We start from the raw sequence: 144179 nt of genomic DNA, 5'->3' as shown, positions 1-144179 counted from the left end.
GAAGGTGGAAAAAAAATGGATCTGCTGGCAGGATCAACAGTTAGTGAAAAACCAAAACTGATATGATAAAGTGTAACTAAACCCAGGACCCTGCATTCACTATATCTAGTCTCCCACAGTACACAGAACATGGAAATGCAATTATTTATGTAAATATAAACTGCTAAATACCTTTTCTCAGTTAGAGCAGTCTTGTGACTTCTATCAGTGTCCAGCACAGCACTGGTTAAAGCTTGTAGGAGGAGTTTTCATTCTGTTCTAGGAGGATGCAGAACCCCTGACCTCTGTCTGGACAGTGCTGATCAGGGACGGACTGACAACTCATGGGGCCCCCGGGCAATAGGGGATCATGGGGCCCCTGTGTCCTTGCCCAAACTCAAAAAAGCCTATGAAAAAGGTACCAGGGGCATCTCCTGGGGCCCCCTACTGACCCTAGGCCCTCGGGGAGTGCCCGAGTTTCCAAATGGTCAGTCCGCCCCTGGTGCTGATTAGCCCTGTGCTGATCACATGCACTCTCCCAAGAAGAAAAAAAAAATCTCTCTAGCAATACACACCAAACTGAGCATGTGCAGAGTTATTCCACACAATATGTCTTATCAAGAGATAAGAGGGGGGCACTGGAATAAGGGGAGGATCAGAGAAGTCAGGATCAAACAGTGTTTTTACACAATGCAGAGGATTAACCCCTTAGGCACCACATTGAGTATAACAAGCATGCTTTACTGCATATACAGACTGATTTTACTGTTATGAGTTTTGTAACACTTTAATGGCAAGGACAAACTGCACCATATGTAATTGTTTATTTTGTCCATAATTCCAAAATAATTAAAGGCCAACAGTAACCAAAACAAATATTTTAGTTTAGCATTGCTACTGTAAGTTACATCCCAGGCTGCCTTTTCAGAGGAGACTCCATTTGCAAAATATAACAACCAGAACAATACCTTCCACCCAACTGCTCCAACTTTACAAATTCAAATGAAACCCATTCTGGATTTTTTCACAGAAATGGCAGTTTTGAATGTAGACCATTAATTACATGATATAATTTTTTAATTCTCTTAGCATGTAGGAAAAGTACACTAGGTTCAAGTTACACTACAAGAAGTACCTTGATGACCATTATTTTCAGCAATGGGAGCCAATGAAAACTGAAAACAACAGTCACAAATTTTTGTCTACCCCCCCCCACCCTTCCCTTTGTCTTCTGTGATCTTCTGTATAACATTTTTTGCAAGTCTAGCTATGCTTTAAAATCAAAGTTTGTACTCAGAAATATACTCTGAAATTAAACAATTTTTCCACATATCTGTTGGACAAATATTACCTGTCACAGTATCAGATTACTAATGTAATCCTCTTGCTGTCCTTGGTAAAATGTTATGAACATATCCATTACCTGAACACTTGAATTGTACTTGAATGTTGCATGCTTTACACCTGTAGAAAGAAATAAACATTTAATACACAAAAATGAAACAAAGCTGACAATCACATCACTAAAAAGAACTGTATTAGTAAATAGCACATGGGTTAGAGCTTAGTGAATTGTGACAATTCAAACATCTGTTGAAGAAAATGAAGTTGAATAAAGAAAGTTAAAGTCGGTTGTTATGTCAATGTTCTGATTCCTTAAAAGCGGTAAAAGTTCAAATCTGGCAATTGCACATCACATATTAATTTATTAATTTGCTCATAGTCATGTGATTTCTATTAGGTGGCTGCTCAGACTTCCCACATGTATCACCAGTTCCATTTGTAGGGGCTGAGGGTTTCCACATTGTAGAAACTACCTAATGACCTTGGCAAACAATCCAGTTATCTGTCCTTTATCATGGTTCTGTGAGAATCCCCTAAGGACGCCCCCTTGGTCCACTCTTTCAAGCATTATAAATATGAAATACTACCTTGAGTGGTACTGTAAAAATCTACAAACTCTCCTCAGGAAAAATAAGCAGCTTTTTGAGTTACTTAAAGTACACGATTCTGAAATCTGTCACAGTGATATTTATCTGACACATATACATTTGCCCATCTAGTTCAAGTACACAATCAAACTAAAAAAAAACCTTGCATCTTCAGTCCTTAAACTTGCAGATGATCCAGAAGAGGACAGAAAAAGCAGCTACAGTGATACCTCGGTTCTCGAACTTAATTCGTTCCACGACTCTGGTCACGAACCGAATTAGTCATGAACCGAGGCAAATTTTCCCGTAGGGTTCAATGTAAATCAGGTTAATCCATTCTGACCCCTACGAACATGGTTGCGAACCAAAGTTGGTCACCAACCGAATCAAATTTTCCCATGAGGTTCAATGTAAATAAGGATAATCCATTCTGAACTTTTTTTTTTGTTTCTGAACCACAAAAATATGAAACAAAGTACAGTACAGTACAGTACAGTATGAAGAGAGAGAACACTAACCTTGCTTTAGACGACTTCTGGAGTGGAGGACAGGAAGGCGGGTGGGAGGCGGTTATAGTTCGGAGGGAGAGTCCCCCTCCATAAGGACATTGGGGAGATCTCCTTCAGGGGTTTCCTCTCTTCTTTGTCTCTTAGCTGCAGGGTCAGTTTTGGTGAAAAATCTATCCAATGTCACTTGTCTTTTCCTGCACTTCATAACCCTCAAAAAATGAGAGACCTCGTTATCATTCATCAGATTCAACACTCTGTTCGCTACAGTTATGTTGGAGTGGTGCTTCTCAAAAAATCATGGCACTCATTCCATTTTTCCATCATGGGTTTTATGGCATCACTGCTAACCTCCTCCCTGTCTTCCTCCTACTCAGTGGAATGCTCCTCAATAAATGCAATCTGCTGCTCACTGTGGAGTTCAGAAAGTTCATCTATGGTCAGCTCCTCCTTATGTTCCTCAACAAGCTCCCTTATGTCTGGACCATCGACATCCAGACCCATACTCTTGCCCATGGACACAATCTCCTCCACTACCTCTGCATCAGACCCTTCAAAGTCACATTCAGTGACACATTCTGGCCACACTTTCCTCCAGGCTGAGTTTAAGGTTCTGTGAGTGACATCTTCCCAGGCTTTGTCAATGAGGTTGATGCAGTGGAGAGCATTGAAATGTTTCTTCCAGAATTCTTTCAGACTCAAGGACGTCTCTTTAGCGACATTGCTTGTGTTTGCACACAGCAAAAGGGTCAATCTGTCCTTCATGGGCTTGTGCCCCGGCAGTGCCTTTTCCACCTGCATTATATAGGTTCTGTTTGGCATCTTTTTCCAGAAGAGCCCTGTTTCATCACAGTTGAACACTTGTTGAACACATCCTTCTACCTTCATGAATTCTGCAAATTCTTTTTTGTAGGCTTCTGCAGCGGCCTTGTCAGAACTGGAAGCCTCACCATGTCTTGTCTTGCGGAATATCTCAAACCACCCTCTACTGGCTTTAAATTCTTCGATTGCTGCACTTGTAGAGGAGCTTTTTTGCAGTAAATCATTGTGCAATTTCCTGGCTTTTTCACAGATCATAGCTTCACTAATGCTTTTACCTGTCAGCTGTTTCTCATTCAACCACCCTAACAAAAGTTTTTCCACCTCTTCCAGCGCTTGTGTCCTCTGCTTGGTTAACATTGTTACTCCTTTTGCCACATCAGATCCTTTGATGGCAGCTTTCTTCTTCAAAATAGTCAAGATTGCCGACTTCACCATCTTATACTCCAAGGCCAGATCAGTCACACGAATACCACGGTCATGCTTTTCTACCATTTCCTTCTTCAACTCAATGGTTATTTTCTTCACAACCTTATTCTTACCATTCTTGCTCTGCATTTTCTTTTTACCACCATGCTTGCTCTGCACTTTCTTTTTACCACCATGCTTGCTCTGCACATTCTTGTCACCTTCATTACCGCTCTGCACATTCTTGTCACCTTCATTACTGCTCTGCACATTCTTGTCACCTTCATTACTGCTCTGCACATTCTTGTCACCTTCATTACCACTCTGCAGGTTCTTGTCACCTTCCTTACCTCTCTGCACATTCTTGTCACCTTCATTACTGCTCTGCACATTCTTGTCACCTTCATTACCGCTCTGCACATTCTTGTCACCTTCATTACCACTCTGCACGTTCTTGTCACGTACATTACCGCTCTGCACATTCTTGTTACCTTCATTACTGCTCTGCACATTCATGTCACCTTCATTACTGCTCTGCACATTCTTTTTACCACCATGCTTGCACTGCACATTCTTGTCACCTCCATTACTGCTCTGCATGTTCTTGTCACCTTCATTACCACTCTGCACATTCTTGTCACCTTCATTACTGCTCTGCACATTCTTCTTACCTTCATTACTACTCTGCACATTCTTGTCACCTTCATTACCGCTCTGCACATTATTTTTACCACCATGCTTGCTCTGCACATTCTTGTCGCCTTCATTACCGCTCTGCACATTCTTTTTACCACCATACTTGCTCTGCACATTCTTGTCACCTTCATTACCGCTCTGCATGTTCTTGTCACTTTCGATAGGGCTCTGCACATTCTTGTCACCTTCATTACCGCTCTGCACATTCTTTTTACCATCATGCTTGCTCTGCACATTCTTGTCACCTTCATTACTGCTCTGCATGTTCTTCTCACCTTCATTACCACTCTGCACATTCTTGTCACCTTCATTACTGCTCTGCACATTCTTCTTACCTTCATTACTACTCTGCACATTCTTGTCACCTTCATTACCGCTCTGCACATTATTTTTACCACCATGCTTGCTCTGCACATTCTTGTCGCCTTCATTACCGCTCTGCACATTCTTTTTACCACCATGCTTGCTCTGCACATTCTTGTCACCTTCATTACCGCTCTGCATGTTCTTGTCACTTTCATTACGGCTCTGCACATTCTTGTCACCTTCATTACTGCTCTGCACATTCTTGTCACCTTCATTACCGCTCTGCACATTCTTTTTACCATCATGCTTGCTCTGCACATTCTTGTCACCTTCATTACTGCTCTGCATGTTCTTGTCACCTTCATTACCGCTCTGCAAATTCTTGTCACCTTCATTACTGCTCTGCATGCTCTTGTCACCTTCATTACCACTCTGCACATTCTTTTTACCACCATGCTTGCTCTGCACATTCTTGTCACCATCATTACCACCCTGCACATTCTTGTCACCTTCATTACCACTCTGCATGTTCTTGTCACCTTCATTACCGCTCTGCACATTCTTGTCACCTTCATTACCACTCTGCACATTCTTGTCACCTTCATTACTGCTCTGCACATTCTTGTCACCTTCATTACTGCTCTGCACATTCTTGTCACCTTCATTACCGCTCTGCACATTCTTGTTACCTTCATTACTGCTCTGCACGTTCTTGTCACCTTCATTACCACTCTGCACATTCTTTTTACCACCATGCTTGCTCTGCACATTCTTGTCACCTTCATTACTGCTCTGCATGTTCTTGTCACCTTCATTACCGCTCTGCACATTCTTGTCACCTTCATTACTGCTCTGCACATTCTTTTTACCATCATGCTTGCTCTGCACATTCTTGTCACTTTCATTACCGCTCTGCACATTCTTGTTACCTTCATTACTGCTCTGCACGTTCTTGTCACCTTCATTACTGTTCTGCACATTCTTTTTACCATCATGCTTGCTCTGCACATTCTTGTCACCTTCATTACTGCTCTGCATGTTCTTGTCACCTTCATTACCGCTCTGCACATTCTTGTCACCTTCATTACAGCTCTACACATTCTTTTTACCATCATGCTTGCTCTGCACATTCTTGTCACCTTCATTACTGCGCTGCATGTTCTTGTCACCTTCATTACCGCTCTGCACATTCTTTTTACCACCATGCTTGCTCTGCACGTGCTTGTCACCTTCATTACCCCTCTGCACTTTCTTTTTAACAACATGCTTGCTCTGCACATTCTTGTCACCTTCATTACCGCTCCACACTTTCTGAACTAGGCATAATAGAAGAATTTTAAAGCTACTGTGCAACACTTGTGAGTGGCTGCTATAGCATCCAAGTAACAGTAACTGTATGATCACTGCTGGTATATTTGGGCAGCACAGTGGCTTAATGGTTAGCACTTCCACCTGGCAGTACTAGGGTGGCTGGTTTAAAACCCAACCATGGCACCACCTGCCTGGAGTTTGCATGTTCTCCCTGTGCCTGCGTGGGTTTTCTCCAGGTACTTTGGTTTCCTCCCACACTTCAAAGACGTGCTGGTAGGTTAATTGGCTGCTGTCTAAATTGGCCCCAGTATGTGTATGTATGAATGTGAGTTAGGGACCTTAAATTGTACACCCCTTGAGGGTTAGGGATTGATGTGAATGTACAATATATGTAAAGCACTGCGTAAATTGATGGCGCTATATACGTGCCTGTAATAATAATATTTCAGAGTAAAATAATGTTATTTAATAAAAACCAGATTAAAACTTCACCTCTTATTCTTTAATATACAGTCCTCCAAAGATCATAGCTCATAGGACCTGGGAGACAACTTGGCATCATATCCATAAGTGCCATATGCTTTATTAATATCACAAATAATAAAAAATAAATAAATAATAAACATTGCCACCAGCATTTAGTTAAAAATATTTGGCCAATTATATGTGATTATAGTTGCAGAAAATAGCAGCCGGAGTGGCCGGCGAAATCGGTCAGGTTTATTCCGGCCCACCTTATTTTCAGCACTCTGGGGAGCCCCCCCCCAAGATGTAATATGGACCAGACCACTAAACACTACATGAATACTTTGATTAATAAGTGCCTCATGGAATAACCTGGATGAATTATGCCTTAGGTGGATGGCTAAGTATTTCCTTCATTATTCAGCCAATATGGGTGTGTAGCTGGTATCTCCTTTGCAATGCAACTACAGTCTGTACACAGTGTATGGCTTGGCTTTTGCAATGATGGCTGTGGTGGCTTCTTGGGAAGGTTTTCCATATAACACTGTGTTCATCTCAACATATGGTGGTCTGTGATATGGAATATTTAAGGCATATGGAAATCCAAAAACCTTCCTGTGGAGTTTTCCAGCATTGGTCCCCAAAATCAGGTTAGATCCCACTGAAACTGAAGTTTGGGACTTGTTCTACTACTTCCATCACTCCTCAGATTTCCAATATTGAGAAGCTAAGATACAAGTTATAAGTGGTCTGAATGAAGCTTATTTTCAACCTGGGACTTTATTTTGTTATTCTTGGGTACTTATTAGATCTGGCCAATTTCCATCTAGGACTTTACAGGTTATATTTTTGGATACTGTATAAAGGCACTGATTGTATCCCTGTAAGAAGATAATACCCTTATTTTACCATTGAGGATACATTTTTCTCGTGGGTGCTTTTTTCTGCAGCTTCTGTGGGGTTCTTTTCACATATATTTGGCCAATTATTTTTAACTAAATGTTGGTGGCAGTGTACATTTTTTATTTATGGTTTATTATTTGTAATATTAATAAAGAATATGGTACATATGGATATGATGCCGAGTTGTCTATCAGGTCCTATAAGTTATGATTTATGATCTTTGGAGGATTATATATTAAGGAATACGAGATGGAGCTTTAGTCAGGTTTTTATTATAGTGTTATTTTATATTTAAATGCATCAGCAGCTCCTTCTTGTGTTTTGTGGGTTTTTTTAATAGTGTTAAATGCTTGATATTTACAAACCTCAAGGACACATTTTATTAATGCTGTCTATATATTTATTGGTAACAAGGAATTGACATCTGTGAGACTCTGAATCTCTACTCCTAATGACTTATTATAGTTCCACCATGCCTCTCATGGATGGTCAGTTGTGCTGACAGCAGCACTGTATTCTTGTCAAGGATAAAAAAAAAATCGTAAATCGTAAAGTAAGGCTGATATTCTCAAAGCACCTTTGTTAGATGACAGTTTTTGAGTCATCACTGACTTCAGGCAGAGACAGGACAGCCTTTCAGCCTAGCAATCAGCCTGACACTTCTGCTCTAATAGGGAGAGAATACAAGTAAATAATCAAAATCAAGTAATCCCTGAGAGGTAAGGCTGCTACATTTTACCTATTCAACCATGTGATTCAGTTTACTACAGATGCCTATTGGTTCTTTGTAAAGGTCAGTTCAGTTATATGTACTCTACATTTAAATAAAACAACATCTACAGTATGTAGACAAAGAGTATGTTTGGGAACTGTGCATTATCAGCTGTTGAGGAGTTAAACCAATCTATTAGAACAGATCTTGAGGAAACATGTACTTTGTACTTCTGGCATGGCACTATACTGTATGTGTTCTACATAGAAAGAAAGAAGAGAAGAGGAGCAGTACAGCAATACAACAGAACCCAAAGAGTGTGAAGATCAGTCAACTCAAATGGGTGAGTCTACAATGACAGAAATATGAAAGCAACTCTGCCTTAGCGGAGCAAACTTATATTTTTAATATGATTCATGTATTTTCCTTAAAGTGATTATGTCACTCAATAGGCAATATCACAGTGTCGCATAACATACTGAAACATATAGTAATCATTTTAACCTGCGATCAACTGTGGAAAATCAGCAGTTTCGGTGCATTCTATTTAAAGTTCCAACACTGACATTGCAGTTTGTAGCAGAATAAATTGTAACATTAATCCAGGCACTGGGAATGTGGCACTGTACCGAAATAGTAAACCGTTTGTCAGTCACTCTATTCTTGATCATGGATTGTGCAAAAAAATAAAATCCCAGGCTTTTGATCATAATAGCCAATCAGGCTTTGCTTTTATTTTCTAACCTATTTTGAGCAAATAATACCAGAAATGAGACTTGTAGCTTTTAAAGGCAAATTTGTTTTTATTATGTTGCACAAATTTTACAGACAAAGCATGAGAAATAAAAAGAACATGTACAAGTAAGTAAACAGAAAAACATCACAGATGTGGCTATGATCCATGTGGATGGAAGAAAATGATGCAGTACAAAGGGAAGAGGGAAGGATCAAAAACCCATAATACGGAGATATAACAAAACATAGTTTCAGGAATGTATCCCTGGGCGAGATGTATGGAACAATATGAGAGAACTCCGCACAACCAAGAGTGTAAACCCAAACTGAGAAAGAGAAGGGAGAAAAAAAAGGGGGTGGGGGGGGGGGGGAGCCAGTGGTAAGGATAGAGGATAGCGAAGGAGAAAAAGAGAGAGAAGAGTGGGGATTGGGAGACGGGAATGGCAGAAAGCAGAATCAAGGTGGCTCCCCACCTGTATTCCCCCAACCGGCAGACAAGTCAAAATGAAAATGAGTCGTGGGAGCAAGGCTCAAGTCCAATAGGGCGCAACAGGGTAACACATATCTCAGAGAGTCGAAGAGGAGGAGAAATGGAGCCAGACTGACCACAGCAACATATGTTTATCATAGGTATCATTGGTAAATGACAGCATTTCCTCCATACGCAAGGTATCATTAAGCACAGAAACCCACATCGGAAAGGGAGGGAGAGTGGCTGTTTTCCAAAAGAGGGGTATCAACTTGCGAGCTGCAGACAGAAAGAAACGCAACACACTTTTCTTCTATGCTGCCCGTGAGCCCGGTAATATAGAGAGAAGAGCAATTTCCAGAGAAAGGGGCCAAGGACTCACCATAGATCCTGTTATATACAGCAAAGACCTGTCTCCAGAAGGGTTGTATTTGATCGCAATCCCACCAAATGTGGATGTGTGTACCAAGAGCTCTATTAAAGCGCCAACAAAGATCAGGTGTAGAAGGAAACATTTTGTGTAGGGAGGGGGGATCCCTGTACCATCGAGAAAGAAGCTTAAAGTTCTTTTCTTGTGAATAGCAAGAAATAGACGATTTATGAGTGAAGTGGAAAGACATGGTCCAATCCTCAGCCGATATGTCTTTACCTAGGTCTCGAGCCGACTTGTAGCTTTTAGCAAGTTTCAACTGACCGAGCATGTTCAATTTAGATATTTCATTTTGCTTTCCCATGAAGTTTGTAATCCGTGGATACAGAATAGCATTATAATGCTCATTTTTACAGTTTTGTGAAAATAATATTTGTTGGATTTTTGCATATACATGTTCATTAGTTAGATGAATTCTATAACAAATAGGTACTTATTTTTACCCATCCATTTTTTGTAAATTTTATATGTTCACCTTCATTACTTAACCTCAAGGGCCCCTTGACATTACTAATATCACTTATATCACCACTACAACTTTGTTGAATGTATTTAAATGTTTTTGAAACAATCAATTTAGTTTTTAAAAGAATAAAATAGATTTTCCCCTGTTTTATGAGTTGTTACTTGCCAAGGAATCTAAAAACATGTATGATGAATGTAATATAAGACACCCAAGTACCCCTTGACCCCATCAGAAATACTCCCTAGGGTACAGGTACAACTGCTAGCTGAGAACTAGCAGTGAACTAGGATATCAATAGGCTGGAACTTTGCTATTATTTAGGTGGCAAATTTGCTATTAAGATGATAGCATGCAAACAGCAAATTGCCAAAAGAACCAGTTTATCATTTTCATTTTGTAGTCTATTTTTATGCACAAAGGCATATCTTCTGGATGCTGAATCACTAAACATCCAGCAAAAGTGATTGAGGGGATTGGGAGGGTGAAGATTATCCCAAAGTGGGCCTTCAACCCCTTATCTACCAAGATATATATATAAATGTTCTGGTATTCAAGGGGTTAAGGCCCATTTCACACAAACTGACCGATCGGGTCTGCGTGTCTGTTTTTCCAACGGACCCGATCGGACACTCCATTGCTCTCTATGGAGCAGCGGGTGTAAAGGGACATGTGTTGATTTACACCCGCCTGCATCCGATCCTATCCTGTTTGTTAAAATCAGATGGATGATTGTAGATTGTAGATCATAGATTGTAAGCTCCAAGGAGCAGGGCCCTCCTATCCCTCTTGTATTGAACTGTATTGTTGCTGTATTGTCTCCATTTATATTGTAAAGTGCTGAGTAAACTGTTGGCGCTATATAAATCCTGTATAATAATAATAATAATAATAATGGATGGGGATCCATTCCCAATCTGTCTGGTGGATTGGATGACAGACAGATGGGAACAGGTGGTTCGTTTCCATTCGACAGCCCATAGAGGACAGTGGGCTGTGTCTGTGTCTTCTCTGCATAAGCGGAGCAGACACAGACCTGTCATCCACTTGCTCAGTGGGGATCAGCAGGCATAATCTAGGCAAGCGTATCCACTAACGGGGCCGCCCTGTGTGAAAGGGGCCTAAAGCAAGCTCATGGCTGCTGGTATGATTGTTATTGATTTTTTGGGGGGGCTGATACTGAAATTCACAGTGAAAATAATTTTGCCAAAATCTCACTGCTCACCCCTAGTCAAGCAAGCAGCAAGTAAAGTTTCCTGTTAGTGCTAAACTATAGATGTGCTTTAGGCAATAAAGGATAATTTCCCTTTTGGAACATGTTATAGGTTCCACCCATGTTTAGGGTAGAACATGTGGCATGTTCAGCCTCCCACAACCTCTCCCTCCTGTGACAGTGGGCGGGGGTTCCTCTCCCCACACTAATTGCTGCTTTTTAAAAACAGCGTGGCTGTGCGAAGCTCTGCCCACACACTTGCATCATTCATTCACAGATTCCTGTGAATTAAAAAACTACACGTACAAGTATTACTACCCCTCCCACACACACACCTGTGACAACGGGTGGGGGTTCCTCCCCCCCCCATACCTGCTGTTGTTTTTTAAAAACAGCGTGACCATGTCAGGCTCCGCCCACACACTCAGATCATTCATTCACATACTCCTGTGAATTAACCGCTTTCCCACTGCCCTATAGCAAAAATACTGCTACAGTGCTGCAAGGCTGCGCAAAATCACGTGTATATATACGTGATTTTGCATTTTCGGGTAGAGGGCATGCCATTGGCGGCTCTGGCTGGTGATTCCCCGCCGGCATCCAGCGATCGCCGAGTATCACTGACGAGGGAGAGTCCTGTGTGTAAACAATACAGATCTCCCCCGTCAGCTCCTGCACATTGCTTTGTATTGCTCTGCATAGCAGAGCAATACAAAGCAGTGTGCTTACACAGTGAAGCACAGCACATAGCACACAGTAAAACAGCACACAGCACACCTTTGAGAACCCCAGATGTTAACCCCTTCCTGCCCAGTGCCATTAGTACAGTGTCAGTGCTTTTTATTAGCACTGATCACTGTATTAGTGTCACCGGGAATGTTGGTGACAGTTAGTCAATTCCCCCCAGTGTCAGAATGCCCGCCGCAGTCCCGCAGTCCCGCTATAAGTTGCTGATCTGCGCCTTTACTAGCATTACAAAAAAAAAATTCCAGAATATATACCGCCATTTGTAGACACTATAATTTTCACATAAACCAATTAATTTACATGTATTAGGATTTTTTTTAGCAAAGACATGTAGCAGAATATATTTTGGCCTACATTTATGATGAAATTTGACTTTTAACATTTTCTTATTTGACATGTTTAATAGAAAAAAGTCAAAAATATTGTTTTTTTTTTCTCATAATTGTCAGTCTTTTTTTGTTCATAGAACAAAACATAAAAACGCGCAGGCGATAAAATACCACTGACAGAAAGCTCCATTTGTGGGAAAAAGGGGCATAAATTTCATTTGGGTGCAGCGTTGCATGACCGTGCAATTGTCAGTTAAAGTAATGCAGCGGCAGACAAAATTGTAGTTGCAGTGGGCTGTGGGGGCGCTTATGAGCACTCTTGTAGTCCACTGACATGTCCTCCAGCTTTCAAACAGAAAGCTAGTACAGAGATACACAGGACATGTCTGTAGGAGCCCACGTTGCACCGGTGATCTACTGATTGTGGGTGCAATGCTTTCCATGCTTGCAGAAAAAAAATGCTTGCACATTTTTCTTTTTGCAGAAATATGGGCATTTATTATTTTTTCTGCAAAGGTGACCTTTAAGATGCAGTGAAAAGGCTATAGCCTTTATCACGTTTTTATTGGAGAAAATGACACGTTTCAAACATAATTTGAAATTTCTTTGTATTTTTGACATTTGTGGTTTGTCAAAGTGCAGGCAACTTGTTTAAAGTACAACTAAGCTCTGCGTTAATTTGGATTTGGCACCAGAGGCGTCCCTAGGGTTGGTATCACCCGGTGTGTTAACATGTGGTGTCACCCCTCCAGAGGTGGGTGGTCCCTGTCGTGCACACAGAGCCTGGCTGGGCTCTTCCCCTCCCTGTGTCCCCGTTGCACCTCCTGGAGTCCCGGAATAGTAGTTTATTTCTCTTGTGATAGCATGGACCATAACAGTTCCTGTTTATGGAGAGATCTGGGGTCTATTAGACCCCAAATCTCTCCTCTGGCCTCCCAATGCATGCGATCAGACACAGATCATTCTGATCACTTGCATTGGGACTACATGGTAGAGACTGGTAAAGGCATCGGTGGCAGGAGGGGGAGGGACTCCCTTCTGCCACCTGTAAAAGTAACCCAGTGGCTTGTTAGTCCCAGATTATTTTTATCTTGTGCAAAATGAGAGAGGGAGCAAGAGGGAGAGAGAGAGAGGGGGGGGGGGAGGGGGGAGAGAGGAGAAGAGAGAGAGGAGAAGAGGGAAAGAGAGGAGAAGAGGGAGAGAGAGGGAGAAGAGAAGGGGGGGTGAGAAGAGAGAGAGGGAGAGAGGGGGGGGAGAAGGGAGGGGAGAAGAGAAGAGAGGGAGGAGGTAGGAGAGAGGGGGAGAATAGAGAGAGGGAGAGAGAAGAGAGAGAGGGGAGAAGAGAGAGAGAAGGGAGGAGAAGAGAGAGGGGGGGGAGAGGGAAGAGAAGAGAGAGAGGGGAGGAGAAGAGAGAGGAGAAGAGAGAGAGAGGGAGGAGAAGAGAGGGGGGAGAGGGGGAGAGAGAGAGAGAAGGGGGGAGAAGAGACAGAGAGAGAGGGGGGGGGAGAGAGGGAGGAGGAGAGAGGGAGGAGGAGAGAGAGAGGGAGAGAGGGGGGGAGAGGGGGGGAAGAGAGGGGGGTGGAGAAAAGAGAGGGGGGAAGAGAGAGAGAGAAAGGGAGGAGAAGAGGCAGAGAGAGAGGGAGGATAAGAGAGAGGGAGGAGAAGAGAGGGGGAAGGAGAGAGAGAGAGAGGGAGAGAGAGGGGGAGAGAGAGAGGGGGGAAGAGAGAGAGGACGGTGGAGAAGAGAGAGGGGGAAGAGAGAGAGAGAAAGGGAGGAGAAGAGACAAAGAGGGAGGAGAAGAGAGAGAGAGGGAGGAGAAGAGGGGGGAGGAGAGAGAGGGGGAGAGGGGGAGGGGGAAAGGGGAGAAGAGAGAGAGACGGGGAGAAGAGAGAGAGGGTGGAAGAAGAGAGATAGGGGAAAGAGAGAGAGAGGGGGGGGGGAGAAGAGAGAGAGAGAGGGGGGAAGGAAGAGAGAGGGGGGAAGAAGGGGGGGGGGAGAAAAGAGAGAGAGAGAAGGGAAGAAAGAGAGAGAGAGAGAGAGGAGGAAAAAAGAGGGGGGGGTGAAGAAGAGAGGGGGGAAGAAGAGAGAGAGGAGGGAGGATAGAGAGAAAGAGACGGAGACTCTATTTGACAAGTAATGGAGCACTTATCTGTGGTCCGTGGTGTCTGCGGCTGCACTGATACTTGACATGCAGTGATGGTCTCCTCTCCTGCACCCCCTCTTCATGGTCAGCTGATCTCTAGGCTCCGCCCTCTAAACCTATGCAGTGAATGGAATAGATGGCCAGCTGGCTGCAGAGAGGCCAGGTGGGCGGAGCATAGCTGCGATGTTCAGTCTGGGTCTGGGCTTCCTGCCGGATCTTAACAAAGTCAGTGGGTGCAGCAGGGAATCAGCACTCTGGGAAGGCACAGAGAGGGTAAGACAGCTGGCTTGCCATTAATTCAGGATGCCATAAGCCAAGCCCACCTTCTCCTGCTCAAGACTTTCTGAGCCTGCCCCCCTGCCTAAACCCTGCCTTCCGCCTGAGCCTGCCTCCCACCCGAACCCTGCCAAGCTCTCCTGACCTGCCAGGCCCTGGGCCCTTGTTCCTTCTGTCTGGGGGCAACCGGTGCGGCTCACACCCCCCGCACCCACCTAGGGCACCACTGTTTGGCCCTCATTTCATTTTGTGGATTAGGTGCCTTTACAGTGCGCCACTTGCAAGAGTACATACTATTAATATCCTTTCCCCCCTTTTGCTCTCCATAGGGGCACTCGGCAGGGCTGTCCACTTTCACCAGGCTTGTTTACCCTGCTTTTATATTACTGGGCGGTTGTTCTGGTCACGTTGCGCTGGTGGCTCTCCCGGCCTAGGGATAACACTGCGGTGATCCTGGAGGCGGAAATGTTAGGTTCGAATGCTGAACTTTATAACCTAATTCATAGAGGTCCAAAGTCCAACTCACCCATCACTCTTCCTATGCTGACGACCCTGAGGGTGTGGAATCAGGCTGAGTTCCATTTTGGGTAAATAACTCTCCTCACACGCCACTCTGGGGCAACCCTGGCCTCCCCCATCTGAATATGATACCAGATCCAGTGATAGTGGGCTTACTATGGCATTAAAACTTTGCACCATATTATGCCTAGTGGCGTCTTGCTTCTATTTGACGAACTCAAACGGCCTGCCTAACCGAATGTTTTTCGGTTTTTACAACTGCGTCATACGGTGGCCACTCAATTTCCTTCTCCACCGACCATTTAGATGGATCTGTTAGAAAACGTATTGTTATTGGAGGATTTGCCTAAACCGTTGTCCTCTCTCTATTCCCTGTTGATACCACTTTCTACACTATCTAGAATGCATGTGCTAAATGGCACACAGACCTCCCTTCACTCTCGGAGAATGATTAGGATGATTGTCTTCTACAGTGCCTCCTTACCATGATCTCAGCCAGGGACCGCTGCATACAGCTTAAATTTATCCATAGAGTATATCACACCCCGCGGCACTTGGCTGTGATATATCCTGATAGATTGGCCACATGCCCTTGCTGTGATATGGAGGTGGGCATGTTTCTCCATGTTTTGGGAATGCTCCAAGCTTCTCCCCTTCTGGGTCGGGGGGCTTAAATATTATTAACACTGTAAACTGTCTATTCCCATGGATTTACTGATTATGTTGCTGGGTCTCTTGGACCTTGTGGAGACATCTAAGCATAATAGACTGTTTGTCTTCTATGCTTTCTACTATGCTAGAAGATAAATTTTGTTGAAATAGAACATTGACAACCCCACCGACAGTCTTGGGATGGAAATCGGCAATCAACAGGGCGCTTCCGTTGTTCAAACTTACTTATATGAGTCATAATTGTCCAGCTAAATTTAATAGAATATGGGCTGGGTGGGTGGAGGCTCAGGGCCTTACAGTATAACACTTGGATCAGTGGTGTCCCGAGCCAGGTGCAGGGGGTGCGGTCCACACTGGGTGACACTGACCGCACTGGGTGACACCGGACCCGCTCCACAAAAAGGTAAGTTGTAAAGCAAGTCGACGATCCCCGCAGGATGGATCTGATCTATCCTGCGGGGATTGTTGACTTGCTTTACAACTTACCTTTTCTTGGAGCGGGTCTGGTGTCACCCCATATAGGTTTCATGCCGATGATCCTGCAGGCCTCCCTTTCGTCTGCTGGCTCAGCGGCTTGTGGTGGTGCTGCGATCTCTCCGCCGATCACCATGTCTGACAAGCTGTCCTACAAAGTTGCTGACATCACCCTGGCAGAATGGGGCAGAAAGGCCATCGAAATTGCAGAATACGAAATGCCTGGCCTGATGAAGATGAGGGAGATGCACTCGGAGAGAAAACCTCTGAACGGGGCCCGGATTGCCAGTTGTCTGCACATGACTCTCCAGACAGCTGTGCTCATCGAGACCCTGACGGCACTGGGAGCTGAGGTGCAGTGGTCTTCTCCACCCAGGATCATGCTGCTGCAGCCATTGCCAAGACCGGGGTACCAGTGTATGCCTGGAAGGGGGAGACCGATGAAGAATACATCTGGTGCATTAAGCAGACCCTATATTTTCCAGATGGAAAACCACTCAACATGATCCTTGATGATGGAGGAGATATCACAAAGCTTGTTCACACCAAACATCCAGAGCTGCTGAAAGGAATTAAGGGAATCTCTGAAGAGACGACCACAGGAGTGCACAACCTGTACAAAATGAAAGCTGAAGGGGCCCTAAAAGTATGTGCCATCAATGTCAATGAGTCTGTGACAAAAAGCAAATTTGATAACCTGTACGGTTGCCAAGAGTCCCTGATTGATGGCATTAAGCGAGCCACTGATGTGATGATTGCAGGGAAGGTTGCAGTGGTTGCAGGGTATGGCGATGTTGGAAAAGGTTGTGCTCAAGCTTTAAGGACTTTTGGTGCACGTGTCATCATCACAGAGATAGACCTAATCAATGCACTGCAGGCAGCCATGTAAGGTTATGAGGTCACAACAATGGATGAAGCTTGTAAAGAAGGGAACATTTTTGTCACCACAACAGGGTGTGCAGACATTGTTAAAGGCAGACACTTTGAGCAGATGAAGGATGATTCCATTGTTTGCAACATTGGCCACTTTGATGTTGAACTCCATGTGAAGTGGTTAAATGACAAAGCTGCCAAGAAAGTGAACATTAAGCCGCAGGTGGAACGCTACCTCTTGAAAAATGGACATTATATTACTTGCTGAAGGCCGTCTAGTAAATTTGGGATGTGTGATGGGTCACCCTAGCATTGTCATGAGCAATTCCTTCACTAACCAGGTCATGGCGCAGATTGAACTGTGGACCAACACTGACAAATATCCTGCAGGAGTGTACTTCCTGCCCAAAAAACTTGATGAAGCCGTGGCAGCTGCCCATCTTGATAAGCTTGGAGTGAAACTGACTAAGCTTTCAGACAAGCAAGCAAAGTAGCTTGGCCTAGGGAAGGAAGGACCCTTCAAAGTTGTAAAGAAAGCCGACGATCCCCGCAGGATGGATCAGATCTGCGGATTGAGCATAATGGATCGGAGGTAGATCCATGCTCCACCCAATCCTCCCTATTTGTCCTGTTCACTGAGTGAAAGTGTTATGTTGTCACCATAACAGGAATAGATGGGAAATCTTCCAATGGGAACACCAGTTCTGGGTGACAATGGTGACAACCAAGGAGTCCCTCACTTTGGAGAGATTTCCTGTTTTGGCTTCAGTCCAAAATCAAACACCGAAGTAAGCAAAAAAATCCAAAACAAAAAAACAGGGTTGCAACCAGGGGCAGACTGACCATTCGAGCACTCGGGCACTGCCTGAGGGCCTGGGGTCAGTAGGGGGCCCCATGAAATGCCCCTCGTACCTTTTACATCCTTTTTTGGGTGTGTTTTGAGTGTGGGCAAGGACACAGGGGCTCCATGATCCCCTATTGCCCGGGGGCCCCATGACTTGTCAGTCCGCCACTGATTGCAACCCTTCCTTACTCTCTCAAAAATATGAAAAATGTTTTGCCTATTTTTTTATTATTTATTTAAGGACATTTTGGTAACAATTAAAAGGTTTTGCAAGTATAGAGATAAAAACAAGGACAAGGACATTGTCAATAAGTACATCATAAGAATGATCAAATACCATAAAACAGAAACAAAATTGCCAAATCATTTATATTTTGAAGCAAGCTGCAATAAATTTCCACTGACCTCTAGTGGCAAAAATCAATACTGCACACTTGTAAGAGAGTCCCAATATTCTACTGCGTGTTGGTGTTAGAAATGATCCTGCCTGTTAGAATTGTAGAGCTTTAAATTTTATAATGGGTTCTAAGCAAGAGAATCTCTTGACCCAAGAAGATCTCTTGTCCCTCTGCTGCATCTGTACTTAAATTATAAGTCACTTTAACCATTTTTATGCATTACCACATGGCATTCAAGCACGGGGTGATGATTTTTTAATGATTTTTCCTAATTCTATAACCTTTGAGTGATGGGACTGCCTATGTTGATCAAATAAAAGTGAGCTTAATATCAGGCAGCCTTATATTTCAAACAATGTGAAGCAAGCTTTTAATCATATTACACAATAGGCATTCAGAAGCTGCTTTTCAGAGAGTGGCCAATGGCAGGTAATATGGTAGAGTGAATTGACCAACTCTTCCCATACAATGTTACACAGTAAGAGTTCTGGATATAAATACTTAAATCACCCATATTGTAAATTTACTGGAAAGCTGTTCACTTTAAAGTGTTACTAAACCCAGGACCCTGCAGTCACTATATCTGGTCTCCCACAGTACACACAACATGGAAATGCAATTATTTTAGTAAATATAAACTGCTAAACTTTTCTCAATAGTTAGAACAGTCTTGTGACTTCTATCAGTGTCCAGCTGAGCATTGGTTAATCTTGTAGGAGGAGTTGGCATTCTGTTCTGATTGTCCTATGAAGCTGCATGACCCCTACCCCTCTATTTGGATAGTGCTGATTGGTCCTGTGCTGATCACATGCTCCCTCCCAAAGAAAAAAAAATGTCTCTAGCTATACACACTACATTGAGTATGTGCAGAGTGACTCCTAGAGTTCTGTACTATCAGCAGATAGATTGGGGACAGTAGAAGAAGAGGAGGATCAAACAAGCTTTTTACACAGTGCAGAGGATTAACCCCTTAGGTTCCACAGTGAGTATAACAAGCATGCTTTACTGCATATACAGACTGATTTTACTGTGGGTTTAGGGACATTTTAGGGACATTTTAAGGTCACTTTAAGCACGATTGTGGGCTACACTTTTATTTTCAAGAAGGTCACCCAGGTACTGCAAAAAAAAAAACTGTCTGTACAGCATATCTTCTTTGCCACAAGATGTCCTCTGTCTTCTAGGCTGAATGGCACCCAGCATCACTCCACACGGAAGAGTGAGGACTGGGGGTCTTTACTGTAAATGCAGGGTGTCATGGTCCCTCCCCATACTGATGGGTGGTAGCAAGTTTCTTAAAGTGCAGCTAGGGTTTAAAAAAATAACAAAAAAATAATTTCCCAACAGTGCACCACCCATAAGGTCCCTCACTGGTCCCACCACCTTCTCCCTTGCTTCTTTCAGAAATTTTAGCTGTCTTAGCCAGCAAAGGATAGTGTCGCTCATACGCAGGAGTACACTCATCCCAACACAAAGGCACTGTGCACATTCTACAGAGAATTGAGAAGAGGCAGGTAGGTGGATTATATTGCAGAAGAGACACGTAAAGCCTGCCTGCTCACATTATTTTTCTCAGCTTCAATTGAAGCCGGCAGTGCTGTGGAGGGAAGGGGGGGGGGAGCACACAGGGGGATCCGGGCAGCAGAGAAAAGAGTAACAAGAACAGGAGGCAAGGTGGGGGTGGCATTTATTAGAACCAATACCTTGGATTTTCCTCCTACAGCAGCTGAATGCCAATAGGGGGGAGAGGAGGAGAAGCCGACTTTCAGCTTCTGCAGGGGGAAAATACAGAGGATCGGTTTCCGTAAATACCACCACTGCTGCCCCTCCTGTCCAGGTGCCAGGGGTTGGCAAGGAAGATCGTGATCTAGGCCAACCCTGACAAAGTCTTTAGTAGAGAAAAGATATAGAGTATATAATTTATACTGGTGATTTGATAAGTGTGCACAAAAACACCCTAGCTGTTCTCCACATAATACATTACTGTCCCTTATATCATTTTATAGCTAAATGCTTCACAAAATATTGGAATCTCCAGAACTGAATGTATGTAGTGACAAGGGGTCTATTGATGGTGGCTGCTGGGGGATCTATTGTTACTGGAGGGGATCTATTTTTGCATGGTGGTCAATTGTTGATAAGGAGGTCTGTTGTTGCTGGTGGGCTATCTATTGTTGCTGGAAGGTGTCTACTGTTGCGGTAGGGGGTCTATTGTTGCTGGTTGTTAGAGAATGTTTTGATGCTGAGTGCTGGGGGATCTGTTGTTGTTGTTGCTGGGGGTCTATTGTTCCTGAAGTTAAATTTTGTTGCCAGGGTCCATTGTTGCTGGGGGGTCTATTGCTTCTGGCTGTGGGGGAATTATTTTACTGCATTTTCTGTGATCATTAACAAATTCCATACAAATGACTTAGCACCACAAAGTGATACTTGGCTGTGTATTCTCTATAAGGAGTGATACTGGGAGGTGGGTAGGGGGTGGAACCAAGAGACTGTGATCAGAGATGGGTAGAGGGGCGGTTGACAAGAAGTGATTCAGAAGGGGGGAGTTCCGGCACCTGTTCTCTGCTTTTTTTAGAACTAATTTGTGAGGTTATCAGCAGACACAATGTGGCCCCTTGAAGATTAACCCAGCCTACTGTTTTACATGTTTGGTTTATACAATACAGGCGTACCTAGGTTTACGAACACCTTGGTTAACATCATTTTCAGTTTACGAATAAAAATCCATTGAAAATAATGCCTCGGTTATTTTTTTCGCAATATGAAGCAAGTTTCCCCAGGATGCATTGCACCTGGGAGGTTTATAGTGCCGGCCCCGTGCCTTTAAAGTGCACTTTATAAAGAGTTTTGAACAGGTAAGACTTTTTTTTTACTTTTTTCTGACATCCGGAATGGATTAATTGGTTTTCAATGCATTTATGAATTAATTTGTAATCATGTCCCTGTACAGTATTTACGCCTTTAAAGTGCACTTTATAAAGAGTTTTGAACAGATAAGACTTTTTTTTTTACTTTTTTCTGACCTCTGGAACGGATTAATTGATTTTCAGTGCATTTACAAATTAATTTTTAATCATGTCCCTGTACGGTTTTTATGCCTTTAAAGTGCCCTTTATAAAGAGTTTTGAACAGATAAAAGACTTTTTTTTAAACTTTTTTCTGACCGGACAAACGGATTAATTGGTTTTCAGTGCATTCCTATGGGAAACTGTGTTTCGGTTTATGAATTTTTCGCAATATGAAACATCCTGCAGAATGCATTAAATTCGTAAACCGAGATACTCCTGTATTTTATTTCTAAATCTGTTAACCTGAATTACTTCTCTTTGTATCTTACCCTTAGGTATCCTTTATTATCTGATGATACTAGCTGCTGTTTCTGCTGTTTCAACACGTCATGATAACAGGAGGCTGAGGAAGGATGATGATGATGAAGAGCTCTTCAGTATGGTTTATCAGTGTATAAATCTAACATTAATTATGTATAGAAACTTATATTGTAATATTGCATCTTTAGTTTGAATTTACTGTAGTTTAACTCTCTGGCACCACTGCCCCCCAGAACTGAATGCCAAGGGGCGGAGGCAGGCTTCTATATCATGTGATAGATAATCACAGTGGTCACATGATTAAAGCTCACGATCGTAAGCAAAGATTGGGAACTGTCCGTGACAGCTTAGTCATACTGAGAGGTAACAGTGAGCGTATTCTCAGCACAGAATGCTGTTCCCAATGGAATAATATGTGCAGTACCCACCTGCCCAACCACGGTATAGATGGGTACGGCCAGCAGGAACAGGTTAAAAGAAATGCATATATCAGCTGTCCATAAAGCTAAAGAAAAAAACCCTACTACACATGTAACTATACATTGAATGTTGAAATATGTACAGTATGCACTTGTGTCTGGTTTTTTTCCACTAAATGACAGAATTCCTTTTCCAAAGGAATCTTTTACTGCTAATCTATTACATTGTATGTACTTTACAACTTTTACATTGTGTTTAGTTTCTGAAATGGCATTTTCCAACATCTGTCTTGATACAGCACATAATGGTTACAGGGACAAACCTAGAGGGTGAATCACCCCAGGGATACTATTACGCTACAAATGAATTTGCCGTAGTTAGGCCTCACGTACACGGGGCTTTTGAAAAACTTTCCTGACCGATGGAAACTGACTGCTAGAAAACGTCGGTTAAAAACGTCAGTTTAGCCACGTTTATCTGCCGTGTTTATGCGCGTTTGCGTTTAGAAGCGTTTTTAAAAGATAACCTCAGGAGACCCTTCCAAATCCCCAGAATGCACTGAAAAATAGTAAATAATTAACTATTTTAGACATTTTGTGAGAAATAGAGAGAGCAGAAGCAGAGAGATTGCTACTTTCTGATGGATGTTGCAGCTGTAGCAAAAGTGGCTCGTGAAACATGCTTGGCACTGTGGGAAGAGCTACAGAGTGCTGTAATGCCTGTAATGCCTCCGGATGCATTCTGGAGTGCACACAACACTCCTTGTGCTTGTTTGCTGTGTTTTGACATGTTGCAGTACAATTCTGTGCAGAAATAATGCAGCACGTTCTACCATTTTTTCCTGCACACCAAACCTGGAACTGACTGCACTGGTGTACTAGGTCCATTTGAATACATGGAAAATGCTGTGCATGAATTTTTGATGAAGAAAAAAGGCTCTGGACAGCATCTTGATATGGACCAGCCCAAGAATGCATCTAAACCTAAACACGCATAAACACGTTTACAAGCATTTACACGCAGTTACAAGCATTTGGCGTTTGAAACGCTGATAAACTCTACTCCTGAACGTGATTTTTGTGCTTTCAAAAAAATGCCTGTAACTTCAACTGCCTGTAAACTACTGTAAATGACTATGTGTACATAGACACATAGGAAAACAGAAAGGAGAGTTCAGGGGCTGCTGAAAAAAATACACAACTGCTCCTAAACTTCAATTTAGCAGCTGCACTGTACATGAGCCCTTAAAGTGTCACTAAACCTAGGACCCTGCATTCACTATATCTGTCTCCCACAGTACACAGAACATGGAAATGCAATCATTTTAGTAAATATAAACTGCTAAATACCTTTTCTCATCAGAAGTTAAAGCAGTCTTGTGGCTTCAATCAGTGTTCAGCCAAGCACTAGCTAAAGCTTGTAGGAGGAGGTTTATTTCTTCTCTAGGGGGATGTAAACCCCTGACCTCTGTTGGACAGTGCTGATTGGCCTTGTGCTGATCACATGCACTCTCCCAAGGAAAAACAAAAACCTCTCTAGCAATACACACCAAACTGGGCATGTGCAAAATACCAACAGTTCAGTCTGTTTTATCAGGAGATAAGAGTTGATCTCTTAAACAAGGGGAGGAACAGAACAATCAGGATCAAAGGGCCTTTTTACACAATGCAGAGGATTGACCCCTTAGGTTCCACAGTGAGTATAACAAGCATGTTTTACTGTATATACAGACTGATTTACTGTTGTGGGTTTAGTAACACTTCAAAGTATTTCTAAGGCTAAAAGTTTTTTTTTCAGATACAGTAATAAAGGATGAAATGTAGTGCCCTCTTAGTTGTTAGCAGAAAAAAATGTCCCCGTTGAAAGATTTACCCTATGTTCCTGTTCTAATGGCAGCTCAAATTTTTTAATTTTTCAAAACAGGGAGAGTAAATCTCCTTAACAGAGACACAGACAGCAATAAATAAGTGCCTGAATTCCTGCAGTTCAGCTTTAAGTAAACTTCATAAACTAAATTATGGATTGTTACTGTGAGCTACTAGACTTACAGTAGCTTATCATGATTGCTGTTTAAGATGGTTACTGAAGAAGACTTCACAATTATGAGAGATGATCCTGCTATAAAGTCTTGTGCTGTTTGTGCAGACCAAGGTTTTTTAACCAGGATTCAATGAAACCCTAGGATTCCTCCAAAGGTTGCTAGGAGTTACTTGAGTAATTAGCAATTTCTGCCTCTTAGATAAGTTCTCACCATTGATCTTTTTACCTATCTGTAAGCGGGTAATTCTACCCAATGACCACAAGTGTAAGAAGTATTCTTCCCACTGACATCACAGTAATGTATCATGAGTTGCAGATATAGTAATTTTTAGAAGGGGCTCCTTGAGATCTGAAAGTTATTTGAAGGGTTCCTCTGTGTTGGAAAGGTCCAGAAAGACTGGTGTAGACAGTCTAATCTGTGTTCTTGTCTTCCTCCACAAGCCCATAGGTTTATAGGTTGGTAACCTGAAACTACATTTGAACTTTAAACAAGCACTACTTAAGCAGGTTCTGGTGTTCTGGGATCCTTCAAATTGTAAGTATTCTCTTTTGTCACAGGTTTTCCAAAAGACTGCAGTGGAATTTCACGAGACAAGGAGAGTGGAATCTATGTTATACATCCCAAAGATTCACATCCACTGCTTGTGTACTGTGACATGACAACCTACAGTGGAGGTTGGATTGTCATCCAGCGTAATTCCTTTAACTCCGAGATTACGTGGGATGAGTCCTGGACTACCTACAAATATGGCTTTGGCAATGTTGAGAAGGATTACTGGCTGGGCATTGAATATATTCACCAAATCACTAAGCAGAGGGTGTATCAGGCCCGTTTTGTTATTCTTGACAATAACAATGTAGAAAAATATGCTGACTACAACCTGTTCAGTGTGGAGGATGAAGCTAATGGCTACAAGCTGAGGCTGGGAAGCTACACGGGCACTGCAGGAGATGCCATGTCCTCAGTAAGTCCAGGGCTAACACATGACAACATGAAGTTCTCAAGTAAGGATAAAGATCAAGACATTTATAGTGCCAACTGTGCTTCCAGTTATGGTGGTGCATGGTGGTATGGAGCATGCTATGCCTCCAAGCTGAACAACAAAAATGGCATACACTGGCAGGGACTCTGTAATGGGAACTGCCAAGGGTCATCCATTTTAATACGTCCTGCAGACTATTGCCTCTATCTGGACTAATGATGTCTGATTTGTATTCAAGAAGCTGTGTACAAATCAATGGTTTGATGATAGAATTCCTCCTGCGCTGTAATGGACCCCAAACCCTACCTATCAGCTGCTTATACTCAAACTGATACCCAAACAGTGCAGAAAATATATATAAATAATAGTGCAGCGCTAATAAACTAAATCACTATAAATTATAATTCATGGGCTAAACAAGCCAAACACACCTACATGTGAATAGTGACGTCACGAGACCACGTGACGTAACGCGTAGGTACGCCGATACGCAGCTTCCGGTTTTTGAAGTGACGCACTTCCTGTATGGGACTCCATCTTGAAAACTCCCAGGAAGTACCACATGAATGCAGTTTACCCATGCAGGGGAGAGGAAGAGGCTGTATTGTAATGTGAGTAACTTCTTTTCATAAATAAATGAACTGCAAGCTTGATTTACTACACTATAGAGGATCTCTTTCTTTGCTCACTAATATGTGAGTGAGACTTCACAAAAAATCTGCTTAGAGGAGATTTACCAGACGGAATTGTTGAGGATCCAGGGTGATCCTGAAGGCTTTCTGGCCCTTAGGAGTCGCAGAAAGGAGGTGAGAAGGCACTGCAGCTGAAGTGGAAAAGTGTGTTGGCACTCACAGGATTGAGCACCAATTGCACATTGCATGTGTATGTCCTATCACTTATTTAAATACTGGACTAATATATTTATGTGTTCATTTATGAGATTTGAAGTGGCACTATCACATGATATATGTCTTTTATTTTAACATTGTTGAGTTATTTGCTGGCATGTGTGTAGGGCACAAAGATGAATTTGTCACTTTAAGATATATCATATTTTTTACATTTAATTTTTTATGTTTTCAGTCACTATTCACATGTAGGTGTGTTTGGCTTGTTTAGCCCATGAATTATAATTTATGGTGATTTAGTTTATTAGCACTGCACTATTATTTATATATGTGTACAAATCAAACATTCCCTATGTGGACAACATAGGAAGAACCTCCTACCCACAGCTCAGTATAATTCAAAAGACACCGATGCTATATTTACAGGCAAAACTATTTAGCTGATGAGCTTCAGTACATAGTACCATCCCCAGGAAAACCCCTTTAGTGCCAAAGCTTGTTGGCTGATTACAGCTTTGCCTGCGAAAACATAATTTGTGTGTGGGTTTTCTTTTAGATTTTACTGAGCCGTGTGTGGAGGAGTGGAGGACTCTGGGCCCTTGGCAGGTTGGAGCTGTGCACTTTTCCTTGACTCTATCTCCTACTGTTTTATTGCATTTTACTGAGTTAGACCAGTGCATATTTTATATGATTAGATGTATGATTAAAAGCACCAGTCTTCCAATGACAGCTTCTGTATGTTGTGTCTTGGACACTGGCTCTTATTTTCTTATGTTTCTTATTTTTGCCGGCTCTCCTCTTAAATTTTGTAAAAATATAAAGCGGTATTAATGTTTGTCATTTTATATTGTGTACAGGTGAAACTCGAAAAATTAGAATATCGTACACAAGTTCATTTATTTCAGTAATGCAACTTAAAAGGTGAAACTAATATATGAGATAGACTCATTACATGCAAAGCAAGATAGTTCAAGCCGTGATTTGTCATAATTGTGATGGTTATGGCTTACAGCTCATGAAAACCCCAAATCCACAATCACAGACAATTAGAATATTACATGCAATCAATAAAACAAGGATTGTACATAGAACAATATCGGACCTCTGAAAAGTATAAGCATGCATATGTACTCAGTACTTGGTTTGGGCCCCTTTTGCAGCAATTACTGCCTCAATGCGGCATGGCATGGAAGCTATCAGCCTGTGGCACTGCTGAGGTGTTATGGAAGACCAGGATGCTTCAATAATGGCCTTCAGCTCTTCTGCATTGTTCGGTCTCATGTCTCTCATCTTTCTCTTGGCAATGCCCTATAGATTCTCTATGGGGTTCAGGTCAGGCAAGTTTGCTGGCCAATCAAGCACAGTAATCCCACGGTCATTGAACCAGGTTTTGGTGCTTTTGGCAGTGTGGACAGGTGCCATGTCCTGCTGGAAAATGAAGTCAGCATCCCCACAAAGCTTGTCTGCGGAAAGAAGCATGAAGTGCTCCAAAATCTCCTGGTAGATGGCTGCGTTGACCCTGAACTTAATGAAGCACAGTGGACCAACACCAGCAGATGCCATGGTTCCCCAAATCAACACAGACTGTGGAAACTTCACACTGAACTTCAAGCATCTTGCAGTGTGTTCCTCTCCATTCTTCCTCTATACTCTGGGTCCTTGGTTTCCAAATGACATGCAAAAGTTGCTCTCATGAGAAAAGAGGACTTTGGACCACTGAGCAACAGACCAGGTCTGTTTTTCTTTAGCCCAGGTAAGACGCTTCTGATGTTGTTTGTTGTTCAGGAGCAGCTTGACAAGAGGAATATGACATTTGAAGCCCATGTCCAGGATCTGTCTGTGTGTGGTGGCTCTTGATGCACTGACTCAAGCCTCAGTCCACTCCTTGTGAAAGTCCCCAACACTTTTGAATGGCCTTTTCCTGACAATCCTCTCCAGGTTGCGGTCATCCCTGCTGCTTGTGCACCTTTTTTTTCCACACTTTTCCTTTCCACATAACTTTCTATTAATGTTCTTTGATACAGCACTTTGGGAACATCCAACTTCTTTTGCAATTACCTTTTGAGGTTTTCCCTCCTTATGGAGGGTGTCAATGATGGTTTTCTGCACAACTGTCAGGTCAGCAGTGTTTCCCATGATTGTGATTCCTACTGAACCAGACAGAGACCAGTTAAAGGCTCAGGAACCCTTTGCAGGTGTTATGGCTTAATTAGCTGATTAGAGTGGGACACTTTGAACCTAGAATATTGCACCTTTTCACAATATTCTAATTTTCTGAGATTGTGAATTTGGGGTTTTCATGAGCTGTAAGCCATAATCATCACAATTATGACAAATCACGGCTTGAACTATCTTTCTTTGCATGTAATGAGTCTATCTCATATATTAGTTTCACCTTTTAAGTTGCATTACTGAAATAAATGAACTTTTGCACGATATTGTAATGTTTCGAGTTTCACCTGTATATATCATATAATTAAAGAACACAAAAAAGAAATTGTTGTTTGCAATAAAATAATTTTTTTTAAAAACCTCTTTACTTTTAATATACACAGTGCTACATAGACTCATTTTGGTTCAAGACAGCAACAACCATATTGCAGAAATACTGAATAAACTAAAATCAATAACTATTTAAAAAGCAATTCCAGAAGAAAGAAAAAAATGGCAGTTATAATTGTAATGTATGCCTGTATACGGTTTTTTTTTCTGTTAGTGTCTTTTATGATATATAGCTTCTATAGCCTGACCAATGTGACATATTTGTGTTAGACGGTGGAAGCAGAACTTCTTTATGTGTCACAACAAACCCTCTAAAACATTCCTGTACTTCATGTGAGACTGCAAATTTGTCCTATCCAAACCCCATAACAACAAAGATTCAAGTTGATAATCATTGCTGCAGTAAAACAGCAAAAAATAACACAGCTACTTTTGATTATATTCAACATTCCTCTCAGTAAAGTTCAGGGAACCTCTGGTAACAAAGATGAACAGCTGAAGGGATCTTAGGTCCTGCAAGGACATAGGGCTGACCCACTTGGACTGCAGTACTCTGGTAGCAATTTGGAGAAATTATTTCCACAGTAGCTGGGTCTTCTGGAGAAGCTGTGTTCTTTTAGGCTCTAGCTGCCCCCATGCTGGTTCTGACAGTGGAGGGCCTCCCCCCTGGCTGCATATCACATGACCGGCTGCTTCTGCCTCATCAGGTGTGGCCTCTCTAAGCTGTAAGGGGAGGGAACAGAGAAACTAAAATTCCTTGGATGTGTCCTGGAAACCAAGGAGTATTATACGGGCCTTCATCTGCATCTGAGAATGGTGAGCAAATGTGCACTCTGCAACCCCATATAAAATTGCATCTCAGATATACTTCAGAAAAGAATTGAAACAGGACTTGAATGTGAACAGTTAGAACAAGCTGCAATGTGGAGACACAAACAAGGCTGGTGTATTTTCTACAATAAAAATTACAGTGTAGTATAGCAGATACAGTTGTGAAAAATAAATAACCAGTGTCAGGAGAGCTGCTTGCCTACATGTGTAAATACATGGCAATTTTTTTCATTAAATATTTTTTAAGTGACAAGAAAAGGCACCACTTTGCATGTACCTGTGGGCCACAACCTGGAAGCCATTCTTCAGCATCCAAGTCCATCACTTTTTGCAGGGTGCCTAGTGAATACCTGTCAGTTCCTTAGAGTCTTGGCCTTGGGTCCCCATATTTTCAAGAAAACAAGCAGAGGCATAAATGTGAAGACATAAGGCAGGTGTTTTTCTACAATTTAAAGTACAGGGTAGCATCTCAAATAAGATTGTAAAAAAAAGTGTACCATTGGCAGTACAGTTTGGCTTTAGTGAGTGAAAACTGTTGAGACATATGGTAACTTTCCAAAAATTAGGAACATTTATTGGCAAAGGGAAAAGTGGGGAAGTATAGGAAGGAGGAGAGATAGTAAGAGGTGGAAATGTTGATGACAGTGGTAGAAACATCGAGAACAAGAGGGAAAAGTGTCTTCTTTTTGTAAAACAGATATAAAATACATTTATTAATTTCATCAGCAACATATGAATTGGTGATCCAGGCCTGATTAAATGAAAGTAAGCTGGGGAATGCTGTCTAGGGACCAGTGGATGTGTTTCTGACACTTGCAGCAGGGAAAGTACCTTGAGCACATTTTGGGACCACCTTGGCAAGTGGCATTTTATGGCCATAAGTTTTGGCTGGGTAATAGGGGATCATGGGGCCCCTGTGTCCTCGCCCACACTCAAACCAGACCCAAAAAAAGCCTATGAAAGGAACCAGGGGCATCTCATGGGGCCCCCTACTGACCCTGGGCCTTCGGGCAGTGCCCGAGCGCCCGAATGATCAGTCTGCCTCTGGCCGCAGCCCGTTTCACTGGCCATCCTGTATTCCAGGCGCTGGCATCTTCAGTGTGGGCACCCAGCTGTGACAGCTTGCAACTTCACGCCCACTGCGCATGCACGAGTAGCGCTGCACTTCCTGAAGGCACCACCATCTTCTGGGACCTGTCACGTGTCCCACAAGACTTCGGGGAGGGAGGGTAGGAGAACAACTTCTGTTTCCAATCGCCTAGGCGATCGCAGCAGATGTGGGAGCAGGTACCTGGCAAATTCGGGTACCCATTCCCCCCCCACGCCCCAAAGGTGCCAATCCTTAATGGGGAGCGGGGGACCAATCTTTAAAGCGGAACTTCCCCTTTTGTGTGGAACTCCGCTTTAACTGAAATTAATCAAATAAAGGTTAATTGCAATGTGGGTTTTATCTGTAATTCCTCGGTCAAAAATATGCTGCCAAAGTTTTTCATGACTGAAACATTATCCCGTAAAAATTTGTTGGTTCTGAAACAGCAGGCATAGCTTTAAGGCACCCCCTAAACCTGTAACCTGAGATATTTTTTTGTACTTTAGGGTTGCATGTAAGGAAAAGATTCCCAGAATTTCTATGAGTTCTATTATCCCCCCTATTATCCCATAGACTTAATTAGAATTCATAGAAAAGTTCAGATTTTCACCAAAACCCCTGCAAATAGAACACATCATACAGTTAGCTCTCCACTGAATAGGACAACAGTAATAATAGGAGATTTTAGGTACCTTGAAACTGACTGGTGTAACGGCACTGGTGGAAAAGCAAAAGGGCAAAAATGTACAAACTCATTACAGGCCAATTTTCTGGGACAATGTACATAGGCCCCTTAAGTGGTGCTCTGCTGGACCTATTAATCTCAAATAATGCAGAATTTATTATAGATGTTCATATTATAAAAAATACAGGTAGCAGTGACCATAACATGATTCAATTTCGTCAAAGATATAAAAAAACAGGAAAACCCTGGGGGAAAAAGATAATTTTTTAGGAGAACCATTTTCCCAAGGATAAAGGAATATCTTCAACGCATAGTAGCTCATTTATAAAGAAGCATGGATATCACTTCTGCCCTTCATTATACTCCACAATCTTACTCAAATTGGCAGTCTGGAGAATGCAATGCCATGTGATCTGCTTTTTTTTAAACGCACAACTGTGATAAGATCACTAAGCTGTCAGGAAGAACACTTATCTGCTCTTTTTGTATATACAGTATGTTGCTTATACATGGAGCAATGAAGTGACATGAAAGCAGGTGAGTTTTTCACTGCCCTGCTGTGTTCTCTATTGCCATCCTGCTACTGGTGAGTTCTCGCCAGTGGAAGGATTACATGGGACTTATTCTTTCTAGATTGCAATGCACACCTAGAACTTAGCCCCAGGACAGTTTAAATTTACCCAGAAAACTTGAGTCGTTTGCCGGACAAGGAGAACTCTGGGCTGGGTGACAAGTGAAATATATTAAATAATCAAACCAAGAGCAAGAGGAAGACAAAGTTTAATGTCACCAATTATAAGTAGTGCAGGTTCAGCCAGTTGCTGGAAGCAAATGTGAATACTGATTTGTCATTAGAAGAATACATGCAGCAACAGGCAAGTCATTAGGAGAGTGACAAGGAAAGTCAGCCAGTGCAAGGCGAAAGTTTGCAGCAATGTCTCTGTATTCCAAAACATATATTTTTCTGTGACCTCAAAAGGCTTATGTCTTCTGTGTAACTCTTTAAAGAAAACCTGTACTGGGATAAATATGAAGTCTGCCATTGCTGACATCCTGAAAACACTAAATACCTGGCTGCCATTCCGATCCACTTGATCCATTTATTTCGAAATCACTAACCTGGAATAAGTTTGCAGGAGCTCTGAATTAATTTTTATCTAATTTTCAGCAGGTTCCAGGTTACTTCCAAGAAAGACACAGCTAAACAATTGGATATTTCCAGAATGAGATGAGCTATGTCAGTTTACATATTTCCAGCAGTACCAATTTCCTTTAACTCATCAATATCTGTGCCCTATGGCATGAGAACCTCAGGCGTCATAAACTATTGGAAAAATAATTGATCGCTAGCTGCAGTCTTGATTGCAGATAACAAATGTCACCCAGACCTGTGCCAATGTTTTTAAAATGTACCAATGTCCTTAAAAGGCCTTTAGAGCACCATGAATATAAAATATGACAAATGTGCCTTTCTGAAACAACATTCATATCAATCTAGACTTGTGTGTGTATATATATACTGTTTTGAAATAGTGCCATTGCCCATTTTATTTCTTAGTTAAAGAGTTTTTGCACTATAAAAAATATTTTAGTATGTGTCTATTAACTCAGAATGCAGCTTTGAGAGTCCCTGCAGTGATGATCTGTTAGATTTATGCTCTTTTCACACAAAGTATTACCTTTCCATTTGTGTTAATACTTAAAGTGGTTGTAAACCTCAAACATGAAAAATGAACAAAGCATATCCCTATAGTGTGTACTTGTCTCAATTCAGAGTACTGGGTATAATTTCTGTCTGCTGCTTGGTTCCTCTGCTATTTACATGAATCGCTTCTGACAAGTTTTCCTTACACCAAGAGGTAAAAAGGTGTAAGGGAAGAGAGCACCAGCACATAACCAGTGATTGACAGTCTCAGCTCTGTTCTTATGTGCTGTTTCACACAGGAGGGTGTGTCTTTTCTCTTCAGTCAGTTCTCAGTGCAACTTCAGCTCCCCGCCCCCTGCTTTCTGAAACTCAAACAAGCTGTATAAATTCAGGACTTTGAACAGCTGTAGAGAAGAGAAGATAGCAGATAAACAGGTACAACTTATGTAGGAGGATTTGATTAATCTCTGTATTACCTGAGGTCAGACACTTCACTGGGTATATGTAAAGGTTAACAACCACTTTAAATGAAAGTTTTTTTCATACATTGATATTGTATTGCTCTAAAGTAGCCCATTCACTCTGAATGGGCCCTTAATATACTTCAAAGCATGAAAAAAAGGAACCTGCATGACTTTTGGGAATCATGGTGCATCACCATGGTTGCTGTTAGAAACCACAGGGCCCCATACAGCCAACCTGACAGGGCCCCCCCATAACCCCCCCCCCAGTTTACTAGGCTTCTGTTATGAATGAACACAGTGAGTGATAGGTACCAATCACTCATTGTGTTCATTCAGGATACAAATGGTAAATGTGGCATATATACTGGACCCTTCCCCCACTCTCTGTCTTGAAGGATCCAATTGTGTGCTTGCAGCTGCCAGTGGGAGGGTGAGGAGGGAAGCTGGCAGCACTGCCGGGGTGGGGGCACACAGGGGGGTATGGGCAGCAGGGGGAAACATATGGCGCACAGGGAGGGTGATGGGTGCAGTGGGGAAGGGGGCAGTTACTGGAACCGATCCCCTGTATGGCTCTCTAAAGCAGCTGAAAAGTCAGCAGGAGGAAGAGGTGAAGAAGCCAGCTTTCAGCTGCTGCTGAGAGCCATACAGGGGATCGGTTCCAGTAATCCCCCCCCCCCCGTCATGCCGATCACCCTTCCTGCCCACTTCGGATTCACCCAAGCTGTCTGGGCCCCCCTGATGGCCTGGGCCTCGTACAGGAGGACTGGTGGTAACTCCCTTATCCACGGCCCTGTGTATCGTAACACACAGAGCATTTAGGTTTGTTCTTTTATGAGGCACTGTAGTGCTGGTCAACATGTTTACATTTTATATGTACATTGGGATGTCATTCAAAATTAAAGGCTACACATTGCAAGGCAAAAATACAATATGATGTAGTGCATTGTGGCAGCTTTTCAGACATCTTACACCACACAAGCTGTAAATGTACCCTGAATCCTACCTGCTTGACATATGGGCAGAACAGCTAGCAATCAAATTTCATATAGAGACTCTTTTCTATAAGTCCATCACAAGGAGGAATCTGAGCTAGCTATATATTAGCCATATAGTCTGCAATATGGATGGTGTGGGAATATGGGCTGTAAAATAAAAAAAAAAACCCTACATGGCAGAAAATAAAGTGTATCTAACCCTAAAATAAAAATGTTACATATTGCCGCTTACCAGTACTTAGATGTGGTGGCATTAGTTTTCTTTTTTTAAACTTCATTTCCTTCATTTTCACCTGTTGATCTTGCCAGTAAAACACCTTCTGCCTTAGGGTGCTGCTCACTCACTGTACCATATATATAGAGAGTAGCAGTGTTGTCGCATTAGGGCTGCTCTCTTGATTCAACTACAAAGTCTTCTTGTCCTTGGCTCCATTAAATTAGGGATTTATAGTTTTCAGGGAATAGCTTGGAAGAAAGGTAACAAGAAAGTGAACACTTGCATTTCTGGCAAGATCAACAAGTTTTTACTCAAAATGTTCTTAGTTAAAAAAAAAGCAATCTAATTCAGCCACCACATCTGAGGACTGATATTCTACAATACACTACATTTATTACAATTTACATTTCTTTTTTGGGTTAAGATATAGTTTTAGTAAATCTCTCCCATACTTTGAAGTAGAACAACTTTAGCAAAACTTTAAAGCAGAACTGAAAGTTCTAACCTGTCTACTCTAAAACTGAAAAAAAAAAGGTTTGCCTTACAGTTAAAGTACATGTTAAATGTACCGGTATGTTGCATGGGATAAACATATTATTAAATGAGCCGAAGTATATGAAGCAAAGATTAGCACTGAGCTCTCAAATATAGCTGATCTCCATTGGACAGCCTATAGTTACAAATAATTACATTGTATGAAATGTCCATCGTACATGCTGTGTGTAGGCTTTAATTATTATTACGGGTTCAGATTTGACCTTGTATGTATAAACTTTGATTTTTATTCAAGGTTATCATATTAGCAGAAGTAGCATATGTGAAGTCTTTTATGCTAGAAAACCTCTAAATATAAAATTCCATCATGCCTTGGCTTCCTGTGTTATATGGCATGATAGCAGTCGGATGGACTGCTGCTGGTATTATGTTCAAACACTTGACTGCTGCAAACATGATGAGTTGTTCCTTCCTCTGACGTGCGCAAAACTGACTTTATTAAAGACAATTATTCATTTTACTCACTTGTGCTTATAATGTATTTAAACCCCAAAACAAAAATATATTATATCAGACTTTAGATATGGTGTACAGTAGATGGGGGTATTAGTTTTCTTTTTCTTCAGGTTTGTTTTCTTTTTTCTCACTTTTTGATTCTGCCAATGACACAATTCCTGTCTTAGGATGTCAATGCACACTAGCTTTACTGTATGTCATCCTCTGCTGCTCTCTTGATTTGGACTACAAACCCCTCCTTCTCTCCTCTTCTATATTACATAGAAGCATAGTTTTGTAGCTTACAGAAGATAGTTGGGAAGGCTGATAACATAGGTTGAAATATCAATCCAGATATTAAAAATGACAAGGACACTGGAGTTCTGGCAAAATCAACAGGTAAAGCCTTGTACACATGATGAGAATATCAGACAATTTTTTTTTTTTTTTGTTTTCTTGCATGCTACTCTCATATCGAAAATGAAGATCTTACTAAAGTGACGAAAGCTCTCGTATGACAGAATACAACTTCGAAAATGATGTATTGAATTGTAATGTATTCTTTCATTTTCGAGCAAGTGTGTTCTTGGTCACTCGATTTTTTATGGACAAATACTGTACTGATTAACCACTTGGTAACCGAATGACGGCTACAGCGCGGTTACTCAGTTCTGGGAAGGTATCATATGACATCCTCCCAGAACGCCCCTCCCGCCCCTCCTATAGACACAGTTGATCACATGATGAGGTAAAAGGCCAATCACAGCGGCCTTTTACCATGTGATCAGCTGATCATGGAGTAAATACAGTTGCCGGTTATCTGCAGCACTGTCACAGCATGAGGAAAGTACTGCCGATAACCAGCAGCTATCACAGAGCAGATCAGCACTGATCATCTGGGCACTGCTGATCAGTGCCCTGCAGTGCCGCCCAGCAATGCCACCCACCAGTGCCCAGCAGTGGCACCCATCAGTGCCCAGCAGTGTCACCCATCAGTGCCCCCCATCAGTACCACCCATCAGTGCTGCCCAGCAGTTGCACCCAGTAGTGCCACCCATCAGTGCCGCCCAGCAGCGCCACCAGTCAGTGCCTTCAGTCAGCGCTGCCCGTCAGTGTCGCCCATCAGTGCCTCCTATCAGTGCCCATCAGTGTTGCCTATCAGTGACCATTATTGCTGCATATCAGTGCAGCATCATCAGTGCCCTCTCATCAATGCCCACCAGTGCTGCCTCATCAGTGCCACCTCATCAGTGCAGCCTATCAGTGCCCATCAGTTCTGCCTATCCGTGCCACCTCATCAGTGCCCATCATTGCTGCCTATCAGTGCCCATCAATGCTGCCTATCAGTGCAGCCTCATCAACGCATATCAGTGAAGGAAAAAAAATACCCATTTGCTAAATTTTATAATAGACATTTTTCAAATTTTTTGCTCTTTTTTTGTTTATAGTGCTAAAAAAAAAAGATTGGCAATTAAATACCACCAAAAGAAAGCTCAATGTGTGTGAAAAAAATTATAAAAATGTCATATGGGTACAATGTTGCATGACTGCACAATTGTCATTCAAAGTGCAACAGCGCTGAAAATTGGCCAGGGCAAGAAGGGGGTAAAAGTGCCTGGTAGGCAAGTGGTTAAATGAAAACCACTCATTCTGGTATTGTATGTGCTTGTCCTTTTGGATAATTTTGCATAAACTGTCGTGGTCAGCTCTCAGAAGCTGTATACTAACAATCAGATTATCAGACTATCGATTTGTCCGATTTTTTTATCATGTGTACTAAGCATAAGAACACATTGGGCGCTGCCAAACAATGACTGCAAATGATTGGCTGCAATAACTGATCAGCCTAGAATTATCTTCTCAGCTCTTTCAGTTTTCAGATTGAAAGATGTCAAGTGGTAAGGTGCCAACAGGGACATCCACTGCTTGAATTTTGTCCGGTTTATCAAAAACCAGCCAAAATGTATTTATTGGGGGGATTTACTAAAATTGGAGCACTCACAATCTGGTGCAGCTGTGCATGGGAGCCAATCAGCTTTTAACTTCAGCTTGTTCAGTTAATCATTGGCAACAAAACCTGGAAGCTGATTGGTGTCTATGCACAGCTGCACCAGATTTTGCACTCTCCAGTTTTAGTAAATAACCCCCATTGCATAGTGAGGTTTAGCCTGAAAAAATGCAGTAAATTTTGACCTGGGGTTTAGATATCCCTTAACTCTCAAGCAGACTGTGACTCACTTATACAAGAATATTTTCATCAAAATAGATTTCATTTAATTTTTTTCACTAAACCCTGTCTATACGAAAGCCTATACTATGTCCCAGAGTTGTGCTTACTAGACTTATCTATTTTTCTATTCATGTTTGGTTTTCCCTCTGCAGGCACCTGGTCTGTATGTTCAATTCCATAAGCTTGATGTTTCCAAAAAGTAGAGATATCAGTGGGAAAACAGAGGTAACGAGTCAAGAGTGGCACAGGAAAGGCTTAATGAGAGTCTTTCATCTGTCTCTGCATCTTCTGCAGAACTTCCTGCATCCTCCGCAGCTGGGGAAATAAGAAAGAATGAGTTAGAACATCATTTGGGGTTCAAGAAATTGCTCCTCTATGCTGTTTTTGCTTATAAATAAATATAGATAGCACTAATGATAAGTGAACTGACTAAAGTAAATGCAAACAGTCACTAAAATCTTATTTGAGTGTTAACATGATAATGTGATCTCTTAGATTGTAAGCTCCAAGGATCAGGGCCCTTCTAACCCTCTTGTATTGAACTGTATTGCTGAGCAAACTGATGGAACTATATAAATCCTGTATAATAATAATATAATAATTTCAAGTGGAAGTTTCAGTTTTTTAAATCTGAAGAAGTTTAGTATGTATATTTTTGTTTTATTTCTGGGGTGGGGGGTGGGATACAACGCTGTAATAGTTAATTATTTGTAACGGTGTATATCCCATTAACTGCAGACAGCTGATGCTGCTGAAAATGATCTGTTCAGTGCCTCCGCAGAGCCACCAGATATTGTCTTTAGCAACTGCCTTAATGGTGCTGTATAGGTAAAATCTGCTGCTACTACAGTGAAAGGATGCTCACCCCCTTTCTGCCTGCTCTACCATTCACAGAACTCATTCTCTTATGCCATACACGGTTAGAAAATCGTTCAAAAAAGCATTCAATATGCTAATTTTGATGACCGAAATGCAAAGTTGTATGGCAAAAAAACAGAACTGTCAGGTCAGAATTTTTGAGCCTCAACAATTGATTTTCTAAAAATTAGAAGTGGATTTGAGCGAAAACAGTTTGAAAAAATCTACAGCGTATGATTGTGTTAAAATGTAACCCTGTACGTGTAATAGATCGACAAACAATGCACCATTTATGTTGTTATTGATCAATAATATACCAATAATTGAGGGCAATAATAGATACAATTATGGCATTATCACATTCACGTTTGACAGATCTTTATAAAGTGGACCATTTTAAAACGATTTTCTAACCAGCATTACTGTCCCACAATGAACTTTGTTGTGTGAATGGATGAAGAGCAGATAACAGACTGGATCCCCTGCTCATTCCCAGAATGCAATAAGATTGCTAAGTTTTTATTGCTGTCTGTGCATAAGGGAGATGTCTCCTCCTTTCTGTCATTGTGAAACCATGATAAGGGGAACATGTGTCACTGGACAATGAAGAACACATTGAGAGCAACACACACCTGAGAAATATTCTAACCCTTCTCCATGCTGCTACAAAAAGTGTTTTTCTTTCTCTCTTTATTTCCACTACTTCCTTCTGCTGCCTCTGTATACCTTTCTGCCAGGATGAGATGTGAAGGTAAATTTCCCCAAAGCATTCACAAAAAAATTAAAATAATAAAAAATAAAATCTTGACAAATCCTGAAGCTAACTAAAAATGTAGTCTTGAATTGGGCTTTAGTAATATAAAGTCATAGCCAGTATCTGTCCTGACCGCAGATACACGTCTTCTGGGCTTGAATTTCGATTTTTTTTTAATGTTTTAATTTTGCATTTTGTAGCTGACAGTGTGAATGCTGTGAGAACCTTGGGCTCCAGAATACATATTAGAGATGCATAGAACTGATGACACAATCATATGGTAACCAAAATATCTCCATATTGTACAAATTTTAGATGTGTAGAGCATTCCAGGGGTTACAAATGATTTTAAACAGGTATAGGACCTGCAATTGTTCTGTTCCTAGCAATGACTCAGAGAAGGTTGTGAACCTTGTCAGATCAGCCCACAAAGACTGTGCTAAGTCCTGCTGATAATCATCAAGTGGCAGGTTGAAAAGATCCTATTGTGGTATCAACTGATGAAAGTTTAGGAAATACTGATCTAGTGAAGTAAATCTGGAAATGTAAATGGATATCAGTGATAGTCAACTCACAGGCTGCCAGATGTTAAGCAACTACAGGTCTATGCATGTGCTAATAGACTTGGTGATTGGGCTAGTGTATGATTACATCACTCCCTCTCTCTGTAGGGGTCCTTCAAGGTTCTGTCCTTGGACCCCTTCTCTTCTCCATCTACACCTCCTCCCTTGGTCACTTGATAAACTCCCATGGCTTTAGGTACCATCTCTATGCTGATGACACACAAATCTATCTTTCTACCCCTCACCTCACCCCTTCAGTCTCCACTCGCATTACTAACCTACTAAGTGACATATCGGCATGGATCTCACTCCACTTCCTCAAACTCAATCTTTCCAAAACTGAGCTCTTAGTATTCCCTCCAGCCCGTGCCCCTCCCCTGACTTCTCCATAAATATCAATAACACAGTCATCATTCCCTCCCCTCATGCCAGGGTACTAGGTGTAATCCTAGACTCCCATCTGTCCTTTCAGCCCCAAATCCAATCACTGTCCAAATCTTGTAGACTTCACCTCCGCAATATCTCCAAGATACGCCCGTTCCTAACCTCGGAAACCACTAAGCAACTTATTCACTCCCTTGTTATATCTCGCCTTGACTATTGTAACTCCCTCCTCATTGGCCTACCTCATCGCAGGCTATCCCCTCTTCAGTCTATCATGATTGCTGCTGCCAAACTCATCCACCTTACTAACCGTTCTATATCTGCCACCCCTCTCTGCCAATCCCTCTACTGGCTTCCCGTTGCCCAACGGATAAAATTTAAAACACTAACAATAACGTATAAAGCCATTTATAACTCTGCCCCAAATTACATCACCAATCTTGTCTCTAAATATCACCCAAACCGTACTCTCTGCTCCTTGCAAGACCTCCTACTCTCTAGCTCCCTTGTCTCCTCCTCCTATGCTCGTCTCCAGGACTTCTCCAGAGCTTCCCCCATCCTCTTGAACTCTCTACCCCAATTTATCAGACTATCGCATACTCTGCTCACTTTTAGGCGATCTCTAAAAACCTATCTCTTCAGGGAAGCCTATCCTGCCCTCAGCTAATACTGGAATCTTCTACTCTTCCAACCAGTCCATCCCCCACAGTTACTACCTTTTGTACCACTAGCCCCTGCCTCCTAGATTGTAAGCTCCAAGGAGCAGAGCCCTCCTATTCCTCGTGTATTGAACTGTATTGTTGCTGTATTGTCTCCGGTAATATTGTAAAGTGCTGAGAAAACTGTTGGCGCTATATAATTATAATAATGTGTACTTGTGAGCTACTATAGTGATATTTAAAAAAATGCTTATAGATAATTGACTCCTAAAAATGTGATGGTGCATCAACACAAATACACATACTCATAATGCTGTGTGAAAATAAACTAATAAAATATTAAATGTGTCGCGCTCCATCTACTAAACTGAGGAAGCCACGTGACCCTGTGGCGTAACGCGTAGGGGAGGGGCTCTGACGTCTTGACGCCACTTTCAGCAGAACGGCGAGTACTGTCATTGTGCATGGGCACACATCGAAAAACGCTCTGTATTGCTTTGTGGAATGTGAGTGCGCATTTTACCGGAGATAAATTAAAGTCTTTGTAAAGGATAAAGCACTATGTGGGAATCTTTCTTTTTCATGGTCTAAACTGGAGGAGCAAAAGGGAAGAAGAGGAGATAGGAGATTGATCCCCACAGGACGAGGGGAGATATCCGTATTCATCCATCTAGCCCTCACAGCTCAGAAGAATTTGGGAGGCCACCCAGTGGAAGGAGAGTAATATTACAGTCCACTCCAACAGCAATATATGTTTTACAGAGATCAAAATTGGGACATTTATATTATGTCTAGTTAAGGACAATAAGTATATAGCTCCATTTAGAACTTTGGGCTGTATAAGTGAGGTGAGAACACAATATCACTTGCACAGCAAGACTAAATAGAGGTCTTTTTTATTTTTATTTAAAAAATTTTTGTGTATTTTGAATTTTGCACATATATATTTTGTTTTGCACATATATATCACCTTAAATGATGGTTTCTTGTTTATCTAATTTTTATAACAATAATATCACGTATATGGAATTTGAATATATTTATTAGAGTTTTTTTACATTATTGATCTCAGTAATTTATAAAACATTTAGCAATATTGCTTAAATAATCAATTATAGCACAGAGGTGTTTTTATTTTTAATTTATTTACATCACTATGGATTAATATTTATTTACTTATATTATTTATTATTAATTAGCACAGATGTGCATGATATGCACATTTGAAGGGGAGAGTATTGCAAATATTTCAGTGTTTAGTAGATGGAGCGCGACACATTTAATATTTTATTTGTTGGCGCTATATAAATCCTGTATAATAATAATAATAATGGATTTTCCCATTTACTATGTGACTGTTGCCAGTCAGATATTAGATTACTAATGGAGTCATTTTCAAATATGATAGGACTTTTTAGGTGCTCAAACTCTCAGGAAAGAACCAAGAGCTATATTGTATGAAAATAAAAAAATAAGAAAGAAACAGTCATCTTCCATGTGGGAACATCACCCACACATGAGGTATATTTTTATAATGTAGATTTAAATGTAAAATATTGAATAAATACAGTTCTTTTTTATTCATATACTGTAGTTGTCTGTTCCTTGCTAAGAGGTTGAGCATTTAAAAAATCCCAGTTTCTTGTCTTTCTATTTTTGCATGCATATATGGAAATGTGGTGAAGACTGATAGCTTTCTGCTAATTCACAAACCAATTCACATGCTGGCCTTTACAATAGTATTGTAAATAGATATTCTGAAATATATATTAAATAATATTTTTAACTGTGTTTACCAGAGAGATTGATCACTGACCTCTTCATCCTTTTCCCGGATGAGTTTCAGTGTCTCATGGTCTGGAGATGGGGGCACACTGGGGATTGGAAAGTCTGTACCACTCTCTCTTGTCAGTTTACTGTAGAGACCAAATGTAAGAATCCAATAAGCGGCTGGCCCACTTAGAAGTGGTATTAGGTTATTATAGTATAAGCAAAGCTTATTGATGATTTTTGTATTAATCGACAACACACATGCCTAAATTTCAACTGCCTTTTGTCCAACATCTTGCTGTGAAGAAAATATCCATTATAACTCTACCAAATGTAATATATTAGGTCTGGGTGGAGCAAAGTGTGATTTTCTCTGGCTTTATAATTTTTTAAGAGCTCAGAGACTACAAGTCACTCCGTTCTTTTGAATAAGTAAGCAGCAAGAATTACTTGTTTTCAATTTTGTGGAATAAGGTAATTTTTTTTTTTTTTATTACTAAAGAAAAAAAGAAGGGCACTGGAACAAAAATATCCAAATCTATGGACTTTAGCTTTCATTTTTGATAGGCTCAATATTTAGGGGCACTTGCAGGTCAAAAGACCTTTCATAAAAACCTTGGCGTGTTTTATTGATGCCTGGTACTGGTTTCACCACTGATGTAATATAACCAATCAAAAGTTTACTTCAAACTCAGTTACTGGGTTTTGAATACTTTTAACTTGATGAATTTTAAAAGCAGACAAATTACGCTTTTAATGGCCCTATACAGAATGGGCAGAAAAGAGCACATGTCTTACATGTATTGTTTGAGACATGTTGTAGCCTGGACCTTTAAGATTTCCTGGTGTCAGAATTAATACCGCTTTTGGCAATTAGATATCAAACAATACCCATACCCAGTAGTTGTGATCTGCACACATATTTTATAAATATAAAAATAACTTTGATTGAAAATAGTTACAAATGTGAAAGCAGAATAAATGTTTCTGCAAGTGAAGTTTTGGGACTATTATCAGCTTTCTCAAGCCCAACCACTGGGTATGGGAAGAAAAGAAATGCACAAAATGTTTTATTTTTAACTTTTAAAGAGTAGATAATGGTGGGCAGATGTACAGTTGCAAGAAAAAGTATGTGAACCCCTTGGGATTACATGGAGTTTTGCATGAATTGGGCATAAAATGTGCTCTGAACGTCATCTAAGTCACAACAATAGAAGAACACAGTCTGCTGAACATAATACTACACAAACATTAGATGTTGCCATGGTTTAATTGCACATAACATGTAAACATTCACAGTGCAGGGAGGAAAAAGTATGTGAGGCCCTAGCTTAATGACTTCTCCCAGAGCTAATTGGAGCCAGGAGTGAGCCAACCTTGACTCCAATCAGTGTGATGATATTGGATGTGTTGCTGACAGCTGTCCTGCCCTTAAAAAACACACACCTGTTTTGGGTTTACTGGTTTCAAGAAGCACTGTCTGATGTGAACCATGCCTCGCAGAAAAGAGCTCTCAGAAGACCTACGATCAAGAATTGTTGACTTGCATGAAGCTGGAAAGGGTTACAAAAGTATCTCCAAAGCCTTGATGTTCATGTGTCCACGGTAAGACAGACTGTCTGTCAGGGCTCCCAGGTGTGACCAGAGGTGTGTGGCTGACGCAGGGAAACGCAGACCTCAGATATGTTATAAACAATATAATTTATTAACACTAACAATACAAACATAAACGCAGTGCAATACTAAAACATAATACAGTGCAACCAAACCAAACCAAACCAAACCAACCACCCACAGATAACAGTACATACAAGAAAGCGTCGTCAGGCAGGCCGGGTCAATATCAATAGGGCAGGTAGGTACAGGGGGAGCAAGCGGAGATGGGTCGGGGTCACGGGCCAGGTTCAGCAGGTAGCAAGCAGCGTAGTACAGAGGGTAAGGCGGAGGGATGGTCAGGGTCACAAGCCAGGGATCAGAACAGGTAGCAAGCAGCGTAGTACAGAGGGTCAGGCAGAGGGATGGTCAGACAAGCCAGGGATCAGAGCAGGGTCAGCAGAGAATCAGACAGGAACAGAGAGCAGGAACAGGATACAGGGCCCAAGAGAACACAACACCAAGGCAGAGTCTGCAAGTCTGGCCATCCCTTAAATACCCCAGCATAATCAGTTCCAGGTGTTAGCTGGCTGCAAAGTTGAGTCTCTGATTGCTGGGAGCACCCGCTGGCCAGCCCTGGTACTGCAGATCAAAAGGCAGGTGAGTCCCACCATTGCTGGCTAGTCCATTCCTGACAGTACCCCCCCCTCAAGGAGCGGCTTCAGGACGCTCCAAACAGTCCTAGCTGGGCAAAATGTTCCACTGCCCGGGTCTGGTAACTGGCGGGATATCAAAGACTGGCACACCGGGCAGGACTCCGGGCAACGGCACACCGGGCAGGGGCACACCGGGCAGAGGCACATTGGGCAAAGGCACACCGGGCAGAGGCACATCGGGCTGGACTCCGGGCAGAGGCACATCGGGCTGGACTCCGGGCAGAGGCACATCGGGCTGGACTCCGGGCAGAGGCACATCGGGCTGGACTCCGGGCAGAGGCACATCGGGCTGGACTCCGGGCAGAGCAGCAGGCACCGGGCCCCCGGGCGGAGCGGCAGGCACCGGGCCCCCAGGCGGAGCGGCAGGCACCGGGCCCCCGGGCGGGGCGGCAGGCACCGGGCCCCCGGGCGGGGCGGCAGGCACCGGGCCCCCGGGCGGGGCGACAGGCACCGGGCCCCCGGGCGGGGCGATCGGCATCGGGTCCCCGGGCGGGGCGGGCGCCGGGCCCCCGGGCGGGGTGACAGGCATCGGGCCCCCAGGCGGGGCGACAGGCATCGGGCCCCCAGGCGGGGCAACAGGCATCGGGCCCCCAGGAGGGGCGACAGGCATCGGGCCCCCAGGAGGGGCGACAGGCATCGGGCCCCCAGGCGGGGCGACAGGCATCGGGCCCCTAGGTGGGGCGACAGGCATCGGGCCCCCAGGCGGGGCGACAGGCATCGGGCCCCTAGGCGGGGCGACAGGCATCGGGCCCCCAGGCGGGGCGACAGGCATCGGGCCCCCAGGCGGGGCGACAGGCATCGGGCCCCTAGGCGGGGCGGCGGGCGCCGGACCCCCAGATGGAGCGACAGGTCTCGGGCCCTCAGGCGGAGCGGCGGGCGCCGGACCCCCAGATGGAGCGACAGGTCTCGGGCCCTCAGGCGGAGCGGCGGGTGCCGGACCCCCAGATGGAGCGACAGGTCTCTGGGTGCCCCAGGCGGAGCGACAGGTCTCGGGCCCTCAGGCGGAGCGGCCGGCACCGAGTCACCAGGCACGACAGTGGGCACCGAGTCGTCTGGCAAGACTGCGGGCACCGAGTCAACTGGCGGAACAGCGGGCATCGAGTCAACTGGCGGAACTGCGGGCACCGAGTCGTCTGGCAAGACTGCGGGCACCGAGTCGTCTGGCAAGACTGCGGGCATCGAGTCAACTGGCGGAACAGTGGGCACCGAGTCGTCTGGCAAGACTGCGGGCACCGAGTCGTCTGGCAAGACTGCGGGCACCGAGTCGTCTGGCAAGACTGCGGGCACCGAGTCGTCTGGCAAGACTGCGGGCATCGAGTCAACTGGCGGAACAGCGGGCACCGAGTCGTCTGGCAAGACTGCGGGCACCGAGTCAACTGGCGGAACAGCGGGCATCGAGTCAACTGGCGGAACTGCGGGCACCGAGTCGTCTGGCAAGACTGCGGGCACCGAGTCGTCTGGCAAGACTGCGGGCACCGAGTCGTCTGGCAAGACTGCGGGCATCGAGTCAACTGGCAAGACTGCGGGCATCGAGTCAACTGGCGGAACAGTGGGCACCGAGTCGTCTGGCAAGACTGCGGGCACCGAGTCGTCTGGCAAGACTGCGGGCACCGAGTCGTCTGGCAAGACTGCGGGCACCGAGTCGTCTGGCAAGACTGCGGGCATCGAGTCAACTGGCGGAACAGCGGGCACCGAGTCGTCTGGCAAGACTGCGGGCACCGAGTCGTCTGGCAAGACTGCGGGCACCGAGTCGTCTGGCAAGACTGCGGGCACCGAGTCGTCTGGCAAGACTGCGGGCACCGAGTCGTCTGGCAAGACTGCGGGCACCGAGTCATCTGGCAAGACTGCGGGCATCGAGTCAACTGGCGGAACAGCGGGCACCGAGTCGTCTGGCAAGACTGCGGGCACCGAGTCGTCTGGCAAGACTGCGGGCACCGAGTCGTCTGGCAAGACTGAGGGCACCGAGTCAACTGGCGGAACAGCGGGCATCGAGTCAACTGGCGGAACAGCGGGCATAGAGTCGTCTGGCAAGACTGCGGGCACCGAGTCGTCTGGCAAGACTGCGGGCACCGAGTCGTCTGGCAAGACTGCGGGCACCGAGTCATCTGGCAAGACTGCAGGCATCGAGTCAACTGGCGGAACAGCGGGCACCGAGTCGTCTGGCAAGACTGCGGGCACCGAGTCGTCTGGCAAGACTGCGGGCACTGAGTCGTCTGGCAAGACTGCGGGCACCGAGTCGTCTGGCAAGACTGCGGGCACCGAGTCAACTGGCGGAACAGCGGGCATCGAGTCAACTGGCGGAACAGCGGGCATAGAGTCGTCTGGCAAGACTGCGGGCACCGAGTCGTCTGGCAAGACTGCGGGCACCGAGTCGTCTGGCAAGACTGCGGGCACCGAGTCGTCTGGCAAGACTGCGGGCACCGAGTCGTCTGGCAAGACTGCGGGTACCGAGTCGACTGGCGGAACAGCGGGCACCGAGTCGTCTGGCAAGGCAGTGGGCACCGGGTCACCAGGTATGACAGCGGGCTCTGAGTCAATTGGCACGACAGTGGGCACTGGATCAGGTACCGGATCATCTGGATCAATAGCGGGCATCGAGTCAACTGGCCTAATAGGATCGTCGGGCTGGATCAGTTCATCATGCTGAATGCAGGCATCAGGCTGAGTAGAGGCTTCAGGCTGAGTAGAGGCTTCAGGCTGAAGAGAGGCATCCGGCTGAAGAGAGGCATCCGGCTGAAGAGAGGCATCCGGCTGAAGAGAGGCTTCAGGCTGAGGAGAGGCATCAGGCTGAGTAGAGGCATCAGGCTGAGTAGAGGCTTCAGGCTGAGTAGAGGCTTCAGGCTGAGTCACGGAAGGCAGGTTCACCGGTTTGGATACTGGCAGGATGGTACTGGTTGGAAAGAATTTTCGCTTTTTTCTGGTTTTAACTACTGGAGCACTGCAAGTAAACGCAGGTCTGCAAACAAATGGAGCAGCTGGAGACAGAGAAAAACTGGAGGATGGAACAGGAGAGGGAGCAGTTGCTACAGAGGGCTTTTTTACAGGGTTAAAGGCAGGATAGGTGCAGCGAGTGGGAACAGGGTACTGACATGCGGTAGATAGCCAAGTATACTGGGCTGTAACTGGAGGAGCTGGTGGGAATACAGGAGTAGAGTTAGAAGCAGGACTGGGTTTTTGTAAGCTGACTGAGGCTGGGTGCAACAAGTCTGTCCATGTCTGCAGTATGGGTTGAACAAAGCTGAGCTTACACAAAGCCTGTCTGGTCAATGACTGCACTGCGTTTATACAATCTCTTAGTGTCTGTGGTAAACATGTGGAATAACGCTCCAGAAAGTAACCCACATCATCCTCTAATAACCATACCAGGGACTCTACCTGGTCTGCACTAAATGGTGGCAAAAATTCATCCCTGCATTCAGGGGAACCAGATGAAACCAACTCAGCACAAACCTCAATCAAAGGCTGCACCTCAGAGAACTCTGTGCCCTGATCTACTAGAACATGAGCGAGCCGTATACATTCTAGTAGTTGATCCCTGGGATACTCCTTCAGAGTTTGATAAGCATACTCCCTGTCATCAAACACTAGCAGATATAAATACACAACCTCATCCAGATCCATCCTTCCCAGCAACAAGCCAAGATGGCTTCCCTGTGCAGCCACTTCTGGTCAGGATTGGCCTTGGTGTAATGTCAGGGCTCCCAGGTGTGACCAGAGGTGTGTGGCTGACGCAGGGAAATGCAGACCTCAGATATGTTATAAACAATATAATTTATTAACACTAACAATACAAACATAAACGCAGTGCAATACTAAAACATAATACAGTGCAACCAAACCAAACCAAACCAAACCACCCACAGATAACAGTACATACAAGCAAGCGTCGTCAGGCAGGCCGGGTCAATATCAATAGGGCAGGTAGGTACAGGGGGAGCAAGCGGAGATGGGTCGGGGTCACAGGCCAGGTTCAGCAGGTAGCAAGCAGCGTAGTACAGAGGGTAAGGCGGAGGGATGGTCAGGGTCACAAGCCAGGGATCAGAACAGGTAGCAAGCAGCGTAGTACAGAGGGTCAGGCAGAGGGATGGTCAGACAAGCCAGGGATCAGAGCAGGGTCAGCAGAGAATCAGACAGGAACAGAGAGCAGGAACAGGATACAGGGCCCAAGAGAACACAACACCAAGGCAGAGTCTGCAAGTCTGGCCATCCCTTAAATACCCCAGCATAATCAGTTCCAGGTGTTAGCTGGCTGCAAAGTTGAGTCTCTGATTGCTGGGAGCACCCGCTGGCCAGCCCTGGTACTGCAGATCAAAAGGCAGGTGAGTCCCACCATTGCTAGCTAGTCCATTCCTGACACTGTCTACAAATGGAGAAAGTTTAGCACTGTTGCTACTCTCCCTAGGCGTGGTCGTCCTGTAAAAATGACTGCAAGAGCACAGCGCAGAATGCTGCATGAGGTAAAGAAGAATCCCAGAGTGTCAGCTAAAGACCTACAGAAATCTCTGGCACATGCTAACATTTTTGTTGACACATCTACAATAAGGAAAACATTAAACAAGAATGGAGTACATGGGAGGACACCACGGAGGAAGCCATTGCTGTCCAAAAAGAATATTGCAGCACGTTTGAAGTTTGCAAAAGAGCACCTGGATGTTCCACAGCACTACTGGCAAAATATACTGTGGACAGATGAAACCAAGATTGAGTTGTTTGGGAAGAACACACAACACTATATGTGGAGAAAAAAAGGCACAGCACACCAACATCAAAACCTCATCCCCACTTTAAAACATGGCTGAGGGAGCATCATGGTTTGGGGCTGCTTTGCTGCCTCAGGGCCTGGACGGATTGTTGTCATTGATGGGAAAATGAATTCCAGAGTTTATCAAGACATTTTGCAGGAAAACGTACGACCAGCTGTCCGCCAACTGAAGCTCCGCAGAGGATGGGTGATGCAACAGGACAATGATCCAAAGCATTCAAGTAATTCAACAAAACAATGGCTGCAACAGCACAGAATACGCCTTCTGGAGTGGCCCAGTCAGAGTCCTGACCTCAACCCAATTGAAATGCTGTGGCATGAGTTTAAGAGAGCGATTCACACCAGACATCCCAAGAATATTGCTACACTGAAACAGTTTTGTGAAGAGGAGTGGTCCAAAATTACTCCAGATCGTTGTGCAGGTCTGATCTGGAACTACAGGAAACGTTTGGTTGAGGTTATTGCTGCCAAATGAGGGTCAACCAGTTATTAAGTCCAAAGGTTCACATACTTTTTCCTCCCTGCACTGTGAATGTTTACATGTTATGTGTAATTAAACCATGGCAACATCTGATGTTTGTGTAGTATTATGTTCAGCAGACTGTGTTCTTCTATTGTTGTGACTTAGATGACGTTCAGAGCACTTTTTTTGCCCAATTCATGCAAAACTCCACATAATCCCAAGGGGTTCACATACTTTTTCTTTCAACTGTATACCTATGCATTGGTTTTATTTAAAAACAAAGGTAACGAATAGTTGTGAATGTCCAACCCAACCAATACAGTTTTTTCCATGATCATGTAAGGGGATCTGTAGACACCAAAAAGTTTCCATAGGATGCCCACAGAATATTTTGGATGGGTCAAACATCCCTGGGTTTGATTTGAGGTGGGCTGGGTGAACAGTACAGTTTTGATGCTGGTTCTGAACGCCACTGAAGTTAACGGGAGTTGAATGGAAAAAAAAAACAGTAATGACCATTTTCAAACAAATTACATGGGGGCTGGACAAAAAAATTTAAAATTACATTTAGTTTACAGTGGAGCAGTGATTTTAATATCAACATTGAAAATGCTAAATTAATTTAGATGTGTGAGGAGTGCCCTTAACCTGTCGGTGAAGTGGCATATCTGTACAATTTATATAATCTACTACAGCAAAACTGACACCTACAAAGAAGAAAATGTTGTTGAAGTTGCTGGCAAATGACAGCTTTGGCCACTTTACTCCTGTTTGTAAGCAAAAGGCCTTCATCTATACCAGACCCTTATCTTAGATGAGGGAGTGATATGGATATTAATGGGGGGCCCAAACACAAAAAGGTGTGGGATTACCTCCCAAAAAATGACTACATACTAGACTCATATTCTTCATAAGGGTCTGGTATGGATTTTAAGGGAAACCCTGCACAAACAAGAAAAAAGTATGAGGTCCTCTCCAAAAATATTTACCAGCCCCCTGCAGCCTGGCAGACCAGGGAGGTGAGTTGAGCTTGAACCCCACCTACTGAACAATACCAGGCCATATGCCTCAACATGATGGAAACATATTGCCAGAGGGAACCATGTTGATGTGCCTCTTCCCCACAACCCTGGTCTGGTGGTTTTGGGGGTCTGTGGGTAGCGGACTTATTGGAAGTTGGAAGCCCCTTTCAACAGTAGGGGGGCAGAATCCAATTCCCCATGTTAATAATCATTTACACAAAAAAAAATCAAACAGTAGATCATGTCACCTACACAGTCCTTGAAAAAAAGGAAAAACTTTATGTCCCACAATGTAATCCATCGAGAATCACATTGTTCAGTGATGCAAATCCACATCAATCACAATGAACAATGTCCACCGAAAGAAGAAAAAACACCATCTGATGGACATGTTTGATCTGGGCACTTATGCCAAACAACATCTCCCAGGGCCCCACCATAAAACTTAACAAAAGATGGGGGGTTTTTGGGTGACATCATTGAACACATATGGCCTGGACCTCTTGTGTTCAGAAGGAACCTTGAGCTCCTCCTAACTCAAGAATGAAGTACAGGGGAAATAACTGCTCATGCTCAGAGTTTCTGTGCGTCCTACTCTGATATTATAGTAATGTTGACAATAGCACACATTGAACATTCTCCCTGTGCAATAAAGATTTACTCTGCCTGGAGAAGGAGCTCTTTACAGTACCTGTAGGAGGTCAGAACACATCAATTGGAACTTTACCTTATTTTATTAGCACATTAACAATCTACCACAGACTAGGCAAACTTGTGCATTATATAGAGAACGAATCAGCCACTTTAAGAACTTTTAGATAGTATTCCTAGACTTTAGAATGCCATGATAATTAAAACTAATGACAATAAGCATGAAATACAAATGTAAATTTCCCCTGTCCATACTTGCGGTTTCTTTCCCTGACCACCCGCTGAGTCAGGCTTTGGATACACTGAGCCCGGTAATTTTCATAGTGGGTCTCTCGGGTCACATCTTTCAGATCCTGCATGTGAGTTCGAATCAGCATGGTCCGCAGCTTGACAAAATCACAGTGCTTCTCATTCTCCACTACAAAAGACAACAGTTGGTTAGATAAGAGGGAGCATTGGAGGATAATACCGTCAACCTGTAAATAAAACAGAAGTAGACAAATTCATAAAGAATTCAGGAGTCATTCAGTTAACTCTAGGAGTCAGCAAACTTCCATTGACAGTAACAGAAAAGAAATTGAAAGGGCTGTATTTCAGCTGTAAATTTTTAGGCACTTGATTTACACAGCTCCTGGGGTTTGTCCAATTGTGCAGTACACAGGGGCGGATTGATAACTCATGGGGCCCCCGAGCAATAGGAAATCATGGGGCCCCAGTTTTAAAGATGGCCACCATGCAGCAGCCATTCTTGTGAAGCAACATTAATGCAGCAGGTCTGCAAGGAGGGGCACCAAGCTTGGTGACATGCAGAGTGGCAGGAGACTTAAAGCTGGCGACTCAATAAAGGGACCAGGAGCCTCTCATGGGCATTGCCACCTTAACAGCATCATGGACCCCTGGGAAAAGTAATGCTCTGGGGCCCCTACCAAGGAGATGATGCCTGAAGCACGCATAGAGCGCCATGGCGAACAATGGGCATAGTTAATGGAGGAATCTTAAAGGAGGACTGAACAGAATCTGTTTGCTGTATACACTGAACACATATACCACAGGCCTTTTATCCACAAAATACTAATTACTGTATGACAACTGACAGTCTCACAGACACAAATAAATCTCAAAGGATCATTTGTTTTTATAATAAACATTTCCATGGTACGTTTTTATGCACAAAAAAATAGGATCTTTCTGTCTTACTGATCCCACCTTACAGAAGAACTTCATCAGTTCTATGTAAAGTATAATGTATAGAGTGCAGCAGTCAGGATGTGTGCCATGCTCACATCAGAGTCCTCCCTTACATCAAACTCCTCAGAATTTTCCCTATACATCACAGCCCGCAGAGTCCCCCTTACATCAGAGTCCCCAGAATGCCACTTTGCAGCACCCCCAGAGTGCAACCTTGCAGTGCAGCCCCCACAGTGCCACCTTACAGCAGAGCCCTCAGAGTCCCCCCTTACATCAGTGCCCCATCTTACATCAGAGAGACACCTTGCAGCAGAGCCCCCACAGTGCCACCTTACAGCAGAGCCCCCAGAGTCCCCCCTTACATCAGTGTCCCATCTTACATCAGAGAGACACCTTGCAGCAGAGCCCCGACAGTGCCACCTTACACACGCCTTTTCACCTTGGTCCTTGGTGTAGCAGGTGGTTGGCAATAAAAGGCTTTTAAAAACAATCCACTTGTTGCTGACTCTGAACTGCACATGTGCAATTGTGGAGCCAGCTGAATGGTGAATTGCCATGCTCAGCCTCGAATCAGGCAGTGGGGCATGTGAACAAAAGCTATGTTTGATGGGTGCCATGATGTCATCACAGAGGTGAACACCCAGACCTGCCCTGCTGCCAGATCAGTGGCCAAGCTTAGCAGTTCACCATTCAGCTGGCTCAGAATGAGATCAAGTGTTTTTTTATGGGCATATTTCTCCTGTCTATGGACATGTATGAACAGTTGGCAACAAATCGAGTGGCTTTTTTCTAACATGCCTTTTCAACAGAAATCAATCAGTAGATCGACTTCTGTTGATTGACAGTGGGCACACGTGGATCATACAGTATTCAAACACATATACAGTCAGGGGCGGACTGACAACTCATGGGGCCCCCGGGCAATAGGGGATCATGGGGTCCCTGTGTCCTTGGCCACACTCAAAAAAGCCTATAAAAAAGGTACCAGGGGCACTTCATGGGGCACCCTACTGACCCCGGGCCCTCGGGCAGTGCCCGAGTGCTCCAATGGTCAGTCTGCCCCTGCATACAGTATATATACACACACAAACACACACTTTATATACAGTATACAAACATACATACAGTATATACACACACACTTTTTATACAGTGTACAAACATACATACAGTATATATACACACACACTTTATATACAGTGTACAAACATACATACAGTATATATACACAAACACACTGTATATACAGTATACACACATACAGTATATATATATATATATATATATACACACACACACACTATATATGCACACAGAGACAAACACACGCTTTATATACAGTATACAAACACACATACAGTATATACACAAACACACACTTTATATACAGTATACAAACACACATACAGTATATACATAAACACACACTTTATATACAGTATAAAAACACACATACAGTATATACACAAATACACACCTTATATACAGTATACAAACACACATACAGTATATACACAAACACACACTTTATATACAGTATACAAACACGCATACAGTATATACACAAACACACACTTTATATACAGTATACAAACACGCATACAGTATATACACAAACACACACTTTATATACAGTATACAAACACGCATACAGTATATACACAAACACACACCTTATATACAGTATACAAACACGCATACAGTATATACACAAACACACACTTTATATACAGTATACAAACACACATACAGTATATACACAAACACACACTTTATATACAGTATACAAACACACATACAGTATATACACAAACACACACTTTATATACAGTATAAAAACACACATACAGTATATACACAAACACACACCTTATATACAGTATACAAACACACATACAGTATATACACAAACACACACTTTATATACAGTATACAAACACACATACAGTATATACACAAACACACACTTTATATACAGTATAAAAACACACATACAGTATATACACAAACACACACTTTATATACAGTATAAAAACACACATACAGTATATACACAAACACACACCTTATATACAGTATACAAACACACATACAGTATATACACAAACACACACTTTATAAACAGTATACAAACACACATACAGTATATACACAAATACACACCTTATATACAGTATACAAACACACATACAGTATATACACAAACACACACTTTATATACAGTTCCTAAATGGTCAGTCCGCCCCTGGCAGTACAATATTATTATTAGAATATTTTTAGGACAATATATCATTTTTAGGTTCCCTCACTAATGTCTTTCTGTATGTTAGTGTGGTCAGAATTCTTGGCTACAACAAGAATGCAAATTGTAGGATTAGACAAACAGAAGCAAGCATGCGTACAAATGTTTACCTTCTACAACACCCCATGGGTACAGTCGACCTCTCACACGTTTCCCATTAACTTCCACAACGGTGTTAGAGCCAATCACAGCAAATGGAATGCTTTTCTGGAAAAAAAAATCTAGTAAAACATATGAACATTCCTCTCTTTTTTTCTAGTTTAATAGGGATATCATAGGATGTAAGTAAATAATCAACATGTTACCTTTATCACAGTGATCAGTAACTGCACCTATCTGCACAGAGCAACCTTTCACTACATTTGTCCAGATAAATAACTCCTAGATTTTCCCCGTATCTGGAGTAAACAAAACTGTGTACATCAAAACGAGCTACAGAAAAATTAGGGTTTCTATTCAGAAAACAATGCAAAGAAAAACAAAATAGAAATTATGACTTGTACAATGCTTTGGTCTTTCTCTAAAGAATGTTTGTAGTCCCTTACAAGATTTTTAGATAGTATAGATTCTGGAAAATCAATGTACGGGAAGGCACTGAAAAGTTGGATGTAGATAATCCTGTATTGAAAACTGTTCACACTCATTTCACAATGCCCTAGCACAAGGATATGTATCTTTATTTTTGCCATGTTATTGCAAATTTCAAAATTTCTTTTACTTTTATGAAAGTAAGGATCTTTACCCTGGTGTGTGAACTTTGTGATTTGAGCCTGTGGCATATATGGTTAAAACCCATTTCCATTGTTCTAATTGAAAATGTATCTCCCAGCAGGTTTGATATGGAAAAAAAAGCAGCTTTATGTTTAATACTGACGAAGGTACGCTATAATGCAGCAATACGCATTGTCATTATACGCATGCCCAACGATGCCATCTTTCTAATCTACTGAGTCGGCGCCCACTGCCGCTTTGGCGGCACCCAGTTACCGAACCTTAAGCACCGGGGGGGTACGGCATTCACATGGCCCAGCTAGCAGCAGTGATTCCAACTGACGGAGTCATATTTTGCCAGTAAAGTTGGTCTACGGCAGCATTCACCTTACTCTATGATCCGAAGCGACAACAGGATGAGTGGAGTGGCAGTGAATTGGCGGTAATGTATGAGCCGCACCTTACAGAGTTACACATAATTGGAAACACTGGGACTATATTCCTCCTCTCTACAATATAGGTCCAAGTGACCAGAAAAAATTGGAGCAAAAATTCCAGTGCAAACAGCATTCCCTATATTTGAAACCACGCTCTCCTTTAAACACATATATATATATTTTCTGTTGCTGCAGCCTATGCCTCTACCTCCACGCTATTCATAGTACGTCCTTTGAACTCCTTTTTCATGCTTAATGTGACTTTTACTATCAGTCAACGGATAATGGAAACATTTGGTCTAACTGGAGGTCTGTATATTTATTGAATGGGATTCAACCCTCTATTGAACATCAGTTTACCATCATGCCTCACCAATTCATTTAGGGCCCAGCCCATAACAATATTGTCCTTATGCTAATTGATGCTTATGGAGCTTTGAATTTATGCACCTTTATGGTTTTAGGCCTTATGGGATCTTAGACTGATATACAAAGGCTACCTTGATTCTCATGGATATTATCCTTAGGCAGCAATTTGCTGCGGTATGCCCTATGTATATGAGTACACAAACAAGCGTCTGGACGTGGTTTTTAATTTTTATTATTTTTTGAATGTCATGTCTGTGTTGTGCATTCATGTTGTCTACACAAAGTGAACTCACGATGTAAGTTGTCTCAGTCCACACCGTAACTACATTTTCAAACAAAGTAATAATATCAATAAACCCGTTGTTTTAAAGTATTTGGTATTAAGGATTGATTCTTTAGTAGTTCCAGCTCACTTGATATCTGCCACCATAAGTAACTACTTTTTTTGGCCCACCTTTTGGGCAATTCTTTTTCTATAAGTTGTGTTTTGGTTACGGTGACAGCATCTATTATTAAGCGATAAAAAATTGCTGGTATAAATCTACATTTGCCTCTGTTTTTCATTTTTATAATACATTTATGTTTAATACTGATCTTCTACCAGGTGCTATCACCCGAAGATTTACTGCTCTGCGATTCAGCCCCAGTCCTCTCCCTGGTTCAATGTGTTGTTTGCCAATGGGGTATCAATCCCAAAAGTGGCTAAACATAATTGCAATTACTTTGAAAACAGGACAGTTTGCATATGTGCATTTAAAGTGTTACTAAACCCACAACAGTAAAATCAGTCTGCGTATGCAGTAAAGCATGCTTGTTATACTCACTGTGGAACCTAAGGGGTTAATCCTCAGCATTGTGTAAAAAGGCTGTTTGATCCTTCTCTGATCCTCCCCTTCTTCTACTGTCCCCAATCCATCTGCTGATAGAACAGAACCTTGGGGGCAAGCTGCATATGCTCAGTTTGGTGTGTATTGCTAGGGAGTTTTTTTTTTCTTGGGAGGGTGCATGTGATCAGCACAGGGCCAATCAGTGTTGTTTAGACAGAGGGTCAGGGGTTATGCAGCCTCACAGAACAATCAGGGGAGAATGAAAACTCCTCTTATAAGCTTTAACCAGTGCTCGGCCAAACACTGATAGAAGTCACAAGACTGCTATATACTACTGATGAGAAAAAGGTATTTAGTAGTTTCTATTTACTAGAATAATTGCATTTCCATGTTCTGTGTACTGTGGGAGACCAGATCTAGTGAATGCAGGGTCCTGGGTTTAGTAACACTTTAAAGTGGAGTTTCAGCCGTTTTTGTGTTAACACCTTCCCGCCCGGCCAATAGCAGAGTGACGGTCAGGTGGGACACTCGCCGTTGAGACTGGGCGTCATATGACGTCCTGTCAAAACAAGCCATGGGACACAACCAATGACATATCACTACACCGGCCCGTTGCCAGTGTCATGTGACCACTGTGACCAATCACAGCAGATCACATGTCAATTGTATACAATGGATGGCTTCCTGTCATGCCATCCATTGTATACAATTATGTGGTTAGCTGTGACTGGTCAAGGCAGTCACATGATACAGACAGGGCCAATCACAGCCCATCTGAATTATCTGATCGGCTTTGCCCAATCACAGCAAATCACAGCAAAAGACTGAATTAATCAGTTTCATTCAGTAACAATGATTGCAAATATTAATGAAATACATTGGTATTAGCAATCATAATGTGTTAAAAAAAAATCCTGATCACTTGCCCAGAGTAGTTCAATGTTACTATGGTAACACTGTATTGGTTTGGTCACAGTGTGCTGAAAAATAAAAATAGTAAAAAAAGAACAATTTTTATAAAAAATAAAAAAATTATAGAAACATTTGAAAAAAAAAGTACAAATTTAATTATTATTATTATTTTCACCAAATAAATGTAGCAAAATACATTTTGACCTAAATTTATGAAGAAACGGTATTTATTTGCAAAATTTTATAACAGAAACGAAGAAAAGTGCATTTTTTTTCAAAAGTTTCAGGTTTTTTTGTTTTATTTAGCAAAAATTAAAAAACTCAGTGGTGATTAAATACCACTAAAAGAAAGCTCTATTTGTGTGAAAAAAATGATAAAAATTTCATATGGATACAGTGTTGCATGACCGAGCAATTGTCATTCAAAGTGCAACAGCGCTGAAAGCTGAAAATTGGCCTTGGCAGGAAGGGGGTAAAAGTGCATGGTATTGAAGTGGTTATAAGTCAGCAGCTACAAAAACTGTTTAATTTTAATAAACACACACTTACCTGTCCCAGAGTCCAGCGATGTTCTCACCCGCGCAATCCCTTCTTCCCTTCTTTCCTCCATGGCGCCGACATCTCAACTGTGGGCACCAGGCTGTGACAGCTTCACAGCTGGGTGCCCACTGCGTATACATGAGTCGCACTGCGCCTCCTGATTGGTCCGGCAATCTCCTGGGACCTGTGAAAGTTCCCAGGAGGGAGGAGGGGGCCAAACTTCCAGCTCACTTCGCTGAGCTTGAAGTAGGAGCAGGTACCTGTCAAAACTAGGTACCTGCTATCCCCCAAAAGGTGCTAAATATGGCAGTGGAGGGGGGGAGGAGGCAAATAAGCAGAGCTTCCACTTTTGAGTTGAACTCCACTTTAACTATATGCCTGGAGCTCAGATTTGGCTATGCAGGCTCCAGCATCACAACAATATTACGATTCCAGACCATGTGACTAAACAACACAACAAAATAATGCAACACTTGTTTTTACTACAAACCAGTTGATGTCTGTCCTAGCACCATTCTATATCTATTGTCATCATATTGTCTATTTGTCATTACCTTTAGCTCCATATCCTGAATCTTAAAATCTTCATCTTGATCTGAGTCACAATCAGGAAACTGATAGATTTGAATGCCAAAATAATCCAACTCCTCCCGTATCTGAGAAAAGAAGAAAAACAAAGTTTTAGAAACCTTCTGATACTGTTTCCTCAAGGGAATCAGTAAACACACTGTAAATATGGGAGCTGACACTTTTGACACATTTTAAAGGTGCAGGCTTGAAGGCTATTGTCCTCATCCTTGCTTTACTACTTAGTGAAGAAATAAGTAAAAAAAACAAAATACACAAAAAAAACAGGTCAAGAGTTTTGAAGCCAAATTTCTGAATAACTCACCAGTGAAGCTGGGATCAGGGTGACAGAACCTTTAAAATCAAGTCAGCAATGGCAAATCTCATACTTTTGACCAAAGAGGCTAACTTTAAAGTTAATGAAACTCTGGTATATAATAGTTTGTCCACAAAGAAAACCTATGCCAAACATGTAGGGAAAGATGAGATTTGTGCAGAAACAGCAATTTTCATTGTCTTTATTTGTTTACTGGTCATTGTTATTAATATTTCTTTCATAGCTGTCAGGGAAGGCTTGCCCATAGTGCAGACGGAGTTTCCAAGCACATATGTGTGCGCATGTGCAGGCTGGCAACTGGCTGGACAGATGTGACACAGATATGTACAAATGTGCATGCACACCTAGTCATACACCTGTCACCAATACTGGCACCAAATGGGCTATTTAAATAGAGCTATAGCACTGGCACATTGTTGTTTGGTCCACAGTGTTCTGTGTGCTTCTCATTGCCCAAAACTACCTAAATCAACAAAATTAGATGGTGATCAACTGGGTGTTTAGTTGTGCTCTAGTTCTGATTCTGCTTCATCTGTATCTCAATTGTTTTATCATATTTAGTGTTTCTTGTAACCTTGATGTACAGCACTGCAGAAAATGCTCTTTATAAATAAGTGATAGTAATTCCATTAACTGATTTCTTGTTAAAACACATGCAGAGAATGATAATCCTGTGGTGTTAACTGAGATAATGAGAAGTAAATGCCACGCAGTCAGACCCCACTGAGTATTAGTGATATGATGTCTTATCATCAATGCAGAAAACAGAACACAGCGAGCCAAAAGTAGGTCCACTTGTTAGGGGCTGTTTTATTTTTCAAGTGATGCAAAATGTTCTTTTTTAGCCCTTGAGCTAAACTTTATTTAGCCTACAGAAATCCATGCCTACTTTAATTGAGCTTATGGGTTGTGTTCGCCCCAAAGCAAAATGTTCTCAATCCATAATATGCTTCTACAAACATTTGTGAAAGAATGGGTCACCCTCAGGATCTCAGTGAATTCAAGCATGGTACCATGATAGGTTGCCACCTGTGCAAAAGGTCCATTCGTAAAATTTCCTTGCAACTAAATATTCCACAGTCAACTGTTAGTGGTATTATAACAAAGTAGAAGCAACTGTGTACAACAGCAACTCAGCCATGAACTGGTAGGCCATGTAAAATGACAGAGCGGGGTCAGCTCATGCTGAAGCGCACAGTGCACAGAAGTCGCCATCTTTCTGCAGAGTCAATAGCTAAAGACCTTCAAACTTCATGTGGCCTTCAGATTAGCACAACAACAGTGCATAGAGAGCTTCATGGAATGGGTTTCCATGGCCGAGCAGCTGCACCCAAGCCTTACATCACCGAGTGCAATGCAAAGCGTCGGATGTAGTGGTGTAAAACACGCCGCCACTGGACTCTAGAGCATTGGAGATGTGTTCTCTGGAGTGATGAATCATGTTTCTCTGTCTGGCAATCTAATGCACTTGTCTGGGTTTGGCGGTTGCCAGGAGAATGGTACTTGTCTGACTGCATTGTGCCAAGTGTGAAGTTTGGTGGGAGGGGGGACTATGGTGTGGGGTTGTTTTTCAGTGATTGGGCCTGGCACCTTAGATCCAGTGAAGGGAACTCTTAAGGCCCAGCATACTAAGATATTTTGAACAATTTCATGCTCCCAACTTTGTGGGAACAGTTTGGGGATGGCCCCTTCCTGTTCTAACATGACTGCGCACCAGTGCACAAAGCAAGGTCCATAAAGACATGGATGAGCATGTTTTGGGTGGAGGAACTTGACTGGCATGCACAGAGTCCTGACCTCAACCCAAGAGAACACCTTTGGGATGAATTAGAGTGGAGACTGCAAGCCAGGCCTTCTTGTCTGACATCAGTGGCTGACCTCACAAATACGCTTCTGGAGGAATGGTCAAACATTCCCATAAACACACTCCTAAACCTTGTAGACAGCCTTCCCAGAAGAGTTGAAGCTGTTATCGCTGCAAAGGGTGGGCCAACTCAATACTGAACCCTACGGACTAAGACTGGAATGCCATTAAAATTCCTGTGTGTGTAGAGGCAGGCGTCCCAATTCTTTTGGTAATATAGTATATATATATATATATATATATATATATATATATATATATATCACGGTATCACACTTGAATTCACTGAGCTTCTGAGAGTGACCCATTCTTTCACAAATGTTTGTAGAAGCAGTCTGCATGCCTAGGTGCTTGATTTTATACATCTGTGGCTATGAAGGTCATTGGAACACCTGAATCCAATGATTCGGAGGGGTGTCCTAATACTTTTAGCAATATAGTGTATATATAAATATAATATATATGTGTGTGTGTGCACTTTATTACCCTTTGTTTTTTCAGTATAAGCTCTTTAGGTGTCAGAGTGTCTGCCTTCCCCAAAATTGGCACAATGTTCACCCGGTCCTGTAGTGCTCGTAGGAACTCTACATCTAGAGGTCGCAAACTGCAAAAATACAATATTAGTCTTTAGTAAAAATGTTTGCAATGTGCGCACACACAGATTTATCAAAGCATAATTTGAAATACAAGGTCATACACGAACAAATATGAAAAAGCTGGATCAACTGCATTATTGCTATAAACAATGATTATGTGCCACAAATACACTATATTCATTAAGATTTAGTTATTGTATGGGACACTTTCCATGAAGTACACTATGCTGCTCAATTTGTTTATTGATTGATGCAGCATGGTGCAGCACGATTCTACATAGAGATTACTAGAAGAATGGAAAGTCTGCAGTTTTGAGTATTTGGTAGTGTTTCACTGTGGTGATTTGAGATTGACATTTTTGGGTACAAGCACTTGGACACAAAGTAGTCAAATAACAGTCTGATGCCAAAAGAGAAAAAAAAAGAAACAGCACCAAAATTTAAATTGTTGTGCCAAAGCCAAACTCTACTGCATTCAGAGAATTAACGTAATCTTAACCTAACACCTATAATTTAACCATGATGAAAATAAATTTAAAGGTGAACTGTGTCTTGTCCATGTAGGGCAAAGTACCAGGTTCAGTTTATTCAGGGGAGGACTGGCCAGCACTAACAAAAAACATTGTGAAGTGAAAATAGTTTTCCAAAATTTATCAGACATCAAACGGGAACTGCAGTCAATGATATATGCTGGCCATTATATAGCTACCTGCTTTCTGTTCAGACCTGCAATCACAGTGTCTGCCAGGGGGAAGCTTCCCAGCACAGATTTCCATCGTAGCTTTAATATGTCATGTGACTGAATGCAGTCAAGGTCAAATTTTTTATTCATTCACACCCTGGCAGTAGGCTCCCACCTTTCCCTTTCCTCCCCTTCCACCCTGTTCAGGTACTGCCAGCAAAGAGGCATACTTGGTACTTTTGGGTCTGAGTAGGGCACGTGACCTTTCCCCATCCTGCTAAGGTGAGTATGTGTTGCTGGATAGAAGTTAACTGAACCTGTTACTTTGCCCTACATAGGCCAAGCACAGGTTCAATTTATGCTAAGCCCTGAACCTAACCATAGCCTAACCCCTAAATTAAATGGCCCAAAAGGAATACTATCATGCTAAAAAAACTACTGATAATACAAGCGATATTAAAATTTAATGTGCTAAAATATAATTCATCCATTACAGAGAAATTTCCCGAAAAAAATACGTGCCTAAAAGTAATAACAATCCAAGCATTGGATCAGCAAAATAAAATTGCTGCATCTACTGCATGTTCATAACTGGTGCATCTCTTAAAGCAAATACCTGTCCATAGCTACACAAAAAATGTATATTTGTGATAAATAACGATAGATATACCCATGTCCGAGTGGAGACAGAAAATACAAACAGCAATGTACTCGTGTATCCTGGAGATTCTTGCGGTTTAGTCCACTCTCATCTCTAAAGTATTGCTCAAATTGTTGGTCAATATAATCAGCGACAGGCTTCCAGCTAAACAACATAAAGAAAACAGTTTAGAACTTGTTCTCAATGTTTTTGCTAACACAAACATAAAGGTTTTAGAAAAATAACCCATTGTTTTATCACTTTCGATACAAAATTTTTAAAGAAGGAAGTTCAGGAACTAATGAAGAAACATATTACTTCATAGTTGGAGTACACCACTTCACTGAAGAAGTAAACCATTCCACAGACGGAACATATCACATCATAGATGGACCATACCACTCCATAGAAAGAGAATATAACACCATAGATGGAGTATATTACTACATAGAAGTAGCTTATAGAGTAAAATGATCCTTCCATTATGTTATATAGAAGAGCATACTACTCCTTACAAGGAGCATACCACTCCATACAAGGAGCATATCATTTCATAGAAAGCACATATCATTCCATAGAAGTAGCATACCACTCCATAAAAGGAGCAAGCCCCTCCAAAGAAAGAGCATGCCCCTCCAAAGAAAGAGCATGCCCCTCAATAGAAGCATCATATAATGTCATAGAGGGAGCATTTAACTCCATAGAAAGAACATATCACTCTATAGATGTAGCATACCACTCCATAGAAGAAGCATGCCCCTCCATAGAAGCAGCATATAACATCATAGATGGAGCATTTAACGCCATAGAAAGAACATATCACTCTATACAGTCAGGTCCATAAATATTGGGACATCAACACTTCAGCCCTCTGGCTGATTGAAAAAAAATAAAAATCAAGGCTTCTATGGCCAGCCTTAGCCTAGCCACAGTAAATAATGATAAATACATATAACAATAATAAATATTAAAAACTGCTTTCAAAAGGCACTCGTGTAACACTTTTGGGTTGACTTAATAAAATCAGAGACTGCAAAATCTGGTGCAGCTCTGCACAGAAAGCAATCAACTTCCATTTTTTTTTGTCAAAGCTTAATTGAACAAACTGAAGTTGGAAGCTGATTGACTACCATTCACAGCGGCACCAGATTTTGCAATCTCCAGTTTTAGTAAATCAACCCTTTTGCCTTTTACCTAATAAGGAATAGATTAAAAGAGAAATATGGGAATAATAATAATTAGCCAGCTGTCGGATGAATATGGGTCACAGGAGTGGAGAACTAAGAGCTTTCTGTGATCCATATGAGAAGTATGGCCAAAAGAGCTTTGACCATACTTCTCCTTTAACACACAAAGCACCATTATTGATAGCAATCTTCTTTCATGGTTCTAACTATACTAACATTGTGAAAAATATAAAAAGGCCAGAGACTACCATTACCAACTTCTCATCTGAAACTATTATTCCTTGGCTGTCATACTGATCCAAAGGCTTCACTACTTTCTCAGTCACTGACCGTGTAAAAATATACAGATCAGGAGTTTCACTCTATCTTATATGCAGACTTCTTCTAGTGTCTTAATGACCAGTAGTTAAGTAGTATTTTCAGAAAGAGGTTAGCTCTGCATTTCTCTTGGTATAGCTTCTTTTAATACCTTTTGTCTATGCAGGCAAACCTAAGTATCATAAATTGTTATACTTGTCTTTTACTGTTACATTTAATGCATTTTATGTAATACAGAGCGCACAGTACACTCACTATATTGCCAAAAGTATTAGGACGTCTGCCTTTACACGCACATGAACTTTAATGGCATCCCAGTCTTAGTCCGTAGGGTTCAATATTGAGTTGGCCCACCCTTTGCAGCTATAACAGCTTCAACTCTTCTGGGAAGGCTGTCCACAAGGTTTAGGAATGTGTCTATGGGAATGTTTGACCATTCTTCCAGAAGTGCATTTGTGAGGTCAGGCACTGATGTCGGATGATAAGGCCTGGCTCGCAGTCTCCGCTCCAATTTATCCCAAATGTGTTCCATTGGGTTGAGGTGCAAGCCAGTCATGTTCCTCCATCCCAAACTCACTCATTCATGTCTTCATGTACTTTGCTTTGTGCAGTGGTGTGCAGTCATGTTGGAACAGGAAGGGACCATCCCCATCCCCAAATTGTTCCCACAAATCTGGGAGCATGAAATTGTCCAAAATGTCTTGGTATGCTGATGCCTTAAGAGTTCCCTTCACTGGAAATAAGGGGCCAAGCCCACCCCCTGAAAAACATCCCCACACCATAATCCCCCCTCCACCAAACTTTACACTTGGCACAGTGCAGTCAGGCAAGTACCATTCTCCTGGCAACTGCCAAACCCAGACACATCCAGGGGCAGACTGACAACTCATGGGGCCTGCAGGCAAAAGGGGATCATGGGGCCTGCAGGCAAAAGGGGATCATGGGGCCCCTGTGTCCTTGCCCAAACTCAAAAAAGCCTATGAAAAAGGTACCAGGGGCATCTCATGGGGCCTCCTACTGACCCCGGGCCCTTGGGCAGTGCCCGAGTTTCCAAATGGTCAGTCCGCCCCTGAACACGTCCATCGGATTGCCAGACACAATAGTGTGATTTGTCACTCCAGAAGACACGTCTCCACTGCTCTGGAGTCCAGTGGCGGCATACCTTACACCACTGCATCCGACGCTTTGCATTGCACTTGGTGATGCAAGGCTTGAATGCATCTGCTCAGCCATTGAAACCCATTCCATGAAGCTTTATATACACTGTTGTTGTGCTAATCTGAAGGCCACATGAAGTTTGGAGGTCTTTAGCTATTGACTCAGATTGCTGATATTTGGCGACTTCTGCGCACTGTGCTCTTTAACATGTGCTGACCCCATTCTGTCATTGTACGCACCTTACCACATCGTGGCTGAGTTGTTGTTATTCCCAATTGCTTCCACTTTGTTATAATACCACTAACAGTTGACCGTGGAATGTTTAGTAGCAAGGAAATTTCACGGACCACGCTTGAAATCAATGCGCTCCTGAGAGCGACCCATTCTTTCGCAAACGTTTGTAGAAGCAGTCTGCATGCCTAGGTGCTTGATTTTATACACCTGTGGCCATGGAGGTGATTGGAATGTCTGAATCCAATTATTTGGAGGGCTGGCCCAATACTTTTGGCAATATAGTGCATGTTAGCATGCTGTTTATATAGACAGGTACAACAAATATTCTCATATTATACTGTGATTACTAATTCTGCTACTTGGTGATAGTGTTATGTTTACATTGGTTTAATGTATAGTAGAACTACTTGGTTATGATGTAATTACTATCTCTGTGTTCCTGTTGTTTTTCCAGTCAACAAGAAGGGGTCAGCCAAGTGTCCAGCTCCATCTGACTGGTAAGAGCCATATCTGCAGCAGTCTTTCAATAATATATCCCATGTGTATTGATAAACACACCATTCCTCATTATTTATAGCATCTCCAAAACCTGGTGTGTCCACAACTGTCAGCCGTAATCGAACACCCTTCTCCTGAATGTCCACCGTCTGCTTCACAATCTCCACAGTCTGTGTTACTCGCTCTGTGAATAAAGAACAGAAGCCTACTATTAGTCTACTGAAGCCTAGGGGTATTTTTATACTCAAGCGGAAAAAAAAACAAGAAACTTTGCCAGACTATTCTGAAATGCCATGTTTCTTTGGTAATGTTTTGGGTTATTATGAAGTTTAGGACACAAAAGTATTTTAAAGATACTTGGAAAAAGTACACCATCAATGGAGAAGGAAGAGAGGAACACCACACTCCAGCCAAGCCCAAATGTCAAACTAATGGAAATCCAGGCCTCGACCCCCAACATGTTTCACCCCACCTTAGGCATGAAGGTCCTCAATAACTAAGACCTGGGAGCAGGGTGAAATGTGTCAGGGGTGTGGCCTGGATGGAGCTGAGCTGAAGCCACTTTTCATTCATTTGACATTTGGGCTTGGATGGTGTGTGGTGTTTGGATCTTCCTTCTCCATTAATTGTGTGCATTGACCTGGGATGGTCTCTCACCATGCCAATCACTGGAGCTTGGGATGGGACCTTGAGCGGCATCCGAAAATTTCTCAGTCCATAATCACTTGAAAAAAGTAAACATTTCTTTCAAAACAGTATTACTGTCTACGATTCTGTTGGGGTAATTTTACCTTATTTCCTGGAACTAAACCCTACTATGCTTTACAGCCAAGGAAGTTGCCATCTTAGCCTCTGTTTGATTGGCAGTTGCCACGGTACTGCACATGTTATCAGTTATGACACTAGTAAATGTGACAGTTATCTTTGATGGCAACTGAACAAGCTGACATTAGAAGCTGATTGGCTGTTATGCACAGCTGTTTTAGATTCTGCCTGCTGCAGTTTTATTAGATTCCCCCCTTTTTACTTAGCAAGCCTTGTATATAATGGTATTTTACCACTACTAGAGCTATTAATCACTGTTAGGCTTAGTTTACACTTGTACTTGGGGGGAGGGGCAATAAAAAACGGTGGTTGAATCATGCTTTTACCACCCCCAACCACCCCCTATAAGCTGCAAAGGCAGCTATATAGAGGTATACATATGCTGTGACCACAATGCTGTGCTCCTGTCATGTATGGCAGGCAGTCATGCCCACCAAACACCACCCAGTGAAGTGAATGGGCCGCTCTGCAACTGCCCTGCAACCAGGAGCAATGCATGTGGTTGCAAAGCTGTGGTGCAGTATTTAGGGATTAAAACAGAAGATTGATAGCAAGCGAGAGTGAGGTGGTAATACACAACACTTCACAAGGTAAAATAGCAACATTTTAGGAAATAGGGCCTTCCAAAGATTGTTATTCACATAAAAAAAGAACTAAAAATTACACATCTTGGTAACACTTATGTTTGTGAATTGAATATTTTAGAAGAAAATTATCATGGGATTAACTAAATAGAAGTGTTATAATAACAGATCTATAGTGCCTGTTCACACTATCTATTTGCAGTAACGCACATTAAATGCCTTGGTGTGATGAGGTGCCATGCATGGACTGCAGCGTGTTGCATTGTAAGACGGAAGGTAAGGCTGCAAATCAGCATGAATACTTCCCAATTCTATAGAAAAATACAAGGCTGGAGTTACGCTTTAACAAATCAAACTATTTCTTTTTGAACATAGCTAATATTGTCAAATGAAAAAAAGGTAACTTTTTACCAAGAGATAATAGAATATTACTAGTGTGAATACAGATCACGGAACAAAAAGCATACATGGCATTGAGTGAGAACAATGCAGAGTAATAAAGTAAGTCTGTGCTGAGAACAAGGCTGCCATTGCTGACCTCTTCTTCTGGCTTGCATGCTGATCCAGATGTTTTAATACTTTCTGAGTCACTGATCTGGAGCAAGTTGGCACATCAGGAGTTCTGACTTCACTCTGACTCCACTTGCTTCATAATTGTTCTGGTATTGAAGCAAGAGACGCACTGGTAACATTTTCAGAAGGGGATCAGCAATGGCAGTCTAACAATCTCTCTCAAAGCTTCCTCTTAACTCAGTTTTCCACTTTTCCATATAAATTTAATGTAAAAGTGCACACTTTTTATTGCGTTCCCATACGTCACGTGTATGGTAGCCTTTTCATTTTAGTAGGCTGCCGTACCCACAAGAAACACAGAAAAGTTGTCCCTGATCCGTTTCCAGAAACGCATGGCACCAAAATACATGGTGCTATGGCATCATGAATTTTAGTGTGTAAATCACATACCTTAGCAGATGTGTGGGGGTGCCATTAAGAATTATTGTCATGGCCATGCTTTTGTTATAGGGCAGTGCTATTCTGTGCATGTCGGAAATGCTCAAATTTTGCACATATTCCCAACTAGCACTAGTGTGAATCTGGCCTAAATAGGACACTAACAGCATAGCTATTGTTTTCATTATAATACCTTCTGGGCTTGGCAGCTCACGGCCCCGATAGAGATCAGTCAGGAAAAGACTGTTGATGAGGGTTGACTTTCCAAGACCAGATTCACCTGTCAAAGAAAAGATGATTAGAAACTTAGCATCTTAAAGTGGTTGTACACTCTTACACATACCCAGTGAAGTGACTGGCCTCAGGTGATACACAGAAATTAAACAAATCCTCCTGCATAAGTTGTACCTGTTTATCTATAGCCATCCTTTCTCTACATCCATTCAAAGTGCAGAATTTACACAGGATCTCTCAGCTCTTAATAGCAGGGGGTGGGGAGCTGACGATATATCAGCGGGGAAAGCTCTGAGAGCTGATTGGAGAGAAGAGACACACCCCCCTCACACAGCTAGCAGGAACAAAGCTGAGGTTCTCAAGCTGCTGGAGGTCTCTCTCTTGTCACCATGTTTCTCTTGGTGTCAGAAAAACTTGTCAGAAGTGACTCATGCTGATAGCAGAAGAAGGAGGCAGCAGACAGAAATGACACTTGGTGCTTGGGGGGCTACAACTGGGGGAATCAATGGTGGAGAAGGATCTGGGGGTTCTGGTAGATCACAAGCTTAATAATGGCATGCAATGCCAAGCTGCGGTTTCTAAAGCGAGGAAAATCCTCTCGTATTAAAAGAGGTATAGACTCCAGAGAGAGAGATATCATATTACCCCTGTACAAATCATTAGTAAGACCTCATCTGGAATATGCAGTTCAGTTTTGGGCACCAATTCACAAAAAGAACATTGGGGAACTGGAGAAAGTGCAGAGAAGGGTAACTAAACTGATACGAGGTATGGAGGAGATCAGCTATGAGGAAAGATTAGAGGAACTGAATGTATTCTCTCTTGAGAAGAGGAGATTACGGAGGGATATGATCAACATGTATAAATACATCAGTGGTTCATATAGTGAACTCGGTGTAGAGTTATTCACCCTGAGGTCATCACAGAGGACAAGGGGGCACTCTTTATGTCTGGAGGAAAAGAGATTTAATCTCCAAACACGGAAAGGTTTCCTCACAGTGAGAGCTGTGAAAATGTGGAATAGACTCCCTCAAGAGTTGGTTCTGGCCAGCTTAGTGGATTGCTTCAAAAAAGGCCTGGATTGTTTCTTAGATACACAGAATATAACTGGATACTAACATTTATAGGTAAAGTTGATCCAGGGAATATCCGATTGCTTCTTGGGGGATCAGGAAGGAATTTTTTTCCCTGCAGGAGCAAATTGGATCGTGCTTTGCTGGGGTTTTTTTTTTTTGGCTTCCTCTGGATCAACTGTGGGCAGGGACGGACTGACCATTTGGAAACTTGGGCACTGCCCGAGGGCCCGGGGTCAGTAGGGGGCCCCATGAGATGCCACTGGTACCTTCTTCATAGGCTTTTTTCAGTTTGGGCAGGGACACAGGGGCCCCATGATCTCCTATTGCCCGGGAGCCCCATGAATTGTCAGTTCGCCCCTGACTCTGGGTAAAGATTATAACTTTTTTTTTCTATGGTTGAACTGGATGGACTTTTATCTTTTTTCAGCTAGACTAACTATGTAACTCTAAACTGGGACAAGTACATACTATAGAAAGATACGCTTTGTTCATGTTTCATATCTGTGGTTTACAACCACTTTAACCTCCCTGGCGGTATGATTCTTTCCGATTTTTGGTGCTGAAAGCGGTACCATTATTTTGCATGGAAATATGTAGTTTTTTTATTGTAGGCTGTAATTTTTAGGAATAACTCACTGAAATCTGTCTGAACAAGATTCTAAATCATACATTTAATTCAATAATATAATCAAACCAAAAACACTGAAATTTGAAATAGAGCGCCAAGTTCGCACATCACTGAGCAAAGTCGCAAAATTGTTTTCAATGTCTGATGACGAATTTCCCCACGAATCATTATCACTCAATTCTGCAAGTGGTCCTGATTTACTATCGCTGTTCTCTAGCTGATCTAAAACCGCTTTTGACCTAAAGGGACGCTTTTTGGACGCCATGGACTTTTCTACGTTTCCAGGCAGAAAGAACAATCAAAATGCAGACAGGGGACAGGACAAAGCACTAGGGACAAAATGTATGTGAAATAGGTTGAAACAGCAATGTTTTACTATTTAGAATCATTTTGAAAAAAATGACATTTTTTTTAAATTTTCAAATTTCCCGCCGCCGTCGGCGCCCGTACGTCCCGAGGTCACGGGAACCGGAACACAGGAGCCGGATGCCGACATCAGACGGAGGAGATGGCCGGGAACGCTGCAGGGGACACATCGTGGGAGCGAAGGACAAGGTAAGTGCTGCAGGGACTCCCTATGCAGTGCTGCATGGTAAGCCCGAGTGTAGCTCGGGGTTACCGCTTTTGGTATAGAAATTTTACCCCGAGCTACACTCGGGAATACCGCCAGGGAGGTTAACACACCCTTCCCACAACACACTGTTTAGTACCTTCTAGAGGTGAAAGGAGGATTTTCCTGCTTACCTGCAACCATTAGAGTGAATTCAAAGCCTTTTTTCACATACTTTCTATGCACCTGGTTCGGTAGAGTGGCAAATCCAACATACTCTCTGTCCTCCTATGTAGAGGTGAAAGAAAACATGAAATGCACATGCCAGTATTATTATACAGTATTTATAAAGCACCAAAAAGTTTGCTAGGCGCTGTACATTAGAATGGGAGACAGTACATGACACAATACGGTAACAATACAATACACGAGGGATGGGATTCGAGGGCCCTGCTCTTTGGAGCTTACAATCTAGGAGGGAGGGGATAGTGGTACAGGAGTAAATGGCTGTGGGGGATGGAGTGGTAGGAGGAGTGGAGGAGATCAGTAGTTAGGTGAGGGCGGGGTAGGCTTCCCTGAAAAGATGGGTTTTCAGGGTGCGCCTAAATGTGAGGAGGGTAGATGACAGTCTGATAGATTGGTGTAGTGAGTTCTAGAGGATGGGGGAAGCCCTGGAGAAGTCCTGGAGTCGGGCATGGGAGGAGGAGACCAGGGAGCTAGAGAGTAGGACGTCTTGTGAGGAGTGAAGAGTATGTGTTGGGTGGTATTTGGATATCAGGTCGGTGAGGTAGTTTGGGGCAGTATTATGAATAGCTTTGTATGTCAGTGATAGTAATTTGAATTTTATGCGTTGGGCAATCGGAAGCCAGTGGAGGGAATGACAGAGGGGGGTGGCAGAGAGCGGTTGGTAAGGTGGATGAGTCTGGCCGCAGAGTTCAGGATTGACTGAAGCGGGGATAGTCTGTGATGAGGTAATCCAGTGAGGAGGGAGTTACAGTAGTCGAGTCGTGAGATAACAAGGTTCATTAGACCGTTGAAGTGCATTCTAATATTTCGATCAATGGAAGGTAACATTTGATATCTTTCAAGACTATCATGATCTATTACTGCACAGCATTTGTTTGCCAGAATTTAGACAGCGGTAAATGACACTTCCATCATCAGAAAGATATAGTAGAGATTGACACAGTTGGATTTCTTCAAGAGATATTTAGGGGGTTAATGTGCTATTTAGGACTCTAGAAGCACACTGGATGCTTCTAAAGCTGCCTATAAACACTATAAGTTTTTTTCTGCCTATAAACACTCCTACATGTTAGCCAATGCATCCATGTACACTTTGGGGTTGATTTACTAAAACTAGAGAGCGCAAAATCTGGTGCAGCTGTGCATGGTGGCCAATCATCTTCTAACTTCAGCTTGTTCAATTAGATTTTGACAAAAAGACCTGGAAGCTGATTGGTTTCTATGCAGAGCTACACTCTCCAGTTTTAGTAAATCGACCTCACAGGCAGGACCGGTGCTAGACTATTTTGTGCCCTAGGCAAGACCAACTATTTGCAACCCCCCCCCCCCCCTCAAAAAAAATCTTTAAAAACAGCAGAAAATATTTAAGCAACAAAACATGGATCTACTGAATTTCTTTTAATTTGCAAAAATAAGTGCCATAAGATGCCACCAGCATCAATATTACAGACAAAATCAGTGTCACGGATGGACTGTATCTGTGGCTGGCAGTGGCAGGGTGACAGTTGCAGTGAGTGGAGGATGATGATGGATCCACACTCTGAAAGATCCCAGGCTGGAATTCCTCAGGCAATGGGAGGGAGATAAAATGTCGTGACAGCAGGCAGCCCAGCCCACATACACAGACAAACAGAAAGCCTGAACTGAGCAACCCCACACAGTGACAGATCCGACACAACACACCGCCACCAGTACTGACCCAAATCAGCAGGCACTAGTAAGACAGGCTGTGGGATCAGGATGATGTCATCACTCACTGACACACTGCACATGTGATAGCCAGCCAGGTCACACTCACACAGACATGAAACATCAGAGTCATACATTACCTTCCTCCGCAAGCGCAACTCCACCTCTGCTGATGAATGGGAAGAGAAGGGCTGGAACTCCACAGTGATAAGCAGTGGTGTGGAGCTATTCACCCTGAGGTCATCACAGAGGACAAGGGGGCACTCTACGTCTGGAGGAAAAGAAATGTAATCTCCAAACATGGAAAGGTTTCTTCACAGTAAGAATAGAATAGTGGAATAGACTCCCTCAAGAGTTGGTTCTGGCCAGCTCAGTGGATTGCTTTAAAAAAAGGTCTGGATTCTTTCCTTGATACACAGAATATAACTGGATACTAACATTTATAGGTAAAGTTGATCCAGGGAATATCCGATTGCCTCTCGGGGGATCAGGAAGGAATTTTTTCCCCTGCAGGAGCAAATTGGATCATGCTTTGCTGTTTTTTTTTTGCCTTCCTCTGGATTAACTGGGGCTTTGGATAATAAATTTTCTTTTTTAACCCCTTCATGCCTAAGGGTAAAACAAACCTTAATGCCTGAATGCAGTTTTGCAATTTTGACATGTGTTAGTTAAATTGTACATATCTTTGCAACGGCTTAGTGTATCCAAGTGGATTATGCCTTGTTTTCTTCAGGACACATTGGGCTTTCTTTTGGTGGTAAATGTTAATAAATAATTTATACATCTTGTTTTATTATAAAAGGAAAACTGGCTCAAAATGGTAAAAAAAAAAAATCAGTTTTTCCATTTTAACTATAGATTTCTTGCTGCTACTATGACCCACCACCAAAAAACAACCCAAAATAACTTCTTCTATTCCTGCTGTGAATAAATATGCCAAATATGTGTGTGTTATATGTTGTTTGTACTCATTATTGGGCCCAAAAACCATAGTGCACATTTTGCCCTTAGGAGGGCAATTAATCCAAGTTCACTTTTCAGGTACCATGCATTCATTACAGACAATTTGTGGTATCCAAATAATGGAATTACCCCTCAAATCACTCCATCTTGAAATCATGACCCCCTGTCATATTTTTTTAGGGGTAAATCTTGGGTTTTTAGCCTCTCTGTTTTTGTAGGAATGATTTTTAATTTGGTAGAGAAAAACAAAAATCTAAATTTTTTCCAAAAATGTTTCAATTTATCTGTATATTTTGTGCTTTTACTATAACCTACCACCAAGAATCAACCCAAAATAATTTCTCCCACTTTTTATGTGCATGGGGATACTATATATGTGTGCATTATATATTTTTTGTACCTGTAGTGGGGCTCAGAATCAATAGTGTGCATTTTACCTTTGAGAGGGCATTTAATTCAAGTTTAGTTTTCAGGCACCATGCATTTATTGCAGACACTTTATGGTATCCAAAAAACAGAATTACCCCCCAAATCACTCCACTTTGCAATCAAGACCCCCTAAGATATTTATATAGGGGTGCAGCCTGGGGTTTGACCCTCTCTTTTTGAAGGACATTTTTTGATTTGGTGGGAAAAAAAATAAAATAAAATTATTTTTCACAAATGTTTTAATTTAGCTGTATATTTTGTGCCATTACTATGACCTACCAACAAAAATCAACCCAAAATAAATTCTCATACTTCTGACGTGCATGGGGATACTATATATGTGTGCATTATATATTTTTTGTACCTGTAGTGGGGCTCAGAATCAATAGTGTGCTTTTTACCTTTGAGAGGGCATTTAATTCAAGTTTAGGTTTCAGGCACCATGCATTTATTGCAGACATTTGTGATATCCAAATAACAGAATTACCCCCAAATCAATTCATTTTGCAATCCAGACCCCCTAAGATATTTATCTAGGGGTGCAGCCTGGGTTTTGACCCTCTGTTTTTGAAGTAATTCTTTTTGATTTGGTGGGAAAAAAAATAAAATTACATTTTTTTTCACAAGTGTTTTAATTTAGCTGTATATTTTGTGCCATTACTATGACCTACCAGCAAAAATCAACCCAAAATAAATTCTCCTACTTCTGACATGCATGGGGATACTATATATGTGCGCAATATATGTTGTTTTTAACCATAGTGGGATCCAAAAACAATAGTTTGATAATTCGATTTGGATTAATTGCCCTCTCTGAATGCAACACTTCAATATATATATTACAGACACTCTGCAGCGTGATATTATTTTTGAAGGATAAGTTCACCTTTTTTAACATGTTACATGTTACACCCTCAATATGGGTGTAACATGTTACATCTGCCCCCACACCCCCCCGATCTCCCGTTTCTGTGACAGTGAGTGGGGGGGGGTGACGATCCCCCACTCGCTGTCCCAAACTAATGTGATCGAATGTGAAAACTACAAGTACCAGCAGCCTTTGTGGCTGTCAGCTTGTAGTCATCAATGGACTACCAGGGCACTGTTGAGATCTCTAGATAGTTCATTGATGCTTCCTGTCATTGTGTAACTAACTGCCCATATCAGAGGTTCGGCAGACAGCAACACAGACAAGCCTGTAGGACCATGCCATTACACCCACGATCTGCTGACCATGGGTGCCATGATTTACAGGCTCCTAACGAAAAAAAAATGAATGCATATTTTTTTACCTGCAAAAAAATGTGCATTTTTTTTTTTTGTGAGGGTGAATTTATCTTTTAAGGGCTAACTTAAAAATATGCATAAAATACTGCATAAATGACTGGCGCTATTTTAATAGAAGGGAAAAAATAAGGTAATAGTTAACCTCTTCCCTCTTGATATTTCTGGTTTTCAATAATGCAGGATAGAGTGGTAAATTTCAAAACAAGGGTGGATGCACAGGCCTGGATTGGAAGGGCATCTTGGACAGTGGTAACGAGTATCACTTCTTTTCCCTTTTTTGCTGCACACACGACACTTCTTCCTAGGGTATTTGTTGGTTAATGAGAAGGGGATAGGACACATAAAATGTTTTTCTGTTAGTCTCTTAACATCCTCTGATTCTATTGGTTGTCTGGGTTCTTCTTGAAACATCAGGTGTTCTATAATTTTTTCCTGGTACTGCAGGAAGGTGTCAGTACCACCAGATTTTTTATAAAGGACAAATGAATTGTGCATAGCCACCTGGATAAGGTATATTGCAACCTTTTTGTACCAGGCGTTTGATTTCCTCAGCACTAGGTAGGGCTGCAAGACCTGGTCAGAGAGGTCAACTCCACCCATGTATTTGTTGTATGCCATAATACACAGTGGCTTTTCCTTCAGTGTAGCTGACCCCCGTTCTGTTACAGTCACTGTGCCCTCTGGGTGGATTGTTGTCAGCATATAGACATCTTTTCTGTCTGAGAATTTGACAGCCATCATTTCCTCCTGTTGGTAACTGAGAGATGCGCCTCTCTGCAGACGTTGTTTCACCAGCTGCTGTGGAAAATCTTTGCGGTTTTTCCGCATGGTACCACATGCTCCTGTGCCAGCAGCATGCAGAGCTCTAAAAAGTGGCACACTGCTGTAGTAGTTGTCAACATAAAGATGGTAGCCTTGGCGGAGCAGAGGTTGGATCAGCTGCCAAACAAGTTTCCCATTGACTCCAAGGTTGTTTGGGCAGCCCTGGGGGTTGAGTTGTCTGTCCCGTCCTTCATACATTAGAAAATCAAATGTATACCCTGTTGTGCTTTCGCACAATTTGTAAAATTTTATGCCATACCGGGCACGTTTTGATGGCATGTACTGCTTAAAATGCAGTCGGCCTTTAAAATTCAGCAAGGATTCATCAACGGAGATATTCTTTTCTGGGGTATAAACAGCTGAAAATTTTTCAGAAAGAAAAGAAATTAGGGGCCTCAATTTGAACAGGCGGTCATATCTGGCATCACTGCTTGGGGGACACTGCAAATTATCATTAAAATGCAAAAATCGCAGCAATACTTCAAAGCGGTCTCTTGAAATAACTGCAGGAAAAGATGGTGTGGCATGGATGGGGCTAGAGGTCCAATACTGCCGAATTGTGGGCTTTCGGACTATGCCCATGTTGAGTAACAAACCCAGTACAATTTTGAATTCTGTAAGGTGTGTTGGCACCCATCTCTTCCTGTGAGAAGATGTTGGGTGTTGAGCCATAAACTGGGTGGCATAAAGATTAGTTTGATCAATGATATGCTCTAGGAGCTCATCACTTATGAATACCTTGAAGAAATCCACATGGTCAAAATTTTCAACATTGATATTTATGCCTGGTGAGGCCGTAAATGTTGGTATTTGAGGGGTGAAAGACCTCGCAGGTATCCACTGAGAGGTGTACTGTTGTGCAGCAACTGATGTGGGGCTACCTTGTGCATCCTCTTGCTGCCTGCTAGTACTCGGACTTTCAGAGTCGGAGGAGCTGCCTGAAGTGGCACTTTTGCTGTCACAGATGAAATCCTCATCTTCTGAGCTTGACTCAGCTTCACTGTCAGAGCATAGGAGGGCATATGCCTCTTCAGCAGTATACAGCCTTCTTGCCATTTAAAAAAAAAATATAGGCCCCAAACTATGCAAAAGTATGCATATATAAAATACTGAAATCTAAAACTTTTTTCTTAAAACACTGACACGATCAACGGCATTCACAGGAGCACGGATACTGGCCAAAGCACTAATTAACACAATTTTTTTTTTTTAGTTGTACTAACATACAGAAATGGACAGTATGGGCACACACTAAATATAAAAGTGTATGTATATATAATTATTATTTTTTTAATATAAAACACTGATATCAACCAGTGAATCGCTAACGCTGGGACCAACAGGGACGCTAACGCTGAGACCAACAGGGACGCTAACACTGAGACCAACAGGGACGCTGAGACCAACAGGGACGCTGACGCTGAGACCAACAGGGATGCTGACGCTGAGACTAACAGGGACGCTAACGCTGAGACCAACAGGGACACTAACGCTGAGACCAACAGGGGCGCTAACGCTGAGACCAACAGGGAAGTTAACGCTGAGACCAACAGGGACGCTAACACTGAGACCAACAGGGACGCTAACTCTGAGACCAACAGGGACGCTGACGCTGAGACCAACAGGGACGCTGAAGCTGAGACCAACAGGGACGCTGACGCTGAGACCAACAGGGACGCTGACGCTGAGACCAACAGGGACGCTGACGCTGAGACCAACAGGGACGCTAACGCTGAGACCAACAGGGGCGCTAACGCTGAGACCAACAGGGAAGTTAACGCTGAGACCAACAGGGAAGGTAACGCTGAGACCAACAGGGACGCTAACTCTGAGACCAACAGGGACGCTAACGCTGAGACCAACAGGGACGCTAACGCTGAGACCAACAGGGACGCTAATGCTGAGACCAACAGGGACGCTAACGCTAGGACCAACAGGGACGTTGACGCTAACGCTAGGACCAACAGGGATGCTGACGCTAACGCTGGGACCAGTTGCAATAGGAACACAAACGCTGGGACAACGGTGACAGGTGAACTGGAGGGAAGCTGTCACTACACTACACTAACAGGAATGATCACAGCCTAATCTGGGAACTACTGAAGAGAAAGAGATACTAGGAAGCTGTTTGACAGGCTTCCCATTCATGTGCTCACTGTGATTGGCTGTCACAGTGATCACATGACTGGGGGTGGGTTCTCCTGCCTGCCAATCATCAGTCTGAGTTCCGAAGCTGTCATTGACACTCCACTCTCCTCGCTGCGGGCACGCGATCGGGCGCGATCCTGGTAAGAACACAAGTACGCAAATATGCGGCTCCACGGAAAAAAGCCCAGTTCCGTGGGGCCGCATATTTGTGTACTGTCGGCGTCAAGGGGTTAATGGTTGAACTGGATGGACTTTTGTCTTTTTTTCAGCCAGACTAACTATGTAACCATAAACGCATGAAAACGCGTCTAAACATGTGCTACAGCTGGGCATGTTCAGCGCTTGAATGTTAATTCATTTCAATGGCCAGCATAAATTATTATTCTGGTCAATAAAATGAATGAAATTAATTAACACCCAAGTGATTGATGTGCCTAAAGCTCTGTACACACGAGGAGAATATTGGACAAATGATCGTCCGTTTTTTGTTTTTTTTTTGCATGCTAAGCTCATATCGAAAGTGAAGAGGTTACTAATGTTAAGAAAATTCTTGTACGACAGAATAAAAATTCAGATGTGATGTATTGTATTTGTATTGTGTTTTTGTACGAAAACTTTACTGATTAGCCACTTGCCCTTCTGAAGATTTACCCCCCTTCTTGACCAGGCCATTATTTTGTTAAGGCGCTGCGTTGCTTTAACTGACAACTGTGCAGTCATGCAACACTGCACCCAAATTAAATTTAAGTAATTTTTCCCACAAATTGAGCTTTCTTTTGGTGGTATTTGATCACCTGTGCGTTTTTATTTTTTGCGCTATTAAAAAAAAGGCCGACAATTTTGAGAAAAAACAATATTTTTGACTTTTTGCTATTAAACATGTCCAGTAAAAAAATTAAAAAAATCAAATTCCGTCATAAATTTAGCCAAAATGTATTCTGCGACATGTCTTTGCTAAAAACAAATCCCAATATGTGTAAATTAATTGCTTTAGGTGAAAGTTATAGCGTGCACAAATGGCAGTATATATAATGGATTTTTTTCTATTTTTACTACTAATGGCGGCAATCAGCGACTTATAGCGGGACTGCATTTTGACACTGACTTGGTGTCACTGACATCCCCAGTGACACCTATACAGTGATCAGTGCTAAACAAAAACACTGACACTGTACTAATGGCACTGTGCAGGAAGGGGTTAACATGAGGGGCGATCAAAGGGTTAACTGTGTGCTGGGTGTGTTTTACTATGGGGCCATGTGTTTGTGCTTCATAAGTACACTACTTTGTATGGCTGTAAAACAGTTCTCCTTCCTGTCGGAGATACTCGGCAATCACCAGGCGCCAGCGAGTAATCACTGGCCGGGACTCGGTGATTGACAGCCGGCGGCCTCACACGCACCCCCTACCCGGAAATGCAAAATCACGTGTATATATATATATATATATATATATATATATATGATTTTGCGCAGTGGGATGGGGCCTACCTGCAGGCCTGAAGCTGGAAAGGAGGAAAGCTCAGAGCTCAACAGCCCCATGAGAGAGGACCACCTGTATGGCAGGTAAGGAGTGGCCCAGCTGATAGGCCTGGTAGCAGCCACCAACCCACCAGCGTTACAGGAGAGGATCTGAGTGAGAACACCTGCACCCCCGGGCGGTAGGGGAAGGAGCACTCTGGTGGGAAACCAGATTAGCTAACAGCCAGTGACTGTTCATCTCTTAAAGTGACAGATACTGGATCTCCTGTTCAGGGATACCTCCAGATTGCTGGTTGAAGAGGAGAAGTTCATCTAGGGTCTGGGGTGGTACATTAAGGAGACGCTGGCTAGCTCTCCAACAAAGACTGTGCTGCAGAGAAGGCTTGTAAATAGTTGCAAGAAGTTGTCCTCAGTTTATTAGTTTCCTTGGGCATCCTGAACACCCCTAACCCTATCCCAGTTACAATCCCTTAAATAAAACAACAAAACCAAAGCTCAGGGACTGATTTCTGACTCTGGATGCAAGCCTATGTGGAAGTGTGGGTTGCTTTGCTGTGCAGGATTATAGTGGGAAACAAATCTTCTAGCGACTCATAAGGAGGTAGTGCTACATGTGATTCAGGAGAGATGGAAAATTCACTTACATGAAAACTGTATCTACTTGTCCATCCAGAGGTGGCCAAACATGCTAAGAAAAAAAGTCTGCCTGACTTTGTGGCCAAATGCAATGGCACTATCTTTACATAGATGGGAAGCTTTAGTTTTAAAGCAAAGATGCATGCCATTTTTCCAGTCTGTATATGCTGCATTCACAATATGTTGGTTAACATTCACAAATGTCTTCCCTGGCAAATGGCATCAAATGTGTAAAAGACAGAAGCTACTTTTTAGCAGCTAATGTAAACCTTTGATTCATGTATGACCAACTTAAAGCTCTATTGATGAACTTCTCAAGAACAGGACTGCTAGAAAATTTCAGTTTGATTAGCACTGTAACTAATGGGCTGCAGGGCTGATTTGTGTATTTTGACAGTGGGGAGAATCTCCCCACTGTCAAAATGCAGTTACGTTTTGGTTGCCAATCCCCAGGGAAGACTATGCTGAATTAGAAAGAGTTCCGCAAAGGGCAACAAAAATAATGGGATGGAGGACCTCAGCTATGAGGATCACATAGATTACAGATTACATAGATTACAGTTATTCACTCTGGAGAAGAGACGTATAAGGGGATATCGTTACAATCTACAAATAAATCAAAACGGACTATAACAACTGTAACAAAATGCGCTCTGAGTTCCCTGAAGAGGACATGCAGACACATTTTGAGGTTACAGGAATGGAGGTCTAATCTTAGATTGCGGAAAGGGTTCTTTACTTTTAGAGCAGTAAAAATTAGTAACTACCTCCTGCAGTAAGTGGTACTAGTGGAGAGTGTCGACATCTTCAGAAAACGTTTAGCTGTCTTCCTTAGGAAGCAGAATATACAGGGCTATGGGAATTGTTAGAGAATAAAAATTACACACACATACACATTGATGTATGTATTTAGTAAAGTATAATTTTCATTAAAATCTATTTATCTAGTGCACAAATTACAATGAGTAAAGGAAAACAACAGATGAACAGATGAAAATACAATAGAAGCATAGAAGCTATTGCTAATGAAAGGATGAGTTACTTACAGAAAAACAAGTGTGATGTATACTAGATAATGTTGGAAAAAAGTAAAGAGAGAATGGCACAGAAAAGCCCTCATACTGTAGTAAGTTAATCATTTATTGTGTAAACAAAATAAAATCATGCTTAGACCCCGTTCACACTGGCATTAGAAACAGGTGTTTGAGGTACGCTTTTTTTTTTTTGTTTTCTTCAAATGTCTAGTAAAACAGCCTGCAATGGTAAATACGGACAGCTGAAAGAGCACAATTGAAAAACGTAACATTTGCATCCCTTGTGACAAAAATGAACCTACGTGTCGAGTTTGAGAGGTGTTGACGCTTGTCAATTCCTTCTATTCAAGTCTATGGTAACGTGTGCTATATCACATTGACATGAAGGACACATTGACGTCATGTGTGTGGCTCTGTCCTGACCGGTTTAGTCAAATATGGCATTTCCTATTTGATTTAACTGATCAGGACATGGCCACGCACATGACATCATCGCGTTCTGGATGTGTCCTTCATGTTGATGTGCCTTTTTTCTGTGTAAGTGCAGATTCTAATTTTTAATAAATTTGTGGTATCTGGATCCCACTATGTGGAGCATGGGTCTCCTTTTATGCTTTTCTTGAATCGCAAGTACAAGGGAGTTTGGCATCAGAGGAAATCCTGTCAACCGGCCTTGAGGTCCTCTTTACCCTTAATGTGAGAACAATCTGACATCTTTGGGTGGTTTTACATCTGATCTATGATCACATTGTATGTCCTACAGTGTGCAAGGGAGCTTCTATCTATGCCAGTTATGACATTTCTATTCATTTAGAAGGTTATGGAAGTCTGATAAGTTTCCATACATTCATTTTTGGTGATGGTTTATTACACTGGTGTAGGATGCACTGATTTATTTGATTTCTCTTTGAAGAATGGGATCATCACTTGGACTATGAGCTACATACTGTATATATATATTTCTTTTTAATGTCAAAAAGTTTCTTTGGTATTTCCTTAATCTTTGCACTATAATTATGCAGCACAGTTTAATACAATGTAGATGTGTAGTGGATCTGAGGAATTTATTGACTAGATTTTCCCGCCAATTTTCTAGAGATCCTTATAACTAGGAGCTATTAGGGGGTTGGCAGTCGGGGTTCTCTGTGGGGCTGGGGACCTAAAGATTTTATGGACTCCTAGCTGCCAGCTATGGACTTATTGTGTTTATGAATTACTGACAGTCATGGACTCTAAAGGGACTCCTGGCTACCTGGATTATTTGCCTTAATGGACCCTTGCTTCTAAAAGACTGCTTATGAACTGGCTGCTAACTCAGGTGTGATCACCCTATAGGCCCTTAGAGAACCTCTGCACAAGAATGTAAGTGAAGCTGTTATTAGAAGATCTGTTCTTGTATGTTTTGTACTACTTCAGTTAGGACTGTCTGTTGTTCCTTTAAATGCCTGGTCTGAAGTCTCTCAAAGGGGTGCAATATATGGTCTATCTAATGAACAGGGCTTAGTCCAGCATGTAGTTTGCTGTCTAGTGTAGGCTACATGGCCAACCGTGTATGTATCATTGCTAAAGGCAGCCAACCAGCCAGAGAATGGTTGACTGGTTACTCTGGTAGTGAAGGGGTGCTATGCTTTGCCCTTCACTAGCAACAGGTTCCCCACATACTGGGACTGGATTTGTGGCAAAGCTTACCTATGGAACTAGCCTGGAAGTGAGAGGAGAGAGAAAGAGATGTAGAGGGGGCCCCCGAGTGAGAACAAGCATATATTTGTGAGAGACATTTGTTCCCTGTATCCAGTAGTAAGATATCACTGAGAGCGAGGAGACAGGAATTGCTGGGTTGGTGGACCCAGTAGTGTATTTAGGTTTTTTGCTGCCCTAAGCAACAAAAAAATTGGATGCCCCTCCTCCCCGATGTAGAGAGTCTGACATCGACCAACAACACCCCTGCCCCATCACCCCCCACCCGGGGTCAGTGCTGCCCCCCTAAAAAATGCAGACCTAGGCAAATGCCTTGTTTGCCTTGTGGTAAATACGCCCCTGGATGGACCCCCATAGATACAGGCTCCATGGTACCGGTTCCTAATTGCTGCACACCTGGGAAGTTGTGTTCTCGAACTGTAGTGGTGTCTAGAGTGCTTAGTGTCAACAGAACAACAAGTCAGCCACGGGTCACTAGAGGGTTAACTGTGTTATTTGTTGCTCACTTCTAAGTCTGAAGTTGCGTCTTAATGCTGATTCTACATGACTGCATACTCCAGCCTAGTGTGTAGGCAATTAGGGAGTGTAGTTCTTAGTGTCCCCATTAGGGCCCCTTAAGCCCTGCCCACAACAGGTCGGTTTTAGTTTCCAGAGCATTATATGTTTACTGGACTTCAAGCAGCGCTCCTCAAGTCTAACTGCTAGCTTGAAAATTTGCAAAGCACAGGTTTTTGAATAGAGAAGAAAACTAAAAAAATTTACAGAAATCGATGACAGACTATTTTTATCTAAAAGAACCAAAAAACCATTATCACATTATTTCTTTTTAGTTATAGTGCACTGGTTTTGTCCAAATTTCTCTGCAGTCTATGTTGGATGGACAGACAGGGATATGGCAATACTGGCTCATTCACACTTGTGCATTGTGGCAGCGCATGCCAACGTGTTGCCATGTACCTGCTTTATGTACATTACATTGCCATGTATTGTGAAAGGCAGCCCAACGCTGCATTGTAATGAAATGTACAATGCACAGCATTATGTTGAATGCTGTCGTCCAACATAACGGATTCTAAAAGAAGTCTGTTAACATGAGATCATTAGTAAATGACTTGGTGAACTACTGTTGAATCATGAAATAACTGCACATCTATGGACAATCCAACCTGAGAATAGATCCCCTGGCCGATAAGCCTTGGGGTAGAATGTGTCATCTGGTAAATTTTTTTTCTTTGCCTCAGTGCTCTTGAGTAGGTTTGATTGTCTGCACTGAACAAAAACATGCCTACTTGGACAACACAAGAGTGTCTAGTCTATGAGCTCCTTAAGTTTAGAGCTTAAAACCATTATTTTCAAGGGTGGTTATAGGACAGAAAGCCCTGGAATTGCAGCAGATTAGGTTTTTCCAATGATCTTAGCTTGTATCAACTTAAAAAAGTGATGAATAATTATTATAAAGGATTTTACCTCACTGGAGTCATAAGGGTCAAGCCTTCCCCATGGGCTCTTAGGTCTAGAAGGACTTGGAGGTGGTACGAGCGGTGGACAGCCCCACCCTGAAGGCCGAACAGGAAGGGTCTGGCTTGAGTCTTTCCCTTCATCAGTGTCCTCTTTAATGTGCCTAACAGAAAGGAGCTCAGGCTCTACATGGGGCTGCATGGTGTCATTATAAAAGGCTTTCTCGTCGTGTTGATCTCTGTGATATTTCTGCTGATCCCAGCGTTGTTTTTCAGTTTCCTGCTCCCACCAAAGTTTATCACCCAGATGTTCTTTGTGGAATTTCTCCTCTTGCTGCTCTCTGCGAAGCCTAACCTCCTGCTGACGCTCCTTGCGTTGCCTTTCTTCTTCCTGTTGCTCTCTTCGCAGAGTCTCTTCTTGATGTTGCCTGTGAAGCCTTTCCTCCTCTTCACGTTGCTGCTCCCTGCGGAGCTTTTCATCCTCTTCACACTGCTCTCTGCGCAGCTTTTCTTCCTGATGCTCTCGACGGAGCCTTTCTTCTTCTTCTAGGTGTTCTTTATCTAATCTCTCCTCCTCCTGTTGTTCTCCGTAAAGCCTGTCCTGCTTTTGCTGGTTTTTCCTGTGGTAGTCCTCCTTTTGCTGTTGTTGTTCCTTTTGGAACTGTTCCTGTTCTTGTTGCTCTCCTTGGGCCCTTGTCTGTTGAACTTGTTGATCTATGAGAATTCTTTCCCTTGTCTCTTGTGCTCTGTTGCTGCTTTCCCCAGAAAATGTACGAATAATTTCTTTTAGCTCCTCATCTTCTGAATCATTGAGTAGAAAATTGCGGATCTGGGAAAAACACCAAAAAAGATTAAAAATGATTTACTATCAAGTTTAACAGCTTTCCCAATTTTGATGTGTGTCTGTGTCTTTAATCATTAATCAAATCTTGAAAAATATGAGGAAAATGTCTGTGTCTGCACTGGCCTCTAACTAATTTAGACCTCAAATGGAACACAAATCCAATTAGTTGGATGGAACATGAAATATTGACAGTATGTAAAGATCAATCAGACATTCTAATCTGTATTTTTACTAATTACTGTCTTACCCTAAGGACAGAATTTACAGCCCTCAAATGATTTCCGTAGCATTTTCAAATATTCAAGCATATAGAGTAAATATATGTAATTTTTAAACGAGTACACTATAAGGCTTTCAGACTATATAGAACATGATGCCATAGTCATATTCATATATTTTACATTATAGATGTCATTCCTTAAACAGAATATTTTTAAATAAAGGATGTGTCAGGATAATGGTAGCAAAGATTGAGGGTATATTGAAGGTTTGCATTTTAATCCTTTGTCTACTCAGTGTTCTACACACTTTTGAATTCTTTTGCACACATAAATAATTCAGAATGCAAAGGCTGGATGTATTCTTGTTCTATAGCACTATACTTATGGGCTCAGCCTGACCCCCTTCTTGTAAATTGCAATACTTTCTGGGGTATTTCCCATTTTTCCCCTAATTGTGCTATATCAGATCTAAATTTAAAGAGAAGATATTGGAAAGTGGGTATAGCTGTTGTGAATACATTCACATACCAAATCCAAAGGTGTTCCACTTACAGGTCATGTGACCTGCCATGTTTCCTGAACTGCCAGTGTTGTAGGTCACATGTTCCAAAAACAGCACTCAGCAGCTCATACATACAATATTAGTACAAATTCTAATAATCCAATTCTGCGTAAGGGAGGGTTATAACCTCACATTTTTTTTTTACGCTATCTGTGTCCCATTGTGGAGATTTCCCTTCACCTCCTGACCCATAGCCAAACAGGAAGTGAAAGGAAATCCCTGTAAATTAAGAGAATTCTTTGGGGACCCCCAGGTCACCAGAACTAGTGCCCACATTGAAAGATTTCCCTTCTATTACTCTTTCTAGGGACATCCCAAAATTTGGGTTATCTTTTACTTTCAATGATAATGATAAACAGGACAAAGAGAGATGGCCAATCTCCTTAACCAGGGCACAGACAACAATAAATGATGAAAAGTGTTGTAATCCCTCTCCACTCTATCCAAAACCAAAAAAGTTTTGCCTTTAGTTACAATTTTAATACTTCTCTATATGTAATAAATAAAGAATGTAACAATGAATTAAACTCACAACTCTCTCCATACATTACATTCGCTATTTCTATTTTGCCTAACTAAAAAAAAATATATAGGCAGTGATTAACATCCTGGCATTCACGATGACAATGATAGATGGATTAGGAAATATTTTATTTCTGTAGCCATCTACCAACTATGGGGGAAATCCATGTGCCTAGATCTATATTGGGGAGCGGATGTTACTACTGACAGAGACCAGCACCTCCAGTGTCGGCTACACACTCTCACTCTCCATAGCCATGAGCATCAACTTCTCCCTCCTAGGTTGTAAGCTCTCAGGAGCAGGGCCCTCCTATCCCTCTTGTATTGAACTGTATTGTTGCTGTATTGTCTTCCGTTATATTGTAAAGCGCTGAGCAAACTGTTGGCGCTATATAAATCCTGTATAATAATAATAACTTTCACCTGATGGTTGGATCTTATCCTTTCATCATATGACTGAATGATCCTTGGTTGAATCAATAATGTCTGTAGGTAGCTTACTATCGATACTGCCAGGCAGCCGATTCTCATAGGTTTATGTTTATGTTTTTAAGCTTTTACTGCTCACTCTCCAAGTCTTCCAATGTAGACAGCTTGGAAAAAATGAATTTTCATATTTTCTAACTTTAAAGGATGTCAATGAAAAATACTTTCAAAAGGTTTGCAGGGTTTTTATATTGTGTTTTCACTCATGTTTATGGACATTTATGAAATAGGCATTGATTATGTCAGCAAAACTCACAGTAAATACACGAACAAAGAAAGCAATCAATATATTCAATCACGATGACAATGCAGTGATCTTTACCAAAGTAATATGTCAGTGAGCTTTACTGCTTCCAACTCATCAAGGCAGCAATAGGTCAGAAACAAGGCCCTAACTTATACAAAAATCCTTTATCAAACAAAGATTCACATATAGCAAAGTACATCGAAAACCATCAGTATTTTTCCACATCCAACAGTTAAGTTTAGTTATGTTCCAAGGCAGATTATATTCTTTATTTACGTAGCACAGACAATTTTGTCTGAAGACGTGCATGCGCATGAAACGCATCAGGTCGAGCCGCACTTGCTGACGTCACGCTGCCGTTGCTGAAGTTCGGAACGGCAGCCATCTTGGTACTCCATTTACCTTCATTCTAATTTGTTTCCACGTGGATTGTCTTTTATTCATTATTTAATAAAATACTACACTATATACAATTTCTGACTCCTGTGGTGAGCTATTCCTGATAGGAGAAGGTCCACTTGCGTTTTTTGCCCTTGGCTGAACATCCCTTGCAGAGGCTTCATTGCTGTTACCTGTGCCCAGATGAGATGTGCTTACATGCTGTTTACCAGTAGATGTCTGGTGAGTGTACATCTGACAGAGATGGTGGATTCCCTATTGGATCACTTCACAGTATTTCACCGTGACTGCCGTACTAACATCCTTACGGACAATTTATAGCTCTTACTCCACTGATATTTCATGGACTTTATATATTCTCACTTTTATGCTGCACTTTACTGTTTCACATTTATTGAATGATTTATTGAACAATTTTTACATTTGATTTTATATGCTGCATTTAACTGTTCTGCTGATCATTTTTTCGCTATATGTCAGATTGACATTGCACTTTATTTTCACTATAATATCATTCACTTATTTTAGCGCTGCACTTTCTATATATTTATCCATAAAGTGTTTTGTATCTGTCCGGTGTTAAATTTGAAATAGTAAGCAGAAAATGAGACACTTTGCCAATACATTGCGTATATTCATTTGAATCTAAATGAACATCAACGACCTGTTACATTTACATTGTTAATAGAGCAGCTGTTGAAGATAATGTTAAATCTGCCCTCTCATACCGTCCTTGGCCAGACAGTTGGGTTCCGCTCTCCATTAACAGCTAAGCTACAATTGATACATTGATTGATACAATATCCTCTGGTGCTGACCTTCACACTGTCTAATTTCATGAGCTCCATTCAGATACAACTCTGTATCTCATTCCTGTTCCTACAGTGCAACATTTCTAGGCCATCAAAAAAAAAAAGAAGATCCAGAAATTGTGATAGGAGCATGTTTGCAGTTCGAAAAATATTTATTTCAAGAAATTATTAAACCTTCTAAAAAAAAAAACCTCTGCAAGGCCACTTGATACTTCAAGATCCATGTCACGGGACCGACCAGTGTCACTCAAGGATGATAACAATTAATAGATAAATAAATAATCCAAGAACTACTCCACCAAAATTTCACCTGATACTCTCTGGACTGATCTGTTAGAACTGGATAATATAAAACAATTACAAAAGTAGCTGACAAATAGAAATCAATGCAAACTCCCTTATGATAAAAAAATATATGCCGGCACAGGGGAGAAAAAGTCCAGAATCGCAAAATCAAGAGAACCAGGGCGAGTGCTCTATAAACATGAGAGGTGATCAATCAACACTGTCACTTGGTAATATGGAGGAGGTCCAAGAAAAAGGAAGCCCAATTTCAGAGAGGAGAGGGGAACAAAGAAAAGTGGAACAGGAATGGTCCTCAGTACATACCCTTTCAAAAAAGGATTTGATAGAAATGTTCACGAAATCGGAGATGGTTGTCAAGGAGATCGGGAACCTCCGAGACGATCTGAGTCATGTACTGTCCCGTTTGGAGGAGTCGGAGAAAAGAGTAGAGGAACACACACTAAAAATTGAGAGATTAGAAATGCAAATAGAAGAGAGGTGATTAGAAATGAGAGAAGTATTATTTAAAATGGAAGATCAGGAGAACCACAGTAGAAGGACTAATTTGAGGTTTAGAGGTATTCCGGAAGAAAAAGGACAAGAGGAAGACTTGCTGGGGAAAATGAAAAGAACTTGCAACCCAATTATGGGAAGACCGGAGACAGATTGTATAACAATGGACAGAGTATATGGGGTCAGAAAGCCAAAGGGTATATCAGCAGAAAGATCCAGAGACGTGATAGCCAGATTTCAGGATATTGGAGATCGGGACCAGATTTGGAAAGGGTTGCGGGATTTTCCGGAAATAAAATGTGAAGATTCAGTCATACAAATTGATGCTGATATTTCCCTAGAGACATTGGCGAGAAGGAGAGCCCTTAAACCACTTCTAATCCATATGAGAGAGAAAAATGTCAGATATAGTTGGAGATTTCCTTCTTGTTTGGTCGGATGGAGAGATGGAAGATCGGCAAGATTGAGATTCCCAGAAGACTACAATGACTTTTGTGAAAAATTGGACTTACAGAAAGTTAACATAGAGGGGTGGTTTGAGGGGATTAGAGAAAGAGACACCTGGGCCCCAGTTAGAGGGCAATTGGTAGAGGGTAATTAGTAAATAGGAGGCAGATCTTAGAAGATGAGTGCAGTGAAGGGGCTATGGGATAGAGATGGGGGGAGGGGTGGGGATACATAGAGGCTCCCCACCCCTGGTGGTTGGGGGGTTTGTTTTGAATTTTGTAGTTCCTCATTGGTTTATGTCCCCTTGTGCTGATGATCAAGGGGATAGGGGAGGGTTAGAGCAGGCTGGCAGTCCGGTAGGCTCGGCGCATGACTATTTGCCAATTAGAGATGTTATCTGTACAGATGAAAGGGAGGTGGTCATGGTGCGAGTCTCACCCCAGTCAAGGAATGGTTAGGGGGAATCCTTCTAGTCAAATTCTTAGGCTTATGATTAGCCGGGGGGGGGGAAGAGGGAAGGGGGTTGGGGGGTGGGGTGGGGTGGAGAAGGAGGAGGGGAGGGCTGGGGAGGGGGGAAGGGGAGGGGGGTTGGGGGGGATGGGAGGAGATGGGGGTAGAGAAGGGGTTTAGTAGTTATTATCTGTATTCAACTGGAAAGGAATCAAAGGGAACAGATCAAAAAAAGAACAGAGGGTATGAATGAGATTAAGTTCATGACCTATAATGTGCAAGAGCTAAACTCACCCAGCAAAAGACATAAGATATTGAGGGAGGTCCAACAATACTCAATAGATATAATATTTTCCAAGAGACTCACCTAACTAGAAATATAAATGTGAAATTATATTCGAAGCATTATCAATCATGGATATATATGGATTCACCTGTAAAGGGGGCAAAAGGAGTAGCAATTTGTTTTTCAGTAAAAGTTGATTTCCAATTGGAGTATAGAATGGAAGATTTGGAAGGTTGATTCTTGTTTATCAGGGGGAAATTATTAGGAAAGGAATATACACTCGCTAACATATATTGCCCAATTAAAAACCCAGCGGGATTCTTGGAAGGGACATTAAGGAAACTCATGGAGTTTAAAAAGGGGAACCTGGTCGTGGCGGGGGATTTTAATCTGTGGATCCCAGATAGGATGTGTCATCTAAGGGAAGGAGAGAGGAGTCTTAAATGTTTGAAGGGGATATTGTATAGCTATCAGTTGGTTGATGTGTGGAGGATAAACCATCCAAGGGAAAAAGATTACACCTTCTTCTCACATGCCCATGGTACATATTCAAGATTGGATTGTATAATGGTAGAGCATAGACAGTTGGAGATAGTAAAAGGATCTAAGATTGAAGTTATGTCATTATCAGATCATGCCCCAGTCACGATGAGGTTGCAAATGGAGAGTGGAGAAGATAAAACATTATCTTGGAAATTGAATGATTCGCTTTTACTGGATCCTGAAGTGGAGAAGAGGATAAAAAGGGAAATTGAACAATTTTTTGAGATAAATGAGACCGAGGGAATGTCAGAGGCAATAGTGTGGGAGTCACATAAAGCTTACATCAGAGGAATATTGATTTCCATAGGCATAGAGAAGAAGAAGGAAAGGGGGAAAAAATAAAACAGGCCATAGAAGAACTGCAAAAACTGGAACAAACTCACAAAAAGGAAAAGGGGATGGATAAATATCAGAAGATAATACAAAAAAGGGATGAGTTGAAAGAACTGATGGAACAGGGTTCTAGGAGGATATTTAATAGAATGGGTAAAGAAAGATATCAATGGGGGAATAAACCAGGGAAATATTTAATGAGAAGACTCAGGAATAAACAGGCGAGGAATTTTATTGAAAAAATTAGTGACGGGAAGGGAGAGAATTTGTTTAAAACATCTGATATTGCTAGGAGGTTTCACAATTACTATAGTGAACTTTATAATGTAAGAAAGGATAAGTATGGGGGAAGTGAAGAGGAGGAGGATAAAAGAATACAGGACTATTTAAGTGAGGTGGAGCTCCCAAATATAGCAAAGGAAAAACTAGAAAATCTTGAAAGCCCGATCACCCCCAAGGAAATTATTGTTGCTTTAAAAAATACGAAAGTGGGTAAGAGTCCCGGGCCAGATGAGTATACAGTAAGATACCTGAAAAAATTTAAAGAGATATTGGTTCCCAAAATATGTAAATATATGAATGTGACAGGAGAGGGAATAGAAATGATGGAAGAATCATTCAAGGCTTATATCACCCTCATTTTGAAGGAGGGGAAAGATAGTTCTCAGTGTGCAAGCTTTAGGCCGATTTCATTGCTAAACGTTGGTACCAAATTGTACGCAAAAGTACTGTCTGCAAGGTTGAAGGATCTAATGTCCGAATGGGTGCATTTAGATCAGGTGGGTTTTATACCAGGGAGAGAGGGGAGGGACAACGGTCTGAGATCTTTGATGTTGGTACAAAAAGCTAAAAAAGAAAAAACATCTGTTATCTTATTGGCGATCGATGCGGAAAAGGCATTTGACAGGGTCAACTGGGGGTTTAGGTTTGACACGCTTGAAAAATTGGGGCCGGGACCTAAAATGAAGAATTGGATAAAAGGATTATATAAGAACCCATCAGCGGCGGTAAAGGTAAATGGAACCTTATCCCAGTTTTTCAGGTTGAATAATGGAACTAGGCATGGTTGCCCCCTCTCCCCCATGTTGTTTTTGTTGTCATTAGAACCACTGTTGGAGAGGATCAGGAAAAGTAATGACATAAAAGTGTTAAAAAGAGGCAATAGGGAACACAAAGTCGCTGCTTATGCAGACGACATGCTGTTCTACGTGGCTAGCCCTAGGACAACTTTGCCCAACTTAATGAAAGAACTAAAACAATATGGAGGAGTATCAAACTTGAAGATAAACCCGGTTAAATCGGAAATCCTAAATATCAATCTTGCAGTCACAGAAAAGCAAAGATTACAAAATGTGTTCCCCTTTTCCTGGAGGAAAAACGAAATAGGATATCTTGGAAAAAAATTAACGACTTTGGTAAAAAGCATATACCAAATAAACTATATTCCCCTGATAACTGAAATAAAAGACGAGCTGAAAAGACTAGTAAAAGGGGGGGGCCTCATGGATTGGAAGAATTAATTTAGTCAAGATGGTGATACTCCCAAAAATTCTGTATAAGTTTCAGATTTACCGGGAACTTTGTAGTAATTAGAAAGATGATTACTAAGTTCATATGGGCAAATAAGAGGCCTAGGATTAGTTATAAAGTGGTATGCAGAGTAAAAGCAAATGGAGGACTGGAGTTACCGAATATAAAGAAGTATTATACAGCTGTAATATTGTCACAGGTGATAGATTGGTTTTTTAATACACAAGGGAAAAGTTGGGTAAAGATAGAAGGGGAATTAAGTAAATCACGATTAGATAAAATGATTTGGATACCTCACGGGTTTCGTACATTAGATGTAGAAACAAGTAAATTGACTAGGATAGTGTTGGATACATGGGATAGATTACACAATAAGGAAAAATGGGAATTTAATTCACTATTGATACCACTAGTGGGAACAGATTTTTTTGCACCAGGAAATGTTAAAATAAGTGGAAGATGGATAAAGGATAAAAACGCACGCTTGAAAGCAGGGGCGGACTGACCATTCGGGCATTGCCCGAGGGCCCGGGGTCAATAGGGGGCTCAGAGAGGATCACTGTCCAGTGACAGTGTGGGGACTGGAGGAGAAGGCATTCTCAGATCCCGACCCAGAAGTAGCTCACCTGTCACTTCACGTGGTGGCAGAGTGAGTCGGGTGATGGGAGGGGAGGCTTGCAGCTGCCTTGTTGAAATCCATGCAGGGAGATCGGTGCTGTCACTGTCCCTCTACTGCACCGATCATCCCTGACTGTGCATCGTATTTCCCTCCTGTGCCCCCCCCCGTGCTCCTCATCCCCCCTCTCAGGTCTCTGACGCTTCGTCTTCTCTGACAATGTCCAGCCCCTCCCCCATCCTCCACGGCACAGCAAAGGAGAGAGGATCTGCTCTGCCTCTCTTGTCCAGATCAGCCGGCACCTCTGTGATGCTTCTGAATGTTCTCTCTCTCTCTCTCCCCAGGGGACCCATTGAAATGCTTATTCTACTATTCTGAGCCCATGGCAGAAGTAAATAGGAATAAAGTATTGTACCATTTAATCAGTGCAGCAAAGGGTTTGATACCAAAATTTTAGTTAGTGGCAGAGGTTCCAAGGGTGGTGGATTGGATAGATAGAGTGGAAGGCATTTTCAGAATAGAAGAACTAAGGAGTTTAGAAGAGGATCACATGGGAATATTTAAAAGAATATGGAGTGTTTGGTTAAATGTTAAAACCGCAGAATCTTATACAGAACTAATTAAAGTAAAGGAGGTAGCCTAAGAAATCACGATGAGATTGGTCGGAATAACAAGTTATGGAGAAATGGATACAGATGGGTGGGGGGTGGGAGATGGAGGGGTTATAGAATGTATTTATTCATTTAGGGGAGAAAAGAAAAAAGTATATTTTGGAAGATGGAAAGATGGAATGTTTTAATGTTGTTTGTATAAATATGAAATAAAAGGTTAAAAAAAAAAATAGAAATCAATCAGTACTTGCCTATTGTTTTATACAAATATTAAATAAAAATGAAGATTGGTCACTATAGGCAACCCGCATTTTTGCTTATATTACTTTGTCCAGTTTCATTGAATCTAGCTCATATGCCTCTCAGCATCAGCCAAAAAAATATATTAGCTAAAGGATTGCAGCATCATAAATAGTTGTGCACCTCCATCCCTCAATCCATATTCCATACAAATAAGTAAATAATTCCTGGGACTTTAAGTGAGGCGCATCACATACAAATAATAACATAAATGGTACATAGTAGTAATAGTATTACTATTTTATTCAATATAAACATCCAAGATGGTGGCCACGGCATGGGTTTCAGTCTCACGTCGAATGATGAGCACCACAAACAAGTGGTACTACAATCTTGCTGGATATTAGAAACTAGGCCTAATGCGTGATGATATTTTGTATGAAGGCGACGTTGTGAAAGAGGCTATTAAGAGGTGACCACCCAGACTGTATGACAGCAGAGCGTTCCACATCACGAGAGTTCTGGATCTTGATATGATAAAGGCTATCTTGCCCAAAGAACAATGGATGAAATATGAAGAGATTACAACCACCTTGCATCCATTCCTGAGGAAGTGGTCTGAGATCCACGAAATGCGTCAAGAGTTCTTGGATGCAATATGTATGGACTGTACATTTTACACAAAAATATTATGAATGAGTGGATATTGCAATATTGGTTATGTTAACATATTACATTCAACTCAATACTGTTCTTAACGGATTTTATTGTGAAGATATCAGTATATATGGAATAAAATGGTAATCATGTGTACCATTTAAGTTATTATTTGTATGTGATGCCCCCCAATTAAAGTCCCAGGAATTATGTACCTACATTTATGGAATCAGACAAAAAAGACATATACCCCTCTCCTTTAATCCAAACAGACCTAATTAGGTAATTAGATTGAATAAAGATGGCTAAGCAATGGAATTATAGGAGACTTCTACACTTTCTACTGGGTAGCAAGTTGATTCATAGGTAAAATTGCATGGTACCTTTACCAGTTTGATTCTAAAGCTGGCCATACACTATGCAAAATTTCCTTCATGGGTAGCCCCGTTGCCTACCTCCCACGTGACCTTCTTCAACTGACATATTGAAAAAACTGGATGGAAATTTTTGGACCAAACAACTGCTGTTAAACTATTCTCACAGCCACCAGTGGAGGCTGTCAGAATACAGTACAATAGATGCAGTGAGATTTTTCCATTTGTACTGTTTAGTGTGGATAGGGGAATCTATTATTTTTGTTCAACCTGTAGCCTAGATGAAACTAAGAGTATATGGCCATCTTAGTCTTTTTACTATTGCTAAATACTGCATGTTATTATAAAGTCATATCTATACATGCTTGATAGTATTTCAAATTCAAACTACTGGAAAAAAATTAAAAGCACCCTAATCAAACTATACTTGAACAGGTAACAGACTTTCAATGAGAAGCTGCATTTTCTCATCTACCAGGTCTATTCAGAGATATGTAGAAGTGGAGTGCAGTGTAATTTCTAGTATTTGCAGCCCTGGGCTAATGGTTTCTTACTTTAGGGGAATAAGAGATGTTAAAACTGAACTCTAGGCAAACAGCTAAAAACAGATGCATTAAATATAAGAAAGCTGTTTTATCTGCCATAGGATTAGTATTTCTGTCCATGCAGTTGTAAGATTTACACAGCTTTGTCAAAAAGCACAGTCCTGTCTGGTCTCCTCATAGACTACTCTGTGATTGAACACAGAAATGAGCAGCAGCAGATTGATGAGCTCATCTCTCTGTCACTCTGCTATGTCCTCTTATCTGCATGTGGTCAGACCTTACTTGCCAGTTACACAGGGCCTCCTCTCTCCTTCTGGTGTATGTGCTCACTAATGCCTGGGACCAGATGAGGCCGCGTTCATGTGAATTCAAATTAAGATGTCAATCCCGTGTTAGAAGTACATCTGGTGCAACTCTATCACAACTTAAGGCTTTGCAGCACGAGCCCCACTGTACCATGATACATACACTCACTGGCCACTTTATTAGGTACACCTTGCTAGTGCCAAGAAAATATCCCCCATACCATTACACCACATTCACTACCAGTCTGAACCATTGATACAAGGCAGGATGGATCCATGCTTTCATATTGTTTACACCAAATGCTGACCCTACCATTTGAATGTCGCAGTAACCAGTCTGCCCATTTTCTTCTGACCTCTGACATCAACAAGGTGTTTTCCATCCATACATTTTCCGCTAACTGGATATTTTCTCTTTTTTGGACTATTCTCTGTAAACCCTATAGATGGTTGTGTATGAAAATCCCAGTAGATCAGCAGTGTTTGAAATAATCAGACCAGTCCATCTGCACCAACAACCATGCCATGTTCAGCCTAGGTTCACATATATGCAGTGCGGTATATCGCATGTGATTCGCACAGGAATTGCACTGCATTCCTGTGCAAATCACATGCGATTTGTGTGCAGTGCAATTGGAGCCATACATTTTGTATTGCTCTAATCGCACCACACCAAAAGGGTTCAGGACCGTTTTTTTGGTCCGTACTAGAATCGGATCGCATGGGTATTCACACCCAGTAGATCTGCAGTTTTTTAAATACTTAGACCAGTCCATCTGGCACTATCAACCATGCCACCTTCAAAGTCACTTAAATCCTCTTTCTACCCAATTCTGATGCTTGGTTTGAACTTCAGCAAGTCATCTTCATCACGTCTAGATGCCGAAATGCATTGAGTTGTTGCTATGTGATTGGCTGATTAGCAGTTTGTGTTCTCAAGCAATTGAACAGGTGTAACTAATAAAGTAGCCAGTGAGTGTACATTTTGATGGCATTTTGAAGGGAATGCCGCTGAGCTTGCGTTCCATTCCACCAGTACAGCTTTCCTATCACCTCACTCCCAGTGATGGTGTATGAGTTCTGCCATGAACCCTTCTGTGTGCATGACTTGACTTGGTTAACTCTTTCCGTACATACAGCTAGGTCCCTATGGTGTCCACCATGCGGATTCAGTCCCGATTAACTGGGACACCAACCACTAGAGAGGGAAACAGCAAACTGCTTCACTCACTGTGAAGAGAACTCCTCACCCTTGCCAGTATCATCCTTCCTGTCTGTCTGCCATATGATCCCTTTGTACTGGTTACCTCTAACAACAACATGTTCTCCTCTTCACCTCGTGTGTGTAACAGGCCCAGTTCTTTGCTATATACCATGCACCACCATGCACCGCTTTATAGTGACTTTAGACCAGGCAATGAACAATTAAAAGACTTTACCGAATGTGTTCAGTGATACAGGCCAAAAGTGCAACAACAGTCTTTTCCCTAGCTAACAAGGTATAGCTAGCCCAGTACATACCTCTCCATATTGTAAGGATCATTCTCATACAGTCTGCTCAGTCTTTTCTGGGACCCCGATAGGCTGCCCACTGATGGGGTATGCTCTCCTGAGGAAATGAAGCTACATGACACCCCAGTCCTGCTTGTTCTTCCCCATGTGCTCCCTGGGCCCCTGAGAGGTTACCTCCCCTTGTATTTATGAGCCACCACAAAGTGGGACCTTATTGACTACTAGGCAGTCTGCTATTTCCACATTATACATGACTTTAGGTGGCAAAGTTGGCATAAAAATACTGAATCGGTACAAAATTTTCCAATATTAAAAAGTCACTTTAATTTTGCACCACACTGTAAGCACCTGCTTACAAGCATGCACTGTGCACTTCAGCAGCATGGGAAATCTTTACTAAAGCTGTAAACGCAGTGTATTATAAAGAAGTGAATAATGCGAAGACTGGCTATGTACTACACAAAGCTCATGTTAAAAAACAATTAAGAAATAGATTCTCTAATGCCACTGGCATAACTAAAGGTGCCTGCAAATGTTAGAGAGCATAACTCATTCATGTCCATTTACAGTTGATTTTGGGGAATGTTTGTAAAGTTTTGGGAACCTCCACGATTCTGATTGCTGCACCTGGACATTTCTGCTCATGAAAACATTGATTGGATAATCACTATTTATTATCCTAAGACAGGTCCCCTCTATGTACAGCAGGTATAGAAAAGAATCACCTCCTTTAAGACAATCACATTCTGTTGCTTTGCAGCCTGAAATGTAGACAGACACAGGTTATGTTTTATCCAGCTATATTTACTCAGTGCAACTTATAACATTCAAGTGAAAGATATAACACCATTGTGGCAGAAAAAAATAAAAGATATTCAAAAGCAGAATCACTGAGTTGGAAAAAGGATCACCTCCTTGTGTCAGTATTATGTTGAACCACCTTTTGCTTTTATTACAGATTTTAGTCTGTTGGGATATGTCTCTACTAACTTTGCATATCTAAACTTTGCAATATTTGCCCACTCTTCTTTGCAGAACTGCTCAAGTTCACTTAAATTTGATGGTGACCATTTGTGGACTGCAGTCTTCAAGTCATTCCACAGATTTTCAATGGGGTTTAAGTCTGGGGTTTGACTAGGCCATGCAAGGACATTCACCTTTTTCTCCTTCAACCACTGTGTGGTCATTTTTGCTGTGTGCTTTGGGTCATTGTCATGTTGGAAGGTAAACCTTCTTCCCATTGTCAACTTTCTGGCAGAGGACAGCAGATTTTCCTCAAATATTTGACAGTCTTTTGCTCCATCCATTTTTCCTTTTATCCTGACAAGTTCTCAAGTTGCTGCTGCACAGAAACACCCCCATAATAGGATATTACCACCTCCATGCTTTCCTGTAGGAATGGTGTTATATGGATGGTGAACTGTATTGGATTTCCGTCAGACATATCGTTTGGTGTTGAGGCCAAATAATCCGATTTTAGTTTCATTTTAGCAAAATTCAGTCATGACTGTATATGGCCTTTCTTGAGGAGTGACTTTTTTCTTGCAACCCTCCCATATATGTGAGAATTTGTGATATTGTTGTCAGATGCACACAATGACCAGTATTTGTTATAAATTCCTGCAACTGCTTCAGAGTTGCTGTAGGTCTCTTGGTAGCCTCTCTGACCAGTTTCCTCCTGGATCTTTCATCCAGTTTGGAGTGACACCCTGATCCAGGGAGGGTCTGTTTTGTACCAAATACCTTCCACTTCTTAATAATAGACTTCACTGTGCTTCTAGGCATTGATAAAAAAAATTGTATCCATCTCCTGACTGGTGCCTGTCCACAACTTTATCCCAAAGTATTTTTAACAGTGCCTTGCCACCCATAGTTGATTTTTTGCTTCAGTTGGACTACCAGGGACTAAAATGCTCCAGGAAAGCTCTTTTCACACTGAGCTAATCAAAATGACCACAGCTGACCACAGTTGAAAGTCAAACGGCTTTGTGTGCCACTGAGAAGGTGATTAGCTTTTTTTTATTTTTTTCTGACATGTTGGTGTTATATCTTTCACTTGAATGTTATAAGTTGCACTGAGTAAATACAGCTAGATAAGACAAAAACTGTGTCTGTCTTCATTGCAGGCTGTAAAGCAACAAAATGTGATTATTTTAAAGGGGGGTGGGGTGATTATTTTCTATACCCACTGGTAGGCACGCACATATATGTATTTCTGCTATGATTTTGCATTTATGCACAAAGACCTTTTATTATAAGACAGCCATAAGTGCATAGTTTACTATTAAAAAACAGCAACAATCCAAATAAAGCTGGCCATAGATGGATCGACTCTCGCCAGTTCAGCAGGGACCACCAGAGATTTGATCCATCTATGGTCAGGCTGGTTGTGCTGATCGATCCATCAATCAATTGCAGTACAGACAGCCTGTTGGATTTTTTGCATATGATTACTACCAGCCACAATAGCCACCAGCAGGGATCATTGTGATCATTGTGTTCTGCAGGCAGGAAAGGCTCCCGGGCGGCAGAACACAATAAACCTGTGGGAGGAATTCCCCCATCAACTGTGACTGTGTTGATGGGGTAATCAAATGATTTTCTTTCCTGTTGCTAGTGGTTTGCCTGACTGATAATCTGCTATCTGTACAGGTGAAAAGAATAAATAAATAGATAGATAGATAGATAGATAGATAGATAGATCTTCTGAAGTAAGCAGTTCATGTTATGACTCCTCATAGCTGAGAAAGCTGTTTGGATTAGCAAAGAAACGTCTTCATCATTACAGAACAAGTCCAGTGGAAGGTGAATTACTACTACTAGCTATACCATAACTTGAATAAATGAGAACCTTCACAATAATAATGATTGAAAATTGTAACACAATAACAGTAACAAAACATAATAGTACAGCAATACAAAGGACAGTTGAGATGTATAAAATGCAGTAGACCACAATAACTAACTACAATTATCTTTCAGTTGATCTAACTACAATAAACTGTAATCAGATTGACTTTCTGTGGTTAATGTGCATTCACATTGTTCATTCCACTTCATTCTTATTTCAGTTCTTATAGATGAGCATAGTTGAAATAAATTGACAAAGCTTAGTACACTTCACTGTAAATAATGGAAAGCCTAACAGTACTGCATTCATGCAATGAACAGTCAGTGTTGCAGTAATTTAGGCCAATTGTTTTAAGAGGTATAAAAGGTGTACCAATACATACGTTCAAAAAAGAAGTTATTTGGATCTGCAGGAAACAATGTACATTGAAATGAAGAAGGACCTGAATGTTAATCTATGAAAGGCTAAGACATGAAAGTGCAAACTGCTTATAAGGACACAGAGAGGGAAGATCTCCTTCCTTACCTGGCTCTCCTCTTCTCCATCACTACTGTTCTCCTCACTGCTGCTCTCCATAATCACAAAACTGTATCCCTGGTGATCACTACTGCTTATATATGGATCAGTAAAGCCACATCAGACACAGTGACCGCCCTGAGTTTCATGCCCCTCCACTCCCAATAAACATCAAGTTACTATAGCATCATTTGCACACTCAGGCAGGCTTTTTGCTGTGTGTTTAATGGATGTTTGACATGTGCGTGGGATATGTAGAAACACCGGTAGTTCAAAAATCAATGTAATTGTATTCACCATGAGCAGTCAAAGAGTCATGTAGCGTATATAGTGTCACCTTCAACTGCCCTCCTTCTAGTATAGTCTGAACCAGGCAGATGGGAATAGCAGCAGGGGCAGACAAATGTATGCTTATATGAAACTAGCAATGAGAGCTCCAAATCATTCACAGCTCAATTTGCTGACCACGTATAATTACAGAGAGTCTATTCCCTTATCACCCATCACTTATAATAAAAATCTGAAACTGGGAAGTAATTCAGATTTGCAAATAAAGATGACAATTTTTTCTAGTTTTGATCTTTGACTCACCGTGCTGTATACCAGTCTTTCTCAACTGTTTTACCGCAGAGGAGCCCATGAAATAATATTTAGGCCTCAGGAAACCCACGATAAAAATGATTATATGTACACCTCATGATATATTGGTAAGGTCAGTAAGTTGCTCCCTTTTATTGGTGGCTCGGGAAGAATTTCCTTTCATTGGTGGTCTGGGAAGAACCCCCTAATAATGGTTGTCAATGAAGTGCCTCCTTACATTTGTGGTCAATAAAGTGTCCCTTTACATTGGTGGTAAATGAGGTGTCCTATACAATAGTGATCAGTAAAATCACCATTTACATTGGTGATTAATAAAGTGCACTCTTACATTGGTGGCTGTTGAATTGTCCACCCTTACATTGTTGGGCAGTGGAAAAATGCCCCACTATGTTAGTCAACATTGGAAAAATGACTCATATTGATGGTCAGTGTAGTAGTACCTTTACTTTAGTTTGGTGGTTGGTGAAAAGTGCACCCTTTGGTCGTCAGTGTACAGGAAAGTGGAAAAGTGCCCTACATTGGTAATCAGTGGTAGAAGGACCCCCTTAAATTGATGGAAGTGGAAAGAATGTATTTTTATATTAAGGGTATATTAATAGAAAACAATTCTCGCCTGCAAGCAGCTAAAAAGTATATTGGTATCAGTGGTTAGTTATTTGAGAGATTAGAGGAGAGGCCCAAATACTCCCATACCATTGGTTTTGACAAGTTACATTGATGCCCATACTACACAGGAACCATGGGGTGGGAAATTAATACAACACTGTTGAGGGAACCCCAAGACACCTCAGGAGGAATGTTCTTTGGAATGCTGGGTTATTAAAAAAAAATACTCACATGCCAAGCAATCCAGAATTGTTCTGTAGAGATCCTTCATGCTGATGCACCACAGGGGGTCATGTTTTGCCATCTTCTTTGATGACAACATCAGGAGGCGAGCGGTCTTTTGCCAGTACTGACAACTGGCATGGGTTGGCTGCAAAAACCAGGAGGAAACAGCCAGTCCTTCTCATGACACAGCACAGCGCATATGCAGTAAAATACATCTCGGCTTCCTGGGATGCATGATCTATCTATCCCAGGAGGCAGCAGGAACTGCTTGTCATTCTTGTCTAGGAGAAAACGTGTGGGGATATGTTTGCCCAAAAACATTAAAAAAATTAAATGTAGCCAGGTTGCCACCCTGGCTCTTTAAGGCTGTGTGTGCTGCTGCACAGCTGAGAAAAAACAATACAACTCTTCAGTTTCCTGTCTACTGCTGCTGAATTGGACAGAGTTGGCCAGTGAATTAGGGAGATACCCTGCCCCAGAATTATGTCCCTGTGGACAACTTTACTTTAGGTGTGAGAGACACTGGTTTACTCAGAGACAATGCAAGGAGCCAGAAAGGCGTCCTCACTTACTGATACTTGTGCTGTTTTGCCCGACAGTGGAATAGAGTATTACTTTATTTCTGTGTTACTAAACCCACGACCATACATTCACTATATCTGATCTCCCACACAACATGAAAATGGAATTATTTTAGTAAATATAAACTGCTAGATACCTTTTCTGATCAGCAATATATAGCAGTCCTGTGACTTCAATCAGTGTCCGGCTCAGCACTGGTTAAAACTTGTAGCAGGAGTATTCATTGTGCTCTGACTACCCTATGAAGCTGCATAACCCCTGAACCTCTGTCTGGACTGTGCCTATTGGTCCTGTCCTGATCACATGACCCCTCCGGGCTTCGACCTCTATGCGTTACGCCACAGGGTGTGGCTTCATCAGAGTACATTTTCAACCTGTATTTAATAAATAGTACGTTTTTCCAGAAACACTATGAATTCTATTATGCTTTGATTTATGAGAATTATTGGTGGAACTTCTTTGAAGTGCATCGAATGAAGAGAAGTTTTTTCAAGTGGTCTGGACATAACCAATTTATTCCTTTGGTGAACATTGGTATGTGACCTATTACATATAGGTCAAAAAGTTGAGGTGAGCTGCTAGTGGTGAAGAGATTCACAGCATAAGGTGTTTTTTCATGCATCATGGAGGATTCGGACATTGGAATATTAGAGACTGCAATTTTATATATTCACATGAACTTTTTATTATATTTGATTTTTTTTATCCTTTTGATCGTTTTGGAATTGTTTTATTTGTATCACATATATATTGGAGATGGCGTAACACTGAATCACTTTTTACTGATATTTTTAGCCACTTAAGAGTGTGGTATACTTTTAGATTTCAGTAGCAGTACATTTTGGTATATTGGCACAAATATCTTAGTTTTATTATTAGTATTTATTGAGGGTGTGTACAGGGATATATATATATATATATATATATATATATATAGGGTTTTTTTTTATATATATATATTTTTTGATTCAGGTAAGTATACCATGTTTGTTATAAAAAACAAAAACAAAAAAGCAAAACTGAAGGTTTAATGTTACTTTAATACATAAAGGTGCTTCAGTATCTGGCTGTGATTAAAGAAAAAAGGTCAATTGAATTAATCAAGAATCGACTCTACAATTATAAAAATAACAACTTGCACTCAAAGCAGTTGTTAGTTGATTTGACAGTTTTAATTTTTTTTTTCATTTAGTTTTAATGACAATGCAGACAATCTCTCTTTACAAGACGTTTTGCGAATTATGACAACTCACGTTTCCAACATACAATTGGAAAGATCTATGTGATGACTTATTTTCCTTTCTTACTCCAATCCAATACAAATTATCGCTGCTAACTACACAACCGAAGGAAATCCCATAATCCTCTTTGTGTACTATGCTAGGCTTTTGGTTGCCATAACTGCAGGTGTTTGGTCATGTGTCACTTGCACCTGGGATGCTCTCAGTCATGGCTTAATTATCTATTCTGTTCTTCCCATGTTAGCAAATTATTATTTGAATGAAATGAGTTTAAAAAAAATGTTACATCACATACACCTAGAATGTATCCTGCTCACTATATTTAATGACTTTCTGTTTTTTTTTTTTGATGTGCATAGATTCTTTGCCATGACAATATATAAAGCAGATGAAGTATGGCTTTGTAGTGTGCACCCATTATCAGGTATAGGGAGTGCCATCACAAGCTTCCTTCAAATATGTAAAAATGTATCAATTTAGCAGCTCTACACACAAAGTACAGTGTAGTCCCCCATTGTGCATTAGTGTGCTGTATTTGCAAATGGCTTTCAATGCTAATTCTGCAGAGGGAAAACGTTAAAGACAGTCTTGCTCTTGAAGGGCATCCACGGAGCCCCAATTCTCACCTTGTGCTTCCATGCTCCTTGCTCCCCTGCAGCTCATGAGAATACCCTGTGGTATTTTCAGTCTGGAGGCACCCTAGTCTAAGGCTTGGTTTGCATTACTGCATGTTGGGGAATGCACGCGAAATCACGCATGTTCCTGACACACAGACAAACATGCTGCTCTTCAACAGATGCACAGGGGTGTCATTAATTTGTAATGGTACCCACATGCACTGGTAAACCTAGAGATTTTTTTTTTTTCTTGCCGCAATTGGTTTTTAAAAAAGGGTTGGTGACTTCCAATGCGTTTCTGTGGGTAGGGCAGCCGATTGAAATGAATAGGCTGCACAAAATGCAGTCGCATCGATGTGAACAAAGGCCTCATTCACACAAGGTATTAGGGAGCGGTAGAACCATGGGGTTGAGCTGCATTTTTACTAACCACCATGTGCTCCCACTTAGCAGCCATGGTCATATATATGCTCTGGCCACGGCAAGAATTATACCCCCAGGTGAAGGGGACCACACTGCAACTTCCCTGCAGCCATGCACATGGTTGTGGCACGGTGATTCTGCATTTAAGGGGTTACAACAAGAGGAGATACCATCTGTCAAATTCCTATGAAAAGTGATCCATTAAGGATTGCTTTTCAGAGAAGCGACAGTCCTTGCCGCCATTTTGAATGAACCCCATAAAAAGCAATTCTGATTGTACAGGATTAGGGATTAAATTAAATGTAATGTACATACATGCATATATACATACTGTACATTCAGATAAATACATACTGTATACTGCAGAGCAAGGAAATAGAAGAGTGTCACAAGAAAGTTGTCTTAGCAAGGGGGGGCAAAAATATAAATCTGTCCCCGTCAGTTAGCAAATACACGGCTTCTATGCAACTTTCACCATTGCCATGCAAGCTTGGGCACTGCCATGCCACCAGGAACACCTGGACACCAGTATCTTACTTGTCAAACCTGGAGACACCTATGCTTCATTATCATAGCAATGACAGCCTCCATGTAACAGAGTACAGAGCAGGCTGTCTTGGACACTGTCCCTGCCTGTCACCTCTGGGTTGTACAGTCCCTTCAGCCTCACTTGGTGCAGACCAATGATGCTATCTGTGTTGGTACTGGTGCTGTCATTGATCAACTTTCTGAGTTTGCTCTCTACATCTCTCCTCCCTCCAGCAGATCTCCTCCAGTACAGGCAGCCATGAACTCCACCCCCCACTGAAATTGTACCGAGTGTCCAGCAGCTCATCTGCTCGGACTACCCAATGCCAGATGCCTCCTCCGCTGCTGGCAGTGGGGTTCCACCTCTTCCCACTGGATCTGCCCCTTCTGCCTGCCTTGATCGAATGCTCATTATGCCGACAGAGCAGTGGAAGCTCAGTTGGATCTGAATGCCATTCTCAAGCAGGATGCCACAGCACCCCTAACAACCTCAGATGGCACCCCAGGGTGCCACGGCACCCCAGTTGAGAAAGGCTGGTGTGGGGGACCATGTAACCCACTACAATGAACTTCTCTTATTTGTTCCATTTTTGTCTGTTAATATACAATTATACATTGATTTTTTTTTATATATATCTGATAAATATAGGAAAAACCTTTTGATACTGCCAGAAATCTTTTGAGCTGATATCCTGCTGTGCTCTCTGTATGTGCTACACTCTTCCTAAGTACACTATTCCCAACAATCTCTGTGGACTACAAAACATTTCCCTCTATGTTATGGAGAAGGGAGGGATGTAGGTCTGTCCTTGACAAAGTTGACCTACCATAGATAACATAGAGTTAGTGAGAATTGTCATTCTAAGACATGTAGTGTGTTACTGGCAGGATTAGCAGGTGAAAAAAATGAAAGAAAACTGAAAAGGGAAAACCAAAGCAGCCACAATATTTAAAGTCTGGTAAGTTGAAATACCATATCTATTTTTATTCTTTGGTTTAGATATACTTTAACTGCTTCCCGTCTGTCCATAGTCTAAAGACAGCAGGTGTTGTTCAGATGTGGGCTAACGTACCTGTATGTCAGCCTGAATCAGCTGCTCACAGATTGCGCACCCAGGAGTCCAGCGATCTGTGGTCCGGACACAGTGGATCACACTACCGCTGTGTCCAGGTGATCACATGGTATTTTACCATATGATTGCTGTGTCCAATCACAGCAATCACATAGTAAACAATAGAAATTGAAACTAAGCATTGGTTCTCTCACTGTGAAAGCAGACAGAACCCATGTTGCAGCCTCTTGAGTGCACAGCAGCTTGCGAGTTACTTGCTCTGGGGAAAATCATGCGTGAGTATAAGACATACAGAACGGGGCTTGGCCCCAGCCCCACTCCTTATCACTGGCTCTTATTGACAGCTGTATTTGAGTCAATCAGGAGCAAGAGAGCCGAGAGAGCCTCAGCTCTTGTGCACATCACTGGATTGAGATCCGGCTCATGTATGTATTTGGGTGGGCGCGTGCATACAGAAGTTTTTTTTTACCTTACTGCATAGAACAGATGTAAGCAGGTTGAAATGCTGGTTAGTGGGATAGCTGCTGCCTCAGCCGGGAGGGAAAGTGTTAACCTGTTTCCTGCACTTTTTGCTGAGCTCTGCCTCTCTCCCTGTGCTGTTAATAACAGGGGAGAGGTCTGCCCAGTCACAGTCCCGGCTAAATGGGGAGAAGGAGAGGCTGATAGATGAAGACATTATCCTTCTAGCCAGCAACCACTTGCCTGGAGGGAGAGGAACCAGTATTGGAAACTGTTGTGGGGCTGCTGAGCCATGTGGTCCCACAACACACAGTCTGCTGCATGGGAAAGAAAGACAAAGACAAGCCACAGCATGTAATCTCCAGCTGATTACAGAAAAGAAAGAAGGGGAAGCAGTTCCACCTCGTAGAGCGAGCCTGCCTGCTGTCACTTCCACCATGTAGGGGGATTTCTGGGAGCTGCAGTCTGCCTTGTAGTTCAGGAGATCTGCCATTATGGGCTATGCCATGAATGGACTCTTTATTTATTATCATGTGCAGGTATGCTGGGGAAGCCAAAAACCCAAATTAGAGATTAGGAATGTTAGGAAAAGACTGTGCACTTTGTTCAACTTTTAGTAAAGCTTTTGAAACTTTGTCCATGACTGGTCTGAAGTTACTAAAGAGATGTAATGCAAGTAATAGGTACCTTCTACACATGGGTCAGTAAAGCACATTTGGATATGAAGACAGCTGTGTAAGAGTTAACACAGTGTGGAGTACAAACATGTGGTTACCAAGGGTAACGGAGGTCTAACAAGCTTGTGATAGGTGGGACAGCCTCTTGCAGCGCGGGAGCTGCTGTTGGCACTCTCTCTGTGAGCGATCTGTCTTCCATAGCAATGGGAGCAGATCAGCACCGTAGAGGTCCCCGGCCTGTGTACAGGTGTGGGAGAGGAAGAGTTAATGCAGAGTACTCTGTTTAGTCAAATGTTTGGATACTGGTGGGCCTTGCGCTGATGTACATTGGTATGCTGCGTTGCGTTTTAAGTTTTCTCCTCACTTCCTGGAACATGCAAAGGGTCTACAGCACAGCAGAAGAACCGAACCTGTGCTGGGATGTTGTTTTTCATGTGCATTGAGGCATGTTGCGTTACCATGCATTGCATCACGTTATGCTGAAAAAAGTAGGGCTTGCTGTAGTTTTCTCCACCACAAATCAGCATGCGGTGCAACAGTGTGAACTGTTCCCAAACACATACCTTTTTTTACAGGTCCATTTTTAAAAAATGTGAAAATTCATCTGGTGTGAATGGACCCAAAATGTATTTCCACTCATAATCCAAGCCTCCCAGAAAGATCTCAATAAAATTTTAATGAAGACATGCAGTGATGCAAAAGCTTCAAACAGGCTTCATAATAAATAGTTTAAGGAATTGATCCTTACACTATGGAGAATGACTCAAGAGCGTTGTCTAATAACACATGCAATAATAATCCACCACAACCATAGATGCTATAAACAATTAGCCTATCCTGATTGATAGCAACAGATTGCTGTTTGGTTTCTGTTAGTAAGTATAATCATTTGAATTTTGTTTTTTATCATTTAAAAAAAGAATAACATTATGCAAACTTGTAGTGTAAAATTGCATCCAGTATTTTAAATGGAAAAGAAAATATATGTATCCAGAAAGCCTTACAGTATGACTACATCCACCAGGTACCATATAAATGTTCTCGTATCAAGACAAAATGAAAATATATTTTTTCTAGTTAAGTCAAGATAAAAAATTCATATTACCTTTTTATATTTTCCGTTGACAGTCAAAGCTCCTGATTACTCCCTTCTTTATTACCAGGCTGACTTTACTGCATTTCTGGAAACATCTTATAAGCAGACCACAATTGCAGGAGCTCACATTATACACACAACTAGTAGTAGAGATTTGATACAAATATTGGGGGGGGGGGGGTTATGTTAGATTGTCATTTTAGGAGTTAGGTTAAAAAAGGTTTCTCCCCAATCTCCTCAATAAGTCTTCATAGAAAATTGTTATATTCTTTTAGCTCACCAGCCATAAGAATGAATGGGCCAATCAGTTCATACTCAGTAGGAGCTGGATCTCAGCAGTGGGGATAAAAGTATTTTACTCCCTGGCTGGACATAGCTCCAGTCCTGTGGTAATGAAGTTACCTTCATAACAAACAGTTGCACTAATTTATAGGAAGATGACAATTTTTTAGACACCAAAAACACCTATACTGATGAGACTAAATCTATATAATGTTTGATCTCTAACAAATCATAATTTGACTTCAAAACTCTCTTCTGATTCTGTGGGAAGCTTTGAAATATTCTTTAGAGGGACTTTGCTAAACATGGAATGTGCCTTAAAAAGAGAGGGCAGACCTTCTTAACATTGTTACATGTCTTGAACTTTCTTATTTAAAACAACCCTCTTCCAACACACTAATTAAACTTTAAGAATGTAGAAAAGACCCAGGAACAGGAATTACTAAGCCAATTCACCCTACGATTCAGGGAGAAAACATACACTTTATTCTACCAATATGAAGAGAAACCTGGACAATTATGAGCTAGAGCCTTACACCACAGACTTGCTAATACTTCCATCCCTATGATAAAAGAGAGAAGAGAGGCAGAAAAGAGTGCAGGTGTAGTCTGTTTCCTCCACTATAGGTGGCACTCAACCTAAGAGGTACTGCAGCTGGAGAGGAAGTCAGGAGAAACCTGGTTTCTCTATGGTTTCCTTGACCCCCTGGAGCAGCATTCCAGTTGGCCGCATTGCTTCCAGGTGGCCCTGGCGGTAATCTTGGGTCAGAGTCTTTTTAGGTCTCTGCACCCAGGTTTTCTGAAGTCGCCAGTGTAGGGAGAGCTCATCTGTCTGTCAGGGAGAGCACTTACAGTAGGAAAAGTTTCCAGAGGAGTAGGGAAAAAGCAAGGCTAAGCCCACACTTCCAAAAGCTCCCTCTTTGGTTGGACAGGCCAAGCCACACTCCACCTCTCTTGGCAAGTGCTTTATTCAGCTCGGGCCTACCACCACTGACTCTCGGCTGCATTGACTGTGAGCTCCTGGACAGGCTTTTCACCCTTACAGGCTGTTGTATTGTTCTGCAAGCTCATCAATACATCTTTACTACACTTCAGGCCTCAGTGTGATTACTGCCTCTGCACCACACTGTATCTACTCTATAGACTGTTTTATGTTGAGTCAGAATATTGAGCCAAAATACACCAATGAAAGTTTTCCGTTGTGACTGTTTGACAGAAGTCAACCTACCGATCAAGTTCTGTTGAACAGGGAGTGCCACACACATCCAAATTTGGCTGGTCCTTGCTGAACTGGCCATATTTAGATCCATCTGTACCTACCTTTAATGTATTATCCTCCGAAGTCCATACCTAATTACAACAATATTCCCCATTCCAATGGCAACCAACTACAAAAGAACAGCTAGGGGTTTTGAAATTAGCTTATCCTGAAATCTGAGGAAAACAAAACTCCTCCCCTTTTACTGCACCCTAGACGTAAATAAGAATTTAACCCTTGCAGCCCAGAGGCAGCCCTCTAAAAGGAAGGGTTTTTGTTTTCACCAGAGGCAGACTTTAATAGAACTGTAGACGGGTTTCACAACAGACAAAAAGAATTGTGAACCCCTTTAAGGAGAATATCCTCTTTATAAAACACTTTATACAACCCCACCTATGAACTAAACAAGGAAGCTTACCTGTATTAATATCCTCTGCCCTAATGGTATTCAATGACTTGCTGAAGAAAAGATGCTTGGCATTCAGGCTTGCATCGATGTCTTTTCTTTTCCCTGCCCCAGAGTTACAACTCACATTCCATCTTTCTACATTTGTGGCTTGGGACAACAATATCCCCCAGATCAGACCTATCTCCCACATCAGGATCTGGAAGATCATCCTGGTTGGAGAAGATCCAACAAACTGACTTCATTAACTATCAACAGACTGCTCACCAATATTTAACAATTACTCCAATAACAGTGGCCATGCCACACCATATCTGCCATTTACAAATCGCTCTTTTCCTAACTGTTCGCTGGAAACTCATATTTTATGACAAAATGGGAACTAGAATTGGGAATATCTATAACCCACTGGGACAAAGTCCTAGTACTCACTCAGTACTGTCCTTTTTTGCCAGACTTCTGGAAGGTAACTGCAAGATTTTCACAAGATAGTACAAATGCCCAGTTTGGCTTCATGATTTTGACCTTACTGCCTCAAATTTATGCTGGAGGTGTATCAGTCAAATTCTACGGTACAAGATACTGAAAATCTAAAAGAAGATGGCTACTAGGATTGAACTTGACCCCCATATTGCACCTATTATACCAGAAGGTGAGTGTGTGAGATGAACGAGATTGACTCCATTAAAAATAGTAATTGTTTGGGAAGAGAACAGACCTAAACTGTATAAAACACCATGATTCTAATAGGACTATTTTAAGTCCTCTGCAGACCTGTAATACTGCAAAGAAACCTCCATATAACTTCCTTGGGCATTATCCCTCTGTTCAACTGGTTCTCTTTTTTCCTGTCTCTTACCCAACTTTCTACATTTACCTATTCCGACCACTACAGAACAAATAGTAAGCCACACCACCTCAACACTTTATCATTTTATTCCAGTTAACGTAGTAAAAAGGACACTTTCAAGCACTCTCATTGTTAATGCATTTTATTGTAATTGATATTTAACTGTACTGCCAAAGTTCATATACATTGCAGACTATTTGAAGATGTGTTAACTTGGCAGATTACTGGTACATCTTTATTTACAATGCCTTTATGTATATTTTTTGCTTGCTCCCTTTCTATTTTATTGACCTTGTAAAACCACAAAATAATACAAACTGTTTATGCATAACAAGTCGTAATTTAATTCCATTAAAAAAAATATGTTGGTTGTCAGATTGTGAAACCTTGTCAGATGGAAATACTTTTGTATATACTGTAGAATAGTTGGCATTAAAATTGTTGTAAAGGCCCCCTAATACTCACCTGAGCTGCCTCTCAGTGATGTGCACGGGAGCCTCGGCTGTCCCAGGTCTCCCTCTCCTCATTGCCTGAGACACAGAAGTGGGAGCCATTGGCTCCCACTGCTGTCAATCACAGCCACTTAGGAGAAAGGAGGAGGAGGGGCCGAGCCTCAGCTCTATGTGTCTTATGAACACATAGAGCAGGGCTCAGGAGGAAGCATGCACCTGTGCCCCAATAGCAAGTAGCTTGCTATTGGGGGCACTAGTCAAGGAGGAGGATCAGGGCTGCTCTGTGCAGAACCATTGCACAGAGCAAGTAAGTATAACATGTTTGTTATTTTAAAAAAATGTAACCTTTAATATCACTTTAAGGGTGTGTCTGCTGAGCGTAATAAAATTCTAAAGCACACAAAAACACAAAAGATGGGTGCATTTGCAGCTCTGAGCTCTTCTTTCCCACCAAAACCACATATCGAACTTATGTCTGCAAACAAATTAGACTCTGCGTGGACCCAAAGACCAGGCAGATTTAACTTAAAGTGATATTAAAGGCAACTAGAAAAAACAAACATATACTTACCTGCTCTGTGCAGTGGTTTTGCACAAAGCAGCCATGATCCTCCCCTTCTCGGGTCCTCCGTCGGCACTCCTGGCTCCTACCTCTTGCCAAGTGCCCCCAGAGTAGGCTGCTTGCTATTGGTGAACCCAAGTAGGCTCGCTCCCAAGCCACTGCTGTGCATGTCCATTCACACACAGAACCGTGACTCAGCCCCCCACCCCCACCCCATCAGCTCACTGGCTGTGAATGACAGAGAAATGCATGAAGGGAAAAAAACCTTGAGCCTTTACAACCACTTTAACTCACACAAAAGGTGAAATTCTGTTCTTCCTCCTCCTCCACCCCCCTAGTTTTGACAGGTACCCGCTCCCACTTCTGCTTGGATTGCCTAGTTCTCCTTCCCCGCCCGCAGCCTTCTGGGATATGTCATAGGTTCCAGAAGATTGAGGAACCATTCACAAAGTACAGCGAAGTCCACACATACGCAGTGGGGAGCCGGCTGTGAAGCAGAAAGGAGTCACAGCGGACTGCCCCGAAGACTGGTGAAGAATCGGCTCGGGTGAAGACGGTGCTGGATTTCTGCACATATGAGTGTCTGTTTTTTAAAACTCAGCAGCTACAGTTTTTGTAAATATTTCCTGCAACACTTTTTCTTTTCATTAAACAATAATTACAATCTCTCTGAATGCTCTAGTTAGTAATTAAAAATAAATAAATAAAAAAATATATACAGTTGTGTTCAAAATAATAGCAGTCAGACATCACTGACCTGATCAATCACTGTTTTTGGTAGAAATGATATTTCTACATGGCAAATAATTTACTAGCAGGTGTAGTAGAGTAATAGAAATCCAACAGACCCAACAGTCATGACATGCATGCTGCTGATTCTGTGTAATTGAATCACTAATTGAAAGGGGCATGGTCAAAATAATAGCAGTGTGGAGTTCTATTAGTGAGGTCATTCATTCTTTGAAAAACAGGTGGCAATTATTGCCCTTATTTAAGGAAGGAAGGCAGCAAATGTTGTACATGCTGGTTACAGTGCATTACTAAAAAACATTTAATGGTATGCGAGCGCTACCTAGAAATGAATGGATAGCTGCTGAAACACCAAAAAAGTAACCAAAATAAACCTTCCAAAGAGCATGTAAGTATCAGGTACAGCGCTAGAACATATTATGCAGCATGTTAAGCAATAAAACGTATAAAATCCAAAATACTGTGCAAAGTCATATGTCACCTAGTGGTGAACAAAGTGGATATAATGCGAATAAAATGTCCCAAATGACCACAGCCCACGTGAGGATCTGATATGATCCTAATGATGTTGCGTGGAGAACTAATCCGGGGTGGCAGATGATAAATAAATAAATTGCGCATTCACCAGAAGTGCGTCAATACACGCATATGAAATTAGCCTGTCTCATCAGGTATAACACAGGTCAACTGCTTCCAAATAGGGTCAGGATCTTATACACCTTCTGGTCACGTCTGGATAGGGTGCTCAGAAGACCTTGATGCGTATCACCGTCAGGGGTCCCTTTAAAGGCAGACTCTATGAATGGAGGCCCTGAGGTGCTGAGTCTAAGTACTAACTGGTGTTCTTCAGAGCTCCTGATGGTGCAGATGAGATTAGTTGCGTGTTAGTACCAGGTCCTTAAGTACGCCCCACCAGGAGATGGGCAAGCCGGGGTCCTTCAAATACCCTGTATGGATGCCTCTAGATGTAATCCACTTGGCTAAAGGCTCCTCTCTCCATATCTTAACAGATGACCCATAGAAAATATAGGTCAACATGTGCTCAATATAGATCCCACTGGTTCCTCTGCTTCCACAGGTCTCTCCAGGCACTCTCAGGAACATTCCTTTACATCCCTACTCCGATGGATAGATGCTCAAAAGATAAGGAACTCCTCATAGTTTTGTAAGGCTTTATTACCCAGAAAAGATGTCACAAGCTTCTGTCTTACATATTACGCCACAAGGCACGTGGCTTCTTTAGAGACCCCTGATGTCTCATTAAGAAGAACCTATCACCAAAAAGCATCACATAGGGGATTTTGTCCCTATGTGAGGAAAAATAAAGTTTAGTGAATTTTTTTTTAAAAGTGTAAAAAACTAAAGTTACTCCCAAGCACTTTAAGCCCTCAAAAAATATCTGGGCTTCCCCTACACACATACGAATGTAAATGCACATATCAAGGGCACCTACACACACACCAGAGTGAAAGCAATAATTCTAGGCCCAATATTCATTGTTAAAGTGGAAGTAAAGTCAAACAGTTGCTGACATGCAGGGTATGTATGACAGAAGAGACCCTATTGGCCTCTTCTGCCATGAATGCATCCTCCTGCCTGTCAGCTGCGCAGCTCAGCGAACATTTATGGCCCCGATTCGTGCCGTGGTGATGTGACTCCCGTGTGCATGCCTATCACAAATCCAAAGGAACAGGTTCTAGAAGGAAGGCCGGGTGAAGATGGGCACTGAGGGCACTCCATATCGATCCCACTGTAGTGCTGGGGGGCACCGTTTGACAGGTAAGTCTGCCATAATGTACTAATATGCAATGAATACTATACATTATGGCATAATCCACCTGGGGGGGGGCCTCAAAATACAGCAGAGTTTACTACTGCTTTAACTCAAAATTGATGACCTGTAGGGGGTCTTTAAAGCGTTGCCTATGAAAAATTTAGCAGACCAAAGTGTGTCGCCATTTTATGGGTGCTTGCAATTTTAAATCTTGTTGGGCATCTACTTATTAACCTCATCTTTTATATTTTACCAAAAAATTGGGTAATATATTGCGTTTGTGTGCCCTAAAATTAACTTTAGTGTATTTGTTAATAACATTTTAATTTCATAAACAGTACAGTCAATATTGTGTGCCATAAAAAATTGACACTAACTTTATTACATTTTATTCTTGAGGGTGCTTGCTTTCAGAAAATATATCATATTTGGGGGTTTCAGCTAATCTTCATGTTTAAAATGGTTATTTTAAACGTGTGCAAAAAAATGAAATATAGCTCTGGCAGCGAAAGGGTTAAGTGCTCAGTTAACATGACGCAGTGATGATCACTTTGAGTCTGCTTGTGATTAGTTTGTAGTCCCAAAGCTGGAAAATCGCTGCACAGGATGAGTATGGATATGTAATGCGTCATGTTCTGGTTGCAGCGCCGGGATCTGAGAGGGTAGTTGTCACATTCTGGTTGCCGTAGTGCATCAGCCCTATTTAGAGAACATTAGTGCATGAGCTAAGTACCTAACCCTGCGCTAAAGGACTGCAGCTTCTGTGGAAGCGATTCTCGGAGATAAGCCGATACATACGGGAAAAGTTTACTAAAGCTGATGCACACAGAATCTGGTGCAACTGTGCATAGTAATCAATCAGCTTCTAACTTGACATGCGTCAAATGGTGCATATTCTACCTACGTGGCACAATAAACTACAGGCAGCACAGGAAGAGCCATATTCTATCACAAAGTGCTTGAATTACATCACTTACGTGGCAAGTTTGGGAGAAGGAGGTAAAAGACAGAAAGCTTTTCATATAACCATGCTAAAGACACACCATGAAAGAGTAGCATATATAATGGCAGATTGTAGCAGGCCTGAACAGGAAGAGACAAATAGACATATGCAGCTTGTTTCTTATTCAAATTTGGACAAAATTTTCATTATTCGGAGATTTGGATGCATTTGAATTTTCAAATTACATTAGTAACAAGTTTACACAAATCCAGAATAACAAAACGAAATGTTGTTTGAAATTAGAATCAAATTTGAAAACGAAATCAAATTAGAAAACAAATTTGAAAAATAAACATATTGCTGACTGTTGCTGATTTCCTTCAAAGACTATGTGTATCAGTGTTAAGATATAGCTGTCTTTCAAAATTCAAATTTTGAAAAGAATAGAATAGAATAAAACAGAATATAAGAGAATATAAAGGAATACAATAGAAAGTAAAAGAATATAATAAAATTAAATAGAAAAAAATAAAATAAATTTGATCAGAATAAAATAGAAAGAGCATAGTCATCTCCTGAAATTCAAATTTTTAAAAGAATAGAATAAAACAGAATGGAGTGAAACAGTACAGAATAGAAAATAAAAGATTAGAATAAAATAAAATAGAAAATAAAGGAAAAGAAAAAAAATAAAGGAAAAAAATAAAATTTAATAAAAAAAAAACAAGGAAAAGAATAGAATAGAAAAGAATAGAATAGAACAAAAAGAATAAAATAGAATAGCACAGAATAGAATAAAATATAAAGAATATAACCTTCTTCCAAAATTTTGAAAAGAATAGAATTGAATTAAACAGAATAAAATATAATACAAATAAATAGAGTAAAACTGAACAAAATAGAATATAAAATAAAAGAATAGAATAAAATAGAAAGAAAATAAAGAAATAGAATAGAAAATAAAAAAAATAGAATAGAAAAGAGGAGAACTGAATAGAAAATAAAATAAAAAATAGAGTAGAATAACATAGAAAGAATATAACTTTGGGTGGGGGCTCATGGAACCCAGCTCACTTTGGAGAGGTGACCATCTTCTGAAATTCAAATTTTGAATAGAACCAGCTATTATTCACTTCTTCACAATGAATTCGGATTAATTCGATATTTTCGATTCAAATTCGATTCAAATACTTTAGAAAAATGTAAATCCAGTCGAAAAGGAATAAACGAAATGAAAAAAGTGTTGTTACGAATGCAACACAACAAAATTAGTAATTTAATGAATCGATACAAAACTGAACTAATTTTTTCATTCTGCACCTGTCTTGAGGCAAACTCACTGTTAGACTTCCTAGTTGTGAGTTGGAAGCAGATCTCAAGATCAATTCACACTACTATTTCACACAGGAAATTCAGCTACTGGGAGTGCTTGCAGCAAACCAGGACTTTTCAGGAAGGATGTATCTTGCACTCCACAAGATAGACACAGTAGCACATCCTCCCACCAAATGTTCTGCCAACTGCGTCTCACTGGAGGTGCAGGCAGACATGAAGAAGGAGATTGAGGAGATACTGCAATTATTATTATTATTATACAGGATTTATATAGCGCCAAGCGGTTATTAAAAGTAGTTATTTAAAGCAGTATTAAACCCAAAACAAAAAATATACTGCAGCTTACCAATCCTTAGATGTGGGGGCTGCATTAGTTTTCTTTTCTTAGGCTTTTTTCCCCTCTGTTTTCACCTGATGATCTGGCCAGTAACATACCTCCTGTAGAGTGCCCCACTCTGGATAAAGGTGCACAGGAGCACAACAGAGAGCAGCATTGCCAGTCTGGGGGGAGGGTAGTGTTATTGTACTAGCAGATTTAAATACACTAACAAATTAGGCGAGAATCCAGATCACACTTTATAATTAGTTACGGAAAACACTTTTTTTGTCCTTTAGGGATAATGATTTTACATAAATAAAGCTAATCATTGTAAGCACACCTGATAGTGTAAGATTTTCATCTCTCTAATTGATACATTTTGCTGAAGAACTTGTTCCTTTGAAAAACAACAGATTTACTGTCCAGATTGCCAGGTGAAAATAAAGGAAAGAAAGCCTAAAAAAAAGCTAATTCACCCATCACATCTAAGACCTGCAATATAATAAATGTTTGCTTTTGGGTTTAATCCTACTTTAATAAACGGTGTTTCCTTTATCTACTGCACTATAGAGCTTGTCCTTTTCTGCTTATTGATTTTATTATACAGCCCAATGCTGGTGAATGTGATCCAATTACTGTGTTTAAGAGTCTTTAGGCCAATCGTGGTCTTGATGGTCATTGTTTTACCTCTGGTAATCAGTTTTGGCTGGCTGGTGGGAGCAGTGTACTTCATTGGGTACAGAATACCTACACCAAGTGGACTGGATTTATCCACTTTGCATAGTGTGCATATGTTTGGATCACAATTTGTTTTACTTGTGAGCGTGCACTTTGTGGCTACACTTTATTGTGATATTTTACATACTACACTATATGCATATTTTTTGTTATATAATTTCTTCAATACATGGATTGTTTTTGAGAGAAGGCGGAACCCTCTTATTGGATGTATGATCTGGCTGATTTACTACCATCAAGCACTTTTTGACTGCTCGATAATAGGGGGTCATCAGATTCCAGTAAGTGGTATGGCTTGCTTTTGAACATTAAGAAAGAAGGCTAACCAATTTATTAGGATCAATTATAATGTGGCTGTAATGGACTTTATTTATTCATCTATCAATGCATGTTTCTGAGTGACATTTCTGTAGAGATTGGGACATTCTTGTTTCGTTGTATACATACTCTTTAGCGCTGCACTTTCCATAGATTAGTTTATTGATTACTGAGAATCACAATTTTTAGTGCTGGCAGTTTTTTTTCTTTGTCTAAGCACAGATCTCAAATACACATTTTTTGGATAACAAAAACAATGGTATATGCAATTGTTGGTAAAATATAACAGATAGGATTGCATCGAGAAAATAGAAACCAAACTCGTCATCTTAAAATGACACACACCCGTAGAATCACAAAAAAAAGTGTCTTTACAGGTCATCAGTTCAGAGTTTACCCTGAACTTTAGTGCTATTAATGTTTACATACATGTGCTCGCCCTGAGCTGTGCCCTGTATACGGGGTGTGTGTGGGAATGCTTTACATTTTTTAAAATTAGTTTTATTTATTTTATAAAAGATATTTTTTTACACTTTATTATTTTTTACTGTACTGCCAACACAAAGGGGCTACCAAACGTGATAGAATGGGCAGGTGACAGGTCCTCTTTATGAAGACATTGGGGGTCTATTAGACCCCCAATGTCTCCTCTGCCCTGAAATACAACTATTACAGCACAGATTGTGCTGGAATAGCTGCGTCATCGGATACGCTAGCCAAGGAATGACAGTCTTGATTCCAGAAGTAACGTAATACATGTCACCTCCAGGGTCATTAGTCACCAGAAGGAATGGATGTTTACTTCAAGGCAGCTGTTTCCTGCAGGAGCCACCAGAGGGGGGTGACCCTTTGAGATTCCTGCAAAAAATAATTGGACAGCCCTTTGCCAGCTCTTAAAGCCGGTATCAAAAGCAGCAACTGTGAGCTTGATTTTACCACTTGTCTACCTTGATATTTATAAACATACCTTGGTAGGCAAGTGGTTAATGTAGCTGGTCTAACACTGCACACCTTCAATTCCATATATATTTACTGGTTTGCAGTGCCAGAGGCCTGAGCCAAATACTAGTCAATGATGCCATTTTCACAGAAACCACCGTGACTTGGGCTCCTGGAGGGACCTGGGGGCCAGCCTCCTTCCCACCGACTATGGACCGAGGACTAAAGGAACCTCCATCTTGGGGTTACAAGGAACCACAAGAAGGTTACATCACTTCCCTGGGTACCTGGCTGGCTTTAAATTATACTAGCTACCCTTTCTATGCAATCAGGGCTGGAGGGACTGTTTCTGGGACCCCTTGGCATACTGTGCATAGTGGAACTATGTGCAGGGGGTGAATTCCAACATATATAGGGTTACGTTCAGTTACATGTTTCCTGGCATCAACTAGTGTGTTCTGTAATTAGGTTTAGTTGATGAGCTCCCACTTTGTTTAATCTACTCCAGAATCCAGACAGTTGGGTGCCAGGAAGGAATCCATTATTTGTTTATGTGATGCAATTTTCAACTGGGACTTGTAATGGAGGCCATACCTATCTAGGGGGAAGGGTTTTGTATATAAATGCTGTGCTGTTTGTTAATAAAATCAGTCCTTGCTTTACCCCAACATTGGTTCTGTCTGATGCTTGGGGTAAATTTTCTATATTATGGTTCCAGAGTAGAGGAAGCTGTTGTATGGTGGAGATATCCAGTCAGGGTGGCTAGCAATTCGTCACAGCAATCTAGTGCACAAAGTCATTAATTGCTGTCTGTGTTCCCAGTTAAGAAATTCCCCTAAACAAAGAAGGAATAAGGGGAATTATCATGTTCAGGGGCAGATATAAAAATAAACATAGGGTCACGCCTTTACCTACTTGCTCCAAAATCAAAACAGCAATCTTGACTGGAGCTTCACTTTCAAACTAAAAGTCCTGCCTGGCAGAAGACAACTCAAGGTGCCTGCTTTAACTTCATTGGGAGAACATCTTTCTCTTGGTGTCTCTGTGATGTTGGATTTTCTTTGTCTTGACCTCCCTAATTCTCCACTGCTGCCATGACCATGTCTAGAGAAACCAGAAAGTGTTGGGTCTGAAGGATATCCGTGTAAAAGATAAAAGTAAATACTTACCTCTCCCTCTGCCTGTGCTTCTGAACACAGTGGTATTGAAGAGAAATCTTCCTCTGACATATACTGAGAAACTGACACTTGAGGGAGTGCTGATCTCCTGTGTCCTCCACTGCCCTCAGTGGTTCCCCCTGCCAACCTTCCCCTCCCCAGAGGACACAGAAAGGTTTTTGTCCCCTATTTTCTCTTTTCCAGGGATAACTTTTGTCCACTAAGGCATTTCCACATGACAGAGTGACTACAGTTAGCAAAAAGCATAACCTTAATTATAGGTTGAGCCTCTAGTAACATGGTGAAACTGGCATCAAAAGGGTCAAACAGAGGAGGATTCTCTTCCAAACAAAGATACTAGTAGACACCTTATGGTCTCAGACAGTTTTAAAAGTTTATCATCATTGACAGATTCTCTTTAAAGTTGATATATTACTTTTTATAATACTTTTACTGAGCGCGTATTTTGGGTTATTCTATTTTATACCAGGGAAGGACTGGGAACATTTGGCCACATGGCCCTTTCATGCTATGAATAGATTCCTATGGGCTAAAAGTGCACCACGCAAAGCATGTCTTAAAAGCACATAATGTATTTATTATTTTATGAGCTGAGAAAGATGGCTGCTGCCTTGTGAAAATGTTATAGTCTCACCTAAAAAAAAAAAAAAAAATTATAGTATGCCATCATTACAATGGATCCCTCTTATTTAGCTTCCTTAACCACTTGATCTCTGAAGGGTTTTATCCCCTTCATGACCAGGCCATTTTTGTGCTATTGAAGACTGTACTACTTTAACTGGCAATTGCTTCGCCATGCAACACTGTACCCAAATGTAATTTATATCATTTGTTCACACAAACCGAGCTTTCTTTTGGTGGTATTTGATCATCACTGTGTTTTTTTATTATGTAAACAAAAACGAACATATTGAAAAACAAAACAATATTTTCTGCTTTCTGTTATAAAATATATCTAATAAAATCAAATGTCTTCATAAATTTTGGGCCAAAATGTATTCTGCTATTCTCTTTGGTAAAAACAAATAAGTGTATATTTAAGTGTATATTTATGATTTGCATTAAAGTTATAGTGTCTACAAACTATGATATATACAGTATATTTGAAAATGGAACAATTCTGATGTACTGATGACCTATCTCATTTTGTGAGGCCCTTAAAATGCCAGGACAGTACAAATTCCCCTCAAATTACCCCTTTTTGGAAAGTAGACAGTCCAAGATACTGTATTTAGTATTTAGTAAGAGGCATAGCGAGGTTTTTGAAGTCATTTTTTGTCATTTTTTTTGAAAGTTAAGAAATTAAATAAAATGTGTTTCTTTTCAAATTATTTTTACATACTGTCACCAGTGCAATGCAGCATCATCATGGCTGGTGTGGCGGTGATCAGGGACTGGTGAAAGTAAATAATTATTTATTAAATTTTTTACACTTTGTCTTTTTTTTCAAAATATTTTTCTTCTTTTGCTATTTTTTTTGTACATACTTTCATCAGTGTAGGGTTGAACACCATGAATGGGTTTCAATTCATAACAGCTTGCTTTCTGTTGACATGCTGTGACTGGCTACAGCTCAGGGACCAGGTATCATGCGATAACTGTGGGCAAATCACAGCATCACTACAGAAAGCACAACTGTCATCCATGAAACTCATTTATAACAGTTGTGTACATAGTGTGATCATGTGATCGCATAGTAATCATGTGATCCCCTGGCTTCTCAAAGTGGCAGAGTACCGGGAACCATAATCCGCTGTTTCGTGTGGACGCAGCAGTTATGGGAGCGTTGCACTGCATGCCCCAGTGGGTGCGCCAGTGCACATGTGCCAGTCAATGTATTTTTACATTGCTGAGCCTGGCCGTGCCACCTGTCCACAGTAAAAGTGATGTGGGCGAACGGCAAGTGGTTAAAACAAATTTCACAGATTTGCATCCTGACAGCTTTTACTACCTTTGCAGTTTTCTGCATTCAGTCAAAGGATAGCTTCACACTGGTGTACTGCACTTTGGCTCAGTGCAGTGTACCTGCGGCTTTCCTGCGGGTTAGCTGCACTTTCCCATACACTTATATTATGTCTCACAGCTTTGGTGCATTTTTAGAACGTGCACCAAAACTACAGGACATAATAGAAACCTATGAGAAAGTGCAGCTAACCAACAAGAAAACCACAGGTGCACTGCACTGCACCTACACTGTGGCCAAAGCGCAGCAGATCAATATGAAGCCACCCTAATATCTTAGACCCACAAGCAAAGTTGGTGCTGAAAGGCTTTACCTCTGCCAGGTTTTGTGATTATAGGCCTGAACAAGCAACAGATAGTTATGTAGATGCATATCTGTCAACTTTTGAACCTGAGAAGAGGGACACCTTAGGGAAATTAGAACCTGTGAGGTGTGCAGACCACCAAAGCAAAAAGTGTTAAATAGTTAAACTATTCTGAATATTGGGCTTGGCTTACTGAATTTTTAGCCTACTTGCATATACACCACACATACTGTATATGAAACAGTCCTTGTCCTGACAAAACTTTCTTTAATTACAGTGGCTCTAGTAAGTGTCTTACAGACATACATACCTCAGCACAAAGTTTAATTTTGTTTAAATTAAAATGCTTTCATTATACAAACCTTTCTCAGCACAGAATGTAGAAAGACAGCTAACACTTTGTCTGATCCTACCTTAAAGGAGAACTTAACTAAAATAGTTGGGGACTACACAGCAATCAGCAACTGTTAGGACAATAAACGCTGTGTTCTGGAGTGAGTAATGTACAACACAGCTTAAAGTGTGCAGTGGTCAGGGCTATATAATATAAATCACAAGCTACACAGTGCAGAAGTTAGGGGTATGTGATGTACAACATACAGTATCTCACAGAAGTGAGTACACCCCTCACATTTTTGTAAATATTTTATTATATCTTTTCATGTGACAACACTGAAGAAATGACACTTTGCTACAGTGTAAAGTAGTGAGTGTACAGCTTGTATAACAGTGTAAATTTGCTGTCCCCTCAAAATAACTCAACACACAGCCATTAATGTCTAAACCGCTGGCAACAAAAGTGAGTACACCCCTAAGTGAAAATGTCCAAATTGGACCCAAAGGCCCTGATTCACTATTGGGCGTGGGCGCATATTTATGGGCTTAAGCCCAATTTTCATGGGCGTCCGTCATTTTTTACCCTGCAACCTTATTCACTATTGAGCAGAGCCCATAAGCAGATGCCCAATCTAATTCACAAAAAGACACACGCCCGAAATCAGACTCACAAAACAGACTTGCTAAGAAGCAAGTCTAAAACCACGAAAAATCACTGCAGAGACATGTTCACTTAGAAATTTGCTTTGCCAAATATCAGGACTTCACTTTAAACAATATCTGCTATTTCCAAAAAAATTAAGAATGTGTTAAAAATCGTTTTTTTCAAGGAAATCGACACAGTAAAAATCTAGAAGCCCGTGCAGTGTCTTTGGCAAATACAACTGAGCATGTGCAGAACACATTTTAGACTTCTGCCATGGGCGTTTGCTTTTTAGCCACTGACTAATAGTGAATCTGATTGTGGATTCCTCTGACAGCCGGCACTCGCTCGCGTCTATTGTGTTTAATAAACAGCACTCAGCATATCTTCATGTATTCTAATTAGATTTCCTTAGTTCTAGTGATTCTATTTTTGTTTCTTATCCTTTATAATTATTTCTGTAATGATTTTACTTATTTTAAAGGTCTAGATAATATTTATTTTGACAGCTGAATGTAAAAATAAAGGTCCACAATAAAAAAAAAAAAAAAAAAAAACAGCGTGGGTCCCCCCTCTCATCCTTACCAAGCCCTTCAGGTCTGGTATGGATATTAAGGGGGAACTCCACGCTGAAATTTAAAAAAAAAACAGCATGGGTCCCCCTCAATATCCATACCAGACCCTTATCCAAGCATGCAGCCCGGCAGGTCAGGAAAGGGGGGGGACGAGCGAGCGCCCCCCCCCCCTCCTGAACCATACCAGACCACATGCCCTCAACATGGGGGGGTGCTTTGAGGCAGGGGGGGGCTCCCCCCCCCAAAGCACCTTGTCCCCATGTTGATGAGGACAAGGGCCTCTTCCCCACAACCCTGGCCGGTGGTTGTGGGGGTCTGCGGGTGGGGGGCTTATCAGAATCTGGAAGCCCCCTTTGACAAGGGGGCCCCCAGATCCCGGCCCCCCCCCTACGTGAAGGAGTCTGCGGTACATGCTCCCGCAGACTCCTTCACAAAAAAAAAAAGTGTGGTGTAAAAAAAACACAGTACAGGGTCTTTGACAAGTCCTTTATTAAAACAATGTCCCCCGAAGTAGATCCAACGTCAATCGCGGCGGCAGGGACCCGAAAAAAGAAAAAAAAAAAAAGGTTCCGCTCCCGTCCGAGGCTTCCAGCCTTGTGAAGAAGAGGCTAGCTGACAGTTCTTATATAGGTATGGGGCGGGGCCAGTCGGGGACAGAAGGAATGTTTCAGCTGTCATCGGGGTTTCCCACTGACAGCTGAATTTCAAATTATTTCCGTGAATTAAATAAATAATAAAAAAAACAGCGTGGGTCCCCCCTCTCATCCTTACCAAACCCTTCAGGTCTGGTATGGATATTAAGGGGGAACTCCACGCTGAAATTAAAAAAAAAAACAGCGTGGGTCCCCCTCAATATCCATACCAGACCCTTATCCGAGCATGCAGCCCGGCAGGTCAGGAAAGGGGGGGGGACGAGCGAGCGCCCCCTCCCTCCTGAACCATACCAGGCCACATGCCCTCAACATGGGGGGGTGCTTTGGGGCAGGGGGGGCTCCCCCCCCAAAGCACCTTGTCCCCATGTTGATTGTAGGAGCGACAGCCATGTGTTAATGTTTCAACTGTCAGCGGGGTTCCCCACTGACAGCTGAATGTACAAAAAAAAAAAAGCGTGGGGTCCCCCCTCACATCCGTACCAAGCCCTTCGGGTCTCGTATGGATGTTAAGGGGTAACTCCACGCTGAAATTAAATAAAAAACAGCATGGGGTAGCCCCCAAAATCCATAACAGATACTTATCTGAGCATGCAGCCCAGCAGGTCAGGAAAGGGGGGGGGGACAAGCGAGCGCCTCCCCCCCTCCTGAACCATACCAGGCCACATGCCCATACCAAATTATTCAAACATTTGTAAACAGACCAATTAACTGAAATGGTTTGGCATTTGTACCCCAAATATGACGTTCCCTGAGGCATTGGTAAACCGAGGTACGCCTGTATTAGTATTGCAATCCTTTGTATTGGGATACATAGAACCATCATACATGTGAATTGGCAACATAGCACAACATTTGTGTCACATTGGAGATATCTGGTAGTTATACTGACCTTGCCCAGGGACCTAGGATTGATTCACAGCACAGAAATACAGGCTGGATTAGCAATGTAGCTCCGTGGATTAGTGGTTAGCACTACTACCTCACAACTCTAGGGTTGTCGGTTTGAATCCCAACCCTGGTGAGGAAGTAGCATGATCTCCGTGTGTGGCTGTCTTCAAATAGATGTTCTGGCAACATCTTTGCTTTCTGTCTAAATGATCCCTAAAGTGTGAATTAGAATGAGGCCTTGTCTGTTGAAACACCTTCAAAGCTGCACCTTATGTGAATGTCATACAATGGGGTAAGAGCCTGGAGCACTAATAGATTTGATAATGATGGTTTACACTCCATCCACTTTTGTGAAGGATTTGGCAAGCAAAGAGCTGACAGAGAGAGGCAAAGTCGCACCCTATTGTATGCTATTAGAGCGACCACATGGGTGTGTTTCAAACATTGATTTCTATAGTACATATAGTATATGTATATAGTATGTAGTATATAGTAGTACATGTACTACTTTAGTGGCAATTTGCATAGAGATCTGTGTCAGATGTCTTGAAAATTGCATTGAAATGGTCAATTTTACTGTAAGTCGCAGGATTTGTAAATCAGCTTTGCCCAGAGTGTAATGTTTGGTGAAGTTTGATTTCTGGAGTGTTTTGCCAATTGATGGGAAATTCACCATACTAGTCAAATCGATTTGTCATTTTCAGTATTGCATACAAGATGTGGTCATGTGACTGTCTTAACTCATGCGAGAATCTGGAGGGAATTGTGACCATAGTAGCAATAAAGGTTCCAATTGGGGTTCCCTTTTACATCCCTGCTCAATGTTCTGTTGTATGCTGCGCACGTACATTTCACTGTATATATCTTTCTGATTTGTGGGGCCTGTATACCAAGGGTTAATGCAGGTAGGAAGCGGATTCATCAGGTGAAAACACTTTCACTGACCAACTTAAGGTCAGTGGTGGGTGAGGCTTCATTGGGTGTGGGGCCTTGTTTGGCACGCTCCAAATACAACCTAGCTTATATAAAGATGTGCAGTAGGGAGTGATTTGGCCTGTTACTAGGCCGGGTGGTTTGTGACTAAGTCCTTGCTTGTAGTGGTTTGGGGGAAGAAGAGATTTTGTGCTGAATTGCCCCAGACACCACCCAGGCTGTGTTTGGAAGTGGGCTGGAAATGTTTGCATATTTTTGGCCTTGTAAAGTGTGTTTGTGTGTTATTGCACAATGATTGTGTTTTTTCTCTTTGCATTGAAAGCCTCACACATGTCAATCGTTTTGTTTAAAATCTGCTCTTGTTTTAATTTTGTTTGCTTATTTAGACTCCAATGCATTTTTCTGACAAACCTGACAAATGTATGTGTAGGGGGTTTGTAGAGGTGGGAGGGGATTTGTAGAGGTGGGAGGGTTTTTTTTTTCACATGCTTTTTCTTGATATTTTGATCTGTAGACTTTTTTTTTTGTGAATGGATCTTCATACTAAGTGATTGTGTAAGTAAATCTTATGTGCACGAAAATGTTACTTGATTCATCTTCCCCTTTGTTTCCTGCTATAACCTGAGCACACACAGTTCACTAGAAGTATCTTTAGATTGTAAGCTCTTATGAGCAGGAGTGTTTTATTTTTGCCACATCCTATTTTTGTGACTCACCAAGATATTGACTGTACCTACTTGTTCCTGCTGACCAAATAAATGAAGATATATTTGATCAATAAATGTTTGACTGATGTTTTTGTGTTTATTTTATGTTCAATATATGAACAACCTTAATAGTTACTTTGTATACTTATATAATCTGCTCAAATGTAGCTTGTAAGAGCGTGAATATGCAAGTGGGTGCAAACTGGCTTTTTCAAAACCAAAAAAAAAAAAAACCCACTTGCACCACAATATTGTTATGTACTAAAGAATGTCACATTCACTATGCAGCCAGCTACAGGTTTTCTACAATTCGATTTATAGTAATAAAATAGTCCACACTTCGTTGATTTTTGGCCTTTGGCAACAAATATTAGCCAAGGTTAAAAAAAAACAAATCAATACGAAACACACATTTGCGAAAGCTATCATAGCCGTGCATAGAAATGCGCGATTGCAAACAAATAAGCACCAAACAGGTGTCCGCATGGCGCATGAACGGCTATCCTGGAAGTCCGTCATCACATGCGCACGCACCCGGAAGTGGTTGTGGGGAGTGTAAGTGGATGACAAGTGGCTGGAGGTTTTGTGTTGGTTGAAAATTTTGATAACTTTATTGGCATTTGGACATGGCGAGAGCACAGTTCTCAACTGAGGAGATGATCCTTATATGTAAAGTAACTGTGGCCATTGCAAATATGTTTATAACATGTGAGGGACAGGTAATTGCAATTTTGTGGGTGGGGCCTAGCAGAATCTCACTTGGTGCACATGCTGCTTATCTGTACATTAGCTCCTGGGTATTGATGGGTCAATAATATTAACCACTTGCCTACTGGGTACTCCTACCCCCTTCCTGTCCTGGCCAATTTTCATCTTTCTGCACTGTTACACTTTGAATGACAATTGTGCGGTCATGCCACATTGTACCCATCTTAAATTTGTATCAGTTTTTTCAGACAAATAGAGCTTTCTTTGGGTGGTATTGACTTGCTGCTGTGAGTTTTACTTTTTGCTCGATAAACCACAAAATAGCTCATAATGAATAAAAGTCTGTTTATATTATAACATTTGGTAAACTGGTAATTTAGCAACACTGATGTGCGTTGATGAGGCAGTACTGGTGGGTGGCACTGCTGGCCACAGGTGGGCGGAACTGTTGGGTGGCACTGGTGGGCACTGATCATCGGGGCCGACCCCTGCTTTGATAACTGCTGGTTCTCGGCAGTACTTTCCACACATTCTGACAGCGTGATGAAAGTGCAGCCAAGACCCGGCAAATGCATTTCCCGGTGATCAGCGTGTCATTGGACATGGCTGATCACATGGTAAAAAGCCGCTGTGATTGGCCTTTACCACATCACGTGATCAGCTGTGTCCTTAGGACACAGCAATCACGGAGAGCGCGTTCTGCCAGGATGTCATATGACACCCTCCCAGAGCTGCCTGGATCCAGTGTAGCGTTATTCGGCTATCTGCGGTCGCCAAATAGGTAACCAGCTAGGCCTTCATGGCTAATCTTTGAATATCTGGACATGTATACTGCGTATAATGCATTACATTCTACAATGTGTTGGTGTACATGGTATTACAGTGTGCAATGCGTTGCTGGATTCTGCATGACAGTGGACAGCGTATCACAGTGTGCAATGCATAGCTCCAGCCTGCATGACAGTGTACAGTGCATTACAGTCTACAATGTGTGGGTGTACACGGTATCACAGTGTGCAATGCGTTGCTCCATCCTGCATGACAGAGTACAGTGCATTACAGTCTACAATGTGTGGGTGTACACGGTATTACTTTGTACAGAGTATTACAGTGTGCAATGCGTTGTACACTGCAGTGTGCACTAAAGCATTTTACACTCATGCACTGTACACACTAACGCATTTGACATTTCTAGTGTGCAATGCGTTAGTGTGCAATGCCTTGGACAGTACAATGCATTTGCAGTATTGGTGTATGTTTATTAAGCACAGATAATTCATCTGATTTTAGTTATCAAGGAGAAGTCTTCTCTGTCCCCCTGTTTATGAGGTGGAGGACAATTGTTTTCCGAAGAAGAGAGGAGACATTTTTTCAAGGAGATCTGTATAGATTTCCAGAGATATGTGTAGATGGTTGAGGGGCTGCATGTGATCTCCGGAGATAATTGTGATTAACGATCACCTGAGTTAAACCAGTGAATGAAAAGTGTAAAAAAACATGGATTGAAAATAATCTGCACTGACCACTGTGCTTTGTCAAGCCACATATTGGCACATTCTGGTGTCACACAGATGCGATGTGAAATTTGCAGTGTTTTCTGTGCAAGCGCTGCACCGCATCACAACCGCAACCCCTTCATGCCACCTGCTGCGGCTTTCTAGGTGAAGTTAACAACACACCAAAATTGGTACACAAAGCGTATTGCGATTTGCCAAATTGGATGGCATGCCTATTCACACCCATGTGCATACCCTGAAAAAGGGTCCTGCACATTTTTGGCCCGGATGCGGTGCAATTTGAGGTGTGCAAAATGTTTGTCTTTAATTGCAACGCACACAAATTGCATGTGATTTGCCCAGGAGTGCGGTGTTAGACCACAATGCATGTATGTGAAGCCAGAATAAAAGGATGTGGATTTTGTCTACTTTTACTTGCGCATGTTAACATTATGTAAGTGCATTTTTCTTCTGTTTAACATGCTATAGAAATGCAACATGCATTTGGATGGAGTGTTTTTGTATGTGCATTTTGGAAGTATTCTAAACACACATTGACCCTAGGGCCACACCATATCTTATGCAGGCCATAGATGGGTCGAAAATCGGCCGATTTTTTGGCCGAAAATAAAATCGGCCGATTTTCGGATCGTTAGTGGGCTATTTGTTCGGCCGTTTTTCGGTATTTTGGCAGATTTTTTTTTCGGTAAAGTTGGGAAAAAAACGGCCGAATTTGCCGATCGGCCGATTTTCACGGCAATGATGGGCAAATCAGCCGATTTTTTACTGATAAAAAATCTGCACATGAGCAGTGACCTGCAAGAGGAAGACAAAAAGAAGAGGATGAAGAAGAAGATGATGAAGAAGAGGATGATGATGAAGAGGATGATGATGAAGAAGAAGATGATGAAGAGGAAGAAGAGGATGATGATGAAGAAGAAGAGGAAGAAGAAGAAGATGATGATGATGAAGAAGAAGAGGATGAAGAAGAAGAGGATGATGATGATGAAGAAGAAGAAGATGATGATGATGATGAAGAAGAGGATGATGATGAAGAAGAAGAAGAGGATGATGATGATGATGAAGAAGAGGATGATGATGCAGAGGATGATGATGAAGAAGAAGAAGACGACGATGAAGAAGAGGATGATGATGAAGAAGAAGAGGATGATGATGATGATGATGAAGAAGAAGAAGAGGATGATGAAGAAGAAGAAGAAGAAGAAGAAGAGGATGATGGTGAAGAAGAAGATGAGGATGATGAAGAAGAAGAGGATGATGAAGAAGAAGATGATGATGATGAAGAAGAAGAAGAGGATGATGATGATGAAGAAGAAGAAGAAGAGGATGATGATGATGAAGAAGAGGATGATGAGGATGATGATGATGAAGAAGAGGATGATGATGATGAAGATGATGATGAGGATGATGATGATGAAGAAGAAGATAATGAAGAGGAAGAAGAGGATGATGATGAAGAAGAAGAAGAAGAGGATGATGAAGATGATGAAGAAGAAGAGGATGATGAAGAAGAGGATGATGATGAAGAAGAAGAAGAGGATGATGATGAAGAAGAAGTAGAAGAGGATGATGATGAAGAAGAAGAAGAGGAAGAAGAAGGATGAAAAATGAGAGGAATTCCAGTATGGCAAAAAGTGTCCCTGCAGAGAGCTCCGCTATTTCTTTGACAGTTCCTTGACATTTACAGCGGTTGCAACATTGTATCTATTTGTTTCCGAATAAAAACATCTGTATCCAAAATGGATACAAATACATTGTTGCAACCGCTATAAATGTCAAAGAACTGTCAAAGAAATAGCGGAGCTCTCTGCAGGGACACTTTTTGCCGGCTGTAGACGGGATGAAAATCGGCCGATTTTTTTTTTTTTACCATTGCTAGTAACATCGGCCGCTTGAACAACCGATTTTTCATTTTTTAAAAGAAAAATCGGCTGTTTTTCTCCCCGTCTATGGCCTGCATAAGCATTAGTGTGCCTGGGGGAGGGGGGGACCTTTGGCCTTTCCAAACACAGTAGATGCTCCAAGAATGTTTCCTTGAACTCTTGAAATGGTTAAAAAGGAAAGACACTCTAGATAGCCTGCACTGAGAATTGACTGTCATGATGACGTGTCAATGATTATTTGCTCTCATTTTTCAGGAGTGGTACTGCTTGCGGTAGAAATCCACCTTCACGTCCTCCACTCACCTTCACTTGTGGCCAGTGGATATTTTGTGGCTGCAGGCAAGAACTGGCATCGAGGACCTGCATAATGACCCTGGCATGCCAGAGGTGGTTTGGAAGCAGCACAGCAATTTGACCATCCCTTTCCTCTATGTTGGTTTTAGGGGTGCAGAATTGCTTCTCGTTCATGAACGGACTGTCGCCGGATATCAGAGTCCCCATATTTTCAAGATATGTTTTAGCCATGTTGGCTTATTTTTATGTTATTTTCCAAGTGTGTCGCACCTAACCGCACAGTAGTGTGGTGCCATGCGTATTTGTGGCTGTGAATGGGGCTGTTTTTAATAGACGTGTGTAGGTGCAACAACGTTTTCATCATGGTACCTGCGCACATCTACATAGGGCATTGCATTTCTTTGCTGTGCTGGAAAATGTGTGTTCTTGCATGCGTTTCTGCACCACCAATGGTGTGAACAAGTCCTAAGGGCTGGTTCACACTATAGAAACAGTCTAGATGTGTTCCTGATGGGTTTTTTTCATGCCCTTTTGGCATGCATGTTTAGTGTGTTCCAGTACATCTTGGATGCGTTTTGGACATGTTTACATTGCATTTTTGTATCCCTTCCACTTATTTTTTTCTATTTTCTTTGTATTCAATGTAGTTAGGGACATGTGCGTTTTAGTACATTCAAGGACGTTTCAATGTGTTCCAGTACAGTTCTGTGCAGAAACAATGCAGCGTGGTCAACTTTGTTTACAGCACCTGCAATGCATTGAAAATTCAAGCGCTGATGTGAACTATGACATTGACAACCATATAACCTTCTTTCTGTGCGTTTGTGATGCTGAAAAAGCAACTGAAACACATGTAGTGTGAACTGGCCCTAAAGGTTATTAGAGGTCAGGGAACAGGACTGACCAGCAATTGTGAATTCAATCAGACTAGTGGTGAGATACAATCAGCAATTGTATAATAATGTGAGATCTGAGCTGTAGCTGATAGAAAATGAGACACATTCACTTGATCAGTAAATAGATAGTTAAAGAGTGGGGCGGTGATCCATAGATTTGCATATGGGACAGGTGATGATGGGGTGGGGGAGGGGGTCAAGTTGTATAAGGAGACAGATTTAAAAGAGAAAAAAGTTACAATGAAATATACACGGCATGAAACTTGCACATTTCCTAATTGGCAGAAGAACAGTACGCAAGTAACATTCATCCACTTTCTAGTCATTAGGCAAAATCATAATTGATTGATCAATATTCCTGCCACAACCCAGAAAATTGATCTCCATTTTTTTGGGATGTTGCCAAGACTGGGATTAGAACCCATGACCCAAGTGCTGTAAGTTCTGAGCTCTAACCACTAAACCACTGTGGGAGACACAGTTTGAGCTATAATGTAGAATAGTTACATTGTTTAAAAATGATAAAGCGAGCGCTGGTCAAATGATATAGACTAGTAAAATGGTATTACACAAGATAAATATAACCACGAACAGTAGTGCATGAACTCGTGAAAGGTCATCCACCCCTGTGACAGTGTACTACACTATTGAGCACCTTTTTGGCTCCTGTGGCTGAGCTAATTCCTCCCCAGGACCATTTGGGCACCCACCCTGATGGATGGATGGAGCTGGATGACTAACCCATAACTGCCAGCATACCGCTGCACCCCCAGATGTGTGATGTGTATAACCCATACACATTAATACTTTTGTTCTGGTGAGTGTAGACCAGTCCCAAGGGTGGTTTACCTTTCACAAGTTCATGCACTACTGTCCGTCACGGAGAGACCACACGTGCCATTCATAGGCACTCTCTGAGTTGGTACTCTCACACGAAGGACATTCCATTATTCAGGAATGATTCTATGAACTTATTTTAGCACCATTTACAATATTACATCATTGTTGCAATTCTTTGCACTTTTTGGTTTTTACATGCATTCATTATTGATCACATGCATTTATAGCGCTGCACTTGTCTTTAACATAGAATAGTTACGTGATTAAAGAGAATGAAGATATATAATTATATTGGGAAATTAGAAGTATATAAATTATTTGAGATATAAGTGTGAAAATGTTTAACATTTGAGTACAGAATGTTTGACATTCATTAGTAAATGCATTAGTTTCCTGATCATTTTGGAGACACAGCAAGAAAAGAAATAGAAGAAAATAGAAAATTCTAATACAGGTGTACTATTCATTACATTCTAAGAATTCTATTTTGCCATTATAAGAACGCCAATGTTAATAAAGCCCGCGCTTGTGCGCCATCTAGCGAACATATCCGGTAATGCACCTAAAAATGTGCCAGACGGGATACCACATTTAGTGATAGCAAAGTAGTCAGTAGACGCTCGTCAATGAGCTTGCTAGACGCTGGTCAGACGACTGATTGATTGACCGGAGTCTGCCTAAATGGTCAGTCTCTGCTAATACACTCACATCTTAGTGAATCAAGGCCACAGTGTCAATATTTTGTGTGGCCACCATTATTTTCCAGCACTGCCTTAACCCTCTTGGGCATGGAGTTCACCAGAGCTTCTCAGGTTGCCACTGGAATCCTCTTCCACTCCTCCATGATGACATCACAGAGCTGGTGGATGTTAGAGACCTTGCACTCCTCCACCTTCCGTTTGAGGATGCCCCACAGATGCTCAATAGGGTTTAGGTCTGGAGACATGCTTGGCCAGCCCATCACCTTTAGCTTCAGCTTCTTTAGCAAGGCAGTGGTCATCTTGGAGGTGTGTTTGGGGTCGTTATCATGTTGGAATACTGCCCTGTGGCCCAGGCTCTGCTTCAGTATGTCACAGTACATGTCGGCATTCATGGTTCCCTCAAAGAACTGTAGCTCCCCAGTGCCGGCAGCACTCATGCATCCCCAGACCATGACACTGCCACCACCATGCTTGACTGTAGGCAAGACACACTTGTCTTTGTACTCCTCACCTGGTTGCCGCCACACACGCTTGACACCATCTGCACCAAATAAGTTTATCTTGGTCTCATCAGACCACAGGACATGGTTCCAGTAATCCATGTCCTTAGTCTGCTTCTCTTCAGCAAACTGTTTGCGGGCTTTCTTGTGCATCATCTTTAGAAGAGGCTTCCTTCTGGGACGACAGCCATGAAGACCAATTTTATGCAGTGTGCGGCGTATGATCTGAACACTGACAGGCTGACCCCCCCACCCCTTCAACCTCTGCAGAAATGCTGGCAGCCCTCATACATCTATTTCCCAAAGACAACCTCTGGATATGACACTGAGCACGTGCACTCAACTTCTTTGGTCAACCATGGCGAGGCCTGTTCTGAGTAGAACCTGTCCTGTTAAAACACAGTATGGTCTTGGCCACCGTGCTGCAGCTCAGTTTCAGGGTCTTGGCAATCTTCTTATAGCCTAGGCCATCTTTATGTAGAGCAACAATTATTTTTTTCAGATCCTCAGAGAGTTCTTTGCCATGAGGTGCCATGTTGAACTTCTAGTGAGCAGTATGAGAGAGTGAGAGCGATAACACCAAATTTAACACACCTGCTCCCCATTCATACCTGAGACCTTGTAACACCAACGAGTCACATGACACCGGGAAGGGAAAATGGCTAATTGGGCCTAATTTGGACATTTTCACTTAGGGGTGTACTCACTTTGTTGCCAGTGGTTTAGACATTAATGGCTGTGTGCTGAGTTATTTTGAGGGTACAGCAAATTTACACTGTTATACAAGCTGTACACTCACTACTTTACATTGTAGCAAAGTGTCATTTCTTGTTGTCACATGAAAAGATATAATAAAATATTTACAAAAATGTGAGGGGTGTACTCACTTCTGTGAGATACTGTAGCTTATAGAATGTAGAGATCAGAAGCGGAACACAAAGCACAAAGATAGAGAGTGCAAAGGTCAGGAGTATGTAATATAATCCATCCTACAGGTCAGTGAGAGTTCCAGAGTTGGCAGTCAGTGGAAATGGGTGGGGGATGCAAAGGCCTTGGCAGTCTGTAGAAGGAAAAAATTGCTGTGATCAGTGGGTGAAAGTACTCCCATTTGCCATTGTCCGTGCTCACTTCCAGCATATGCATCTGTGGGAGAAAGAATTCCCACTTCCAGCATCTGCATCAGTGGGAGGAAGAATCCTCCACCTAAGGCACTGGTGGTCAGTGGGAGGAAATTCCCCTCACCCTTCCGAGGCATTGGTGGTCAGTATATTAGACCTGCTCCCTCCTTTCCTAGGCATTGGTAGTCATTGACTGTCTCCACCCACTTTAAAAGCATTTGTGGCCAGAGTTGATTAATCATTCTCCTCGCCCTTCAAAAGCATTGATGGTTAGTGGCATTTTCCTCTCCTCCAAGGAACACATTAATTCTCAGTGGTGTTTTCCCCCTTGAAAACCATTTTTGTCCTCCTTTCCACTGACCACCAATGCTTTTCAAGGGAGGGACACCACTGACCATCAATGTTTTTGGGAAGGTGTAAGGAAGCTATCACTGACAACCAATGCTTTCCATAGAGGAGGGGGAAAACACCACTGATCACAAATGCTTTGAAAGGAGGTGAGGTCAGTGTAATGGTGGTGAGTGGTGAGTGGTGTCCCCCTCCCCCCCCCGTCCTCCCCTGAACAGCACTTGTGGTCAATGATGTTTCCCTCCCTTCAAAAACATTGGTGGTGAGTGGTGTTCTACCTCTCCCCCTTTGAGAGGTATTAGCTGTCAGTGATGCTACCCCCCTCTTCCTTGAAAACCATTTGGTGGGACTATTGTTCCAGCACTAGGAAATGGGGCCAGCCTGGAACCACAGGATGCTGGTATTTTGTTGAAATTCTAGGACTGTCCTGTGGGATCTGGAACTGTTGGGGTTATGTAAAATGCCCAGCATCTGCTACTGACTGTGGGTTCTGCTTTGATTCAGCTCTGAGTGTGGGGGTGCATCTCCAGTTGGACCACCAGTCCAACATATATTAATACGCACTTGCAGGTAGGGGGGAAATTGAGACAGAGGTTGACAATATAAGAGCTAAAGAGGGCCTCAAGTGACCAAATGGCTGCTATATGTAATGCTTGAGAGGACTGCCAGGAACTGCAGACCTAATAGAGGAAATTTGGGTCAGTGAGTGTGATCATGCAACATTTTTACCTGGGGATATGCCGCAGAAGACAATATGAAACTGGGAACATGTTACATGAGGCTACTAGAGGTCAGTGCTACTATCCTAATCGGTGTTCCTACCACAGATTGCAGAAGTCTGAGAGCCGCACATGATATACCAAAGGGCCACAGGTTGGGAACCAAGGCTTTAAGGCACCTACATATTGCACCTGTGCTTGTAGAGGATTCAGATGACTTTGGAAGGGCGATGAAGCTCAACATTTTGTATTGTGTGCAATTTCCTTCCCCGCTTTCTCCTCCCCTCCTTGCAGCTGTCACTTCTGCACATTGCTTCCTCCTTTCCCTCCCACCAGCTGTCACCTCTGTCTAGTGCCTTCCCCACCTTCTCCTGCTCTCCCACTAGCTGTCACTTCTGCACGATGCCTTCCCTGCCTGCTCCTCCCCTCCTGCCAGCTGTCACTTCTGCCTGTTGCCTCCTCCTTTCCCTGCCGCCAGCTGTCACTTTTTCAGAATACCTTCTCCTCCCCATCCTCCCGTCCCGCCAACTCTCACCTCTGCACAATGCCTTCCCTGCCTACTGTTCCCTTCCTGCCAGCTGTCACGTTTTCACAATGCTTTCCCTGCCTACTCCTCTCTTCCTGCTAGCTGTCACTTCTGCATGATTCTTTCCCTGCCTCCTCCTCCCCTCTTGCCAGCTGTCACTTCTTCATGATGCCTTCCCCACCTCATCCTCTCGTCCCCCAGCTGTCACTCTGCCCGTTGCCTCCTTCTCCCCTTCCACCGGCTTTCACCTCTGTCTGGTGCCTTCCACACCTACTCCTCCCATCCACCAGCTGGCACCTCTGCATGACTTTCCAGCTTCCTCCTCCACCTCTATCACTCCTAACCCACACCAGCCTCCATTCCTCACAACATTGTCCTCAACTCCTAAAGCCTCCTACTGTTGTCCACTACTGCAAATGATTAACTGGCCAACCTTACATTCCTTTAATATCACCACAGCCTCCAATACATAGCCCAGCCCTCATGCCCTATCTTATCACCCAAATTTAACACTCCGGAGGTCCCTTCCAGCCATCCAGCAATCTCCCAATGACCCCCTCCCCAGTGATCCAGACTTTTCCATCCCAACCACCCCAGCTCTCCCATCACACAACCCCCATGCCACCGCACCCTCAACTTCCCTGCCCTCACTTACCCCCCTCCCACCCTGACTTCACCCAACTCTCTAACTCTCCCCCCCTCCACCTCCCAAACCACCCCTCTACCTATTCTTCCTAGGCAATAGGTATTAGTAATTGGTATTGGCGAGTATTTAAAAAAACAAAACAGTACTTGTACTCGGTGTTGAAAAAAATTGTATCGATGCATCCTTAGTTTTCACCCAAGATTTACCCAATGTTCACTCAGGATTCACACATTTTCACAAACCCACAACAGTAAAATCAGTCTGTATATGCAGTAAAGCATGCTTGTTATACTCACTGTGGAACCTAAGGGGTTAATCCTCTGCATTGTGTAAAAAGACTGATTCTTTCTTCTCTGCCCCTCCTCTTGTTGAAATGACCACCTGATACAGACTGAATCTGTAGACACATGCACATGCTCAGTTTGGTGTGTATTGCTAGAGAGGTGTTTTTTTCTTGGGAGAGTTCATGGGATCAGTACAGGACCAATCAGTACTGACCAGACAGAGGTCAGGGGTTTCACATCCTCCTGGAGCAGAAAGGAAACTCCTCCTACAAGCTTTAACCAGTGTTCTGCTGAAGTCACAAGACTGCTATATACTGCTGATGAGAAAAGGTATTTAGCAGTTTATATTTACTAAACTAATTGCATTTCCATGTTCTGTGTACTGTGGGAGATCAGATATAGTGAATGCAGGGTCCTGGGTTTAGTAACAAATTAAGATTCAATTGGAAAATTGTCTGAATCTTGGAAGAAAATTGGTTGAGAACCTTATATACACACCAAAGAGTCACACCAAAGTACAACATGATACAGCTAAATTGTCATTACTGGACTAGCATGACGTACAGTGTCTACCTTCCTGCCCCACACTACATTTGATTCCTGTTTGGGTACAGGTGCACTTTAAAATCTGTGCGTTACCTTTATACAGATGATTTATGGCAAATGTTTACTCGTCTAATGTGTAAAATTTGAATAATATATTGATTCTATCCTAGCAGCAAATCACTGAAGCTGCAGAGCTATCTATGAGCTTGTGCTGTCAGTCAGTGACACTGAATTCCTTGAAGTTGCACCACATTACTGAACATGACGTCTTAAAGCAGAATGGAGATTGACAGGTCTGGTTCCCAAGAGGTCATGCAAATCCCTAAACACTTTACTGCACTGGCCTCTGTTTCCACTGTGACAGGTTACAGTCACTGCCCTTTAAACACAAATTGTATTCACAATTCTTGTGTGTGAGATACAAAGTGTTACATTTGGACCATTCTTTATATGAATTAGAAATATTATATGTCTCCTATTACAGTTTTGCATGCAATTGAACTTGTTTTATTGTAGTGTAGGATCATGAAACAGCAGAACTCTGCAGCAGACACAGAGAGGCAGATATACACTCTAACTTTAATAGTTCATAGCCTGCATCTGCTTAGCTCAGCAGTAATTACTTTATGTCCTCAAAGGATCTAACAATAAAAGGGTCACTTCTTAGTATTATTTTATTGCAATCCTGAGTCACAAATAAATCATAGATATAACTTCTATTATAAAACAATAAATAATCCAGAGAAAAGACCTTTTAATTGTCATGCCAGTTCTGGCTGTCCTTGTAGTCCTAACACAACACACAATCTGTCACTTGACTGCAGCCTTTAATAAATCCAATTATAATCCTGTCTGCATCTCATAATAATCTCCCTGCATGGCTTTAGCAAGTGGCCAAGAAGTGACACAAGAAGACATCCTTACCATTTGCTGCAGTGTGAGGGATCTCCCCTGTTCTGGTCTGTATGTTTTCCTGCACCTCTCTCTTCTCTCTTCTCTTGCCAGCCTCTGTATTGCTGCTACACCAGTGTACGTCACTGATTCTGGTCTCTTACTCTACCTCACTGTGTCCTGATTCTTCTTCCAGGCACATAGCTTGGAAAGCAATGCAGAGTCCACAGCTTGTTTCCTAGTAGTAAGTTTCTGGTAGTCAAAGAATATGCTTCTTTCCATCACTCTGCCTGCATAGAAGACTCTGGCATGCATATGTATATCTGTATTTGTACTGATTAGCAGGGGGCAGGGAGGGATGGGAGCTGCTCAGACTGCTGAGTCTGTTGCTTGGCTCCAGGTCACTGCCAGCTGCTCCCATTCCTGCCTCATTCTTATACTTGCTCACCCCCTCTCTTTCCCTCCTTTACTCTTTAAGCAGGGACAATCTTAAAGCTGGCCATACACTAATAGATTTCTTTTATTCAGCCTGCGGGCCGAATAAAATAAACGTAACAGATTCCTCCAACCACACAAACAGCATGGATAGATGACTCCCCCCTGCCGGGCTATTGGATTGTGAAAGTCGTAAGTACTGGCTTTCGGAATACTCAAATGGTGCCTGCAGCTGATTGACTGCAGCCGCCGTTCAGCCAACAATTTTTGGACAAGCTCCTTCAACAAAAGTCGATTGAGTAATTGACTTTTACTAATCCAGCAGGGCCAATCATTGTTAGAATTTCAGCAGATTCCTCTGAGATTCTAAGAGTGTATGGCCATCTTAACCACTTGACCTCCGGAAGGTTATACCCCCTTCATGACCGAGACTTTTTGTGTTTTCAGCACTGTGCTACTTTAACTGTCAATTGCTTGGTCAGCTAACACTGTAGTTAAATTACATTTATATAATTGTTTTTTTGTTTTGCACAAATAGAGATTTCTTTTGGTGGTATTTAATCATCACTGAGTTCTTTATTTTTTGCTATATAAATGAAATTTTTTTTTAAAAAAACGACACGTTTTTCTTAGTTTTTTTATTAAATTTTCTTCATAAATGTAGGCCAAAATGTAGTCTTCTACATTGCTTTGGTAAAATAACCTAAACCAGTGTATATTATTTACTCTGTGTGAAAGTTATAGAGTCTAAAAATTATAGTAGTATATACACTGTTCAAAAACATTAAAGGAACACTTTGAAAACACATCAGATCTTAATGGGGAAAAATCTCATGCTGGATATCTATACTGATATGGACTGGGTAATGCGTTAGGAACGGAAGGATGCCCCATTGTTTGATGGAAATTAAAACTATCAACCTACAGAGGACTGAATTCAAAGCCCCCCCCCCCCCCATAGTCAAAGTAAAAAATTATGCAGCAGGCTGAAATTTCATTGCAGCAACTCAAAATGGTACTCAGCAGTTTGTATGGCCCCCACGTGTTTGTATGCATGCCTGAAAACATTGTGGCATGCCCCTAATAAGATGATGGATGGTGTCCTGGGGTATTTCCTCCCAGATCTGGACCAGGGCATCGCTGAGCTCCTGGACAATCTGAGGTGCAACTTCAGATGGACCGAAACATGATATTCC

At 41.9% G+C, this 144179-nt stretch overlaps 2 protein-coding genes and 1 pseudogene across 2 annotated transcripts; 2 read left to right on the top strand and 1 right to left on the bottom strand.

The window, feature by feature from the left end:
- Positions 1 to 8321: 8321 nt before the first annotated feature.
- LOC149471064 (fibrinogen-like protein 1-like protein) lies at positions 8322 to 26971 on the top strand. The gene is made up of 3 exons (XM_089658041.1): positions 8322 to 8379; positions 21966 to 22067; positions 24970 to 26971. The coding sequence occupies exons 1-3, from the start codon at positions 8376 to 8378 to the stop codon at positions 25608 to 25610; spliced, it is 747 nt and encodes a 248-aa protein (XP_089514167.1). The 5' UTR covers positions 8322 to 8375; the 3' UTR covers positions 25611 to 26971.
- Positions 16581 to 17976, top strand: LOC149471065 (adenosylhomocysteinase B pseudogene; annotated as a pseudogene).
- A 5142-nt stretch (positions 26972 to 32113) lies between the features above and the next one.
- On the bottom strand, positions 32114 to 142965 carry LOC149471063 (septin-5-like). The gene is made up of 12 exons (XM_089657286.1): positions 142582 to 142965; positions 86202 to 87020; positions 72496 to 72589; positions 70007 to 70093; positions 67514 to 67637; positions 64089 to 64223; positions 62627 to 62744; positions 59927 to 60028; positions 55687 to 55783; positions 52342 to 52504; positions 42926 to 43025; positions 32114 to 38206 (listed from the first exon to the last, which is right to left on the bottom strand). The coding sequence occupies exons 1-12, from the start codon at positions 142582 to 142584 to the stop codon at positions 38147 to 38149; spliced, it is 1902 nt and encodes a 633-aa protein (XP_089513412.1). The 5' UTR covers positions 142585 to 142965; the 3' UTR covers positions 32114 to 38146.
- Between the last annotated feature and the right edge of the window lie 1214 nt (positions 142966 to 144179).

Source organism: Staurois parvus, unplaced genomic scaffold (genome assembly GCF_062004578.1).
Source record: "Staurois parvus isolate SC_StPar_1 unplaced genomic scaffold, SC_StPar_1.0 ptg000029l, whole genome shotgun sequence".
NCBI lineage: Eukaryota > Metazoa > Chordata > Amphibia > Anura > Ranidae > Staurois > Staurois parvus.
The sequence above is the reverse complement of the archived record's forward strand: the minus strand, read 5'-3'. Positions and strand labels throughout refer to the sequence as shown.

Bases quoted from the DNA above. Each gene is read 5' to 3' on its own strand.
- LOC149471064 (XM_089658041.1), top strand. The intron at 22,068-24,969 runs GTATGGTTTATC...CTTTTGTCACAG, and splicing joins TGATGATGAAGAGCTCTTCA to GTTTTCCAAAAGACTGCAGT.
- LOC149471063 (XM_089657286.1), bottom strand. The intron at 55,784-59,926 runs GTAATGACAAAT...TTTTTTTTCCAG, and splicing joins TTCAGGATATGGAGCTAAAG to AAAAGCATTCCATTTGCTGT. The intron at 43,026-52,341 runs GTATGGACAGGG...TGGTCTCTACAG, and splicing joins GTCAGGGAAAGAAACCGCAA to TAAACTGACAAGAGAGAGTG.